The sequence below is a fragment of the Dermacentor variabilis genome, chromosome 11 (genome assembly GCF_050947875.1).
Source record: "Dermacentor variabilis isolate Ectoservices chromosome 11, ASM5094787v1, whole genome shotgun sequence".
NCBI lineage: Eukaryota > Metazoa > Arthropoda > Arachnida > Ixodida > Ixodidae > Dermacentor > Dermacentor variabilis.
Window position 1 is genome coordinate 29,749,448 of NC_134578.1, and position 111,036 is coordinate 29,860,483.

The 111,036-nt window shown below is 45.3% G+C and overlaps 3 protein-coding genes and 2 long non-coding RNA genes across 11 annotated transcripts; 1 reads left to right on the forward strand and 4 right to left on the reverse strand.

Annotated features, from left to right (window-relative positions):
* Nucleotides 1–1,893: 1,893 nt before the first annotated feature.
* LOC142564735 (uncharacterized) lies at nucleotides 1,894–11,280 on the reverse strand. Its single transcript, XM_075675876.1, has 3 exons — nucleotides 10,933–11,280; nucleotides 4,653–4,968; nucleotides 1,894–2,990 (listed from the first exon to the last, which is right to left on the reverse strand). The coding sequence occupies exons 1-3, from the start codon at nucleotides 10,997–10,999 to the stop codon at nucleotides 2,696–2,698; spliced, it is 678 nt and encodes a 225-aa protein (XP_075531991.1). The 5' UTR covers nucleotides 11,000–11,280; the 3' UTR covers nucleotides 1,894–2,695.
* A 15,644-nt stretch (nucleotides 11,281–26,924) lies between these two features.
* Nucleotides 26,925–50,203, reverse strand: LOC142563946 (serine protease inhibitor swm-1-like). Of its 7 annotated transcripts, none has more exons than XR_012824444.1 (4): nucleotides 50,017–50,203; nucleotides 36,314–36,473; nucleotides 28,195–28,510; nucleotides 26,925–27,237 (listed from the first exon to the last, which is right to left on the reverse strand). XR_012824444.1 is itself a non-coding variant. In XM_075674698.1 (4 exons), exons 2-4 carry the CDS (start codon nucleotides 36,336–36,338, stop codon nucleotides 26,952–26,954), a joined length of 618 nt encoding a protein of 205 aa, XP_075530813.1. In that variant the 5' UTR covers nucleotides 36,339–36,473; nucleotides 50,017–50,184; the 3' UTR covers nucleotides 26,925–26,951. The 7 variants fall into 7 exon arrangements, 4 of the variants coding, with proteins under 4 accessions (XP_075530813.1, XP_075530814.1, XP_075530812.1 ...); XM_075674698.1 differs by having other exon boundaries at nucleotides 36,323–36,473; nucleotides 50,017–50,184; XM_075674699.1 differs by lacking the exon at nucleotides 50,017–50,203 and adding an exon at nucleotides 37,625–37,690 and having other exon boundaries at nucleotides 36,323–36,473.
* LOC142563950 (uncharacterized) lies at nucleotides 33,924–62,692 on the forward strand. Its single transcript, XR_012824448.1, has 3 exons — nucleotides 33,924–34,024; nucleotides 62,056–62,141; nucleotides 62,620–62,692. It is a non-coding gene; the product is annotated as an uncharacterized LOC142563950 (long non-coding RNA).
* On the reverse strand, nucleotides 56,106–64,377 carry LOC142563944 (uncharacterized). The gene is made up of 3 exons (XM_075674695.1): nucleotides 64,119–64,377; nucleotides 60,648–60,966; nucleotides 56,106–57,028 (listed from the first exon to the last, which is right to left on the reverse strand). The coding sequence occupies exons 1-3, from the start codon at nucleotides 64,180–64,182 to the stop codon at nucleotides 56,605–56,607; spliced, it is 807 nt and encodes a 268-aa protein (XP_075530810.1). The 5' UTR covers nucleotides 64,183–64,377; the 3' UTR covers nucleotides 56,106–56,604.
* Nucleotides 64,378–80,532: 16,155 nt separating this feature from the next.
* On the reverse strand, nucleotides 80,533–81,963 carry LOC142563951 (uncharacterized). The gene is made up of 3 exons (XR_012824449.1): nucleotides 81,650–81,963; nucleotides 81,270–81,365; nucleotides 80,533–80,783 (listed from the first exon to the last, which is right to left on the reverse strand). It is a non-coding gene; the product is annotated as an uncharacterized LOC142563951 (long non-coding RNA).
* Between the last annotated feature and the right edge of the window lie 29,073 nt (nucleotides 81,964–111,036).

Here is a 111,036-nt window from a genome sequence, read left to right on the forward strand (position 1 = left end):
GAGTAATCAGATAACCAAATGGAGCCGTCCAATATGCGGTATATAACGCAATGCAAATCTTGAAGCTCTGTCAGCGCATTTGCGGTTGATGAACGGCGTAACAGGCTAGGAGTGCTTGCCGGCGCGCAGCGATGCATCGGAGGCGATAGGTATGGCCGTCACCTATCCTTTCTCATTCCGGCCTCTTCATGCCTTCTGTCTTCGGGCAGCGTCGGTCTTTCGCTCATAGCATGTTTGAAGACACTCATGCCGCCGCGTGCTACGGTCAAGCCACGCCATACTTCAAGATGTTGCGCACGCGGGCTGGTTCGTTCATGAATACGAGCGGGATCGCGATAGTGGTAGAGTGTATATATATATATATATATATATATATATATATATATATATATATATATATATATATATATATATATATATATATATGTGCTCACTGAAAGAACGAAAACACTTGGTTGATAGTCATTGCTTTGTTCTGTGCCCTTCTCTTCGACCTGTCGTTTGGCGGCGCTTTCAGCTCGTAACGTCGTACTTGTTTCGAAACTCGCGGCACCTGCTTTGTAGCGTAGAAGACAATTTCAGCTATTATCGTGGGGAGAAATTATTTGGATAATTGAAAATTGGCTCTGTAACTTCTCCATTGAAACCTCTGCTCTTAGAAGAGTACTTAAAATGTTGGCAAAAATAATATTGGCAAGTATTTACCTAAGATGTAGTGAAAAAAATAAAGAAATTCTCGGAGTAACTCATGAGCACCGCGAACTAAACTAAGTTGGTTGCATTCCCCTAACACCTAGGAGGCATCTTTTAAAAGCTTCGCATGAGTTACCCGAAACCGCGTCTATATACATAAGTATATCCAGAGACGAAACGATGGAAAACGCGCCACGACGAATACAAACATTCTTGTAAAAATAATGACTATAACCTGACACACTCCTTGATTGACCACTCTGGATTATATTCGTGGCCAGGCATTGATTCTCTAAAGCATTTCAGGCCGAGTATGCGTTGCTGTTAGCCCACGAAGCACAATTCCTACTGTGCCACGGCAGCATGAACCTTTGAATTATCATTGGTATAAGAACTTTCGTGCATATTTTCATGCAATGACTATAACAACTACGTAAAGGGAATAAATTTTTGCCAGCGGATTGTTTAAAAGTTATGCATACATAGGTTTCATGAATTCAACAATTAATATATCAGGTAATCCTGGCATTTTCTTGTATGTGCGAAGGACAACCCCTGTAGCGCTCAGTAGAACTGTGGCGTGCAATAACATTAAGTTCCATATGGGCTGGGTAAGTTTTGTATTAGCTCCTGCGGGAGAGACTAGGGTTTCACGATGGCACCAGAAAATAAGCGTTTAATTCTCCGCAAAAGGCCTGCGAGTGTTACATTATGTCTTTCTCTAAAAGTTCATGAAAACATTTATGGGGCCAATTTCAAGTAACGACCATTTGGTGTTCCTCATATGCTTTATAGGTGGCTGTTTTCGCAGCACGTGTGCTTCAGTACAATGTCCACTCTCGCACATGCATTTTTCCTGTTTCGGTGCGCAACCAATCAAATCACGTGCTATTTGAGTTGTTACCAGTGTTACACGATGCTTCAATGGCACTGAACCCTGCACCAGTCGTCTGCATGTTTTGTTCGCCCTTTTTCTGACGCCTGCTTTATTCCTTTGCTCGGTAATTTTATTATTATTATAAAGCATGTTTATCAGACGATGGGCCGATGACAGGTAAGCTGCTTTACCATGCAGAGTCTCTACGCTCGAGCCTTTGCGGCACGTGATGCTGTTGGAAATCCTGTTGCCCGCGTTCAGGCGTCCTCCATTACAACATACTTCTCCGGTCGGTAATCTGATGAAACTAGACACACGAGATATAATGTCAAAAATACAGTGTTTTATTTCAAGAAGTTTCGCTTTCGCGAAAAGGATTGACTCTGCAGGTGGCCTATTAGATGTTGCAGTCACCTTGGATCGCATCGGTGCCACCGCATGCAACGTGCAGTTCTTCTAATGAAGGCACAGTCCATCGTCTTGCACCCCACAGGGCAAATAGATGGTTCTTCTATGATTTCTCCTGAGACTCTCCGTTTAACTACAAGTAATGTATATAAGAAAAGTTACCAACTCTTACAGTACAACATACTCCTACGTGAAATGCAGAGCAAAACGCGCCATATTCAACGAAAGCGTTCTGCAACTTCGTTCAGCTTGGCAAGTGACATGTACATTCTCTTTGCTCAATAATGCAATAACACCATTGTTATAGCTTTGCTCAATCTCCGATAACGCCGTAGATAACACGTGTAAAGAAAAAAGGTCGAAGCAATCTGAAGGGCCTGAAAGAGCGGAGGTTGCGTTCTGACATACAGTATTTATTTAGCCTTGGTGGTTGTTTCGTTTTTGTCGCCGTCTTGTCCATTTTACTTGGTATACAGTTTGGTATACAAACCTCATGTCACGATTCAGTCTATTGAGTTAGATTGCCGTGCTTACATCTCAAACGATGTGAACACGTAGAAGATGAAAAGAATCTGCCTCAGCAGGGAAAATTATGTTAATGTTGGGCGTTCCGGCTCCTAACTGAGGCTGTTCAATTTGATTCGACATTACCCGCCCTCTGCGCCTTCCATAGTTTAACTTGATATCTGCACTTAGAATGCTACGCGCCTGGTTGCGTTAGTATGCATCATTTCCAAGCAGGTTCCAATAGAAGTTCCCGTACAACTGCTTGTAGCGATTGGGACAATCCCTCCGGCGCACGCAATACATTTGGCCGCGTTGAAAAATCTTGGCGTAACGCCACTTGCAGACGCAGTCGCCTCCGTAGCACCGCTTCACGCACTTCTTCGGCCTGGGTGTGTCGCACCTTGGTTCACAGGTGGAAACGCAGAGACGAAATCGGGCTTTGGCCGGACACATGGGAGGGCACCACCTGGCCGATACGCACGACTTTGTCCTACGTCTCGGGTCTCTGAAAGAAAGAGGTGGTCTTAGGCATTTATATAGCCAGCTGTCCCAGATAATGAACAAAAAGCACGGAGGGAGTAGCCGCGACGGTGGGGGGCATGCTCATCAACAACTGCATCAGGCAAGCATGACTTTCTTGCTAGGCTGCAGGCTGTTTTGCGTTTAAATCTTGCACAGAAGTACTATTTCGTATAAAGGTTGCTTTACCACGAAGCTTTGCGAGCAGCGCTTACCAATTTCGTCTCTAATAAATTAGTTGTACGCGCCGCCTGCAACGGTGACACTCAAACATATCGATTGCACTGCAAAGCATAGTAGCGGCATCTGTCACCGTTATCGCGAAACCCAGCAGGCATGATGCACCGCTAGGTGGGGGCGGGGAACTTAGTACGCGGCTGTACTGAAAACATCCCGTTTGCGCGGTTTAGTAACTTTGCTGGCGGAAACAACTTTTTGCGATAGCTTAGACGCGACTTCACCTAGCACGCTGTTTTATTTTTTTTAAATGGCTTTCGCCATCCTTATGTGTCCCAACTGCTTTACTGGTTATGCGACAGATGCAGTAAGATGGAAGATGAAAATCCTTGCTTCTGCGCTTTGAAAAACGTTTTCAAAATGGCGGCGAAAAAAATAAAAACTCGTCCACCGTCGCAGTGACTATCACATCATAGTGAAGAGCACATCATAGCGAACACGCGTCAGACAACACCATCAACAAGAGCTTGTTCAAGGGCGTTGTGAAATAGAAATGTCTTCATATGGAAGCTCTGGTGTGCCTTCACGGTGACTTAGTCCAAGATAGGGTCATGGCACACAAAACAAATACTTCTTGGAATTATCTCATGGCAATTCTTGACTCCTCAACTTTACATGTTGCATATGTTCGTTTTGATCTAGCATACTTCACGTACTTCACGTACCTCTGCAAAATATTTTCGATTTGCCGGTCTATCCTCGGAAATGTGGTGGCCCGCATTTGGTAGTGTTTTATTTTGATACAACTGGACACTCTGGCTAGCTATGTTGTAATAAAGGTTATACTGTAACACTATACAAAACAGACTTTACCGAACGCTGTTTTAGTACAAGCTGAACCTTTTTGACGGACGAAACACAACTCTTCAGACTTGTCTTTATAGTGGCCTGGCTCTCGGAAACATATTCCAAAATCCAAAGCCGCAATTCCCGAAACTTCCACGCTTGTATCCGCGCCTGAGCGCCGCTTTCCCTTAGACACTATTGTAAGAAAACTTGTAACTTAAGGCCTCTGAGATCGGGTGGCGCGAGTAAACTGAAGACCGGTGAAACCACGGTTTACTATTGACTTAAATGTGCCCCTAGCATCGGGATATGCACGGTTTGCAAGCCTCTTAGAAGCTATTGTGTAAATCTAGGACAGATTGTCGATTGTGTCACAGCTCATAGTAGCACTTTGACAACAGGCTGCGAGAACTGTAGGGACGAAGGTCAGGGTGGAAAGCAAGAAGCAAATAAAAAGAACGAACATATGAAAAAATTATGAGCGCGCGGGAAAGGCGGCTCACGCGAGCACGAGAGCGCACCAAACTCTCTCAGGGGAAGCACGTACAGGTCGCCGATCGCAGCGTGACTACCACGACGATGGCGATTCAACGTAAGCTATTGCGGGATAGGCAGGCCCACTCACATCACGTATCCAGGAGGGCAGGAACAGCCCTTCACGCACTCCATTGGACAGAACCGGGGTATCGGCTGGCCGCACGTGAGCGGACAGGCGGTCTCGCACAGGTTGTAGTCCATGCGCCGCAGTCGCTTACATTTCTTGCACTCGTTCGCCGGAATGCACTGATTCCACGCATTCCGTACGTAGCCCGGCTTGCAGATACACGAACGGCGCTTCCACCTGAGCGACGGCCGGGTAAGCATAGGCCTGCAGAAGCGGTCTCGACGGCGCCATCGTCTGACCGCTACTTCAGTGTGGCCACACTTTACTGGGCCCTTGCCTGTAATGGAGACAAATATTTTCATGCCTTAAGTTCGCACTTGTTCGCGAGATTTACTAAAGTCTTTTTGAAGAGTTTGGGATGGAGACCTTTTAGGTAAACAGGCATGCGCCTTATGTGAAAGACCACGTAACTTGAGCATTGTTTACGTCACGTTGAAGCGCGCTTCAAGTTATGGCGCAAACGTTGCGCAGAATGGTATCGCGAGTTACATAGTTTTGACTGGAGAGTACTTGCACGGCACTGCGACAAACTGCCGTCTTTTTCAATGCATTTCTTCATAGTTTACTGCGGCATGGCAACTAAATGAATGGCAGCAGGTCTCCAACATCTTGCCTTTGCAGATAATCACAGTTTTTGAAAGGAGTTCACCATCAAGTACTAAATGATAAGCGAGTTGCCTTTATTTGACCAAATATTAGAGACGTCTCGAACAATGCACAAGAAAATATACTTCTTGGGAAAGTTCACTATAAAGGCAACCGACAGGCAGTATCCGAACTTCAAGCATCGCATTTGCTACAGTTGAAATGACATAATTTATAGGCTTTCGAATATGTTTCTCTTCAACACTGGAAGCAGTGTTTGAATGCGACAGTAATTCTTTGGCTTCCCTATCCTATTCTGGTCTCTCTGTCAAGGCTTGGATGCGACGACTGCTCAAGACTGATTTAAGTAAATCCAGCCTTCTACGAGGAATTGAACTCAGGCCCGCACTATGATGAGCGAATACCTACCATCGCCGGCATGCCTACAGCCGAGTAGGGGCACGGAAAGCGTACGACAGTAGAGTGGAAGAAGCTCATAATCGAAGGCCTCGATATGAGCTGTCATCACAATACTCATTATGAGTCATACAGCGACGCACAGATTGCCCCTATAACAGCCGCTTAACACTGCCGTTGGGGTAAATTTTGTGGGAAAACGCATTTGAAAGCGTGTCCAAGCATAGCATGCTTCGGCACGTGACGCAGCCTCAAATTTCTTAGTACAGCTAATACATTGAGCACACCCGCCGTCGTACTGTCGTTATATCGACGTGGTAGCCTGGCTCGCGCTTCGCCGTTAGCTGTCCAGAGATGCGCACTGTGTCTGGCTGCAAAAGCAACGAAGCCAAACCGAGGCGCCACCATGGTTTGCTCAATCAACTGTGTTGGAAGTAAGTTGAATAAAATATGCATGCTATGTGAATGGGGGGTTCTCGCAGATAACTTAGGGAATTATCGTACATCATCATCATAATCATCATCAGCCTGGTTACGCCCACAGCAGGGCAAAGGCCTCTCCCATACTTCTCCAACTACCCCGGCCATGTACTAATTGTGGCCATGTTGTCCCGGCAAACTTCCTCTCATCCTCCCACCTACCTTTCTGCCGCCCCCTGCTACACTTCGCTTCCCTTGGAATCCAGTCCGTACCCCTTAATGACCATCGGTTATCTTCCGTCCGCATTACATGTCCTGTCCATGCCATTTCTTTTTCTTGTTTTTAACTAAGATGTCATTACCTCAAGTTTGTTCCCTCACCCAATCGCACTTTTCTTATCTATTAACGTTACACCTATCATTCTTCTTTCCATAGCTCGTTGCGTCGTCCTCAATTTAAGTAGAACCCTTTTCGTAAGCCTCCAGGTTTCTGCTCCGTACGTGAGTACTGGTAAGACGCAGCTGTTATACACTTTGTTCTTGAGGGATAATGGTAACCTGCTGTTCATGATCTGAGAATGTCTGCCAAACGCACCCCAGCCCATTCTTATTCTTCTGATTATTTCAGTCTCATCATGCGGATCGGCAGTCACTAACTGTCCTCGTATCGTATCGTACATGAGTTCGGCCAAAATTTTTGGGCGAATTTATTGTGACCTACTCGTGCAAGGCAAGCGTAACGCGTGTATGTTCACTGTAAGCAAATAAAAATGAAACAGTAAAGTTGAGAGAATGACTGTCATAGTTGGCCAACAGCTTTCCCACATATGTGCTGAGGTCAGCTGCTACGTTGCTAATTGCTTATCTTCAGTGGTTAATGCTGTGACTCATTTCGGTGCTGGGACTTATGTACGTAAACGACGCAGTGCATTCGATTAGCTATGTTCCGACTCACCTGCGGTGAGACGAGACACTCGCTTTTTGTGCGACTATGGTTATACCATCAGAAATACTGTGGCCAGCACCTAAGACATCCTTTGCTGCAGTCACTGTAATGTCTACACCAGCTCCCCATGCTTCCTATGCAATGCCATCCGATACTCTTTTCCTTACTCCAACTCTCCCATCCATCCCTCCACCGAATGGCTTACCACCACAGCCACAATTTACTACTGAAGGTTTCTTGGGCTCTTTATTGGCCTTGCCTTAAAATACTTCTGCCTTCATTTCTTAGACTACTATATTTTCTCGCATTCATAACAGCAGATCCATCTCTCCACACCAGTTGTCAGTACGGCCAAGAAATTGGCACCGTCTTCGCAAAATGTTCTAAAACAGTCATGAATATCACCACACGTTTCCTCTTTTGTTCAGTTGTCAAGACTACTGAGATCGACAGTACAAACGAATTTCTGATTTCCAAGTCGTCATGAATAATGAAATCAACGCTCCCACATATGTAGGAATGCTTTTGGCTGACATTCCGCGATGGTCCTTGATGTCATGGACGGCTTTCACATTTGCATGAACAGAGCTAGAAAGAGGCCTTCCACTGGGTCTCTCGTTTTCACGACAGAAGTGGTCAGTTTTCACATTGACAACGCAGCGTTTACCTGCAGAATATAACACGCCATTGTCGCGCATAGTTTGTGACACTTAATCACAAGTATGGTGCTCAGATTTTTTTTGAGAGATAGGAAATATATTATGGGTGACGGGCTTTTTTCACTCAACGTTTCTGTCATGCCTACTTTGGACCTTAAAAAATAGCTGCAGACATAGGTGCCTGATTTTCGCATCATTGAATAAAAACAAATTTGCCGATGCGTACAGCTGTTCACACTGTCTAGCTTTGCCTTTTCAGGGGATTGTTCACTGATAAGCACTCCCTCCTACAAACTAGTCTATGGTGCCAAGGTCTTTTCTTTTGTGAACCCTATCGTATGATATGGTAGCCCATCATAGCAATTCGAGTGCTTAAATAATCTATTGAATGTTTTCCGAGCGCTAAGAGTTTCTTATCCCAAATTCTGCCATACAAAGCCAGATCACCTATTGCGAACGTGAGACAATAATTTCGGAACCACGAACATCGAGGCGACGCAAGTAAGCAATCCACGCAAGGGGAGAAAAGGGCTAACTAGAAGGGAGTAAGTATATTTTCTCATTACTAAATTAGAAAATTGGTTTGTAGAAAAAGTAAAGTATCATGCCATTTTTTCCATATCAAAAATTTGTTCCTTGACAAAATGAGTTAGTCCAGAGGATGTTCTGCTGGATCTCCTCTGTATAGTAAATAACGCTCATCATGGCGCGGTGACTTTTGCTACCAGGTGCCATTATAATATTATATATACTGGGACGTTCACTTCATCCGTTGCCCTTGTGTTTCTCAAGTGAGTTCTTGTTTATTCCTTGTCTCGTCTTCAGCAGCTTGCGTTTCAGAAGCAAGCTATTCAACTGTAATTAGACCGCCACTGTTGTTGATTACCATGTGTTGTGAATAGTTCGATATGTACGCAAGTCTTATCTCATCAAATTGGCGTTCGGTGCTATTCGACAATTCTACATTGTCCAAATATTGAGATACGTCTGCACACACCAGTGTGTACGTAAACAATACAGGCCATCCTTCGTCTATACAGAGGGCCATTTGCAGTACTCCGGCCAATTCCCTGTCATAATGGCTGTAGATCGAACAGGGAATAGGGAAGGCGACAAGACACCATGGTAAATACGCCAGGCGCTGTCATGCAATGTCTGAAAGTTTGACCATATCTATAAAAATTTTAGTTATTTTGAGCTAAGCAAACTCCTGTTTCCGCTGCTATGCTGCCGCCATAGCAGTTAACTCAGTAGCGAGTGATTCAGCGACCTTTTGTTCCCTCTCTGAACTCCATAGCCGCTGTATTTTTACGGTCTAGTTAGTTCTGTTGTCAGCGTGATAGCAACACGTATAATTGTTTCTGCGGGAGAGTACGGGTTGTTAGCTGCTCTGATTTCTATTTTCCTGAAGCGCATTCAAACGTCTAGCTTTCAATGACTATGTGCGACTTAAGCCACATGTGCTTCAGCAACATCGATTTTGTTGATATTTTCGGTGGCGCGGTCTCGATTTGTAATGGACTGTATTATTCTCTCCTTAAGTAGACGTAACTTTAATATCTTAATTTAAATTGAGCTTCTCATCTCCATGGCATCGCTGAGGCTCCACACCTGTTATCTGCATCACATAGAGCTTATTGTTTGCAAGGTGCGCTCATACATGGATCTACGAGCACTGAATTGTGCACGCAACGCTGCATATCACCAAGCATGCTAAGCGACTAGGCGGCATCGGCACCAACCGTGAAGCAATGAACGCATTTCACTCACAGCCAGTCTTGTAATAACACGGCGTGGCCTTGCGACCGTTGCTACTCAGAGTCCTAAATATGCGTTACGTGGATGGTTTGTTAGCTTTATGAATAGGAACTTTAATGGCAAGTTAATGATGATGTTAGTGGCTATTGGTGAATGGCTGAGGAGCGACTGTCACGGACATGGGCAGGCTTGCCTTCTAACTCTACACTCTTGGGTGGCTCAAAGCAGTTAGCTAAACTGTCTGATTTACTGCACCGTATTAATACTACGCAAGAGTCACCCGCACTATCTATTAGCCTCCATATAACAGTGAATAGTGATGAGAGCAACGTAAAGAAGAGGTAGTGTTCGGGACTTGTTCGTTGGTGTCTCGGTGCATTCAAGGAAGTGCATGCCAAGCCGTTTTTCAGGTCCAGTTCAGCAATGTTATTTTTTCTATATGTGAATCTCATTCGCATTTACATTTTATACTTTTCTTCCACTCCTACTTCCAAAGCGAACCTGGTCAAAATTAATTTACCTCGAGAGCTCAATGTTTGCTGCCTTTAGGAATTGCCATGTTTAAGTATGTAGAGTTATCACCATTGTGCAGTTTCAAAATAAAAATATTCTACTGCCTTCTTTCTCGAACTTCCAGCATTGATACATTGCTTATTCACGAGTCAACTGTGTGGCTTCCTGGCATCGCCTCTCATATAACTTGTTTATTCAAGCCCAGAGAACGATGAAAAATGTAGGTGGTCATTGTGGCAGAATAAGAATCATTTATACATCACTAAATATCATTCCCCCTTTATCGTGTATTCAATTTACACCACACACTTTATTCAGCATTACGACGGGTAAGAACCAACCACCACTTGTTTTGTCTTCCAAGTTATCAAAGTTTCCAGATAATCATCAAAATACGTGCAGTTTAGTCGCAAATGAGAAACAAAATTACAAATGAAAGAGCCAACCGAATACATTTGTCAACTGACGTGTTGCTCGGTGATAAAAGCAGAAAAATGCGCGATTATTTTCAGCAAAATGCACTTTAGAATTTAAAGGATATCAGGTAATTAAGGACGTAGACATTTACATTCTTTTTTGCATTTCCGCCAGAATAGCTCCCATTTCATCCATTCTTTGCAAGCACAGTTGCCGCTAAACTATTATGAGTGACAGATAGCGGGTATCTGATTGCGCGAAGTACAATTAATCTGGCGCTCCTTCATCCCGTGTCCAGCTATTTGTTGACGCGCTCGTTAGGCTTGTTAACTTATCCGAAGAATTAAATTTATTAAATCAATAACCCATGCAATTAGCACTAAACCAGGTAGTTCAATTTTGAAAGCGCGATATCTAGAGCTCTTTTTACACGATCTCTTTAAAAAAAACTTGCTCACATGGATACCAAAATGTGCCTCGTCATCAAAACACGGCAAGACTAGTAAACTGACCAACGTGACCTTACCTTTCCTCCTCGCCGCAACGACAACAACAATGCAGATGACAGCAAAGGCTATCACTCTCCAGTTCATCTCACTATCTACGGCGTTATCGCAGCATGTACATGTATTCCAAGGATAGAACCTACAAAAGAATGTACAGCGACAACATGTCCACTCTGCACAGTAGATTAAGGTCCCCTCATTGTTCCTCGAAGGGCGCAGGTTTTCTTACCTACGGACAGGCTAAACCGCGCTATGCTTAAAGAATACGTGACGAGAAATCTATAGGCACTAGCTAAACACAATGGCTACAAGCCGCACGCAGCTCCCGGCAAACCGGTACGCGGAGTTTGCCGCTGCCGAAAAATTTTGTCGCACATTTCACAGCCTCGAACGATGTAAGAGCATGCGCCTCTTGTAAGAATAGCGCTTACCGGCGCACCTGCCTCGAAGGCAGCTTCTATTTCTTTCTTTTTTCTTTCATGAGGATTCCCAGTAGACAAAAATCAGCTGGCGCCAACAATTCCTGCGGCTCCAAACACTTTTACTGTGATAGCAGCGGGATTTCACAGTGAACACAGTCATCTTGCTTGCCTCCTTGCCTGCTTCATAAATAACGGCAATATATTTTTTTTCAAAAACAGCTTTTTTCTTGCAATGAGCGCCGTGCAGTGTGCGTAATTAGGCACGAGAATCTTCTAATTTGGCGTGTTTTTAGGTTACGTCGACACATTACCTTGTCGTTCCCTTGCCAAATTTTTTACACTTTTTAGCTGCCAGAGTAGTCTCCAAAGTGTCCGGTTAAATACTTCCAGCGATCTCATCTACAATCAGTCCCTCGCTCTCATTTCATACCGACGGGGATGTGAACGCCTCTTTTTCTCACTACTTCTGAACACATAAGGGAGACCTTGATATTGAGCCGTCTGGGAGCACATGACCTGCTTTTCATGGCAAAGCACAATCTTGAGATCTGCTGCAAACGACAAAATCCGATGTGCTTTATTTCGCGCTGACTCGCAGCTATGGGAGGTTATTAAGAGCTTTATATTAATATAATAATCATCATATAGGGACAATTAAAATACGAGAAATACCAAATTTCCAGCAAGTGATCACCACTGTCATTACTATTACGGGCTCAGGGACCACTCCTGCCGGGGTCCCCATAGCACTTAGTGGCCTTTCACTAACTATGGAGTGTTTTCTATGGCGACTTGGTTTCCTTGTCGGAAAAATATATTACGAAAAGTGGCACAGAGTAAAGATTTCGTCCTGCTACGGAATTACTTCCTTAACCTTCTGAAACAGATGCACAGACACCATCATTCTTGTTTTCTGGGTGGTACACAACACGCCACACATATTTCATGTGGGAATGTCATAGATTAGTTGTGAACAAGTCCAACTTAAAACTCAATATTTCGCCAGCAATCTGACATCAATCCAACTCTAAGAGCCGCTGGCGATTTGGTCTTTAATGCGGTTAGCATTCTCAGGGTACGTGAAAGCATTCCGAAGGCTGACTGACTGAGTCACGGACTGACCGACTATCTATCTATCTATCTATCTATCTATCTATCTATCTATCTATCTATCTATCTATCTATCTATCTATCTATCTATCTATCTATCTATCTATCTATCTATCTATCTATCTATCTATCTATCTATCTATCTATCTATCTATCTATTTCCCCGCCAACTTGGGTGCTCTGGGTAGTCCACGATCCAATGGGTAGCGCATTAGGCTGCTGAGCTAACTAACCGTCGCAACAACTTGGCTCACTGCCAATGTCGCACTGCTTATGTGCTGCTCTTCAAAGAACCCCTTTGACGTCAATGGACGTCACCAGTTTTGTGCAACACAGTGTGTACCACTCTTCAACGTACTTTTTGACGCCAACTCGGGTCACTGCATACGAACTACGGTGTATTTTCCAGTCTTGAATGAAGCGATTTGACGCCAACTTTATTCCCTGGGTACGTGCCGTCGGGTTTATGCCATTTTCAATGATAGAGAGAGAGAGAGAATAAACATTGATTTTGAGCAAGCGCAGTCTGCGGGTGGGCGGGATTGAACCTACATTTCGTATATTAGGACGTTCTAGCGTGAATGCACAGGATATCCCAATTAACATTAGGAAGAGCTAAAGAATATGCGAATGCCACGTAGCTGGGGAGGACCAAGGTAATGCTGGTTGCAGTCTCTTGGAAATACTCAAATTATTTTTTTTATTCCGCTTCATTAGATAATTAGTCTTAAATAAATATTTAACTCCTCAAATATTCAAATTAGATGCAAAGTGTCACTGAGAAAATGGTAGAGCGGCATAAGATCTCCTGGTATAAATTTCTGTGGCTCAATACGTGCTACATAAAAGTGTTCCGAGCGTGAATGAAGTCCGCTAATGTACGCGAAATTGCTGTGCGACTGGCCGCTCGAGGCACTTCGCGTGCATTCGTGTGGCCCTTCATTCTACATTGCTTCAATGCTGAGCGTTTCTTCGGTAATGTGTTTTTGAAAACTTTTCTAACTGAACCGGATTCGGCACGACTGTCTGCTGGATATATATATATATATATATATATATATATATATATATATATATATATATATATATATATATATATATATATATATATATATATATATATATATATATACCAAGCGATTACACCTCCGTCGTAGCGCAAACATCGTCATTACGCCACCGTAATCATACCGCACTCATATTGCCGTGGATCGTCATTGCGTTGTCGTCGTCATACAGCCATCGTCATGCATTTGCGGTGATAGCACCATCTTAATGCCGTTGTGGTCAATCGATCGTCGTCTATGCAGCCTTGCCATCCCATTGTGCTTATGCCGCCTCCGTCACGCCATTGTATTCATACAATCGTCATCGATTCTTTATCTCTTCGTCATTGTGTAATATCCACGTCATACAGTCGTCGCCATGGCGTCATAGTATAGTCCCACCTTCTGCATTCTGTCGTAGTTGTTTCAGAGTCGGGCATGGCGACGTCGTCATTCCGCTTTAGCCGCGCCATCGTTGCTATGGCACCGTCATCATGCAGTCGTTGTCATGAGTTCATAATTATTCCGTCTCGGTATCCCAGCGTTCTCATTCCAGCGTCGATATTGCGCTGTTGTCTCTGTGTCACCTCCGGGAACTCATGGTTATGCACCACCGTGGTACAATCGTTGTCGTTCTTTCGTTGTCGTAACCACGTACTCCTCGTTTTTACATTGCCATCGTGCCACCATCATCATGCCTTCATCCTCATGTCGTTGCCGTCATTGCGTTTTCATACAGCCGTCGTCGACGTTACTATATCAAGCCGTTGTTGTCATATTGCCATGCTTTGCCGCCATGGTCTCGCAATGATGGCTGTCCCCGTCGTCATTCCACCGTCATCAACCCATTGCCGTCTTGCCGTCATCGTAACATCGTCGCAGTCATACAGTCTTCATTCCAGCGTTATGATCGCAATGTCGGCGCGATAGCGTCGTAATGCCATCGTCAGCGTCATTCCAACACTCTTATCATCTTTATTATCCTAATATCCTATTTTCGTCATGCTTTCATCTTCATGACATCATACACTCAGTATCAGTATAGCTTCGTTATTCTGATGTCGCCATGCGTCCTTGTGATGCCGCAGTTTTTATTGCATCACTATCTTGAGAAATCATTACGTCGTCTTCACGCAGTCGTTTTCATCACACCATTCTCGTCATTCTGGCGTTCCCATTCGGTTGTCATCATGCCGTGACCGTAACACCATCGCACTCATACAGTCTTCATTCCAGCGTCATGATCGAAATGGCGGCGCGATAATGTCGCAATGCCATCGCCGTCATTCCAACACTGTTATCGTATTTATTATCCTGATATTCTATTTTCGTGATACCCGCCGTGGTTGCTCAGTGGCTATAGTGTTGGGCTGCTCAGCACGAGGTCGCGGGATCGAATCCCGGCCACGGCGGCCGCATTTCGATGGGGGCGAAATGCGAAAACACCCATGTACTTAGATTTAGCTGCACGTTAAAGAACCCCAGGTGATCGAAATTTCGGGAGCCCTCCACTACGGCGTGCCTCATAATCAGAAAGTGGTTTTGGCACGTAAATCCCTATAATTCAAAAAATCGTGATGCTCTCATGTTCACGCCATCATGATCCTACCCTCAGCTTCAGTCTAGTATCGTTATTCTAATATCGCCATACGTCGATTTTATGCCGCAGTTCTTATTTTATCACTATCTTGTGATACGGTGATAGGTAATCGCAAATAGAATCAGGAACGCCTTAGTCTTCCGTCAACCAAAGGACCAGGCAGGATTCCGTAAAGGCTACTCAACAATAGACCATATTCACACTATCATTCAGGTGATAGAGAAATGTGCGGAATATAACCAACCCTTATATATAGCTTTCATTGATTAGGAGAAATCGTTTGATTCAGCCGAAACCTCAACAGTCATGGAGGCATTACGGAATCAGGGTGTAGACGAGCCGTATGTAAAAATACTGAAAGATATCTATAGCGGTTCCACATCAACCGTAGTCCTCCATAAAAAAAGCAACAAAGTCCCAATAAAGAAAGGCGTCAGACAGGGAAATACGATCTCTCCAATGCTACTCACAGAGTGCTTACATGAGGTATTCAGAGATCTGGATTGCAAAAAATTGCGGATAAAAGTTAATGGAGAATACCTTAGTAATTTGCCATTCGCTGATGATATTGCCTTGCTTAGTAACTCAGGGGACCAATTGCAATGCATGCTCACGGACCTGGATAGGCAAAGCAAAAGGGTGGTCTAAAAATTAATCTGCAGCAAACTAATGTAATGTTTAACAGTCTCGGGAAGAGAGCAGCACTTTACGATAGGTAGCGAGGCACTGGAAGTGGTAAGGAAATACTTAGGGCAGGTAATGACCGCGGATCCGGATCATGAGACTGAAATAATCAGAAGAATAAGAATGGGCTGGGGTGCATTTCGCAGGAATTCTCAGATCATGCACAGCAGGTTGCCATTATCCCCCAAGAGGAAAGTGTATAACAGCTGTGTCTTACCGGTACTCAAGTATGCGGCAGAAACCTGGAGGCTTTCGAAAAGGGTTCTACTTAAATTGAGGACGACGCAACGAGCTATGCAAAGAAGAATGATGGGTGTAGCGTTAAGGGAAAGGAAAAGAGCAGATTGGGGGAAAGAACAAACGCAAGTTAATGACATCTTAGTCGAAATCAAGAAAAGGAAATGGGCATGGGCAGGGCATGTAATGAGGAGTTAAGATAACCGATGGTCATTAAGGGTTACGGACTGAATTCGAATGGAAGGGAAGCATAGCAGGGCGCGGCAGAAAGTTGGGTGGGCGGATGAGAATAAGAAGTTTGCAGGGACGACATGGCCACAATTAGTACATGACCGGGCTATTGGAGAAGTATGGGAGAGGCTTTTGCCCTGCAGTGGGCGTAACCAGGCTGATGATGATTATGATGATGATGAAGTTGTTGTGATACATCTTCATCACGCCATTGTCGTCACTCTAGCGTTGTCATTCCGTTGTCTTCATGCCGTCGTCATCACTTCATTGTTAATGCCGCTGTCATTTCATCGCCTTCATGCAGTCGCTCTCACACCATCGTGTTCATGTCGCGGCTATCATGCTCTCATGGTCCATTTTTCATCGTCATTACAACGTCTTTCACTGCGTGGCCACCTGACTTAGTTACATTTTTCCATAGGTTGTGAATGGTGTAGCTCACGAATAAAAAAATACATTACATTAGCGTTGAGGCCTTTCCTGGGCCTTTCATTTTCGGGCAATGTTTCACATTGCCCGAAAATACAAACTGTACAGGATGAGTTAAAAATTGTTCGAACAGTCACATCGCTGCAACATCGCTGGGTAAGCTGTAGCCATGTTTTACGATCAACCTGCAAGCTTTGATAATGTGCTCTCATTTTTTCCAAATACTATTGTTCACCACGTCCTCCATTTGAAGATGATGGATTTGATCCTCAATTGAAGCCAAATTTCCCTTATTTTTCCTCCTCGATAAATGTATTATTTAAAAATATGCGGTTTTTTTGCACAGTTCGTCGAGAGGAACGAAGGCGATGCATTTATACGCGTGAATGAGTCCAGCCAATCCAATATAGTTGTCCTTCGACAGTTTTTGTCCTACTATTCACCGGCTCAGTCCTCGACCTCACCATACATTTTGTACTTGCTGCGATTTGTCTTGATATTTATTGGCTGCTTGGGAATGTCTACCTACATATTTTGCGGAGTGAAACCAACACCCGCAGTATTAAAACACTCTTTAGTGGCTTTCATAGAAAAATGAATAAAACGTGCATTTTATGAGCACAACATGAGTTCTGTTTCGTCGGTGCTACTAACCGAAACGTATGGCAAATGAGGCTCCACGCCACTGTTCCTTCATCACAGCCACGGAGTCCACGTGCCATTCCTGCTGACCTTTCTTTTAGTTTTGATTGATGAAGCATATTTTAATAAATCATTCTTTGAGAAGATTCCTTCAAAATTGCTAAAATGTTGCGAAATGTTCTGCCACGTCGTTAAGAACGGCCGCTCGCCGCTAAAAAGAAAAGCTGTGTGGCTAAGCAGAGTAAAATGTTGCAGCATATAGCGATAAAATGCCTAGAATTGCAACATTTCCCGCATGCACAATGCTGGTGGTCACTTCATGAGCCCCGTGCCTGGGGAAGATTCCATTCCGTTCCAGATGAGGTAGAAGAGTCGCAGAGCCTATTGCTAGATCTATCGATGAATGTGGGTTGTGTTGGATGCTGTAATAAGTAGGCTCCTTATTATTAAACAGACAGGCAACAGATGTAACAACGAAATTTTCAATGAGCCGGTGTCTTGCGTCGCATCGTGCGTCTCCCCATAACGAGTTATGGGCGTTAGATCACTCACAAGTATGCAGGGTTCCAGGAGCTGATTTATGAGGTTATAGAAATCTGTTTTTTGGAGGTGATAGTTTTTTGGAGGTGATATATATGAAACAAACTTTGGGGGGGGTACCAACTTATTGAAAAGAACCCCTCTGACACTGCCTCACGGGGTATATGTAAAGCTACGTGACGACAAGCTACAGACTTGTGTGCAAGTATTGCTACACCACCGCACGAGGCGGTAGCCTCGTCACGGTCCTTTCAAAAGATCGCGTGCTGACGAAGTAAGTTTGTGTGCGTTTTAGATGCGTCTGTTGAACACACAGCAACTTAGGATTATATTTGTGTAGGAGTTCTCTAATATCATCGAGGTTGTGAATGAGTCCTAACATTTCATTGTAGTATTTGTGTCTCCATAATTGGTAAATGTGTTGTGTGCTGTGTGTTTAGGAGACGAGGATTAGATCACGGGCCCTTTCCATGCACCGTGACCCGAGTTTTGCCTTTTTTGCAGCGGTCAAGAGAGGTCGCAACTCCTTAGGCGTTGGGGGCACCGTCTGGCTGGTTGTTGTGTCCATTGCCTCTTGCGACACGCACTCTTTCGAGCGCTGTGTTTGACGTGAAGGCCTCGGCACGTTTGACGAGACCTTCGAGTCCACCTGCCTGGAGGTCAATGGTCCCATCTTCTGGGGTCGCGGAACAGCAACAGCTGTAGCCGACGGGTGCCGGATGGCGTCACCGCCAGCTCCGTGCCTGCGGGCCGGACAGCCGCTGGAAGCCGTTGTGTCGCCTCCCCTGACGAGTAACATCCACAAATGTGTTCTTGGGCCGGTATAATGCGCGCCTGCGTGGCTCCTTCAAACGGAAGGTTTCCTTTATTTTAGCTGTTACAATTGCCTTTTCTTTTTCCAGGATGGGCATGACCGCGAGGATGCGGCATGCTCATCATCACAGTTTACAGAATGGAGAGAGTTCTCGCAAGCTTCAGAGGTGCGTTCATGAGCACTGCGTTTCGCACAAGATTGGCGGCCTTGGCAGCTCTGTCAACTGATGCCGAACCGCTGGCATTTGAAACAGTTTGGGGGATTTGGCACGTATGGCCTAACATGCAGGTTAATGTGCCCGGCCTAGACTGACTCGGGCAAGACACTTGAACGAATGTGATTATAAGATGCTTGGTTTGGATTTCTTTGCCATCCCGCGTCATCTTCATTCTTCTGACATTGATAACATTCTGTTCACTGAAGCCCTCCAAGAGTTCAGCTTCAATGAGCTCCAGAAATTCGTTCGAGAGAACGCCGCGGGTGGTGTTCATAGTGCGGTTCGGGGTTACTGCTACTTCGGTCTCCCCAAATGATACTAGTTTCTGCATTTTCTCAAATTGCTTCTGATCGCGGAGCTTCAGGATGAGGTCACCGCTTGCCAACCTCGACACCTTATAACCTGGACCAAAAACATCAGTCAAAGACTTTGAAACAAGGAATGGTGAAATGGTTCGCAGTGGTTCGCCTCGTTCTTCAGGAGTGAATTACATGGAATCGGGCAAAGTTCTGGACTTCGCGTTTGAAAAATTGGAAGACATCTTCGGAGCGCCTTGGTTTCTGAGGGCAATCAGGGAGCTTAGGGAAAGCATTATCCATATGTATAGACGGGGTTTTCGGCCGCGATGCCGACCACACACCATGGAGCCCAACACGGGGACGTGACATAAGTTGCTCAAGGGGAGCTCTGCCAACGCCAGGCGTACATCGCTGCTGTAACCAAATATAGCATAAATAAGACTGGCTAGCCGCAAGAGGTCAACCCTTGCCACCGGGAAACTCGGAAATGAGGACAAGTGAAAAAAAAGGAAAGATGGAAAGGCGAGAGAGAAAGACGAAGATTGGAGAGGAGAATAGGAAAAGGCAACTAAAGATTTCCCCCTGCTGGGTCAGGCTGGGGGTGCCGTCCACGTGAAGCCGAGGTCAAAGAGGTGTGTTGCCGCCGCCAAGTGGCCGTGAAGGGTCCCGCCATTGGCTCAACCCCCAGGTTCTTCTTTTCCCGGACACGGCTAAGCCGCGCGAGGTTAGACCCGGGAGGGTCCAACCCTCGTGCGCTCGGGTACGTGGTGTCGCACCACATCAAACACCTGCTCACGCAGACGCTCCTGCGTGGTGGGTGTATAGGAAGTGTGCTGTGGATTCCTGACCTTGTGGTATCGTTTCTTTCAATTTTGCTATTGCATATTCTTTATATATGTACATATATTTCTGCTATAAGAAATGGAGACAACATCATCATTATATTATTAAATCTCTTTATTTATTTTCATTTTAATAAAAAAGCTATGATTGGTAGTGTTATTTGTAAGTCAATGTCTACCGCAATTTCCGCGGCCGCAGCATCTACCATCGTTACTTCGTGTTATTGTCTAATGCTTTGCTATCCGAATGAATGCATTGCCTTCCAGGCGAAACAGCGACTTTTTCCAACTCTTTGTCAGTAGTAGGCTCTACAGCAATATTGAAAACATCAATGTCAGTTTCCAGAGAAGACGCACCAGAGGCAGACAAACATATGCATGTAAAAGGACGTTACGATTTATTCTTTTTTTGAATACCTATATGAAAAATGGTAATTGGCGCCAATTAATCGCGACAACATCTCCTAAATACCATATAACAAAAAAGAACGAAAACTAAGAAGCATTGAAAGCAAGCATTGGCCCAAAATCGTGCGCGTTCATATGTGATGCCCCCCTTGAAGATAGCAAGAAAGAAGAATATCTCAATTCCTGCCAGCTCTAATCACGTACGCGCACGTCTAACATGTAAACCAGTACATCACAAGGCATAACTGCGCGCAAACGTAAGCATGAAAACACGTGGCCGAGGGCGCACTTTGCGCAAACGCACTTGCCCCCAATCTCAGATTAGACGAGCAAGCAAAGACACGCTCATGGGCACACGTCCGTGCAAATGCGCACGGACCACATGCAAATAAATGCACAAAGCCAAACGTACCGGCAAGCACATAGGCACGCATGACTCGACGTCAACATACAAAGACACGCACACACAAACAATTTCGATCGCGAAACGTCTTCGCAGAGGAGTTTGCTGATGGGGTGATGAAAATATCGATGGCGGGAAAGCAACAACGAGAAGCCGGAAAATAGTTCATCTAACGCAGCTGTTTTCCAATAATGACCAGTTTGGACTCCTTTGTCTGGGTACGTTCACACTGCCTCGTCGCCTATGTAACCCGACGCATACGCTAGCACTTAGAGCATGTGCAAAGCGTGTATTCCGGTGTGTTACTCTGGAAATCCTCCCGATACGGCGATGCTCTCCAGGCGACACAGACATTCTCTGTGCGGGCTTTCGAATGCATTAGAATTCTTAGGGTAATACACACACCTTCTGCTGGCTTACTGGCTGTTTATCTGTTTGCCTCTAAAGGTTTTTCCGCCTACATGTCGAATGGGTAGATCATCGGAATGGTGGGCTGAGAGAACAAGGTTCGAAACCAATCATCTGATTAGCCTGGGTGATTTGGGTATGTGCGAAATGTGCACAGTTGTACCGCTCTTCAACGAACATGCTTCACGTCGACATAAGTCACTGTAGATGCGGGATGGGGTAGGTACCGCAGTTAGATGAAACCCTGACGGCGACCAAGAGCACAGGATATGTGCCACTCGGTTTATGCGGGTGTTCAATGAACCTCTTTTATGCCAGCTTGGGTCACAAGGTATGTGGCAGGTGATGTGCGCCGCCCTTCAATGAACGGTTTCGGCGCCAACTTGGGCAATTAGGTATATGCGACTAGCCATGTCCTGGTGTACAAGGACAAATATCCTTTAGTACTCTACGATGCCTAGCGGAATGGAACGCCTGTCACACGGGTTCTTCAACGACAGCAACCCGACGCTTCAGCTGGCTGCGCCACAAATGGAAAGGGTCACAGAGTGAGTGCCACTGGTGTGCGGCAAGGGAGGGAACAATTCTCAGCTCTTGCAGGCACCGGCCCACCACGCCTCTCGTCTCGGAGTCTAAGCGTGGGCTTTACGGCAGCGCCATTACATGGCACAGCGTGCCCAGAAAGTGCTGGGAAAGATGCCGGTTGCCGCACGATGTGCTCCTCTGCATTAGCATGCACCGGCACGCCATGTTTATCGGAGACCACGCGCAGGCTTCGTGGCGGCAGCGTTAGGTGGCGTCGAGTGCGCTTGGGTATCGGGAAAGAGGAATTCCGGTGGCAGTCCACACCTTGCTTGCAGCGCATTTCGACGGTGGCAATACAACGTGTCACTGTATTGATTCCAAGCAAAACGTATTGCCGTTGACATTGATTATGAGGTGGAGTACTTGAGCTTGCCCTGTGTAGTAGCTACTTATGTTTTGTTACTAATCCGCGTGACATGATAGCACAATTTCATTTTTTCTTAAGGAAGCAAGAAATCTCTTCTAATTCTGTAGTATGTGTATTCCGTCCGCATGTTATGTTCATTATTTATTTTGCTAAAAAAGCACGTGTGCACTCGCACACCGTTCATAACTTGTGAATCTGCACTCTATCGTCGATGGCATGCATGCCTTTTGTAGTTCTTTCTACTTCTCTTTGGAACTATGCATTGGGATAATACAGCAGTTGATATTGCTACAGTTACCACATTGCTCCCCTTACTGAAGGTCTTTAAGGTATTTATAAATAATAAATCATAAATAAATACATTATTTGTATTCCTGAACCCATCTGATCTTTTTCAACAAGGCAACTTGAGTGCGAGGCAGATAAGTGTTGGATGTCGTCCTAATCTATGGCTGACACTGTCCTGAAAAAAGGTTCACGCATATTTTTCCCAGTTGTACAATGTGTTGTCTCTTTTGCAGCGTTCATCGCTGGGCTGTGGTAATTTCTTTGCAGGTCTGTACTATCGCATAATAGCTGCGAAGGAGTTCAAAATTGAGCCAGCTGAAGGGAAAATGAGCAGGCTATCTGCTGCACCGACGCAAAGAAGCAGGTGGCGAACACTGGCCACGCGACACAATAATAAGAAGAACCTTTATGTTTTTCTTTTTTTTTGTCCTCTCATGCGTTGAAAGTGCTGCTTAAGTCCAACTGTGTCTAATACGACGCTTTGCTATTGACTTCGGTACCTGCCTTTTATGTTTTCGATATGCCTTATAGTTTGTTAAGGCATTCCATCAAATCTTCTCTAGAGTGAGTGAGTGAGTAAAGACTTTATTTGAAAATAAGGTATTGACGGAAGACCTTGTTGTTGGGCAGCCACGAGCCCCTGGGCACCGGCGGCTTCTTCAGCTCTCTCGATGACCTTGGCCTGCAGGTCAGGGTCGGAGCTGAGCAACATGGCCTCCCACTGCTCAGTATTACTTATTTCGTGATTTGTGTGATTTTCGGCTGCGCACGACCACATAATCTGGAATAAATCCGCTTTTTGCTTACAATGCTTACATGTATTAGGGTATTGGTCCGGGTAGTAGTAGTGATAGGCTACGGGGTTGGGGTAGGTGTTCGTTTGAAGCCATCTCCAAGCTACTTCTTGTCGCTTGTTAAGCGATTTATGTGCTGGCGGGTGCACTGCCCTGGCTAACCTGCAGTGCTGAGTTATTTCCTGGTAACTGACCATGCGATCCCTCTGTGATCCTAGCGTGAGCCGTCCGGGTGCTCGGTTGGCGAGTCCTCGAGCGGCGCTGTGGGCGGCATCGTTGCCGGGTAGGGAGGAGTATGCTGGTGCCCAAATGATCTGGATTGGTCGTGGGCGTTGGTTGGTGTCTACTATGTGTTTTACGGGAGCCGCGACCCAACCTTTCGCAAAATTGCGTACTGCTGCTCTGGAATCGCTAATAATGTAATGACAATGTGTGGAGGCTATTGCCAGAGCGATAGCCGCCTCTTACGCTGTTTTGGAGCTTCTGGTGCGAATTGAACCACCAGCGCGTATTTGACAAAAATATATTTAAAAATTCCTGTGCGGAATCACTTATTAATGTGGTTAGAAATTTTACCCAACTTTAGGCACTATCTATCTATCTATCTATCTATCTATCTATCTATCTATCTATCTATCTATCTATCTATCTATCTATCTATCTATCTATCTATCGATCGATCGATCGATCGATCTATCTATCTAACGCCGACCGAATGGCACAAGTTGTGAAATAGCTCAAGCCATTAGGAATAGGATCGTTTTTTGTGATGCCGTCATGGTGGTTGCATTGTCCTTCCAGCTTCGTCATCCGACTCCCGTCATACCGTCGTCGATATGCATTCGTTGACATAACTTGGTCATGATGCCGTCGGGCTCATTCCATCGTCGTCAGTCCCCCTTCCTTATCCGATTGTCGTCATGCCGCCCACCACAGTATCCATAGCGTCTTCGTCATACAACCGTCGTCACGCATCGTTGTCATCTCATTGTCTTGATGCATTCATGCCATCGTCGTCGTTGCATCACCGCCATACAGGCGTCGTAAAGCATTCGTTGTCATACCGTCGTTATGGTGGCTTCGAGGTCAACACAATGGCAGTAGGGCGATGACTTGACTACGAATGAATAATCACGATGGCACGAAGGTGATGTAATACAACGGCATGGCAACGCCAACGTTCCAACGACGGCGTGTTCGCGTTGGCACTCACGTCCACTCTTACTTGCATCAGCTTTCCCTAGGGGCCGGTTTTATCACCATCATCATCAGCCTGGTTACGCCCCACTGCAGGGCAAAGGCCTCTCCCATGCTTCTCCAACTAACCCGGTCCGGGACTGGTTTAGGGACTGGTTTAGTGCTTACTAAATGCGGTATTTCATCGCACTGCGTTTCGTACTGGCCAATTTTGCAAGACTGTAGCCAGGAGCCAGCATGGATGACCATGGTATGACACCTATGGCATGAAGGCGACGGCATGATAACAAACGTACATGACGGCGCTAAAGCGAGGACGACTGTATACCCACGACGGCGCGACGACGACAGCATGACTTCAACACGATGATGATCCAGGTCGATGCTACCCATGTAGACGACTCCACGCATCTTTCCGCGCCTAGCTAAGCTTTCCAAAGTACAAGCCGTGGACGCGACGACAATGATATGACTGCCGTGGAATCATGACAGAAAGACGAGGATAGAACGGCCATGACAACATAATGCTGGAATGATCACAAGTAGAAGTGAAGTGATAGGAGTGCCTTCCTGTGCGTGTAAGCAATTCGGCAGGACAAAAGCCAGCCAGACGCAGCCTCAGCACATCAGCCGCGGTAAAGTCAAGGGAAAAGAAAAAGGAACCCTCGATATAATAAATTAGAATGAGTATTCTTCCGACAATAGTTAGGGACCGTTGTACGCACGCACAAACTGTAAGAACTTAGGCCAAATATAGGTACCGTTCCCAGCAAAGACACTATCAGGACTGTCGCCCTCCTCGTCGAGAAATGATGGTGCTTCCAGGACAATCTTTTGCACTACCTCGTGTGCTTTTTCTCGTAGAAGCTAGAACTGCTTCCAACCGCCATTCAAGAAAGTGCGAGGCGCTCACCTTCATGAACGACCGCTTCATGATTAGGCTGCAATGTACAAAGGACTATCAACATGGGCGAAGAGAAAAAAAATGTACCATATCTGTCGCCTAGCACGCGCTGCGGCTAACTCATTAGCAAGGACCAACACTTAGAGCAACTTTTAGCCCTCGCTCAGGCTGTATTGTAAGCGCAATAGGGTTTGTTGCCGTCAGACCAGTGAGTGAGATCTCATCCTACAGCATTTGTCAGCGCAAGAAAGTAAACCAATGACTTGTCAAACCCAGCATGTTGTCCTGAACAATGCTAAATTTCGACGTATTGTTAAATTTATCATCTTGTCAGTTCCGCATCTCTCACAGCATAGCTAGACCTTCTTTGATTGGCTGTTAAAGCCAAGATGGAGGATCTTTACACTTCGCAGGATAGCCCTCCTTGCGTGGCTCTCGGCTAGCAAAGGATTCAAAGTATACTGACAACGGTATCACTCGGCATTCGCTGGAGCATCTCTTAAGTTAAGCCCGCACGACTGATCTTTTCTGATTTACAGACTGCGGCTGCAGAGGATATCGTACTGAGCTGGCTATTGCAAATTTTAGTAATCGCCTACGAATCTCGCCTTCCTTGTGGTTTTCCGGTGCCGAAAAATGTATGCTACCACTAGTCTCCGCTATGTTGCGCATCTTTATATCAACAGCTCATGCTGTGAGGCAAGCCGACGGCTTTGTACCTGAATTGCAAATATGCCTTTCCGGTATCCACAACTTCAATACGTGCTCCGACTCGGAATTTTGCGACATGTTCTCGCGCCTCTAGTCAATCGACTCTCAGAAACATTTAGCGGATGCGTTGCGAGGCATTATATTCTGTCACAGCGGCTGCTATTCTCAATACTGTCGAGTTGCACCTGGCTGTCAACATCCGCCATGTTGGCCTTTAAGCCAATCATGGTGGGAAGAAGGGAGGGCTAGCTACTCTGAAGGACACTTGCAGCTAAATATACAGCGAACGCAGCAATATCAATGAATTCGGCAGCTTAACAAGAAAAGGCATGGTTTGCCTATTTCTGCACTGTCGACATCCAGCCGGAGCAACGCACTATCAAACGAGAGAGTCCAGGTAGAAAAGCCAATATATTGCGATGCTGAAGTTGAAAACTTATTTTAAGAATACCTATTTTTAAAACACTTACAGGTGTAGAGAAAACCTATTGATACTTTAGATATTCACACGACGTCGGCCATTAATTTCAATGGCAACCAGCGCCGCATGAGACATTTTTTCCGTCCACTGTGATACACCACCATGATATGATACACCAGTGATATGATACACCACCATGTCCAAATTACGCTGCGTCACACCCGTTTTATAAACCACGACTCAAAAACGTTTTATGTGGTTGCCTATTGCTTTGCTGAATACGCAGAATGCACACATTTCTTCGATGCTAACATTGTCATCATTGCACATCAACTGGAGCACAAAGCTGTTGCGGTGAAGAGAAGCATGCCGTCGTGGTAGGATGCTGCACTGGCAGACTTTGCGCCACGCCATGCTTGGAACAGTCGCTTTAATCTCGCCTAACGCCCAATATTAACAAAATAAAACTGCCCATACAGTTCCTCGTATCGCTTCGGGCACAAGAACGTGGGTACGCAGCGCATCTTGCCCCCCTTGTACATCTTTGCGTAGCCCTGTTCGCAAACGCAGTCACCGTAGTGGCAGTGCTTGACGCATTTCTTTGGCCGCAGTACGTCGCACCTTGGTTCGCAGGTGGAGACGCATTGCTGGAAGCTTGAGTATTGTGGGCACCTAGGGGGACAGGCCTTGGCCGATACGCACCCTTTCGTGATCGCCGCGGGGTCGCTGAAAAAGAAAACACCGACATTGGGTCATCTTTTTGAGACAACAAGGCAACACACATCGTCCTCATGGTCTTTCTCTTCGTTATAATCATCAGCAGCAGCATCACTAGCTGAAGTAATGATGGTAATTGGATAATTATCAGCTAGGGTTTTGTCATTGGTACTATTTTCATCCTAATTTGTCAACCACAACTACATAGAATAGATGGTTTAAACTTGCGGTGTTTCTTTATTTAATTTGATCAGTAAACTAACCAATACTACTTTTTTACCACCGCAAGAGCATTTTATCTTCATATGCTTCTCATACCGTGCCAATGCTCCCCTACGCCCTCAATAAATCTGACAGAAAAAAACATTCAGAAGTCAAATATTTACCTTCATTATTACCTTTGCCACTACATTGAGGTGTGAAGGCTTTCCTCAGAGGTTCCCAGTTAGAGTTCCCCTCATTCTTTCAATAAAGTGATCAATGAAACTATCAGTAAAGCTCCGAATCAAGCAGCACCGCCCAGAAAATGCTCTTCATTCTCCCATTTTAAGTTTCAGGGCACAGTTGTACAAAACACTGATAGAAGAAAGACTGCCCTGCTCTGCCTAGCTTTTTTGTGAATTCCATGTGTTATCCGCCGCAGTACCTCACTGGCTATGCCATTGCGCTACTGAGAACAAAGTCACCGATTCGATCCAAGCTACGATAGCCATTATCCAATGACCGCGGCATACCAAAGGCTCATCATACCAAGCCTTGGGTGCATGCTAAAAAAAACCGCAGTGGTCTTAATTTGATCTGAAGTCCCCCGCTGCAGCGTACCTCATACTCAGAGCGAAATATTGGGAACGTGGCACCTTATAGATTCTTGTTTCCCTTGCTTTGTGTACCTGAGCGCTGAAAGCTACCATGGGTTAACAATTTCAACTTTCCAAGATGACTGCCTTATCAAACTGATCCACTCACATCACGTAACCAGGCGGGCAAGCGCAGCCGCGAGCACAGTGAACGATGCAGAAGAACGGGATCGGCCTGGCGCATGTTAGCGGACAGTCCGACTCACACACGTTGAAGTCCATGTGCGGGAACTGTTTGCAGCTGTCGCAGTCACTGTGAGTGATGCAGTGACCCCAGGCGTTGCGGATGAAGCCCCGCTTGCAGACGCACCTTCGTCGCTTCCTCAGCAGGAGAGGTCGGGTGAGTCGAGGGCTACAAAACCGTTCCCGGCGCGGTATAACCCTCGTGGGCCTCTCCGCGGGGCCACAGCGAGAGCGCCGCCTACCTGTGAATCAGTTACCGCAGCCTCAACTTCATCACCAGTACTTCAAATCGGAATGAAGAAACGGAAAACAGAGCAGAGGCATTACAATGCGCTTACTCGAGAATATACACATACAATTGTTCGCCCCATGAGGAGCGCCAGAAGGCGATATACCGATACTGAACCTTCAAGAAATTTGAAAATTCAAAGTCAATCGTGCACGTTGCCTGACAATCGAGCAACTTAAATTTCTTGTCATGTAGCCAGCACGCCGGACTGGGGATTCTTCCATCAGCCATATTTTTTTCATGCATGGCAGGAGGGTCGGTGACAGAAGGAATAAAGCGTATCTAATATGGAAATCCACTGCTAATTTTCATGCGAGTTGCTTATTACTTTTGAAAACTTTCTCAACATTAATTTATAAAAAGCTATAGCAACCGTAGCCTATCTAATCGCCTGCCTCTGCACCTTCTTCAAGGCGGCAAGCTTGAGCTCCAGAGGAGGGCTTTATGAATGAGCTTTGCGAGCACTCGCATTCGTCGGCATCAACATCGTCGCCGTAATCGTTATAATCATCACTCTCTGCCGAACCTTATAAGGTCACCGCAACACGAAGTGCACTGTCTGTGGTCCCTAGCTATAACTATCCTCCCTAGGATAACTCCATTGTTTACCTGCAAATTTTCTTATCCTGTCAATTCATCTAACCATCTCGTATTAATGACTGCATATTCGTTCCTTTGGTACCACGGTATGTTATTATTATAAAGCATCTGTTATTTCCTCCGTACACATCAAATGGCACGCCTAAACAAATGATCGGGATTTCTGCTACAATATTGACTCCACCCATTTGTTCACTCTTATCCATATCGACACGTTTCTCAGGCTCGACCCTACGGCTTTATTTTCATAGAGCGGTAGAGCGCGAAGATAAAACGGGTGCTGTAGACATGACAAGGGCGCCCGCTGATTTCTAAATCTGGTTTTCTTCATTGAATACGCCGCACTTATACATAGAAGTGAAATATTTATGCGGACTGAAGATAGACCTTAAATAGGGGGTGGGAACCATTTCATAGCAATAGTAGTTGGTTCAGTAATGTGGAAAGTTGGGCTAGTTGGTGATTGATCATCATACCTTGCTGATGAAGCAGCGCACTGACACGGACACAGAGAAGACACACAAGACGACACTCGTCGCCAGTGTCGTCTTGTGTATCTGATGAGTAGTTGGTTGTTTTTCCCTTTTTTTCGTGTACTGCTTTTTTGGATATGTGCAGCAGAATTATGCGCAGTTTAGAGGCAAGTCTTGTAAAAATATATAATTCAGCATTCGAACGTATTTCGGAAGCTTTCTGAAAGTTGTGCTAAAACTATACTTTACCAATGCGGATGTGTCGCCCCTTAAAAATAGCCAGAGCTGTTTTCAGCATAATGGTAGGATCATGCAAAGCAATTCTTATCAATCGTGAGGGTTGCTCAAACGTGCATTTAACGGTTAAACACGTTGCCCATATTGATCAGCAAAGAGAGTCAACAAGACTATACGCTTGACGTTCTATTTTCACAACACAAAAATAATCATCTATCAGCAGCCTTTAGCGTGCACTCAGCAGCAGGTCACTTGATCACGCGGCAGGAGTGACAAACGTGTCCTATAGTTCTAGGACGCCACTGCTCGCACTTTGCAAGGCTTGATTTTCGATTTTGTAGGTACGGCATTATTTCTAGTCTTAGCGCGGAGCCTCGAGACAACACGGACAGAAGAAGGGACACGCAATAGCGCTACTTTCAACAATGGTTTAATCCAGTGATTAATACAGTGTTTTCGTCTCTATTGCATGCTGTCCCTTTTGTCTCAGGTTGCTGCGCTAAGGACTAGAGAACATGCTGTTAGCACATTCAGAAACTTACACGTGTTGAAAAATGTGCGAGCTGAAATAGTGTACATGAAATATGTAATTGAGATCGCAGATGCTGGTATGAGATGTCGAAGCTATCAGAGGCGCTAATAGTTCGCCTGTTTGCCCACTGAAAGGGCTTTAACCTCTCCTTTCCTTGAACCAACCATCAATGTGTAACAAGTGACAAAATTTCCGCTTTAGTTCATCTCTCCTTCGGAAAATTCCTAATAGTTCCTACCGTGAACATCCGAAAAAAATGGAGAAAAACAAAATAAACAGGAGGTTCCACCAATCCAAAAAAGTGCCCATCACGTGACCAACTTATGAAAGAGAACTTCGTCAAATCACCTTTTATTCACGGTGCCGACTAACATCAATATTGCATATTGCGTTGTAGCAAAGGTGAAGGTACATTATGTTAGTCGCCGGGCGCCTGAAGAATAGTTCAACTGTATCCCTAATGGGACATTACATTAGACAGTTTGTTTTGGCAAGATAGCTCTGCTTTATTGGCGCTCTCGAGGCAATTTTTCGTACTTGTAATGGTTTCTCAATTTTCAACATTCATGCTAACCTTATCGGCTCTGTACTTATCATAAAGTAGCTGGACGAAGATCCGTGCTGCCTAGTTCCTTTCACAATACACAGCACAACGTAAGTCAGCTTTCCACCTTGAACAAGTAGTGCTGACAGATCGAGGTATTCAAACACGCCGCCTTAACAAAATTTATATCACAAGCGAAAGATAGTACTAGCTCGCTGTACAACTTCACCAATACATAAAGTCATTAGAACATGTACACGATGTGACACGAGATTTCAGCTGAATTATAGAATTATGCACATAACGCCAAAGGCTTTCAATGGCAGGCTAAAATTACAATCAAGCAAGTTGTACTTCCTCTGAAAGTTAGATTTAGTTTGGTAATGTCTAGTCGCATTAGTACTTTTTAACCAATAAAGGAAAGAGTGTTTTTGTCTACAAAATATCGGCGCCAGATGCGCCGTCCAAAGTTATTACTCAGTGTCCTAACTAACGTGAGGCGCACTGTGCCCAAATATATCGAAGTCGCACGAGTGCTTTGCTCTTTGTCAAACAACGAATTTACACAGTCTGTAAAATACTTTACCAACCACAGTATAGCCCGCCCTCTTGTGAGGCAATCAGGCTAGAAATAAATGCTTATTGCAAAAATGTGATTTTTTACTTACTCATTATTAAACCTGCTGTCAAATGTCCCAAGCAACAAGCCAATAAATACGTTTCAGAAAATGTCACATCGCTTCTCGAAGGAGACAGCTTCTGCTAATAAATGAGGGCGTAACGGGAACGCAACCGTAGTCAAAACCAATATTTGACTAAATTGTTTCGAGGTTTAGGCTCACCATTTCTTCTTGCGATTACGACCACAACAATGCAAAGCAATACAAGTGTCAGTGCTCTCAACTTCATATCACTGTCTGGGATGCTTTCAAAATCAGCTACTGTGAACGAAAAATAACATGTTCCCAGTGAGGCGCTATCAAGTCAGTGTTCCAGGTGGAAATATACCCTTCATTGTTTCGATAAAGCCTAGGCTACGTCTGTTTCGCCATGAATATGGCGCCTAGAAACCTCTAGGCTAATATTCAAATGCGGGCATCACTGGCATAAACAATGGCGGTCACATTTTTTTTCTGGAGTCGCTGGCACAGAGCTCATACACTACCCGATTGCGTAACAGGCCTTTTTCGAGGAACATGCAAGGTGGTCGGAGCGTAGAAACTTGCTCGAACAATAGCGGCCGACCTCGCAAGTGTTCGACTACGTGAAGGTTCGTTATTTTTTGCTTTTGTGCTGCAAAAGAAAGCAGAAATAGGCCACTGACTGTAGTTTGTGGAAGCTTACGTGACTTGACAGACGCACACACTACACTTACTTCTGTCCGTAGCAACGCCGTGCGAGAAATTCGTGCCTGCGACGTAAATACGAAGCGCGTCCCCTGTCAATGCCCTTGTCGTAGTCAGCAACATTCTTTGGAATATTCGGTGCAGGACACTGCCAATGAGGAGAGCGCGAGCAGGCGAAGACAGACCGGTGAATCGACACTGGACGAATCGCTAACTAAAACTGGAACAGTTTTACTAAAGAACTTCAGAAATTTATACTGTGACTGTCCGTCTACCTTCCCTGCATTGCACCAGCGTAACTGAAAGGGCCGCATTTTTAAACAAGATATTTTGAAAGGCCGCCCGAATTTCAACAACTTTAAAACAATCGAGTCGAGAGGGTAGATCCTTTTGATAATGTACGTATTTGCGGCACTTATTCGTATTATTCCTGCCGCATTAAAGCAGTGTTTCAATCCTAAACCAAACACAGCTATGACGCAGCAAGGACGTTACCACTAAGCATAAGTACGCTTGTTAATAAAAGGGCACACTTTCTCAACGTTGCTAACTGAACTATGTTGAAGTTCAGGCGGCCTGCTGAAATGTAATTTTTTGAATATGTTGTTAGCTAAGTTCCGCTGCTGCGTTGCAATGAAGTTCAACCAATAACCAAAGAGCTAACGCCCAAAATTCCTGGAGACGCCTAGCCACTACCTTCTCTACCTTTGCCCCAACTATTTTTCTTGTTACCTGGGTCCAGCGTTTTCACACGTGTACTTCTTGTGCAACTCATTGATGTTTTGGTCACGTAAATTCGCTTCGCTCTCTGTATTTACGCAATGACGCGTCATCATAAGGCATGTTATTAGCAAGTGCTCTGTCCTGCCTTTTTTATTGCTCTGTCATTACCTATTTGCGTAGTGCCCACTTGCTTTTATTTAGGGAGCTGATGGTCTAAGTCGGTTAGGTAGCCTAAAAGTAGACTACCGGCAAGCCCCACTCTATGTAGATGTTGTTGTTACGTACCATCGAGTCGCTATCGACTCATGCTCGCACCATGAATATATGAACCCTAATAAGATCTGCCTGAACAAGATATTTAGGCTCACTGAGACGATTCCATGAGGCCTAATTGTCAGACCTAAGCAGCTCATACCCTTGTCACTCGATTTTTTCTTGCTTTTTCCTGCAGCTGCCATTAATCTACAGTATTTTTAACTGGCAGCTCGTATGATACGACCAAAATTAGAAAGTTTTAGATTCCGAACCCTTGCTTCAAAGGAACATTTAGGTTTCATCTCGCATACTAACGAAAAATTGGTTCGTTTGGCAGTCCGTAGAATTCTCAGGTTTGTACGAAGCATCAGAGTTTTAAAGAATCAAGTTGCTTTATTTCACATTTCCACGAGCTCCATGATTCGCAACCCTACATCACCACACGATATGCTAGTGCGTTAAGCAGACGTATTTAAGTTTTAAGGCTGTTTTTGCGTTATATTAATTTTTGAAAATCCAGGCATTGCTCTCATTCCCAGTATCAATTCTGGCTGAATTTATTCAGTAGAAATGTCAGACATATCAGTTGTGGGTCTCAGAAAAACGCAGTGTCCTTAAAAGCCTATTATTCATTCGTTGTTAATCCGTAGATGCGGGGTTCTTCAGCTGTTGGCAAAAAAACTCCAGTGTTCTCGCCTGTCTGCTTCACACAAGTTCTTCATACGTCCTGCCTCTAAAGGTGTGTCTTCCACATACGGTAAGTGAGCATTGTTCCTCCAGTTTTCACTCCTTAATTACTTTCAACTCACATATTATCAGTGCATATTTTTGATACCTTCATAATTGAAACCAATATATAGAAAGAATATAACGTTGCCTGACACCTTTCTCGACACTCAACCAGTCTGTTTTACAAAAAATTCGCCTTAACAAGCGTTAATTCTTCTCCAATCTAAAGGATCATTAATAGAAATATTAGGTGATCAGAAATTCCCATCTTTCTAAGATGTAACCCTGAGCTTTGCTATAGTCGATACAACAACAATACTTAACAAGCTACCAACATCCATCCCACCTTCGAAACGTGGGTCCCTGTAACACGTATTTTCCTGTATCCTGCTTGCGCTATCGCCCTCTTTTTCCATTTATGGATTTAGCCTTTAGTGTACTATTTTGATGAGTTTACTTATGTGATATATTAAGGCACTGGTTTTATAATTTGAACATTCTCAGGAATCTTGTCGTTAATGCGGTAGAAAAAAAGTAGACCTCCTCTAGTGTATTGTGCGTTTTGCGCTCTTCCAAATTTGTTGACACAATCCTGTGATAACACTCAGCCCTCCTAGTTCACGCTATTTAACAATTTACGTAGTGATCTGGACTGCTTCCATTGCCAACGGGTCTCTGCTGCGACGCCCACCTAACTTTGTCCTCTAAAAGTATTGTTTCTAGTTCATATACAATATCCACACAATAGCATTCTTTCATATTGTTTTTTAAGCTCATTTCCTACGTATTTCTTGCACGTTTTTATTGTCTTTGACAACGGTCAGCTGCTCTGCATGTGGGTTAATGACTGCGATAATTTTACATCCACAAAATTTGTTTCAGAATGCCGCCCGAACTTCAACAACTTTCAGTTAGCGACGTTGAGAGGTTATGCCCTTACATTCACAAGCGTACTTACGGCGCTTAGTCGTGATGTCCTTGCTGTGTCATAGCAGCGTTTTATTAAGGATTAAAAACTGGTTTAATGCTGCAGAAAAGGCAGGAGTAAGCGCCGTAAATACGTATATTATCAAAAGGTCTACCCTCTAGACCCTGTTAAATCAAAGTTCTTGAAACTTGGGTGGCCTTTCTGATATCATATTTAAATATTCCCCGACGGTTACGATACTTATGCGAAATTTGGTCGCCGCTCTACGCGTGTTTTCATTTCGCGAAATCTATTGGCTGGCGCGGACAACCTTCCTCGTGCGGCACTTTGCAAACGGAGCGTATTGTGACGCAACGGCCTCGCATATTGGGAGATCGCGAGAGGTATCCCGTGGGTGACGCGCTGGCGCATTTCACAGCAGCCGCCCCAGACGACTTCCGCTAACGCAGCTCTTTGCTTCCATATGTGGTAGCGCTGGCGTCATCGGCCAACAGACGACAAGCGCTACTCCGGCGCCATCTCGTAGCCATCGTCGCCGCAAGGCCAGTCTTGAGCCGGACTACCGTCTTGTTCTCATCGTTAGCCATACCCTCTCTTCCGCTTTCCTCCTTGTGCTCTTCTCGCTGTCGCCGTCCTTTATCCGCACTTCGCGTTCAGTTTTCTGTCCTTCGCTGTGGTCGTCCTCTCGGTTACGAGAACGCCGAGAGACGACGCTAACGCCGACGCTCACACCAGGAACGGACGCCTAAAGCCTGTTTCACATGATACGAGTTTTGTCGCACCGTAAGTGCGATTTCCGTCGCTTGCGACGAAAATCGCAGTCGCCGTGCCAACTCTCCGATTTTCGGCTGCAATTAAATGGTTGGTCGCCCAGTCGCACCGTCGCAGCGATCGCTGCGATTTTCCGTCTAAATTGCGCCGAGAGCTATTTCACGGTTTGTTTTAGAACTGGCATCTCGTTCAACATGTGCAATGCGTGGAGATGAAAGTATTGCTGAATTCGGAATGTACATGAAGGGAGAATAAAGAAATTGGTAGTTCAGATTTCATTCTCCCATTTCTATGCGTTCGTTGACAAGCTACGCAGTGAATGAAGTGCGTTTTCACGTTTTCCTTCGTACACCTTTACGAGTTGTTAATACTACAAGGCGTTCGATCCCCACTAGACGACATGGCCTTTTGGGGTCGTAAAAATTTTTTTACGTTGAGCAGCATACAAAATCATGCGTAAGAAGCAGCTTAGGTAATTTCAAAGGTGGCGTGGGCAAGTGGCAAGACAGCAAAGTACCCGAAGTTTCAACGTTGTGCCGAACATGTTACCACTGAGTAGAATTTTCATGTCAGTTTTCAAGCGTTAATCTCTCGATACATCTCGAAAGGTTACCGTACCTTACTCACTGATCAAATGTGACATGGCAAACGTGCAGGCTATCGTAATTAATTTTCTACGGTAGCATTAACTCCGTGGCCTGAATAAACAGCGTCGTCAATTTGTTTTCGAACATTTCATGCACGTTAGGTTCCATCTCTTCTCTGGAGGATTTTTTTCCTTCAAACAAACGAATAAGTGTTTAATATGTTGCGGATTTTGTATACTTACTACATTTGCAATTAAATTTGCTTTTAATGGTAATTAACTCTACAGTTAGCAAATAATTGGCTTGCTATAGGGGAATAACGACAACGCACCCTTCTGCGCTGTCATGTAAAACGCGTGCAACGACGCGAAAAGGAGGCAACACCCTGTGGTTGTGTAGAGCAAACTTTAGAATACGACACGTCAAAGAAAAGTAAATCAAAGCGTTGTAGTGAAGTCAGCGAGTTACATCTCTTCCTGTGAATACTTTAGTATAACTAGTTCTTGCACGTCCACAGCTAGTCAAGTGTGCAGAAACATCAATGCCTTATATGGTTCCAATACCAGTTTCTAATATATTTGTGGTCTCATTTATTAGCGTGTAAACCCACATAATGATATCCTCTGTGATTACTACCCTTATAATAATCAAGTGTCATGCTACTTCCGAGAACGTATCACATTGTGATTTTGAAAGAAATTTCTGAATTTGAACACTTCCCAAAATGCAATTTGTTCAATAAAGGTCCACAAACTGCGTTTTTGCAATGACACACTAATTGCAAGTTCTATCTACATACAGGCAAAAGAAACTGTAATCTGTAGACAACCAAATTGTTTAATTTATTCGCCTGTCACTGTAACACAAAGTGAGGGTTTGAATGTCTGGCCATGGCAGTCGCATTTCAATGGCAGTCATAGGTAAAAAAAGCTCTTGCGCTTTGATTAGTTCATCGCCGCTTATGAAAACCTTGAACTTTGTAATACTATTGCATAAGGGGGGCACGCATATGCAAAATCTAGCAACTAATCGAAAGAAAAGGGCCCGATTGTAAAACAAGCATCTTTTCTGATGCTTTCAATATCTACTATTCTTTGCATCGATATGTGGTGTTGAAGAGCACTGCACAAATAAGCATGGTTATGTATATTAAGCACACTCTCAGGTCGCCGTTTCTAGAAGTGTATGAATGTCACAAGACATGAATGCTCATACTACATCATGCACACAGCACAGAAACCTTCTTACAAGAGTTGTGCGTTCTGGAAGATAAGAGTGAGCCATAAACAGAAGAAACTATATTAGAGGGCAGGAGAGATTGAAGAGGCTTGAAATACAATACCTCATCTAATAGAACGATCGCTGCGAAAAAACATCGGTGGTAGAGCACGTAAGTTAAACCGTAACTTTGTGAAAGACAGAAAATTTTAGGTTACAGTTGGAGGTACATTCCACCCCCCCCCCCTCCAACGACACAGGCATATTACAAGAAGTACTACAGTCTATAGAGTACTAGAGTCTGTGCAACAGCTATCTCATACAGAAATCAAGCATGATGCAACAAGCTCTCGACAACATTGCAGACTTTTTTAGCCAGTCTGGAAACCGAAATCAAGAACCACCCCTCAAGGGGTAGTCCTTGGAAAGTTTGAAATTGCCGCAATCATCATGTCGTATCAATATGAATCTAATACCAGTTAAACACATGATTAGCTTAAGAAATCTGGACCATTGCTATAAATTACATTGATGGAACAATAAATTATTTTAACAATAATAATATATATAATATCAATGTTGTTATTATTTCCACAAAACAGGCTAACCGTGAGCAGCGTGCAAGTCTGAGCAGAAAGGTGAAAAACCATAAGGCAAATGCGCCTGCCGTGTACCAACGTTCTTGCATTATGCACAGCCTGTGTTGATGTGGTCTTCTTGTTAAAGGTTCACTGTATACTAACAGTACAAGACACACGACAATAAAGTAGACGGCAGGCGTGTCTTACCGAAGGATATCATCATCATCATCATCAGCCTAGTTACGCCCACTGCAGGGCAAAGGCATCTCCCATACTTCTCCAACTACCCCGGTCATGTACTAATTGTGGCCATGTTGTCCCTGCAAACGTCTTAATGTAATCCGCCCACCTAACTTTCTGCCGCCCCCTGCTACGCATCCCTTCCCTTGGATTCCAGTCCGTAACCCTTAGTGACCATCGGTTATCTTCCCTCCTCATTACATGTCCGGCCCATGCCCATTTCTTTTGCTTGATTTCAACTAAGATGTCGTTTACCCTCGTTTGTTGCCTCACCCAATCTGCTCTTTTCTTATCCCTTAGCGTCACACCCATCATTCTTCTTTCCATAGCTCGTTGCGTCGTCCTCAATTTCAGCAGAACCCTTTTCGTAAGCCTCCAGGTTTCTGCCCCATATGTGAGTACTGGTAACACACAGCTGTTATACACTTTCCTTTTGAGGGATAGTCGCAACCTGCTGTTCAAGATTTGAGAATGCCTGCCAAACGCACCCCAGCCAATTCTTATTCTTCTGGTAATTTCAGTCTCATGATCCGGATCCGTGGTCACTACCGGCCCTAAGTAGATGTATTCCCTTACCCCTTCCAGTGCTTCGCTACCTATCGTAAACTGCTGTTCTCTTCCGAGCCTGTTAAACATTACTTTAGTTTTCTGCAGATTAATTTTCAGACCCACCCTTCTGCTTTGCCTCTCCAGGTCAGTGAGCATGCATTGCAATTGGTCTCCTGAGTTACTAAGCAAGGCAATATCATCAGCGAATCGCAAGTTGCTAAGGTATTCTCCATCAACTTTTATCCCCAATTCTTCCCACTCCAGGCCTCTAAATACCTCCTGTAAACATGCTGTGAATAGCATTGGAGATATCGTATCTCCCTGTCCGACGCCTTTCTTTATAGGGATTTTGTTGCTTTCTTTGTGGAGGACTACGGTGGCTGTGGAGTTGCTATAGATATCTTCCAGTATCTTTACATATGGCTCATCTACACCCTGATTCCGTAATGCCTCCATGGCTGCTAAGGTTTCGACTGAATCAAACGCTTTCTCGTAATCAATGAAAGCTATATATAAGGGTTGGTTATATTCTGCACATTTCTCTATCACTTGATTGATAGTGTGAATATGGTCTATTGTTGAGTAGCCTTTACGGAATCCTGCCTGGTCCTTTGGTTGACAGAAGTCTAAGGTGTTCCTGATTATATTTGCGATTACCTTAGTAAATACTTTGTAGGCAACGGACAGTAAGCTGATCGGTCTATAATTTTTCAAGTCGTTGGTGTCCCCTTTCTTATGGATTAGGATTATGTTAGCGTTCTTCCAAGATTCCGGTACGCTCGAGGTTATGAGGCATTGCGTATACAGGGTGGCCAGTTTCTCTAGAACAATCTGACCACCATCATTCAACAAATCTGCTGTTACCTGATCCTCCCCAGCTGCCTTCCCCCTTTGCATAGCTCCTAAGGCTCTCTTTACTTCTTCTGGCGTTACCTGTGGGATTTCGAATTCCTCTAGGCTATTCTCTCTTGCACTATCGTCGTGGGTGCCACTGGTACTGTATAAATCTCTATAGAACTCCTCAGCCACTTGAACTATCTCATCCATATTAGTAACGATATTGCCGGCTTTGTCTCTTAACGCACACATCTGATTCTTGCCTATTCCTAGTTTCTTCTTCACTGTTATTAGGATTCCTCCGTTCCTGAGAGCCTGTTCAATTCTATCCATGTTATAGTTCCTGATGTCCGCTGTCTTACGCTTGTTGAATAACATAGAAAGTTCTGCCAGTTCTATTCTAGCTGTAGGGTTAGAGGCTTTCATACATTGGCGTTTCTTGATCAGATCTTTCGTCTCCTGCGATAGCTTACTGGTTTCCTGTCTAACGGAGTTACCACCGACTTCTATTGCGCACTCCTTAATGGTTCCCATGAGATAGTCGTTCATCTCTTCAACACTAAGGTCCTCTTCCTGAGTTAAAGCCCAATACTTGTTCTGTAGCTTGATCCGGAATTCCTCTAGTTTCCCTCTTACCGCTAACTCATTGATTGGCTTCTTGTGTACCAGTTTCTTCCGTTCCCTCTTCAAGTCTAGGCTAATTCGAGTTATTACCATCCTATGGTCACTGCAGCGTACCTTGCCGAGCACGTCTACATCTTGTATGATGCCAGGGCTCGCGCAGAGTATGAAGTCTATTTCATTTCTAGTCTCACCATTCGGGCTCCTCCACGTCCACTTTCGACTAACCCGCTTGCGGAAAATGTGTTCATTATCCGCATATTATTCTGTTCTGCAAACTCTACTCATAATTCTCCTCTGCTATTCCTAGAGCCTATGCCATATTCCCCCACTGACTTGTCTCCAGCCTGCTTCTTGCCTACCCTGGCATTGAAGTCGCCCATCAGTATAGTGTATTTTGTTTTGACTTTACCCATCGCCGATTCCACGTATTCATAAAAGCTTTCGACTTCCTGGTCATCATGACTGCATGTAGGGGCATAGACTTGTACCACCTTCAATTTGTACCTCTTATTAAGTTTCACAACAAGACCTGCCACCCTCTCGTTAATGCTATAGAATTCCTGTATGTTACCAGCTATTTCCTTATTAATCAGGAATCTGACTCCTAGTTGTCGTCTCTCCGCTAAGCCCCGGTAACACAGTACATGCCCGCTTTTTAGCACTGTATATGCTTCTTTTGTCCTCCTAACCTCACTGAGCCCTATTATATCCCATTTACTACCCTCTAATTCCTCCAATAACACTGCTAGACTCGCCTCACTAGATAGCGTTCTAACGTTAAACGTCGCCAGGTTCAGATTCCAATGGCGGCCTGTCCGGAGCCAGGTATTCTTAGCACGCTCTGCAGCGTTACAGATCTGACCGCCGCCGTGGTCAGTTGCTTCGCGGCTGCTGGGGACTGAGGGCCGGGGTTTGATTGTTGTATTCATATAGGAGGTTGTGGCCAAGTACTGCACCAGGGTGGCCAATCCTGCTCTGGTGAGAGAGTGCGTTACCAGTTCTGGTCACCGGGATCAGGCCGCACTCCAGGTCTGTTTGTGCAATTTTCTCAACACACGGTTTTTTTTTCGCTGGGGAATTGCGCGGCACCGGGATGTGAATCACGGTCCTCTTGCACTGGAGACGGATACTCTACCGAAGGATATGATGTCACCTAAAGGTTTCTACAGAAGTGACGGTAGCTGCTGAAAAACTTGATGCGCCGGCTCTTCTGCCTTTCGAAATATTGAGAGGACACATACATACATTCACAGCACGCGCACCACGATGGACGAGCGAGGCTAGCGCTAAGGTTAAATTTCACGACACAATTTCCATTCCACGTTCAGTAATCACACACAGATCATTTGCGGCTTCGTTCAGGGGCAGACGGGGACTTTCGTGTTAGCTTCTTGCTGCGCTTGGTGCAAGAATATGGCTAGGGTAGGAACCGCTTATGCGCCATAAAGAACAATATAAAAAATCATTTCTCCAGAAGCTGATGCTGAGCATGGGTAGCATGATGATCTCGTTGGGCTGACACGATGGCTTCGCTGCAGCCGAATTCCGAATACGGCACATGCGGCGAGGGTAGCTATATGAACTTCATAATAATGTCATCTTCTAGGTTTTTGTAGCGCAGACGGAACGACACGGGCATAGAAGGAACGAGACCACACGCAGCGCTGAAGAACCAGCTGAGCACAGCTGTTGTTTACGCGGACCAGGTCACATCCTACTCAAATTCAGATACTGCCGTTGCGTACTCCAAAATAAATGTCATCTCAAAGCGCGCTTATATTACAATATGACGCCTATGATTTGCTCCTAATAAATACAGGCCAATAATAATCTAACGTACATGTTTTCTTCTTTATATTAAAAGAATTATAGAGCTTGTGCCCCAAGACCTGGAAGAAAGAAACCCTGGGCGTCGCACCAGTCCCATTTTTGGAATCACAATCATGTGAAAGGGGTCCTCTAAAAATCGCATTCCAACGCGTGCGACTGCACCGACCCAGGTAGCACAAAAGAGATACGTAACGTTTTCGTAGCGTTTATCCAAGACGATAAAAACGGGTTAAAGAAGACACGAATGAGAGAACTTCGGCGGGAAAACGTCGGATATCTCTGCTAATGTCCGGCTTAATTACTTTCTTGAGACGATCTAGAACAGGTCTGCAAGACGTATTCGAAAAGCTGGTCTAGAAATAGGATTGGGAAAGACACAAGTAATCCCTTTGCCAAAACTATTCGTAACCAATTTCTAAACGTTTTTAGGACGTTATCAAAAAGCTGGTCTAGAAGTGGTCTTGGAAGGTTTACGATCATCTGAAGCTAATTTTCGCGGGTGACGGGCGCGATGAGACATCGTTGTTCAAAACACGCGTTTAGTTTCGCCTCACGCGACTGGCCTATGCCGCGCAGACGTCGTCAGCCGCACCCGTTGGCACGGCCTAGGCCAATCGCGTGAGGTGAAACTGATCGGGCGTTTCGAACAACGATCTCGAATCGCGCCCCAGATGAGTAGAAGCGTCGGTGTTGACTGTAAGAGCCATGGCGCAGTGCCAAGCACTGTTCCCCGCATGGCCGGCGCATCCTCTACCAAGTCGCACGAAAATGAGCCTGTTAGGAATAATAAATCCTTAATACCGGCTTTAGTAAGCTACGATGCTTACAACCACAATGGGAATGACATCCTGCAAAGAACAAATGGCCACGTCTTGGCAGGTGGCCAGACCAAGCCCTTCATGCCAAGAGTGCATGAAATGAGAACATTGTGACAAAGCAAGAACACTTTATTAAAATGTAATGCTTATGCAAGGTTCGAACAAACTGTGTGAGAAATGCAACTAGAAATAAAAGTACATCAACAATGACAAAAGTCGCAGAAAGGATTCGTAATGAACTCGAAAGTGAACATTCACTAGCACATAAACAAAATTCCAAGTACACATACAAAAATGAACAGAAAAACCTGGAGTGTACTAAAGTGTCTAATTTATCATAGTGAAGTGCGCGTGCTATTAGATGGACTAGAGTTATGCAGAAGTGACATCGGAGCGAATGGAAGAAGTAGACTGAAAAATGCAAGAGTATGAATTGGATGGTAACTGCCTCCAAGCAATGTTACCAATCATCTAGAAGCTTGAAAAGAGCACAAAAAGAAATACCACCGCATACCATCATAAAACAATCCTGTGACAGAAATAAAAAAAATGGGAACAATGCAAAATTGGAAATATTGCCTTTAGGATATATCAAAGAAGGTAATGGCGAGAAAAAAATAACCATACAACAAAAAAGCAATAAAGTGAAATTAGTACAGAATACTTAAACGGGGGATTCAGTGTAACAAGTGAACACTACCGTAGTACAGCGAACGATGAGACAGTAATGCTGCATCTTGCCACTCCAGAACGTGAGAAATGAATATGCAAGCCTCATATTAGAAACTTACATAAACATGGAAATAAACTGGAATGCACTGGAAGCTGCATTTGTGTAACAAAGGAAGCAATGGTCATAATAAATAGTAAGTGTTTTATCTAAAAAGCCCTTTACAAGAGGCAAAATTGTACCTCTCTGGCAAAAATAAAGTTGCAACGAATAATTTGCAAACCAGCAAATACATTAATTAGCACACTGACATGTCACACTTTGCGCACATCTCCAGTCTCCTAAAGTAAAAAAAAGCACTCTGAATGAGAAAAACGTTTAACACATGTAGCCCAGAGCAAATTCTTTGCCAGTTCACTCACACTTTCACATCCAAAAACATTTGCCACAAAGTCCAGCCACAGTTCCACTGATGTTTACCAATTCACCCCCACTTTCACGTCCAAAAATATTTGGCACACAGTCCAGGCAGAGCTTCATAGATAAACAGCTTGAGAGCACCCTACTGATTATTGTGCAGTCCCGCTGCTGGAAATAGAACTGCCGCACATGCTGGTAGTGGTTTCAATCTAGACACACTTGCTACCCTGGACAGGTATGTTCAGATATCTGCACTGGTGCTCTATTTTGTCGAAGTAGACACAGTGATGCACTACGCTGGTAATTGAAATGTTTTGAATGCACAAGTATTGGCTTCACCAGAAAGACTTGCCCACATACCACCACTGGCATATATATGCACTTGCTCTTCACTCAGTAGCATTGAACTTAAAGTGTTCCCTATGTGGGAGCCATGTGTAAAACCGGAGTCACACGACCACTCTCGATCGCGATCAAGCCCGATCCGGATCGAAATTATCGATGCGACTGGCTCACTCTCGTAGCTTGCGCAGAGGAGCCATCACGACCGAGAAATTCGATTTGTAACGGACTGGATAGCGGCTAAAAGAGCCCCGTGTGAAACCGGTACCAAATAATGCACAGACGTACGCTAGGAAAATGTGTTGCACAAGGACAAAGAACTGCGACATGCCCTGTTGTGCGAAGCGCGCGAACAGAACACATGTATATATATATTAAAAAAAACTGCGAGAGCGCTTCGCGAACTCCATGCGCACACATGGCACCCGCACGAACTCGGCAGGCCGCCGTAAAGCGCGAAGGGCGCACAGCGTACATTGCGACACATGTCCCAAACTGCAAACAATCGTACTACCTAAAGAATACAAGTTATTTTATACCAAGGGCATACTCAACTCACGTATGCAGTATGCACAAGCGAGTTATGCAGCCTACATGCTGTATCCATTCGCCAAATAGTAAAATTGATAACAAGCACAAAGCTACAAGGGACTCAATACATTACTACCATTTGAGGCGTCAAATAAAAGCGAATTTGGCCGTTTCATATATTGGACACAATATATGGACACATGAGGTACACGGTAATACCATGAAATACCCATCACGTGGGTAAAGTGGGCGAAAACGCAATCGAGAACCTGAAGCGCAAACGATAAAAGCACGGTATGGTGCACGCAAAATTCTGTCAGTGCGCTGTAGCGCGAGGGAAGAAAATAGGGTGAGCACTTGACCTCACCTTTTGGGATACCGCACTAGTAGTGAATCATTAAAAAAAGCCTGTTTGAACCAGTTCCATTGTCTGCAACACTCTTGCTAAACGGGAGACTAAAATACCACGATGATGGCTCTATTGCGGAGATCGGCAAGGTGCGCACAGACAGAAATTTTGCCGCCTTTCTTCGCATTCTGCAAAATGCTTTCTTGTTAGGATCACGCATAGCGGCCGACCCCGACGCTAGGGACACACAGGCACGATTTCGTCCCTCTAACTTTCGTCCTTATACTGCCCTTAACGCCTTAATTACAGCGTCAGTGAAAAGGCGCCTCACATAACATGACAGTGAACTTGAAGAGCTGATTAGTGCTCTCCACTCCGCGCCCTCCAATTGAAAACACTACTGATTTCCAAATTAAACTACACAAACAGATCGCACAACCCAAACTAATCACAGAACGTCGTTTTCTTGACGGCAAAACCCTGCAACACTTACATGACAAAGGGCAGCGGCAGCACATTCAGAACAGCCGCTATCATACCACAGCGCAATGCAAGTGCGATAACGTTATTATGCCCGGCTCAAACAGATCGCACAACCCAAACTAATCACAGAATGTCGTTTTCTTGACAGCAAAGCACTGCAACACTTACATGACAAAGGGCAGCGGCAGCACATTCAGAACAGTCGCAAACAGACCATAGTGCCATGCGAGTGCGATAACGTAACTATGCCCGGCTTCACGAATAACGTGGCCGCCTTGATCAAATAACAATTGAAAACACTACTGATTTCCAAATTAAAACCACACAAACTTATCGCACAACCCAAACTGATCACAGAATATCGTTTTCTTGACAGCAAAACACTGCAACACTTACATAGCAAAGGGCAGCGGCAGCACGTTCAGAACAGCCGCAAACACACCACAGCGCAATGCGAGTGCGGTGACGTGACGACGCCATGACGACGCGACTAGGCCCCGGCTCGCCCGGCTGCCCGGCATCACGAATCACGTGGCCACCTTGGTCACATGATTTGACGACGGTATCGCCACCTTGCGCAAGGTTGGATCGCGTTGATGGGTTGTTGACTATTGTAGAAGCCGCTAAACAGGCTGACGCGCCGTGGCGTGGTGGTGGCGTTTTGAGTCGTTTGCAAAACGTATTCACCCCTCGTTTTTAAGCTGTCTGGCTTCCAACGTTATCAAAACGTATTCACCCCTCGTTTTTAAGCTGTCTTGTTTGGAACGTCTCTGATGCGTCGATTTTGGTCAAAAATCCGTTTCAGACGTTGAATCCCTTAATATGACGTTTTCAAGACTTTGTGTGCTACCTGGGGATTTTCGTCGGTCGAGCCGCAGCATGTGAAACAGCCTTACGAGTTGCACAGCAGAGTACTGTCCCTTAATATAGGCTGGTGCACTTTGGTGAAGGTCACCGAAGTGCACCAGCCTTTACACCGTGCACCAGTAATTTCTTAACTTCCTGAGTATAAAGGTTGTAGTTGTATTTATTTATTTATTTATTTATTTATTTATTTATTCAAAGATATCTTACAGGCGCCTGGAGGCATTGTGTAAGGAGGGGAGAGTATACTCAAAGATTATAAAATAATGAGAATGCATATGTGAATAAACATGCAAAAAATACGGTGTAAGAAATGGGTTAACATGCTGAAATGGTGTTAAATAGGGTACAAAAGACAAACCGAACGCTTTTGTACGCGAGAGGTCAGTGAACAAGAAATTTTCATAAAGTAAAATATAATGAATAGAATTACAGAGTGAGCGGAACAATCTTTGGCTATAATAAAACAGTATTTAAAAAGTAGTAGCTCAATAATAACGGGAAACTAAAGAAAAAATAACACAATAGGTTACGTAGTGTTTGAAAAATGCGTTGCTAGAAGATGCCGGAATTTTTCCTGGTCACTCTCATAAGCGATGGCGTTAGGAAGATTGTTCCTAAGGCGAATGGCTCTTAGTCGGGGCTTCGTCCTGTCTCCTTTATACGCTCTGTATTCGCCTGCTCACGCTCTCCGCACTTGCAGAGTCCTGCACCGACTATTGCAAAGAACTGTGTGGACTAGAACAAGGGCATCGACGAAGGGCGAGCGTCGTATTTTCGCCGCAGAAACGAACATTTCGCACGACATTGTTACTCATAGGGATAACTGCAGTGAGTGCATTCGTCAAGTCACTTAAGCTTGCTCAAACTGCAGTCAGTGACTTATACCTGCTTTCACAGCAGAAGAGCAAAAAAGTGACTAGCCATCCCGGTTCTGCGAAAGTAGTTGTCCAGCCACGCTGTTGCGGAACCATCACTTGAACTGAGGAGGGTGGTGTACAATGCTTTCTTGATGGTCCGGACCCTCGTTTTGAGCTTGTCTTTTATTGAAACGTATGCCGTTGTCTGTGTTGTGTGGATGATTCCAATGAGTGTATGCACTGTTCGCTTCAATTTTCTGGGTGCTTGTAGCCTCTGCATTACGATGGGTATGAACCATTACATTTTTTATTACTTAGGGAGGGGGGGGGGTGTGAGCCATTGCTGAGGATGTTAATTTTTTGCTGACGGGCGGACACGAAAAATTCTGACCACCGAGAGGCTAACAGCTTCGCTTGAAAACATTCTTTAACATTGTTAAAATGGTCCCGTGAACTTCCTTTCTAATTGCATTGCTCAATTTGTGAACACTCTGCTTTCAAATACTCTTCATTGTCTATCCGGGTCTACATTAAAGCATGGCAGTTAGTGTGTGCGCCGTGTATATCCAAAAGTCCCATATATATATATATATATATATATATATATATATACTTCCTTACCCATACGCTCCCCTTTAATTATCTTTTATAGTCTTTCTTTTCTAGCTCGTGCATGTCAAGGGTCTTTTCGATGCACTTACGAAGAGGCACATTTGACAGCTCACCGGTGCGACATCTTGAGAAGCGCTGAGGAGGTCATGCGACAGGATCTTTCTAAGCGCCAGCACAAACTGGGGAACACTAAGTGGGAAAAAGATCACGACACCCATTTCTTCAGGTTCAACCGGCCTATTCTGTTTTATCGTGATTTTTATTTCTTCAGCGTCCGTGTTCGCCATAGGCGAGAAAAACAAGGGGCCGAGATTTCTGTTTGGTCAATGAAGAAGTGCAGTGCATCGTGCTCGCGTTCGTGCACCCTCGCCCTTCCTTCGATGCATAAAGTATCGGGCTTGAAAAATACAAACTACCTCCACTTCATGCTTGAAGACATCAACCACTCCTTGGCGGGCTGATCTTTAGGCTGAGGGGCGTCGAGGGCACTGGTTGAGAGGACGTAGCTGTAAGTAGTGTACGGGCTGCGAAAATACCCTGCCTTGAAGGTCAACCTGCTGCGCATGCATATGGCGGGACAGAGACAAGGTTATGTCGGCCGACAGCGTTCGTCAGAGCAAAGATAGAAGCAACCCGCGTATTCGTCTTTGGGGCCGGGGAAACTCCAGGGTTAACGGCGCGTCTTGGCGTGTTTTTTGAGTGCGTGTGTTTGTTTGCATATTTTAGAAAAGTCATGACCTAGCACCTGATGTCACGTGATTTCGCTTGATAAGTATCTAGCACGTTCAGTTCGTCGCTTTGCTTACAGCTCTCTATAAACAGTGAATTTGTAATTATGCATCATCTGCTCCCGCAAGGGTTCAATAGATAAGCTTGGTTTAGCGCACAGGTAGCACTTGCGATATTAACGTGTTTTATCACACAATCGGCGAAAGCGCTACATTTTATTTTACCTTAACATACTTACACCTTCAGGTAAACGGCGCGAAAATGCCGACACTTGCGCGATCTGCAAACTTTTTGATCATGAATATGCTTCATTGAACATTGTTGGTGATTGTCATAAGCAATATCATCCTAGGTGTATGTATAAACTTTATTTTCCAACGATATGATTCGTCTGCACAACAAGCTTCTTCAGTGGTTTGTTTATTCCCTCTTTAGAATATTGCAAGTGCCCTTAGTTTGTTTTATAATGGTTATTTTTAATACATTGTGCGCGTTACTGTGTTGAACTGGCTTGGTTTCTGGTTTAAAATTCAACGGATTTCCGACTATACTGTTGAGGTTCTGAAAGGGTGGGGCAGTCCACTTCCTTACTACAGCCTATTCAATAAGTCTTTTGTTTCGTCTCCTGCATGTGTATCTTATCTCGCAAGAAAGAAATTCTATTTTATTATTTGATTAAGCATTTTGGGAGACCCCTGGGAAGTGCATAGTTTCAATTTGCTTTTAGTTTTTATCCCCCCCCGCCCGATTTTGTACGCTATTGGTTTATATATTACCTGTTTGTTCTGGTGGGGCCAGGTCTGGCAGATCCATAGACCGCGCTTCGGTTAAATATCGGTAAGCCCTGGCTAAGTTATTCGGGTTAACCTGTTGTCTTGATCAATGAGCCGAAAGCACCCCTGCTTAAGTCAATATAATTACAGTGAGTGCGAACTGGCGTTTCATTTGTATTCATTTGTTCAAAGGGGCAAAACTTTTTCTTTTATTCCGACATTGACGCACTGCAGGCCATCTGTGCATTTTCGGATGTGCCGCGTTCTAAGTTTAGGCACTGCCACTGATCAAGATTGGTTATTGTGAACCGAGCAGGCCTACTTTTCTTCCTAAACATTTGGCATTTCTGGCGTCCATTGGTGGCAATTGGTCGAAAAGGAACGCCGAAAAAAGTAGTACTTACTAACAAAACTACGTACTTTACACTGCGACAGGAGGCAGCACAAGTCACGTCATACTTTGATAATTAGCAGGAATAGTTGCCAGGTCGGGCAGCACAAAAAAAAAGCATTTTACTCCGTATCAATGTCTAAGTTATGCGCGGATGCTTCCTAACGCACTCGTTTTGTAGGACAATGCCGAAGGATTTGGTACAATATATTCAAGCACTCCGACAGGTTCCATGACACTGCTAAAGAATACTCGAACACCTCTGCGAGAACATTTCAGATTGCTTTCTCTTCTTCTTCGTTATGAGCTCTATGTTTTGGGTTTGTTAGACCAACAGCTTGCCTGGTTAAAAATGAGGTCAGAGGGATTACTATGAAAGTGATATTCCTTTAAGCTGCATGTTCAAATTACGCCTCTAGTTCGCACGCATGCACGCAGTAGGCAAGCTGTTACCGCCAATGAAACACAACTTTATTTTACTGGTCGACTCATCCACGTTGACGCCATGGCGAGCCAACTGTGGGCATTCTGCACAATGGTCGTAGCGTACAATAGATGACATGACTAGGTGGCTTCTTGGAAAAATAACATCTAACCAGGTGCCGTGCTTTTACACTGCTATTTTTTACTGTTACCTTGCCCGCGATTGCACATATAGGAAAGAGAATAAGCCATGCATTACGGACTTCACACACTGAAATTTTGCATGATCATATACATGCATGCTTTGTACCGCATTTGTATTATGAATTGCTGGAAAGATAAAATACAGAACCTTTAAACTAAACGTTGAAAGTGCGCAGCACCCGAACTACATCCTTATCACGATGATGATAATAAAGTTTTATTAAACAGTGGATGGCTCGTCAGAACAGAATAATATGCGGATAATGAATACCTTTTTCCGCAAGCGGGTTAGCCGAAAGTGGACGTGGAGGAGCCCGAATGATGAGACTAGAAATGAAATCGACTTCATACTCTGCGCGAACCCTGGCAGCATACAAGATGTAGACGTGCTCGGCAAGGTACGCCGAGGATGGTAAGAACTCGAACTCGTAGGATGGTAAGAACTCGAATTAGCCTAGACTTGAGGAGGGAACGGAAGAAACTGGTACACAAGAAGCCAATCAATGAGTTAGCGGTAAGAGGGAAACTAGAGGAATTCCGGATCAAGCTACAGAACAGGTATTCGGCTTTAACTCAGGAAGAGGACCATAGTGTTGAAGCAATGAACGACAATCTCATGGGCATCATTAAGGAGTGCGCAATAGAAGTCGGTGGTAACGCCGTTAGACAGGAAACCAGTAAGCTATCGCAGGAGACGAAAGAGCTGATCAAGAAACGCCAATGTATGAAAGCCTCTAACCCTACAGCTAGAACAGAACTGGCAGAACTTTCTAAGCTAATCAGCAAGCGTAAGACTGCGGACATCAGGAACTATAATATGGATAGAATTGAACAGGCTCTCAGGAACGGAGGAAGCCTAAAAACAGTGAAGAAGAAACTAGGAATAGGCAAGAATCAGATGTGTGCGCTAAGAGAAAAAGCCGGCAATATCGTTACTAATATGGATGAGATAGTTCAAGTGGCTGAGGAGTTCCATAGAGATTTATACAGTACCAGTGGCTCCCACGACGATAGTGCAAGAGAGAATAGCCTAGAGGAATTCGAAATCCCACAGGTAACGCCAGAAGAAGTAAAGAAAGCCTTAGGAGCTATGCAAAGGGGGAAGGCAGCTGGGGAGGATCAGGTAACAGCAGATTTGTTGAAGGATGGTGGTCAGATTGTTCTAGAGAAACTGGCCACCCAGTATACGCAATGCCTCATAACCTCGAGCGTACCGGAATCTTGGGAGAACGCTAACATAATCCTAATCCATATGAAAGGGGACGCCAAAGACTTGAAAAATTATAGACAGATCAGCTTACTGCCCGTTGCCTACAAAGTATTTACTAAAGTAATCGCAAATAGAATCAGGAACACCTTAGACTTCTGTCAACCAAAGGACCAGGCAGGATTCCGTAAAGGCTACTCAACAATAGACCATATTCACACTATCAATCAAGTGATAGAGAAATGTGCAGAATATAACCAACCCTATATATAGCTTTCATTGATTACGAGAAAGCGTTTGATTCAGTCGAAACCTCAGCAGTCATGGAGGCATTACGGAATCAGGGTGTAGATGAGCCATATGTAAAAATACTGGAAGATATCTATGGCGGCTCCACAGCCACCGTAGTCCTCCACAAAGAAATCAACAAAATCCCAATAAAGAAAGGTGTCAGAGAGGGAGATACGATCTCTCCAATGCTATTCACAACATGCTTACATGAGATATTCAGAGACCTAGAGTGGGAAGAATTGGGGATAAAAGTTGATGGAGAATACCTTAGCAACTTGCGATTCGCAGATGATATTGCCTTGCTTAGTAACTCAGGGGACCAAGTGCAATGCATGCTCACTGACCTAGAGAAGTAAAGCAGAGGGGTGGGTCTAAAAATTAATCTGCAGAAAACTAAAGTAATATTTAGCAGTCTCGGAAGAAAGCAGCAGTTTACGATAAGTCGCGAGGTACTGGAAGTGGTAAGGGAATACATCTACTTAGGGCAGGTAGTAACCGCGGATCCGGATCATGAGACGGAAATAATCAGAAGAATAAGAATGGGCTAGGGTGCGTTTGGCAGGCATTCTCAAATCATGAACAGCAGGTTGCCAGTATCCTTCAAAAGGAAAGTGTATAACAGCTGTGTGTTACCAGTACTCACATATGGGGCAGAAACCTGGAGGCTTACGAAAAGGGTTCTGCTGAAATTGAGAACGACGCAACGAGCTATGGAAAGAAGAATGATGGGTGTAACGTTAAGGGATAAGAAAAGAGCAGATTGGGTAAGGCAACAAACGCGGGTAAATGACATCTTAGTTGAAATCAAGAAAAAGAAATGGGCGTGGGCCGGACATGTAATGAGGAGGGAAGATAACCTATGGTCATTAAGGGTTACGGACTGGATTCCAAGGGAAGGGAAGCGTAGCAGAGGGCGGCAGAAAGTTAGGTGGGCGGATGACATTAAGACGTTTGCAGGGACAACATGGCCACAATTAGTGCATGGCCGGGGTAGTTGGAGAAGTATGGGAGAGGCCTTTGCCCTGCAGTGGGCGTAACTAGGCAACTAGGATGATGATGATGATGATGATGATGATGATGATGATGATGATGATGATGATGATGATGATGATGATGGCTCGTCAGCCCACGCGAGATGTGGGCAGGGTTTGGGAGCATTTATTGATAACCTGGTGGACTATTGTGACCTAATGCGTGCCATGTGTTCGGACAGTTTCAAATACATGGGCTACATGCGCCAACATGAGCGTACACTATGCAGCAAGAGGAAAACGAAGTACGAAGGTAAACGAAGGAAGACTATTTTTGCGCAACGCTTCAATCAGTTTTCTGCAGGGATGGTGACTCCACTTCGGTGAACTTTCCGTTGTTCTGTTGTGACGTGCCTAGAACTGCGTCTGTTTGTTATTAAAATATCGCCAAAAGATTTCGCAGCGCAAGGTCATCGCTATCAGGCGACACTCATTGTATTCCTACGGCTTTCATGGGAAAAAAATAAATTTGCGCGTTCTACGTGCCAAGACGGCGCCGTAGTGGGACTCTGAGAAATAGATTGGACCACCTAGAGTTCTTAAACGTGCGCCTAATCCTAAGTATACTGGTGTTTTCGCATTGCGGACATCGAAACACCCACGTACTTAGATATAGTGATTCAGTGATGTGTTTAGTCCAATACTATGCCTCAACACACGAGCATTTCCTATTCTATGAAAAAGGTCTCGTCCATTCCAGTCCACAACTATATCCACAAAAATTTCCTATGCGCTGCCCCGAAGATATTCGAGTCTCATCCGGCACACATTATTCGCATGCAGCTTGCGGAACAGCCTAACAACTAATCAACTTGGATTTTTAGCGAGACTTTATACAAACACAAACCTCATTACTTTCGTGGCCCCTGCAACAGAAGCGATAGAGAACAGAAGTAACTGAGCACAATTTACTGTGACCTAAGCAAGGCACTTGATGTTGTCTGTCACTCCCTTTTGCTCCCAAAACTCCACGAAATTAATGTTTCCGTCTCAATTCTCCCTACAAGCTTACCTGTCAGAGCGACAGTGATACCTGACTTGAACTGACATTCTTCAAGCATATACGATGTGCCACAGGGCTTTGTCCTAGGATAGCTTATCTTTTGGCTGTGTCTAAATGACGGGTTCAAACTCGTGAATCAATATTATTTCTTGCTTTATGCGGAGGATATATAGATATTCAAAGAAATCTTCAACCTTCTACACACTTCTACATATTCTACTTCTACAAGACGTTCACTTTTTTCGATAGGGAAGCGCATAAGAAACTGGTTTTGAGCGGCTGAAAGACAAAGGCGGTGTTATACCTGAAATAGAGATGAGGTCCCTTTCTCTTTCCACCTTCGCAAACCCGCACTCTCCGGAGAGTGCAACGTTACTTACCTCGGAATCATCTTTCAATCCAAGCTGAACTGCTCGCCCAAAATAAAATGTATCGCTCAACTCGGCCTGCTGAGCCTGTGCACTGCAAGCCAAATGTCGAGCAAGTTCATAAGTGCAGGTGTATCGAAGTGCACAGATGCATCTTCCGACCTCTGTTGGATTATTCATCTATGGTTTAAGCAGTACTTGCAAGTCTGACCTCTTGCAGTACAAGAGTTCAGACAAAATGAAGTCTTTATGCAGTGATATCGATGCTCCTGGCAGGTCAGTCGTGAACAGCAGCCTCGCTCTCAGTCCTCTCTTAGTTTGGAAGACTCCGAATGCAAACGCGACAAAGCTGACATAAGCTTATTATTCAAGCTTGTAAATGGCCTAATCGAATATGCAGAAATAATGACTAATAGGTATATAAGGATTCCGCCAAAATTAATTAGGGTGTCTATATCTATTTGTCTATGTGCATCTGGCCACTCAAAGAATCCTTTGGCCAAGATTGTGCAGGCCTGCCTTTACACAAAAGAGGCATATCACATAAAGATTTGTTCAGTTTCCGCGCAGCCTTGTAATCCATTTGGTAGCCTATTTCCAGAAACATGAAAGTTCTTTTTAGATGCTAGGTTGCAAACCGTTGTCAAACAACGAGTATTCTTGGTGTTCCTGTTTGTTGATATTGATCTCTCCGCCTTGTTCCATAGCAGTTAGCATATGATTGATGTCCAGACTTACAGAAATTTTAATCAATGTTCTTTTTGTGTACAATATGCGATCTGTTGTAACTTAGTTCATGATATGCTATGGTATGTTATGTATTCTGTAATATAAGGAACTTGTTTCTTGTACCCAGCCGAGTGGGCACTTGACAGCCTGTGTCTATATGTTACACTAATTCTCACGCGCGCCAGTGCCAAGACCAGCAGGTTGTCCTCAAGCACATCAGTAAAGTTGGTTGATCGGCCAATTAATTGTATTACTATTTATTATTATTATCGCAACTGCTTGAAGAAGTGTGGTATAATAGGCACTTGTTTATTCAGCACAATTAAACCGTTTAATATTCTGCTCTGAACAGTGTTATTGAGACGATTTTGTAAATAATTCCAAGGCTAGCTCATCTTCTATAGCCAATATCATGACCACAGATTCACCCTGAAATTGCCAATATGATTTGTTACTGCTCACTCATTAGTTATTTTAAGCAACATACTCCTGCACACTTCACGCAAGTGATACAGAATGAACGAGGTGTATACAGAAGTATGCAGTGGGAAAAGACTACAAATAACAATCTAGGATCAAAGATCAGCCCCAGTATGAACAGGGGTCACATTGTCTACAAGACAAGGATGACTAGGATCAAAATCACGGCCATAATATGTTTCAAAAATGTGTTGCTTGATAACGCCTAGGACTGCTTGTGGTTCCTGGACGCCTGGCATCCAGCCTGCCTAGATGCTTCGCTCACCGAAACAGTGGAAAGGAGAGTACCGATGTAACTGACTAGTGCAGTCTTCACATGGCAGCATGCAGTGATTGAAGTACATACAAAAAGTTTGACACAGGAAATTAGGTGCAACCATAAACTTTTATTACTCACTGTGCTTAAAAAGCGCGGCCCAGTTCAGACGTGATATTTTGAAAGTATCCTAGACTGCAAGATACGACAAAGCATGTCTATGCGAAACCTCTTACCCTACTGGCCAAACAAGCAGGAAGCAAGTGAATGATGTCTCCGCTCATTTAGGCGGTTGAGGGCATTCCGTCAGGAATTAAATTGTTTACATATTGCAGCAAAGAGGAACCGATTAATATATTGGGAGAAATGTTCAACATTATCACCACGCCTAATTGCCGATACGTTTCCCTCTGTTCGACTGTCTGCCTTGTTCAAGTTCTGTACACAAAGAAGGTTCTGCCAGGTTAAAACAAGATGCAATTCAGACTACAGATATAGTCTGTAGGTTGCTGGAAAGAAGTACGTTCAGTGTCAACATCTTAGCGGTAGGGCCTTGATCGTACTTGCACAATTTAAGCGTGTGAACGTCTCCTCTGTTCTATAGGCCGATTACCGTGGGCACTCCTCCTCACGTACGCATCGGAGAGGATTACCAGACGCGATGACGTATCCCTGTTTGCAGACGCATCCTTCCCCCGAGCATACAGCTGCACACATACGAGGCTCCTTTTGTGAACAAGACCGAGGACAGCGTGACATACAGGTCGTGTAAATTTGGTTGGGGCCAGGACAACTTGGTGGAAGGCGGGGACAATGGCTAGGGGGTACACAGACTAGCGGATCTTCCTTCAACACTACGAAGCCGGGCCTGCAGACGCATCTTGGCACTTCGCATCTATACTGACAATTATACGGAACCATGCGACCGCACGTGGCCGGGCACTCGGATTGGCAGAGGCTATACACCTGGTTGGCACCGCGGCAGACTGGCGGGCACTGGTCGGCGCGGACGCAGGGTCCCCCCTTGTAGTACCTGCAAGACGGAAGCCAACATGTATTTAACAAATCTCTATCTAGCTCTCGGTGAATAATTGAGTTGGCCTAGACAGACACTTCATGGCTAACACCAAGATAGGCGACGTATACCCAATACCGTCTGTCATTAGATGAACTGTCACGTTATTATCCGGTGTTGACGTTACGTTTACTTTCACTGCGACAAGGCACACTACAGACGTGTATAGAGTACATTACTAACGGAAATATACTGCGGAACTTCAGGCCAAACAGTAGGCGCACCGAAGCATACGAGGTTTAGAGTGGAAATTGAATACCACAAATGAAACGTGTTCTTCTTAGAAATGGAACTGTGCGGTATTTTCGCGTATTCGTGACTATCCAAACGTTTCGCAATGACAGAAGTTTAACACTCTCTCTTCCTCGCCTGCAAAATAAACTGTCGCAAGTTATCAGAAGTGAGGCACCAACAAACGTTTTTGAAGCAATGCAGAAACAAAATGCATAACTGAAGCTCTTTTTTTCTCTGTTTTAGCGTCTTAAGCGTACCTGTGCTTTCCGCATGTAGCCTGTAATTTAGTGTTTTTCGCACTCTGTGAAGCAGCATTACCTTTTACGCAACAGCTCATGACGTTTCCAAGCAACTGGCGCTTTTACATATCTCTACGAGACATAAGTCTCGCGGCAGCTCTCCTTTTATAGAGTAAGCATTCTAGGACTACTCCCTCGGAATCCTGTCCATCCGCCCGTCTATCTCTAACGCGTGACCCGATGCACTCCATAGATGCGCATGGGGATATTTATAAGAATATTTTACGACCGTGTATGAGTATCGAGCTTTATGTCTACGACTACATATACTGAGTAGTGAAGGTCTATTAGGAGTAGTTAGGGTAAATAGTAATAAGACAAATTACGATTGAATTGCTTAGGCCTAAATAAGATGTCTTACGATGGTCCTTCTCCAAGATGGCCCTTCCTGAATATAAGCATCACACCACAATTCCTCAGTAATATTCCACACGAAAGTGAAGCACGAAATGGAACAACTAGGTATTTTGCAAGAGGTTCAGTATAATGGCGAAGGAAAACATTTGGTGTTTTATCAGGTATCGAGGAAGTTTAAACTTTCAAGTTAAGCCACATTCAGTTCACTCGTGGCCAGGCAATAAAATTCACATATGAAGCACCATCGGCTGATACATTGGGTATGCTAGCAGTGGCCGGAGAAAGGGCAGTGATAAAGTTTTTATAAATTGTTCAGCGAGTCCTGTTTGGTCTTGATCATTACCACCTTTAGCAGAAGTGACCGAAACTGCTTTCTTTTTTTTCGCTCAACTTGTCACAAAATTTACGTCGGTCTGTTTTAAAAGAAGTGAGGTAGTGTTGAGCGGAAATAGAATTGCTCCTGAGCGACGCGCTGGACACGAAAGTATGTCGCTTATTTCTGCTATGACCCTGAGAAATGCGCGTTTTTTCTTGTTTCTTTATGTTTGCACTTTGTTTTTCAGACCATGACGTCGCGAGTCATTGTCGTCGTTTCCTTGCGTATTTTATTTCAATTTGGGGAGCGAAATTATTGACAGAATACTGGCAATGCTCTCGAAATCATCCCAATGACTGCAAACGCTGCTCTCACTAAAATTCCTAAAGAAAAGCTTCGAGGTGATCGTAATGGACACGTCATCCGCATGATAATAGTCTTTGAAGCAAAGCCACACTGGTCATTTTCTGCACTGTACAAAACAGAGGTACCACTGAAACGCTGACAAGACGGTGATCAGGTAGTCCACGTTTGTCAAGTATAGTAGAGCCAAAAATACTGCGCGGAAGAAAGGCTAAATCTAAAGAAGAAAAGCGAGAGTCATGTAGGCAGGTCGGCTTGTACGCGACTTCGAGAATATCATATCCTAATATAAAAATAAGTCAATATTGATATGTCAAGTAGATGGTCTGTAAAGGTGCATTTTTACCGTCATCGTCTACATCACCCTGAAGATTTATATAAAATGCAAGTGCAATAAGATCGCGGCGGCGTGCTGTGTGATGCAAGTACGAGGGAAAGTGTTTGTTGGTGAGCCGAGAATCGTGGTTACTTGGTGGACAACGTCTTCTCACGTGTGCAAGGGGATTGCGCAAGGGTTCCTGCATGCGCTTCAGCTTCAACACAAATTAAGCGGCGAGAACCTACCTTAGTAAACTTTTGTCAATAAAGATAGACTACATTGTATTCTTTAGACATTACCGACTGAATTTAGAAAGTTTCTACGAATTTATGTGTAGCAAAATAACACAAATACGAAAAGAGACTAGAATATACACGTCACCCTGACGTCTCTATGCTATCCCTCTGACGCAAGCTTGAAAAGAAGTCGCAGTTTCACCTTCAGTTTCTTCCTTTTCTCTTTGCAACCAACCTGATACAAAAGAATACCAAAACTACAGTACTTAAAGAACAATTTTTCACCATATCATGTGATATTGCGTTCCTCGTCAGTGTTTCTTAAAGGGTCCTTGACAAGGTCTGGTGGTTTTGAGGTAACAACCGCAGTGCATCCAATGTGGGCTAACAATGGTTTATCCCAAGCGTTACATCGCCACGGGCCGCAGAAAGAGCCTAAATTTCAAACCAAACGCCGTTTGCGCTTCTTGTCGCGGGCTCTGCGCTCCCAGCCGAACAGCCGACGGCAATCGCACGAGTGCGCCTACGTACATCGTAGTCCTGTGACGTTACTTACAGTGGCACTTGACTTCGAGAATCATTCAAGGCAACATCAGTTATATGTTTAATATCTTGCTTCAATAGACCAGTTACAGTAATAATAAAAGACGCAAACAGAATGTCTGCGTGTTTTTGTTTCCCTAGGTGCCGTCCGTAGCCAGACAGATGTACTTCCGTGTTGTCTGCTTTTTTTCTTTTTCTTTTTTGAAATTGAAATTGATTTTATTATTTGTAGATTACAAGTTATAAAAAAGAATAATGTACGGAAGGAGGTCCCATGGTCATAGACTTTATCGGGGCCTCCTACGGACCTCCTGCGGATGTTCCCACGCTTGCGCGCAGAGAACGAAACGATGTGATTTTCTACCGTGTTTCAGCTCTGCGATCATGCTATTTCATCCTCTCGCGTCTGCCTTGGTGCTCGTTACTGTAGCACTGACTTCTATATGTAATCAGCTGTCCTCGTGCAGAGCGCGCAAAATCATTCGCTGCATGAAACGAGGCAGACGCAATAGTTCCCGCGTGAGACCGTCACCGGAAGTGCGCCACTCAGCAAAAACGCGTGCCAGAGAAAAAAATAAGATAAGATGGGGCCCGTGAAGTATTCGTCACACGACCCTCCGGCACCGATGTGGGAGAACGCAGGGTAGGAATTTCGCTTGCAGAGGCTAGACTGTGAAAGTGGAGAGAGTGTCCATGTTGGCGGTGACGCTCGCCTCCTGAAATGATTGGTTTGTGGCACTAAAACAATTTTATCGCGGCAACTATTGAAGTAATATGAAAACTTCTTGTGGTAGAACACTCCTTAAAGGGCGCGTAACAACTTCCAGCGTATAACCAAAACTTCTTATGTGGCCCGGTGAGGGGCCCTTCAAAGCACGGACACTGTCACCGTGGTAGTGCAGCCACTTACCGCACAAATCCTGGGGCACAGGCACAGCCGGTGAGACTTCCCCACCTAGCCCAATGCTCGGGCATAAGTTGTCCGCAGGTTGGTTGTGGGTCAGCTCGGTACGAGATGAAGTCCGCATTGGCAGCACTCATGCAAGTGTGGCACTGGCGCCAACTGATGCACTGTCCCCACGCGTTGCGCACGTAACCCGACTTGCACATGCATCTGTAGAGCTTGAACAGCCGCCAAGGGTGCGTGAGCCAGGGTTTACAGTAGCGATCCATTTGCGGCCAGCCGCCCTGCACTGGTTCCTCCATGAGGCTACACTGGAGCCGGGATCCTGGGTAAATTTGCGCTATGGTAAGTGAAGCGCGGATGGCAGCACTCGCATACAGACCTGGCAATATGAGCTTCATTAAAAACGTTTGTTTTCTCAACATTTTTCCATAAACTGTGGCTGAATTCTCTTTGGTCACGCTATCGGCATTCTCAGAGACACTGTTGTTACACATGTCGCTTGCGCTATTATCTAAAGAGAGCTGTTTGCTCCTCTACACAACACATTGTTTAACTTTATTTTATTTTATTTTATTTAGTACACACTGCAGTCCGAAGACCAAGCAGAGGAGGGAGGAGGCAAAAGAATGAACATGGTGAACGAAACTGAAAAAGTTACAGAATACAAACAGCAAGGATTACCACTCCGACAGCATAGACTAGCAAACGTGATTAAATATACTATGGGGACAAAAATTTCACTAATGTGAACATTGACAAGAACATTGCGTTGCCAACAATGAAATTCACCCGAAATTTTACAAGTAATCTTTGAAGTGAGGAAGGCCACGTTATGAAAAAAAAATACGGAGACGGTGCGTTTCATTTGCTGATGGTTCGCGCAACTAAGGAATGTTTGAAAAAGTTAGTACGCGCGAAGTGTGGCGTCAGGTCGTGATTGTGACTACGTCTGGTCTGCCGGGGAAAATGTGGGAAAAGGCTATTTACCAGGATTTATATTAAACTGAGAGTGTAGAGCAAGAAAAGAAACTTGATCTTGGCGATGGCTCCGCGCTGTTCCAAAACCGGGATGTCGATACCAGCCATCAGTGATGAAGGCGGATCATCAAGTGATTGGCATTATAGGTGAATCTTACTGCTCTCCTCTGAAACATTTCTAGATTATAAAAATTCATTTTCAACAACGGGTCCAGCCACGGAAGCGTACTCTAGACGCGGTCAAATAAAAATATTTTTATATTTTGCCCACAGAGAGCTCGTCTTCTTGTCTGTGGGAATCCAGCGCTCTTACCTCAAGTACTGCAACCAAATTACTTTGACTGCATTAGTGCAACGAACCAACTAGCTCGAAAATATGAAAGTGCCGTGAAAAATCTCGTTGCCAATAATATCCTCTGTAATTATTTTCCAGATGATGGACAATGAATGAAAAAATATGCAGCACACAATGGACGGAAAGAAGGGTACAAGCGTTACCTTCCACATACTTGGCGCTTGGTGTGTCATCTTCTTTCACGTCCGTGTCGTTTTTATGTCGCGCAATATCATTTAAGCAATGGATTACCAACTTGCCCGGAATGCTGCTCTCATTAACTTCCACATACAGTGTGTGCTGTCCTCTTTTTTCTTCGCGATAGTTACCCCTCATCTTCAATGATAGAATGTGCAAGCGTTACTGAAGAAAGACGTAGAAAGAAGCAGACACACAAAGAATGCGCTGCCTCTGTGTGCATGCTTATTTCTACGTCCTCTTTGAGTCACGCCTACACATTCCACCATTGGTAATTTGGCAAGTGAGCGATTGCTTACATGTTTATACAGCCGATAAACCTACCCTTACTTCGTACAGCTATCTACTAATTTGCTATCGCAGTCGGTGATTCGCCTTTAGGACGGAACTGCGAATTTCTTATGATGGACTTGTCTTTTTTGTATTATTTACTTATTTTTTAATTACTTCCTGCCTTGTCACTAGGCCATTTGCAGGAGCGAGTATGTGGAGCAGAACCGAAATATCAATCAAGATAGCAGATACTGAATAAACTGCATAATAAACAGCACAAGATAAATATTTTCATCACCGTGATTTGACGGGCAGAGGAGGGATGAACGCTATGGTTTATTCACACCTGCAGAAATAAATGGTAAGATCGTTGCGCAGTCACCAAATGCGTTCCATTCAAGAACAGTGCACGGGAAAAAAATGAATTTTTAGATGCGTTGGTCCTGCAGAAAAAAAAATGTCTAACCTTTCCTGTTGTGATAAGAGCGCCTGCAGCGGTAGCTAGCAGGTAGAATATGTAATGTTTAACTTATGCCTAATTGACTATTATAGAGCAAGCAGAAAACATTTGATGGGCGCTCAAGCTTTGCCTTTAAGAGTGCAACGCGATAGCCTTCAAAAATCCCTAACTGCTGTTCAAGCTTCCCGGCAACTGCAGCATGTCTAGCCGTTATGTTTACCGGGAAACGCTGGCGGCTTACGCTGTGCACGAAGACAGTCTTTTTGGTAGAAACGCCGCCTCTTGCATAAGCCGCGATGCGGCGAACGCGAGCGCCACCTGCAAGTGTTTCAAGGAAGCGGGCGCCCTACTCCATGGACTCGGAGACATTTACGCGCCAGCGTGCGCACATGGCGGACCCGGTCTCCTGTCTGTGCATTTTGTAAGAACGCTGGAAAAGGGGTTTGTTTGAGCTTTCACGTAACAGAATTGTGTTTTCTTGTATATCCAAATTACGATCCGAGAGCTATCATGCCTGTGGGTTGTGTATAAATCGTATTTTACAATTTTTTTTCACGTATTTTAGCTTCAAGATTCAATTATTTCAGTGAATTCCTTGCGTCACACGGAAGGCGTGGGTATGCGTAGTTCGAAAATACTTTTGCCCTGACGACGCCCGACGTCGGACGCCGACGCCAGATTTTCTACGACACGGGCTTCTTAACGCTCTGGCGTTAGAATTTCATTTTTCCCGGTAACGCCTTGCGGCAAGGTTTTCCACTTAAATAGCTTCTAGAAGAGATTCGAGAAATATGACTGAAAGGCAAAAATGTATTCTGGAATAGTGGAACTAATATCGGATAGTGTTTGCGAGCAGAAAAGCACTCGATAGTGCCTCGGCAGACGTATGCCTCTCGCTGTATTCCAACACTGATCGTTCAAGTGAAAGTTCAACAGTGTTGCATAATGTGAAGCCCAGATCACGAAGGCGCAATCTCCAAACGTTGTATTAGTAAGCGAGAGAAAAAACACACGCAACGCGTTGACCATAACGCGCACCTCTTCCTTCTCACGTCTCAACAGAACTGCGCAGTTTGCAAACTTTCAAGTGCATTTGAACGTGTTTTGACACAAGGCGCCCTATGTGGTTGTTACGCTGACGCGGCTTCATAATATAGGTGATTAGAATCAGTAATGTGGGTCGGAATGCTCATAGAGATGTGTAATTAAAGCAACAAATCATGGTACTTACCAAATCTTTGCCCGGACGCAGTGCCTACCACTGCGAAAAAGAACCAAAGTAACATGCGCTCCATGGATTGGGTATTTTTTGGATCAGAGAGCGAGTAGACAAAACGAGCCGGCGTCGAAACTGCGTGGAACCTAGGGGACGCGTTGTCTTCACATTTATAGCCCCAGCTACAGTCGTTCTTCCATGCAAACACGTGACGCAGACAATGTTGCAGTTTGGAGCTTCTATTTGATGAATATTTTCACACAAAAGCACGCCGCTTTTTCGCTCATTATTCGAATACCAGACTCCTCATCTTTCAGCTTCAAAAAGTAGTGGTAGCTTTCGGAGCCTCCACGAAGAAACAACAATATCGGATATCACTGCTGTCACTTTATACGAGAAAAAATACATACTACAGGCGCTCTGGCCCTCTCGCCCACAAGCCCAATTCCCTATTGTGTTACTTCGCTATGAATTTTTTGCGTTATATTTTCGCTGTGACCATTGAATTGAAGGCACTAAGCCGAATGACGGCACTATCATAGAACGCCCTTGCATTCAATGCAAGGGCGTCGCATTTAATGCGAGGGCTTTTAAGCTCGCTGAGCCATTCTTAGGTTATGGCGCGCGGGATCGAGTCAGATCTAGATCTATGAAGCCACGTACAAGCGATGTATTGTCGCAAAGCTTATCAAAAGGCGTTGCTTCGCTAACCTGCAAAGGCAATATTCTAGCCGACGAAGCAAATGCACGTAATTGTAGTAGCCTCCAAGATTACCTCAAGAAATATATACGCTCGATATACTACTTCGAAGTATTAGTCAAGTCGAATAAGTTGAAGAGAAAGTGTGCCGAAGTTCTTGTGCTTTAACAGGGTCTTATTTATTTTTTTTATTTATCAAGGTCGCGGTTATACAGACGCCAGATGCGCTTTCGCAACGTCGCCTTCGGTGTCATCGCCGTTGTGCTGTCACGGTACGGACGTGCATGTCGCCCAGCGATCGAGGATGACACCTCTAGAAACCCGCAACTCGACGCTTGGCCAACTCGACTTCGTCGAGTTGGCCAAGCGTCGAGTTGGCCAAGCGAGTTGGCCATTGCGCTTGGCCAACTCGCTTGGCCAACTCGACGGCATAGCGACGAAGCCAACTCGACACGCTGTTACGCTGAGCCCACTCTACTATACGAGCACCTTCACAATACTTCCGAAGGAACGAGCTCCCCGAGCAGCCGTCGGTGCCCGCACGCAAAGTTTAATCTGCGCGTGCACCCTTCTGTCGATGATTTCCTGCGTGCACCAGCTTCCGCTTTACTTCTTCTTATTATTTTTTCACTCCGGAAAAGGTATTAGCGAAACAGTCGGCGCATCTCGAAATTCTTGTAGTGAATGAAAGGACAAGCCGGCGCCGAGACCCCGTGAAACCTAGCCTACGAGCAGTGTTCAGATTTATAGCAAACAAGAGTACTGGATTCGAGATCACGCTAGATTAACAGGTCTGCACTGTTCATGCCGTGTTCATTTACGGCCACTGTGACTTTACTGTAGGCTACGCTCCATAATGATGGACCGTTTGATTGCGCGCGTTGTGCGCACATTTTCATCACGTTTGATAAAGTGGAAATGAATGGCACTTCGGTAAGCCTTACGCTGTGGTGACGCTCAGGTGTCACCTGGAGTTGAGTGGGTTAGGACCTTTTTTTTTCTTTTTTTCAACTATACGAAAGGAAACGTGCGCTAAGCGCTAACGTGATGGAGTTGTCACTATGTGAATGCCAGAAGATAGTGCTTTTATCGGCAGTGCCGTAGCATGCCGTAGGCTTCGGTCCAGTCGCTGTGTAGATACCACTATCGTAGGCTGCCGTCATCAAGCTCATAGCGGTGCCCGCGGAGGCGCCTTCCATGATTGTGTCCACAGCGATCGCTCTCATATCGCCACAGTTGGTGTACTCCGTTCGGCCGAAGCCCTGCAGGCGCATTGTGTTCTTGGGTAATGTATTGCGCTTGAGTAAACAATAACGGAGAGTTTGCAAGACAGCCAGCTTTCAACAATGTAATTATACTAGAAAAAACGCAATATCAAAAGATAAACGCCCCCACACACGCGCTCAAATGAAATATTCGCACTATTATCACCTTGACTCGAAAGCTGACACGTGGCCGTCCGCTCAATGGGTTCTCAATGGTTTCTCGATGGCGTGCATAGGGGATGCTCAGCCCTGAAATCCGCTTTTCGGCTAAACTTCGCAAGCTCTAGCACTTCGAAGTCAGCTTTTTCCCTTTCTTGCGCAATAACTATTGCGTCAGGAAAGCATTTCCTCGCGCGGTTTTCAGCGATCCAAACGTGTCACAGGAAATAAACTGTAATAATTGGAATAATAATTCTCGGAAATCGGAAGGGGTGATGAGTGCCGCACAGGGGTAGAGGAGCCATTCCGTTGGGTGAAATAATGTTTTGCTGCCCTTAAGGTGGTGGGCCACAAACAAGTTAATTTTTTTTAAAAAATCGGATGTCACTATTTAGATAAGCTTCTTTCCTGAATTAGCATGTGGTTTTTAACTTCATCAACTATATAAAAGGCAGAAAGTGCTTCACATTATTTTCGACAGCTAAATTTTGTCATTAAATGTCCTAAAAGTGCTAGACGCCACAGCCGTGATAACTATAATGAATTGCTGAAATGAGTAAAGCTTTGGCAATCATGTAGCCAATTACGGGACCTATGCAATGAGCTAGAGTAAATTCACTGTGATAAACGTTGGAGAAGTAATGTTCGAAAAAAAGTAAGCAAAGGAGGAAAGAATTGCCAATTTGCGCAAATTTATTTGCATAAGAAGCTGCACATTAAAATCTTTTTCATGTTCTAGTTCGTTGCACTCATCTCTATGTTTATATACTTTATATAGTATTTATCATTTTATATCAAAACATTGACTGAAAGACAGTTATCAAAGTTTGCGTAATATAAGGTGGAGCAAAATTTCGCTTCGAGAAAAACGTAAACAAATCTTCAACATGTGTCAGAAGTAAAAACAACATAAAGGCCTAAAATGCTTCATAGCTGCATAGCTGGAGCCCCTATGAGATGTAGTAGAGTCTCCTTTTATTCATGTCGCTGCTCGACGACAACATAGAATAAAAAACTATTTTAAATTATATTTATATAAAGGAAATAGTACAAGTTCTCGGTTTCGCAATACGAGGGTATGGGTTGGAAACGTCACTTCAACTCCAGACTAATGGGGATAGGAAGATAATTTATTTTACAAAATGTGGATGAAAGTTGGGATCTAGGTGAAATGTTAAAAAATAAAACAACATAAAAAAATTGGCTTCTGAAGCTGACGTTTCACCTTAAAGGTGAACTATACCAACGAAAACACTTCGACAAACTTAGTGATTCATGAGTAGTAAACACTGCTCAAGTAAACTTTGCATTCCAGATGGGCGAGCAGTTTCATGTGCTATTTAGTATGCCTGTAGCATGCAACAGGTGCACTTGGTGGATCGCGCACGAATTCCAGCGCGCTGCAAGGTGTCGTCTAATCTACGAGGTCCTGCGGGGAAATGTCAGAGGGTCTCTTCGATCATCCATCCTCTGCAGTCCCGGACTGTCGAGGATGGATGGGTGGATGAGGCAATGCTATTTGGCTGAACAATCGCCTCGGTGAATGTCACGAACGGATAATGAAAGAGGTTCACTGACTCAGCACGCTCTTAATACATCTGCAATGCATTCACTTCCACATCAGATTTGACATGTCACATAGAGGAAAATGCTGCCAAGGCTTCTAAGTTGCTTCACTTTTTTTGAAGAAATTTCAGATATCCCACAGGAAAGTTGAAGAAAACCTTGCATTTATTGAACATTAGGGCTATTTTAGCCTACGCGTGTGTTGAATGGGACCCTACATCCCTATGGAAGGCTAAATTAGAAAGGGTGTGAAAACAGAGTGCAAGATTTGTGACCAACAATTATGAATTCATCATAAGAAGTTCGCAGCTGACGTGCCAATTGGGCTGGAAATAACTACAGTCTCGTCGAAGATCGCAAAGGCTTAAGTTTTTATCAGCATTTATAATAAGCAAACAGCAATATATAAAAATACGGATATCCAGAAAACATTTAATGTATCAGCAAGGCAAGGTCCTATAAGAAAAGTTATCAAGTACAAAAGTCGACTTGATGCATTCAAGCTCTCATTCTTTCCTCATAGAATTACTGCATGGAATGAGCTTCCTACGGAGATATCTCTGACGGTTTGCTTCATTAGTACAACTGAGTCTGTCTGCTCATACACATCTCTATTTTTACTGCCCTTTGTCCTCATTCTATTCTGTTACTTCGATGTTTTTTTTCTCTGTTATATTGGTGCTTGTCACCTTTCTTTAAAGCGTTTTGAACTAGGTTTTCATCACAGTTGACCTATGTTGCCAATGTTTGTGCCTGCTTTCTTTCAGTTCAGTTCGTGCAATTAAACCGCATAAACGAGAAAGCGCAACACTAATAGGAGGAAGTTAGCAATGAATAATTGCGGGAAGACAATGGACTCAGCTGAGGTGCCGTAGCATCCTGCACGCTTCGCTCCAGTCACTCTCCACGTTGCTATCGAAGGGCGCCGCCATGAATAACCTTATGGCTGTGCCCATGCACGAAGGTGCCTTCCGCGGTGGGGTCCACACCAACTGGGGTGTCCTTGCCGCGGTCGGTATACGCCGTTCGGCCCAAGCTCTCCGAGCACCATGCGTCGTGATACCAGGAGTCCACTTCCTACACGTCCGGCCGTCAAGCAAGAGGACGCCTCAAATGCACATTTTGAAAAAGCTGCAGTGAAATCGCCAGCCGCAGTTTCCGCGTTATGCGAAATGTCGGAAAAGGGACGAAGTTTGTTGTGTTTATATCTCTCGGTCCGAAATACGGTAAGACGAGAGGTTTTGCTTTAAGGTTGGAAACTTCGTGCAGGCGATTGCTGCGTTGCCCGAAGGGTCACCAGAGCGTGTGGCGGAGGTGTTCTCGCGGAGTGGCGCAGCTCCCCCACCAGTGCAGAGGTGAAGGAGAAAGCAAAGAGGGAGTTCTAAAATTAGGAAAGCACGTCGAGAGAGAGAGAAATAATTTATTTGATAGAAGGCAGAGAGGTCGGCCAGAGCTAACACCACTCTAGCCTGCTACTCTGCACAGGGCGATGGGAAACGGGGACATAAAGGACTGATGCGGGCTGATGATGACATAGAAAGAAGGATGCGCAACGGCGAAAACAAATTCGAGCTTCTGGTGATAAATATTCAGAAATATTATCCATAAGGTTACTACCGGGTTTCGTGTCTAATCTATAGTGACTAGTTCAAAGTGAACCTAAATATAAAGACGCTAAGACGTAGCTGGTGCGTCGGCCTCCGCTACGTGAGAAGCACAAGCGCAAATCAAGAGATTTGCAGGATCTAAACAGCTGCGATAAGTGACTCCAGCACCTCGAGCACCTGCAGGGCACTTTTAGCGGCCGGATTCTGGAGATCACCAATAATCACGTGCATTGACTATACCAGGTGCTTCAGCATTTTCTGAACGCTTTCCTTCTCATTGTGTTTATCTCCTTGCTTGCCCGTGTGTCACCGGTTTGATTGGCCCTGTTATTCGTGGCTCCATGGCACAGAGGACCGCTAGGGCCCGCTGGCATGGCTGTGTACCTAGAGAGCAGCAAATGCCATTCCGTGTCTCTATCAGCCAAAAGTACGACGAGTTGTAAAGGCAAGGCGCAGAAGACCAGGACTCAAGAAGAAGAACACAAACGACAGGACCGGCGCCACTAAAGGTTACTACTTCACTACTTCAAGCATGAACCAAATATCCCAAGCAAGAGTTTTACTTGAGTACGACGAGCGTCCATTAGATGCGTGGAACGGCTGGGTGGCCCCTCACTCTTGGCTGAATGGACTGCCATGAGAGTGCTCTACAGCGTGTGCATAGGCCCCGTTGCGCATCGTGAGTGTTTCTCTTTGGCGGATCAGCGTATGATCCTAGCAGTTGTATGCATGAAGAAGCGTGGGAAGGGTGCACCTCGACTCTTGCGTGTCTCACATGTGGAGCAGATAGGAATCCCTTAAAGTGCTTTTAAAAGAAACACTGAAAGAGGAAAAATGGACTAGGTCCTTCCTCAGGAAGAACAGGTTCAGAGAAATCTTGGAATTATACATTGAAACGCGTACGCCACTGAGCAGAAACGCAAGTACCAATTCGCACAACTGCACACACGTGTGCCTAAATTTGAAGTGCATGTTAAATAAGCCTGGTGCCAAAGTAAGCACGTAACCTTGAAGTGTGATCTCTGTAATAGAGTGTTTGTCTCCAAGATTTCATTCACGGCGTTGAATTTGAAAACCAGCCTTTTGATTCTTCCACCTCAAAATGAAAGGCACTGTGGAGTCAAATTTATTCCTGTCTTTATAATAACGTATTTGGTCCTGAGAGCATTCCCTCGCGCTTTTGTCAGGGCGGCTAATGTGTTACTGGAAAACAACGGGAACGAGGAGAAAAAATGTTTCACTCATGGGTCTACTGACGGCCACACTGCACCTGATGTTTAATGGAGACCGATATTTGTCCAAATGTCTCCCTGCGCTAAAAGACAACTACAAACTACAAGAAAATATCACGCTGGCTACTTTTTTTATAGTGAACATGCTATAATCTGAAGCAATCGAGGCGTAAATAAACCGTTCGTATTCGTCTGATTTTTTGTGTTAACTGCGCTTAAGCAGCACACAGCAAGTGGCGCGTTTACTTAGTGATTAGCGGGTGTCAACCAGCACATCGCCCGTGATATGAGAGGTGTCGTGTCAGAGGTCTCGAAGAGGGTCTGCAAAGGCTACCCGCGTTCTAGATTCTGCGTCATTTCCGATGAGTCGTAATTACTTTTCGGTGACTCCGTCAAAAAGACTTTGTTTTTCCAGAGATTTCCATGGCATCTATGCTATGGTACTTCATCATCAGCAGCAGCCTATCGTTATGTCCACTGCACGACGAACGCCTGTTCGAGCGAATGCCAACTACCCTTGTTTTGCGCTATCTCATTTGTAGCTGGCGCCTTCAGATTCCTAATTTCATCATCTTTTCCAATTTTCCGTCGTCTTAGACTGCACTTCCCTGCCCTTGACAGTTATGCAGTAACTGTAGTTCTACACGGGTTATTTGCCTTACGCATTGCCTGATCTGCCCAGGTCCGTTTTCTTTCTCATAATGTCAACTAGAATAAGGGCTATCCCCGTTTGATCTCTGATCCACACCACTCTCCTCCTGTATCTTAACGTTACGCCTCACATTTCTCGTACCATCGCTTTTTCCGCAGTCCTTAACTTCCACTTGAGCTTCTTCTTTAACCTAAAGATTTCTGCCCCTTACATTAGCACCGGTACAATGACACGATTCTACACGTTCCTTTTCAAGGACAGTGGTAAGGTCGGGGTCGGGTTATTGTGAAACCTGCCGTATGCACTCCAACCAGTTTTTATTTTTCTCTACCGCTCCTTGTCATGGTTAGGGTTTCCTTTGAGCAATTGTTATAGATAAAAATACTCCCGCACAGACTCTAAAGGCTGACTGGCGATCTTTAATTATTGTTCCCTTGCGAAGCTACAGAACATTGTCTTCTGCGTGTTGCTCTTCAAACCCGCTCCTATACTTTCTCTGCGTTGGTGCTCCGTCATTTGAGTGCAACAAAACATAGATGCGAACATGGGTCTCGGAGAGTGCGCGAAGTACGCGAAGTATGCCAACACTATACCGATTGCAGCAGATTGCATCTCAAGAATAATGTCGACCTTAACGCGATCAGCAATATAGCGCCGTTCCTCGCGCCATTCTGCGCGAGCAACGCTAAAATGCTTGGCAGACGCGATCCGGCGATGCCTGCAAAAGATAGGAGCACTAGCGCGAACACAATAGGAGGTACCTGCTTGGTGGCGACGTAGGAGCGCGCATGAAGGCGCCCCTTGAACAGGGTGCTTTGCGTAAGTCGTTAGCCACGTTGACGTACCCAAGTCTTGTGAACAGGTGCATGCATTACGCTGTAGCATAACCTGTCATTCTTATCCACAAACTAGCAAACCCCGTAAGCTCTCCTATCCCACGCCGCTGTATTTCTGTCTCTTAACGTTGTGCCCATCATTTTTCGTTCCATCGCTCATTACCCGGCCCACAGATTCTTTCCTAGCTCCTTTGTTCATCTCCAAGATCGTGGCCCTTGTGGCAACACCGCTTATCTCAGATATATATGCGGTCCAGTGTTTCCTTCCTTGCATTAAGCATTCAGGAGCCGGGTCTGTTGTTTCTAACGCCATATATATTGTCCAGGTGCTCTTCATAAATGGCGTTCGTATTCACCGTGATATCCATGCGGCTTCATGAAAAATCAGTGCACCCCATGGTGGTCGTATTATCCTTAGCCAGTGCACTGGCTTCTGTGGATGGTCTCGAGTTCACGGGGTTTCCTCATCGCATATATAGCGGCGACCAGCACCGGAACGGTGGGCTTGCCCATTACGCGTCGACATTGGGCTGCCTACGGGAACGCATCTCAGGTATTTGGCACAAAGCACTTGAACACAGCAATGTTCTTCAGAGAACCATGGAACGGGCGTCAATTTGTTCTGTATGATAAAGAGTGGCGAACGAGTAATTGCGCACATTGCCTATTTTTAACATTCACTGCAACACGTTTATCGCTCCTGAAATGAGACATCTCGGAAAGTAATAACTTTGGCGAGAGAAGTTATTTTATTTGGACACTAAAGTTGGCCCTGAATTGCCAGGTCTGGCATCGTGAACGTCATCTTAACGATGACAGAAGAAAATTTATTCACGTCGTGAAGACGCAAGGGTACGTAGGAAAGCCTTGCTAAAAGGATACGAGTAATTTGTGCTTTCATTGGGCTGTGCTTGCATGAACATTCCGCGGGAATCAAAAAAACAGTGCGCGCCAGTACATAATGACGTCATGATGCGCCTTGATCCTCGATACCGAAATAAGAAAAAAGAGTTCACGGAAACGAACATTCAACTAAGCAACAGAGGGTGCTCCGACCTATGTCAGCATTTCTCCTAGGGCATAAGGAAGGTTGCATTTCAATTAACGAGAGAAAATAAGGAGTCGGAAATGTCCTGTCAGTACTTCACAAAGACATATGACGGCTTGAAAAACTAAATAGTTATGTTAGGCGTCAACACTTTTTTTATTTACGAAAAAACTGAAGACGATGAAAATAACTCTGCAACATTGGATTTCGACAAATACCAAAAATTTTGAAGCTGAACCCTTAAGTACCCCTAAAAATCTAACATAGGCTTTACTATAGCTGTACTGGTGGGCGTAAGGTAAAATGTTGCATTTTTTGCAGAGTGACGTATATAATATGAATATCTTCAGCCTCAAACGCTTTGGCGAAGTGGGCAAGATTATTCGTTCTGGTGGTTTCATAACTGTGGTGTTCAAAGCCTAGGCGCAGGGCCACGTGTTCGAGTCCGAACCACGGCTGCCGCATTTTCAGTGTTAAAATCCAAAAACGCACTCATAGTTAGATTTAGATTGCTCTCAAACTAATACAAGTGTTCAAAATTACTCCGCAGTGCCACACAAAGGGCGTGCCTCAAGATATTAGGTTGGTTTTCACACGTAAATAGCAATAAACAAAAACTGCTTGCAAAATGCGGAAAGCTATTTACATACCTATACATGAGACATCTATAGGTCTAAGTAGTTCAGACAACTTCGCTTTCAACTTTGCCCAAATTGGTATAAACAGTCAATCAAAAATATGTCAATCGAGATCGCTGACGATGCCTACACATTCCAACTGAAATAATAAAAAATAAATATAGCACCGCATACAAGAATCATTGGCATGATGCTATTATTTCAATGGAATTAGATCTGTCTTCCGATCTAAACGCTACTAAATACCACATGAGGGTTGCGACCTGAAGTATACTTCTTGCATTTATTCCTCATTTTTAACATAAGACCCAATGATGCTTAAATAGCAGTGAAAGCACTGAGATCACAGTACCTAATACTTTGTAATTCTCCAGAAATCATTTCCTCCACCAACGGCAGCATCCCACACTAACAATTTTTGATAGCGAATGTGAGACAGATAGCACATAAAACTTAGAGTGGTACCATTCGCTTTGATTGCTTAGGAATGAGGATCAAAGTGTACATGTTGTGGCCCTACGTGTCATTACCTTAAAACAACAAAAAAGGGAGTGGTTTGCGTTTTACAAAACTGCATATAGGTTTATACTGTGTGCGGAATAAATTAAAAAACTTCACAGCTGATAGTTAATGCACTCTCCACAGCTTCAGGCTGTACAGGTGTCAGTAGTCTACACAGAACACACGCTTCACCTCGTCACGGCCCAGGTGGTGATTCAGGTTCTTCAAAGGTGTTTCAATGTATGGGATGGCACATAGCGCCTCACCTATTTGCAGAATATTGCACTCCATACGTGTCGTAGTAGATAATTCATTAGAGAGTTTTATATTGCCCTATACGTATTACAGCTGTGTACCGGTAACCTGGCAGCAGCTTGCAGTAACAACAGCTTGTGGAAATAAAAATGCAGCTGCCTTACTTTATGCAACTGCTAGTGCGCAGGTATCGCCAACAGCAGTGGTTAAACACTAGTTTCTTCTACTCTGGAGTATGCATCCTCCACCAGAAAATAAAGTTTTTTTCCTCCTCCTCCTCTACCAGATTGTAATGTGAAGTGCTGTGTAATTTGCAGGGTATACACTTGCATAAACTTCATAAGCATTTCTCCTTGTCCGCGCCACAGATCATTCTTGCTACGACTGTAAATTCAGGGATCCTCTTTACAGCACCCATAGAGAACACTCTGTGAATCTTTAACACGTAAACAGTGAACATAATGAATAATCGAATTATTTTTAGTAATTATCAAAGAATTTAGCAATCTGCCTTCCACTGTGGTGTTTTTCAAGCTAAAATTGGCACGTGTGCAAAAGGTTTGACTGTAAATACCTTCTGGTCGGGCCTCGCTAAATTTGAAGACTTTTCCCGGGTACGCACTCGGAACTGCGTCAGAGTGTCGTCTATTCACCTTATGTTTACTTGCAGGCAATGTTTTCCAAAGGGCGCCGCTACACGAGTGCTGGGGCTTTATTGATGGTGCAGCGCGGGCCATTTGCTGACCATCAAAGGATTAGAAGCTCTTCTTATTTGGGCACAAGCGGGTTAAAAAAATAAATTATAGATTTTATATGCCATAACCACTTTCTGGTTATGAGGCACGCCGTAGACTCCGGAAATTTCGACCACCTGGGGTTCTTTAACGCGCACCTAAATTTAGATAGCACGGATGTTTCTGCATTTCGCCCCCATCGAAATGCGGCCGCCGTGGCTGGGATTCGATCCCGCGGCCTCGTGCTCAGCAGCACAACACCATAGCCACTGAGCAACCACGGCGGGTACAAACGGTTTCGTGCCCTGAAATATCAGGTCATCATGTGCCCCAATGTGATTACCTGCCATTTGAACGGCCTATACATGGGCAGTCGTAGTGATGCAGGCAAGTTCACATTATTAATAATTGCTAATATATACAGCTACTTCGTGCATAATGTGATAAGGTGACTCAGACAGAAATACAGACATACAAGAGAAGGCACAAGCTTTTTCATGTTGCTTGAGGAAACAAGTGATTCGTTTGTGAATAAGGTCTAAATGCAGATCAAACGCAAGTTCTTTAAAATCGCAGCAGGAAACAACAGTGAAATAAACAAAGTAAAACAGTCTGAGAGCCCAAGGCTGTCGGGAAACTGTTGTCAAATGTTAGTATAGTTGTAAAATAGCGGGGAACGTTGTGTTATAAGAAAAAAAAATGAAAACAAAATAAGGAAAAATTACAAAGACAAATAGCCATATCATAAAAGAAACATTAAATAATGTTTTCAAGCGTACCAGTTTACGTCGAGCATTTGTTGTAAGATGGCAGAGTATTCAAAGTTGTTTGACAAATGTCGGAGTGGTGTTAAGAACAATTCAAAATACGGGTCGTAGTGTAAAGATAAATCACAAATATGAACAGGGGAGTGGCAAGATTGTATTTCAACAGGTGACTATTTGAGAGTATACTAACGCTGTGACGCACCGAAGAGACAATGCTGCTATAATAATATAATCATTGTATGCGAGTATTCTAATGCCTTGGTTTGGTATGTACAGGTGGCCAGCGAGATAAGTAGGCATTCCACCACTTGGTAATAAAATAGTTAATGTGTTTGCAATAAGGTGGCACTATAAATTTTACTAAGGCCAACATGTTAAAGTAGCAACATGTCCCCATTAACACCAATGCCATAAACTGGTTTTCCTTGTAAGTACACATGTTTAGAGTATCTCACATGTACATGAGGAATAACACACATGAAAGAGCAATCATTCACTATACAACAGTGGAAATATCGAAATTCAATTGTTGGGTAAGGTGTAGAACCTTGTTAAAGTATTTAAATGGAATATCTCAAACCTATTCCTGTTGCATAAATGAGTGTACACCTCAAGAAATATGCAAAAAGCAGTCTCAACATTTATGGGCACTTAATGGCAACCTAGCTATACACACACGTTGCAAGAATTTACTAAAAGCTAACTTAAGTGATTTCAATTCGTAAAACGTTTCTCTGTGCTCCTATTGTTATATGTATCCTCCGAAAGGGCAAGGCTTATCAAAAGCTTGCAAAGCTTGTCGAAGAGCGAAGTTTTTGCCTGTACGGTGATCCCGCCTACCCCTTGCAACCTCTGCTGCTGAAATCTTATGGCGGGCTTAGCAATACAGTGAAGCAGTGCACCTTTAACAAAAACATGAGCACTGTAAGGCAAGCAAATGGGACTTCGGGAAGAAGGCAGGGCTGTTTGATTTACTGGATTTTTGAGAAAGAAAAATCAGAAGTTGCACGGGCAAAATGTTTCGCATATGTACACAGGTGCTGCTATCCTTGTGAATTCTCACACCCACATGTATGGTTCGCAGGCCTCACAATACCTTGCAGTCAAACCCTCGCTGCAGGAGGATTATTTGATTCAACACAGCGGAAGCCCTTCAGAAATATCTCGGAACCGCGCCACACAAAGAGACAGACAAGGAATGATACAAAGACACCGCGTTCGTGTCTTTCTGTGGAGCCATATTGAAAGATAAGCCCCCACCTACTTTTATTTTTTTATTTATTTATTTAGGAATACTGCAGGCCTTAGAAGGCCCAGGTAGGAGGGAAAAGGTATATACAAAAAAAGAAAACAATAGATTGACGAAGGAAAAAAGAAGCCCCGGAAAAAATGTAATAGAAAGTACAATTGCATAATGAGTAAAGCACCTCTAAATAATGCATAGAGAGTGGCAGATACAAATTGAAACACTGTTTCACAAGCACAACTTCAAAGCACAGGAAACGTAATAGAAAAAAAGGAGGAGTGCATAATTCAAAATTACTACAATGCGCAAATCAATAATTATTGCACAACGACACAAATTGAAACAAGATTTCGTACTTATGCCGTACTTTGCCGAACTTATCAGCTGTGCTGTTTGAGAAGGCTCAGCATTTTGTTTTCCTAGCGCTCGAGCATATTTTTTATGTTTTCAAGCATCTTTTCGTTATTTTTCTGGCACTGCGTTTCAAGCTTTTGCAGTCTTTTCTCGAATACTGCGACGGCTTGTCGCCCGTTCGCCGTCGGCGCGAGGTCATCGACGGGGTATACAAGCCAGTTGGTCGTTCCGTACTCAAGCGAACACAGCGAAGGAGTCAGAGTCCGAGTCAGAAGAAGGAGAGAGGAGGAGGCATAAACTTTATCAGTAGAGATGAGCCGACGGTAAAATCGTCTGAGGTGGGCGGCGTCCCTAGTCCAAGATGCCGTGGGACTGAGCCGATAGCTTGGCCTTGCTCACCAGGCGATGCTGGTCTTCAGGGCTCGAGCTGGTAAGCTGGGCCTCCCACTGCTCGACGGTTGGTCCGGTGATGGGCGGTGCGGATGGGTTTTGTTGACATTCCCATACCATGTGGTAGAGGGTATTGGGCGTAGAGTAGAAGGCGCATTTGTGAGTATAGCTCGTAGAATACATGGCGTGTAGCAGGGTGCCGTGCAGGAATGTGCCGGTCTGTAGTTTTCGGAAGATCACCGCCTCTTCTCTTGTTAGCTTGGGATGCGGGGGTGGATAGATCCTCCTACCCAGTCTGTAGTGGCTCAGGATATCGGCGTATCTTTCCGGGACGCTATCTTTTTGTTCTATCGGTGCTCGTGAACCTGGTGGGATAGCCCGGAGAATGTGATCTCGGGCAGCGGCATTAGCCGCTACATTACCCGCCAGGGACTCGTGTCCCGGGGCCCAGACAATGTACAGTTCTGGAAAATTGTCTCATTTTTCGAGGATGCTGAGGGCTTGTTAGGAAATGCGGCCCTTTTGGTAATTTCTACATGCTGTTTGTGAGTCGGTGATGATTGTGATTTGATCGCTGTCCCGTAGTGGCCGCCAGGGCTCTCACCGTTTCTTCCACGAAGTCGATGTCTGGAGTGCTTACCGAGGCCGCTGCTACCTCTTGTCCTTGGCCGTTGAGCACGCAGATAGCGTGGGCGGCTCTGTTCTTGTACTTTGCCCCGTCGGTGTATCAGACTTCTTGTTTTGGTCCTTCGTAGGCCTTACGTAGAGCTTTCACTCTCGCTCGCCTCCTTTCTCTGTGTTATTCAGGGTGCATGTTTCTCGGGATGCTGGCCACCGTGATCTTCTCCCTCAGGGGTAGAGGAACCCGGTGTTTTGTGGACTCATATTCCACTGGGTAGCCCAGTCCTATTAGCGTGTCCCTACCCGTGCTGGTGATGTTGAGTCGCTCTATCTGGCTCGTCTTGTGGGCCTCTACTAGTTCCTCCCAAGTGTTGTCGATGCCCAGGCTGAGTAGCTTCTCCGTCGACGTCGTCGGTGGAAGCCCCAGTGCCAGCTTCTAGGTCTCTCGTATTAGGGTGTTCCATTTGCCTCTCTCGCTGTTCTTCAGACCCAGGTACGCGGTGCCGTAAGTGACTCTGCTGATTATCAGGGCTTGTATTAATCTGGTTGTGTCCTGCTTTCAGGCCGTGCTTTTTGTTTGTTACTCTTCGCACCATGTGCGCGACTTGGGTAACTGTCGCTTGCAGCTTTTAATGCCGGCGAGACCGGCACCGTCCTTCTGGAAAGTGAGGCCCAGAATACAGAGTGTGTCCACCTTGGGTATGTTGCCTCCATGTAGTGTCAACGTTGGGTCAGGGGTCCCCTGCGGAGGCCGCCCTCTTGTCCTCTTTTTGAGGATCAGGAGCTCCGACTTTTCCGGCGCGCATGAAAGACCGCAGCGGAGGTGATCTCCCTGTTGCTGTTCAATATAGCAATGAGGGGATTGCCTAACCTCTTGGATAACATCAGGGGTATCCGTCACGCAATGTATGCCAGCGACCTGACCATGTGGACGTGCACGGGATCGATGGGCGAACAACATGACCCCCTGCAGGAAGCCATCGACCGGACCGAGGAGAAGGAGAGAGAAAAAATATTAATCAACTCAGAACAAAACAAAAATAAAGAAATACAAAAGCACTAACACACATGTACCTAATCTACATCAATGATGAAGACAGGAAATATACAACGAACAATGAACAGTGGATGTGAAATTGACACTACACAAAAGGCACTTAACGGTGGTCAAGTAAACAGAGTTCAAACGAAAACAACTGATGGCATACGCATGGACCGGCAGCAGCAACAAATCTATGAAGCGTGGAGTCGACGGCAGAGCTTTCCCGAGGAACGCTGGCAAGCCGATTTCGTTTCGGTGGGTGGGACTGCGCTGCTGGGTTTCCCGGGAGTCTAGGTCTGGCATCTTTCCTCGACTGGGTTTAGCTAACTTGAGGGGAGCTACCGTGAGCTTCGTTTCAGACGCTGTTTTGTCGTCTCTCACGTCAACTGGTCCCTAGAAGCTCAGAGGCGACTAGGCGGCCCAGGCGATACTGGATGGCACTAGCTCCACGACACTTTTCAGCAGATTATGGGCTCAGCTTCTAGGCTGCTTAGCTCGTCTAAAACCTGCGTTTAAATGACTTCTCCTTTCTCTAGTTCTCTGTGTCGGAGAATTCAAGATATTGGTGACGATTCAATCAAGTTCACCTGATCGTATCACGGCTCCTCCCAAAGCCTTGGCCGCGCGCCTTTTAATTAGGTGCAAGGGAACGGGTGATTCCCCACTGCTGTTAGCAAGCTTGTCAGTGCACGCGAGGGGCAGAGAATGCACTGGGGTTCCTGCAAAAAAGCCATCGGGACGTCACGTTCGCGCCAACAACAACAACACCAAAAAATCTCTAATCCTGCCTTCGACTCTTTCAGCCGCTTGCCTGAGTGGCCGGCAACACCCGTCTTGCTCGCCGCTTCTTCTTCCCACAACCTTTTGGTGCACGTTGATCAATGCTTCGCCGACTGGAATAATGCCACACCGTGACAAATACAAAGTCCTTCTTTTTCTTCTGAGGCTCGGCGTCTCTGATCATACTCCAGCCTCCGGTGCTGGAGTTCGAGTTTCTTTTGCAGAAGGATGAATGCATTCCCTTCTTCTCAGCAGCTGCAGCCCCATACCTTTTAGGCCTTTGATTCCTGAAAAATAACGAAGAAATGTGAAATTGCGTTCATATCAAGACAACCCTAGTTTTTAACTCACAACCTCTTTTTTTCTAATCAGTCACAAATGCAAATATTGTCGTTATGTTGACTTCCTTACTTGTTTTAGGTTACAATATGTTAAAAAGTGTTCTATCTGTTAAATTGTTCTCTGCTTTAACTACCTCTGTTGTACCTTCTTTTTGATAATTGCTATATGGCCACCAGCTACCCGCTTCATCCCTTAGGACGCATATTGTGCAATTCCCTTACCTACTTCACTGTGTTTTATTTATTTCATGTGTTCACCATTGACTAAGTAGTTTGTGCCTCGTATGTAGTACATACTATTTGCAATGACTTTCTTGTTACTCACACCTGTAGCACTGTATCATTTAGTATTCTATCGCATTTCGGCAATGGCATGACTTCACTGTTGCCATTCTATGGAACCTCAAATGTTACACAGCACGGTGGCGATACCTTGCCTTGCACCTCGTGCAGTCTACGACAGGGGTTGTAGGTTGCGATGTTGTGCCAAGGACAGTCAAGGACCGAGCTGCTGTGCGCCATAGACAGCTGCAGAAGGTGTATAGAAGCGTGGTTTAATAAATTGAATAGGCCCTAATAATAAGACTACTGGCATCAGCTACCACTTAGTTTGGCTAAAATATGATAAATTTTATATGACTACAGCGGTTGACAGGAAACAAGGAAATCACGTAGCTATTACTAGAAACAATACAATGGCTCATAAAACGTTAATAGCAGGAACTTTGGCTTGATAAACACAATATTAGTTTCGTAGAGTCATGATGGAACTTGTCATCTGCTTCCCAACAATGCTGTTTGGATTACCATACCTGGTTGTGCAGCGCGTAGCTGTCGCCTTCTTTTCATTGCGTAAACGGGCCCTTGAGCTTGCTCGTCGACTTCGCTCTTTTCAGTGGACTGCTCTCCTTCGGTGGTGTCCAGTGCTACATGAGTATTACAACTTTATAGCGTAGTTATTCATCACTTGCATTAACCAGTGCTTTATTTTACATTTTGTTCGTTCCCTTTTATTTGTTATTGAAACAGGTGGCATGGTGCTTGGCATTCCACGGTAACGACATGTCAGATGTCCTGTCCAATGAGATGCGCCCCCTCTTGATGACTGTAAATAAACAGGGAAGCCAGATTGCACTTCCGTCACGTGCATTTGTCCCCTGCCCAGACAAAGATAAACACCGTACTCTAAGGAGCCTGTAGTACAAATAGTGAGTTACTGAAAAAACTATTTTACTACCAGTGGCCTTTGCACCTACGTGACCAGTTAGATTCCGACACTAGTTGACTCGGCCTCGTCATGCTGCCTTGATCCCCAGTGGCCTCTTAAATGCATCATGGCCCATCCAATGATGGTTCCTCTGAGTTCATGTAGTTGGTGTCATAAATTAACAGCAGCAGGTCTAATGCACAATTTTCATCTGCATACAAGAAAGAAAGCAAAACACGGCACACGGATCACATCAAACGTTTTTATTAGTTTTAGAAAGGGTATTGGAAATACAGATTCAGAAGGAGTACAATTTCATTTCCCCGGCCCTGCCAGTTATCTTGGCTTTTTCTAGCCGAGTGTTTGCAAACACGATTGAAGTTAACACATATGGTGAAGTTGGTCCGAGAGAAATGGGTACGAAAAGCAGCATCTAAAATTGAGAGTCTCGTGATAATTTAATCGTATTCTTGCTCTCTCTGTAGGCAGAAAATAACTGATGGGTGGAACATTTTGGCTGCATGGTGTATAACAACAGGCGGGCGCATGATTTGGTGAGGGTCTAATAAGCGTTGCAAAGCTCAGCTTCGTGAACTAAGCTGGAGTCATGGCCGAATACTATAGGGGTTTCAGTCCTCGCACTATGACCAGAGAAGCGCGGGCGCGCGTGTACATTTAAGGAAGGTGTATTGGGCCATGTTACGGTCTCGTACACTGGACGTGCAAGGTGGGCGAAGCAGCGGCTCAAATTCAAACTGTATATCACTTGCCAATTATCTCTCCACCGTCCGAGACGCACAGTAATGTCGTGGTCGTGTCTCTGATTTCCCGCACCAGACACTGTCGAGCTCTTGCCGATGGCCTAGATGCTGGATGCCGCCCAGGTCCCGCGCCATCGCCCCGTCGTAGCAAAGTTGTCAGCACGTAGCCGGCGTTTTTCATCAAGTCGGAGATGTCCTGCAATATTTGTTCCCTCTCTCCATACTGCTCCTCGGTACCGGATCTACGGAGAACAAGGGCACGTTATGTTGTGACTGCGCGTTTCACGTATACTGAACAAAAGGTGCGAATGGGACTGTGAAACGTACAGCTCTCACTTTCTTAGGTTGACGTTCTCTTGCTGCCAAAAATTCCCCCCAAGGAGATCCACGCGCTCCTTTGCAGTGCGAATAGTAAGATCGCGCTGCATGGTGAACACGGGTTTTGGTAGGGAATCGGCACTTGCCACTTTGCGCAGCACACACAAACGTTCTTCAATCCGGAACCGCTTTCAGGGCCTGCGCTGCGTTGGAAAGAAGCTGAACAGCACGTAGCGGACGCATGTTCACACTGTAGGTAGCCATCTTGCATTTCAAAGCGCCCTTCGTGTTGGTGTGGTTTCACCCTTCACAACGGGCGGACGCTAGTGTGATGCGCCTTAGCCGTGTAGCCGTGATAGCGGAAAACATCAGTCACGTTCCGCGCTCCACTTAGGCAGCTTGTAAGCCGACCGTGTTGCCCGTTCCGCTAGCCCGCTTGCGGCTAAGCGGACTGCGCATGCGCATTCGCGCTTCCGCTCCACTCAGCTGCAGCGTGGAGCGTCAAAACGCTCAACTCAAACACTCTAGTGACGAAACGCGATCTAAATTATGCTTTCCAAATCTTTGCGTGCACTTTTACCATTGCTTCCCAAGAATTATGTGGTGTACAAGCATCCTTTAAATAAATTTTCTGCTTATGTCATGGCGCCACGGCATGTTTTAGTGAACTTAGGTATTTGCAAAATCTAAAGAAGTGATGGCAGTTCAGACTCGTAAAAAAATGAAGGCCACAATCCTTTCTCCACATACGGGGCGATAATTTTCAAGTTTTCCGTAATTGTTTAACATAATTGGTGGCAGATAGCACAATTCTTGTCCTTGAGCTCGCTTATACGTAGAGGCGGACGTGAATAGCAGGAGAAACAAAAACATATTCCACAAATAACGATATGTACTAATTAACTTCCTAATTAGTTGCGTTACCGCTCAAAGTGCAACTTATGAATTGTAGTTGCTGAGTTTGTAACAGGTAACTACTTCAACTGAATTTCCAGGGTGACACACGTTTTCAGGTAATATCTAGAAAAATGTAAAAGGAAATACACTGGCGTTCCAGTTACTTTTGTGTTTCAGTGAATAAAATTTAGTACCCGTGCATTCTATGAAGAAGGATAGCCAGCGAAGCTGTGTTGGAATGACAATATTAACAACTGTGTTAATTTATATGGTTATTGCTATATTTATTGAATACCGACACATATACGTAACTTCGTGGTTGTTTATTTTGTCTCATTCGTTACCACACTGACAGTAGCTATGTGGTCGCTGTGGTAAACCGCGATCGGTTGCGCTGTCACGCTAGACACATTCTTGCCAAATGTTAAATCTATACACGACCAGTGACGCATGGTCGGCACATTGACGTCACCTGCAGCACTTAATTCCAAACCGTTGCAACAGGAAGGATTGAATCCACTTCCCGTAGGGTCGTGCTAGGTCGACGTTTAACGTCTCCCGCTATGACGACCGACTTGTCCTCGACGGACGAGATCCAACCAAAGACGTCTATTAGAAAGATCTCAATGTCTTACTTTGGACGTAACCGGAGGGACGTAGACCTTCGCGACAATGGTTCTATCTTCCGTCTGCACGGCACGTACTCGATGGTCCCGATCCGCTGGCCCTTAGCGCGTTTAGGGGCAGCGGCTTCTCGTCGCTTTCCTGCCCGTTAGCTCTCTTGCTTCCTTTGCCGCTCTTTGAGGGCGCGTTCTTCCTCAGACCGAACTACGCACGTCCTGCCCATAGCAAGTCCAAAGCGCCACTGCTGATAACGTCACTAGGCCGATGCTCGCTTGCCCAAGTTCATGTACCCTTTCCCAGCCCTTCCTGCGGTGAGCAAGCGAGCGAGATAACCATCGAGAGTTCGCGTCCTCCCCTTCTTTCTCGTCCCTTCCCCTCCACTTCCCTGCCCGAAGAAAGAATACATTCTGATCGACCGCCGCGACTGATAACATCACGCGGAAACAGTTGGACGACCGATCGCTAGGGCGCATTTTGTCGACATCTCGGACACTTTATTTTCTAAATCCTAGGCACAAGAATTTCGCTGGGAAAAGTGCGATTGGTTTAAAAACCAAATGGAACAACTGCGCATTTTTATGGCGTATTTGACGGCGCACATCTCTAAACGTTTGTCATCCTGAAAATTCATTCCAAGTGGTTACGCCTTGCCAACTCACCGGCTTTAATTCGGAGATTGCAGTATGTGCAGTAAAGTAAATAGTAATTAGTGATGTTTTAATTAATTGATACTTTATTTAGATTTCTTTGTGCAATTAATGTCGGCATCTCTGAACAATTCAGCTCAACGACTACATTTATGTCATGTGCAAAAGCCAACATTTTAAAATTCCGGGAAATCATAAAAATGATCACCGCTCATGTCGGTTGTCATTGCCGGTTGCGCTTTTCAAGCAGTTCCCCAGTAACAACATAGGAAACACTTCTGAATAAAAAACTATCAGCAGAAATAAATCGTCTCCAATCCACGCTGCGAAAGTCGTTGGTCAGCGACGCTGCAAACGACAAATTGAACAACTGCCCATTGCAACGTTTGCCGAAATGATTAACCTTGCGACATTCACATGTACTTTACCTAAGTATTAGCCTAGGACGTTTCGACGACCTACGACTTGGACTGCACCACTACTTCGCGCACCAAACGGTTATTACGCTTGCACATTTACCGGGCGCATTGAAAAAGCGCTAGATTTTATGTTTAAGTCCTACTTCATTTGCGTTCTGGACGGTGCACCAATAGGAGGCTTCTTTTATTTCCAATACCAGCACTTCAGTAACATCATGGTGAGAATATGTCTGACAATAGCGCGAATTCAGAGGGCTTCTTTTGAGTTCCTGTTAGGTCACACGCAGGAAAGTTACCGCTTGATTTACATTTAAGCTGCATGCGAAACATCCGCCTTGTTCCTTTTCACAGCGCATGGCAACAGCCTCGCTTTCGGGCGAAATAAATGCGAAGACAGTCGAAGTGTGCTCGCGCATGGTGGTGAAACAAAGTGCGGGAGACACTTGGTCACCATTTGCCGCGAATGAAGGCGACGGAATTGTCATGATAGCGATGCACGAAAAGAGACCTGGTGATGACGCTTTCTAGCCTGGCTTGGATTGGATAGCCTTCTTCCATAGGGCGGACCCACTCCGGGGGATAGGCTAAGATTTGGATGGTATTAGGAAGATGTTGGTAGTACAAAAACTGGTCATGCAGGTACGGATAAAAATAATGTTTGAAGAACTTAAGAAAAACGTCTGGGCGCTAGTGCTTCTTTTTCTGCTCCTCGTGAAGCATTGCCTGCCTGCCTGCTTGCTTGCTTGTTTGCTTGATTCCTATACCATGGCCCATGCCCACTGCGGGAGATTGGCCAAGTACCCGGCGGTTAAATGGAAAACGGGCACACGAAAACGTGTGTTTTTGAAAGAAACGCAAGCTAGAAGGAAATAAATTTTAATGAATTTACTGTAATTTTGTACACGCTGCGGCAACTCGTGATCTTTGTCGCCCTTTCGGTATCAAATAAATCCTTCCCTTAAACTTTAGCCTATTGCATTCTTGAAAAATGTAAATCAGTTCCATTTAGCGAAGACGTCAGCAATGCTCCCGTGAGAATACGAAAACTTAAAATTCTGAAAGAAAGAAGGCACCATTACATCGCAACGATACCTCAAGTGTCTTCAGTTTCTTCCTGCAGTACGATAGTAAAGCAACGACATGAGTGCAGAAGTTGGCTGTTCAATTTGACTGTTCAAAACGCTATGGACTAAAGTGTCGTACGACGCTTAGAAAAAACGTGAATTTGGTGGGAACAAGCAGATGAAGTCGATCACGTGCTGCATGCGCGTACAATTTTTCACGACGAGCAGAAGAAGAAGCACTAGTGCCGAGGCTCGGATTTATGCTCCATAATAATTTCGAATAATCCACCCATTTCTTGGCCAATCCCCCATCGTGGGTAGGAGCCACCCGCATCACAGGCTACAACAACAAAAACAACAACGTGTTCTCCCTCAGGTCTCTCTTCGAGCACCGCTGGACCGAGAAGTCCGTCTCCATACTTCGCCGGAATAGGTGACCAAGGATCACCTAAACTTATTCCACCGCGGTGGGCGAGCCCATTTCGGATGTATTCGCAGTTATTTCGCCCAAAGGCAAGATGATTTCCAGGCACTATGGGAAGGAACGAAGAGGATGTTTCGCTAGCCGCTTGAGTGCAAACCGAGAAGTAACTTGCCGGCACGTGGCGTACCAACAACTCTCAAAACAAGCCCTCTGTGTTCGCTCTATGGTCAGACATATAGTCAGCATGAGAGTTTTTTTACATGGCAGCGTTGCTTAGTGGCTTCGGCCTTACGCTGATAAGCACGAGGTCGTGGGACCGAATCCCGGCCGCACCGGCCGCATTTCGTTGTGGGCGAAATGCGAAAACACCCGTGCAACGTGCGTTGGGTGCAGCTTAAAGGCCCAGCTGGTGACAGTTATTCGGGCGTTCCCCTCTATGGCGTGCTTCTTAATCACATCAGGGTGTCGGCGCGTCGTAAATGCCGAGATACTCGGCTACTGTTACTGACAATGTTTTGTGTACCTCTGAGTAATATGGAAATCAGGGTATGTTATTGGAAATGATGGCAGGCTGCTCTTAGTGCATTGTCCACAAATGAATTTGTGTTCGACGACTAAATATAATCACGCGCGTTTTTATTGTGACCGGGACATTCGGAAGTGCAATAAAAGCTTGCGCCGCCTAATGAACTGCAGTGAAATGGAGACACTTGAAGACACCTATTTTTTCCGGAATCCAGTGTTAAAGCGCGAGCTCATGCATCCATTCCTTATAAAATATATTGTGCATTAGACTAGGGTTACTTCTTCCTTAGGTAAAAAAAATGCATTTGACCTTATCTATGGAGACAAAGGAATGTGCTCTGAAGACGTCTAAACAGTGTTCATTCTAAGCTTCATATCGCAATATTTGTTATCCTTATTATGTGAGCTCTTTTGACGTCATCCTAAGTAGCGAGCCTCGCTTTCCCTGCAGACTAAATAATGTTCGCATGCGAATAACTGTATAATTTCCAATGCTGTTTTTCATTTCATGGGCCATGAGCGCATCCTGGAAGAAACTTGATGGTGAGTACAGATTCTCGTTTTGTTCATACTTATGTAACAAAAACTATGTTTTTGCTCCGCATTTGTTATTTTGTTATCTGTACCGCCCCCCTCACGCAATACTCCTTCTCGAGCCTGTGAGGTATATGAAATAAATAAATAAATAAATACCGGTATGCTGCTACAATCGCGCATTCATTCACGTCAACTTCGTCAGCACACAGAGCTGGTATATTTTTTTTTCTTGCGAACATTTAAGTGCGCTAACACATCCCGGTTCACCTGTTATACGAAAGCACCAAATTTATTTAAAGAATGCGTGTTCCACGTAATTCTTGGAAGGAACGATAAAAAGAGCCTGCAAATATTTATAATACATGATTTGGATCGCCTTTCTTAATTATCAGTTTAGTCTAACAGCCAGGGGCAGCAAAGCACGCAGAGGACTTCTCTTGATTCCGTTTATTGACTTTCTTCCAGGCCTCACCCAGCGGCCAACGGTAAGCATGTTGGAAACTGCTTCACTGCAAAATAGTCCTCATTTAACGGAACTTTGAAGCAAAATATTCCGAATAGGTATATGTGCTATTTGTAAATGGAAATACAAGGGCTTCTCGTATGAAAAGTGTTGAATATCGGCAACGGAAACCTTACAATGTCCCGCAATCCGGCAAGATGCACTCGTCTTTCTGGGCGTCGCTATAAGGTGCTATTCCCACCGACGAGCCGCGGGTTATGCGCGACCAAATTGACCGCGTGGCGACGGCCGCAAATGGTGCCTTTGGTCGAAAGGCGATCAACTTCTTGAAGTCGCAAGCTGTGCGACTAGAGTGACAGAGTCGCTGAACCAATCGTCATTGGCGCAGGTGTCGGACATTGGAATCACGCGGTGGTTATTTTATATGTCAATGGCTGAGGAGAACAAGTGAACGGCAGCAATCGCGAGAAGGTTAAGTGTTGCAACGAGCAAGTCGCGCTCGACGCAGTGAACATTGGTCGCCGTGAGCCGCTGCCCTGACGCCAGCCGTAGTCCGTACGGTGACCAGTATCAATCGGTAGGGTGAATGCTGCCTGAGATGACCTAATAGTGAGACCGCCATTTTTTCTGTTTCTTTGCGTGTGAGAGGGCGAACATTAAAGCAATGATGCTGAGGTAACCTGAAAACAAAAGCCACGCAAAATCTCCTCTGGGAGCTCTCTGAATGATGCGGAAACAGACTGTAGGATTGACGTGGCGTTTTGTGGAAGTTACGTGTGCGTTTCATCTAATTTCAAGAACGACCGCGAAAGAACCGTGAAACGGAGAAGCGCGGTTGCGGTACCGAACTGCTACGAGACTTGCCCTTGATGACCTAGAAGAGGCGAGTCGAAGCATTTTTCACTGGTGTTAAGTTAGACCGCAGTGGATGTTGTGGTCGTGGCAGCAGAGGGTGCTAAGAATCCCTGGCTCCGGAAACACATTTTTCGCGCTAACATTGGAATCTGAACCTGGCAACGTTTAACGTTTGAACGTTATCTAGTGACGAGAGTCTAGGAGGGCTATTAAGGGAATTAGAGCGCAGTAAGTTGGATATAATAGGGCTCAGTGAAGTTAGGAGGACGAAAGAAGCATAAACAGTGCTGAAAAGCGGGCACGTCCTGTGCTATCGGAGCTTAGTGGAGAGACGAGAACTAGGAGTCGGATTCCAGATTAATAAGGATATAGCTGGTAACATACAGGAATCCTATAGCATTAATGAGAGGGTGGTAGGTTTTGTAGTGAAGCTTAATAAGAGGTACAAAATGAAGGTCATACAGGTCTACGCCCCTACATCCAGTCATGATGACGAGGAAGTCGAAAGCTTCTATGAAGACGTGGAATCGGCGATGGGTAAAATGAAAACAAAATACACTATACTGATGGGTGACTTCAATGCCAAGGTAGGCAAGAAGCAGGCTGGAGACAAGGCAGTGAGGGAATATGGCATATGCACTAGGAATAACAGGGGAGAGCTATTAGTAGACGTTGCGGAACAACAGAATAATATGCGGATAATGAATACCTTCTTCCGCAAGCGAGATAGCCGAAAGTCGACGTGGAGGAGTCCGAATGGTGAGACTAGAAATGAAATAGACGTACTCTGCGCTAACCCTGGCATCATACAAGATGTAGACGGGCTCGGCAAGGTGCGCTGCAGTGACAATAGGATGGTAAGAACTCGAATTAGCCGAGACCTGAGGAGGGAATGGAAGAAACTGGTACATAAGAAGCCGATAAATTAGTTAGTGGTAAGAGGCAAAATAGAGGAATTCCAGATCAGGCTACAGAACAGGTATTCGGCTTTAACTCAGGAAGAGGACCTTAGTGTTGAAGCAATGAACGACAATGTTGTGGGCATCATTAAGGAGTGTGCAATAGAAGTCGATGGTAACTCTGTTAGAAAGGATAACAGTAAGCTATCGCAGGAGACGAAAGATCAAATCAAAAAACGCCAATGCATGAAAGCCTCAAATCCTACAGCTAGCATAGAACTGGCCGAACTTTCGAAGTTAATCAACAAACGTAAGACAGCTGACATAAGGAAGTATAATATGGATAGAATTGAACATGCTCTCAGGAATGGAGGAAGCCTAAAAGCAATGAAGAAGAAAACTAGGAATTGGCAAGAATCAGATGTATGCGCTAAGAGACAAAGCCGGCAATATTGCTACGAAACAGCCACCACAGTGTGGCTGCACTGAAGAGGACAAAGACGACGTGGACCCGCTTCAGATAGCGTCGCCATTGTGGCCTTCCGTTAGCTTCCTCTGAACAAATGTATATAGCATTGGGCTACAGCTACACGTAACAATATCATTACTAATATGGATGAGATTGTTCAAGTGGCTGGGGAGTTCTATAGAGATTTATAGAGTACCAGTGGCACCCACAACGATAATGGAATAGAGAATAGTCTAGAGGAATTCAAAAGCTCACAAGTAACGCCGGAAGAAGCAAAGAAAGCCTTGGGAGCTATGCAAAGGGGGAAGGCAACTGGGGAGAATCAGGTAACAGTAGTTTTGTTGAAGGATGGTGGGCAGATGGTTCTAGAGAAACTGGTCACCCTGTATACGCAATGCCACATGACCTCGAGCGTACTGGAATCGTGGAAGAACGCTAACATAATCCTAATCCATAAGAAAGGGGACGCCAAAGATTTGAAAAATTATAGACCGATCAGCTTACTGTCCATTGCCTAGAAAGTATTTACTAAGGTAATCACAAATAGAATCCGGAACACCTTAGACTACTGTCAAGCAAAGGACCAGGCAGGATTCCGTAAAGGCTACTCAACAATAGACCATATTCACACTATCAATCAGGTGATATAGAAATGTGCGGAATATAACGAACCCTTATATATATCTTTTATTGATTACGAGAAAGCGTTTGATTCTGACAAGAGCTCAGTAGTCATGGAGGCATTACGGAATCAGGGTGTAAAGAAGCCGCATGTAAAAATACTGAAAGATATCTATAGCGGCTCCACAGCCACCGCTGTCCTCCATAAAGAAAGCAACAAAATCCTAATAAAGAAAGGCATCAGGCAGGGAGATGCGATATCTTTAATGCTATTCACAGCATGTTTACAGGAGCTATTCAGAGACCTGGATTGGGAAGAATGCGGGATAAGAGGTAATGGACACTACCTTAGTAACTTGCGATTAGCTGATGAAATTGCCCTGCTTAGTAACTCAAAGGAGCAATTGCAATGCATGTTCACTGACCTTGAGAGGAAAATCAGAAGAGTGGGTCTAAAAATTAATCTGCAGAAAACGAAAGTAATGTTTAACAGCCTCGGAAGAGAACAGCAATTTACAATAGCTAGCGAGGCAGTCGAAGTGGTAAGGGAATACATCTACTTAGGGCAAGTCGGCACCGCGGATCTAGATCATGAGACGGAAATAATCAGAAGAATAAGAATGGGCTGGGGTGCGTTTGGCAGGCATACTGAGATCATGAACGGCCCCCCAGGTTACCATTATCCCTCAATAAAAAAGTTTATAATAGCTGTGCCTTACCAGTACTCACCTACGGGGCAGAAACCTGGAGGCTTACGAAAAGGGTTCTACTTAAACTGAGGACGACGCAACGAGCTATGGAAAGAAGAATGATGGGTGTAACGTTAAGGGATAAGAAAAGAGCAGATTGGGGTGAGGGAACAAACGCGAGTTAATGACATCTTAGTTAAAATCAAGAAAAAGAAATGGACATGGGCAGGACATGTAATGAGGAGGGAAGATAACCGATGGTAATTAAGCGTTAAGGACTGGATTCCAAGGGAAGGGAAGCGTGGAAGGGGGCGGGATAACGTTAGTTGTGCGGATGAGATTAAGAAGTTTGCAGGGACGACATGGGCACAATTAGTGCATGACCGGGGTAGTTGGAGAAGCATGGGAGAGGCCTTTGTCCTGCAGTGGGCGTAACCAGGCTGATAATGATGATGAATGCCAGGGTGTAAATACAAACCACTGTGATTCTGTATTTTAAATGCTGACATAAAGTAGGCAGATTTTCGTGTCTTCCTGTTTATCTATTTTTACACATAATTTAAGAATTATGACTTCCTTTTAAGTTCCAGAAAGGGGAAGCATTGGAGGAGCAGAATCCCATGCTTAAAATGTCATTATCGAAACAAGTTCAGTAGAACCGCTCGTTCCTCCCGAAGCGAAAGCAAGGAGGTATTAAGGCATTTTTACTGTGTATACCGTGATGAACACCTTACGTCTTAGATGGGGGAGGGTCACTTGGAATTGAAAATTATTTTAAAATGTAAAATTGCGGTTCCTTCAATCTACTTGCCAACCAAGGATGCTAGTGGAGGTAGAGACGCGCTCAATGCAAAGAACAGAGCATCTGAGTAGAACACTTGATCATCAATTGGTGGATGTGAACATATAGTATTAAGCAAAAGCCCTCTAGTATCATGGCTTCTGTAGACGTAATTCTTCTGGACTTCTGCAAGATAGAGCGCACATTGAGGCGATGTGTTAATCTTCCTAGACACATATGTACTTGCTTTGAGACGAAGATTCTGTGAAGTGCGATAATTTTTTTACTTGAGAGCATCGTAACCACTTCAGTAGAAAAAAAGCTTTGGTTTCAGGTAGTTAGTTCATTGCAAAATTATATGCATAGTCGCATGCAAAATCCATGTGCATGGAAGGGATATGTGAAGCAGGATGGTGCCATTCTCAATTTGCGTTTTGCTTCATTGTTTGTCTTTTTCGTGCAGTTCCCTGCCTCTACTTATGCTTATGTCGCCTTGAATGCATCATATTCATCACATATGATTTTTTGTTCAAATCTGAAGCCATGCTATATACTTGGATTGCATATGCAACGAATCACAATAATTGATAATGTAATTATACAAGCTGCTCCTCAGAAGTATAGCATTGTTACCGTGATTAAAATGGAAAGCTACCATATATGACAAGAACTTTGATGCGCAAGATTTAATGTCAATGCTCCTTGCAGTTTTATACTCATGTGCTACACACTAGATAATATTGTAAGTTTAATTTTACTTATTTGTGAGAAAGTGTAACGGATGAATCCCAACAGCACCAGGTAAATACTTTCGTGAGGAGGCCAACTGAATAGAAAATATAATACGCCTCTGTACCTGTTCGACACCGTGCAGGATATTGCTGCAGAACCACTACAAAACACACATATAAACAATTTGGTGCAGCCCATACATGAATAACTTTATGTGAAATATAAGCAAAGCTAGCTAGACCTGTGGCCACACATGAGAGTATATAACACATTTCTAAATGCACTGTACTCTCAGACAGGAACATACATACACTGTAGAGGACGTTATAAAATGAGCTGCTGTCTTAGAATATGACGCACAAAGGAGTTTTTGCACAAGTTATCTACATTGCCAGCCCATGCCTAGCAGCTCATCTGGTAACATCTGCCATATAAGTGCACGCGTTTTGTGCCAGAAAAGTTCTTGCTCCCAGTAATGTGGCGCATATTTCTCTTCGATCATAGTGTCAATACTTCGTGAGTTTGCACACGTTTGTTGTATTCTTAACTTTCCATTGTATAGTTTATTTTTGAAAAGAAGGAGCAATTGAAATTAAAGGATATTTCTACACTGTAATATTGATGAAACTTTAGCGAATACGTATAGATATGTTTTATTACAAGATGTGTTCTAAAGTTCATGGGCGTCATTGTAATCTCATTTTTTGTGTTTGGCAGTATGTTTTTCAGTTTGTCTTGTGACTGATCAATAAAGATTTTGGCCTTTTAAGAGAGAAAATGTTTCATTTCAATAACTCGGCGACTACACATTACATATCATTCACCAAGAATAAGTGCAGGAGCTGCTCACGAAGGAATCAAATATTCCCCACATGTAAGTATGGCGAATCCCTTCAAACGTGACCATGGATCTGCGTCGTGCTTTCACCCTATTAGGAAGCGTACTAGCACTCTGTCCTGAAGGAGTACAAGCACTCTGTTTGAGGGAGTAGAAGCACTTGGCTTGGAGGAGTAGAAGTACTCGGTTCGAAGTAGTAGAAGCACTCGGTCTGGGTGAGTACTATTACCCCTGTTGGGTGAGTATTCGCACTCTGCGGAAGAGTACTAGCATTCCCTTGCGGTGGAGTAACAAAACTCTGTCAGGAGGAGTTGAGCTACTCTCTCTGAAAGAGGGTCGATCTACCCTCGAAAAGAGAGTGAAATATGGGACAAGCAGATACTCCCTCAAAGAGAGTGCCCGGAACTGTCTTTGTTTTAGAGTGGAGAAACAAGTTAAGCACGCTACTTGTAATATATACCGATCCAACAACCTATCATAGGTTCTCGGTAGCTGCTTAACGGTCGTATTCGGCAGGTTGCTCTAGCAACGTGTCCTCTACCGCCTGACGTTCAGCGCCACCTGTAAGCTCGTGCAAAAAAGCGCGTGCTGACTAGCACAACTAGCCAAACTTCGGTCGCGCCTCGCGTGTTCTGATGTGCCACTCTGATCGTTCGGCGCAACCAGCGATTAACGCAGCTGCCCTTCTTTCTTTTCTAACTGCGTCAGCATTATTCCGCGTTCACACTACGCACGCTACATACGGCCTATAAACAGGAAAAGCGCAACTAGTTTGCTGAGACTACAGTCGCATTGAGCGCAAAGTGTGTAACATTCGCAATGAGCCTGGGCCTAAATGTCCTCGGCTTGAAACATGCTACTGTACGAAAGGCTGTTACAACGCAGCAAATGCGCGGAGCAGTTTCGGTTTGCACTTTGATGTCACGGGGCTTTGGGCCTCCTCATATTCCGCGACTAGAGAGAGAGAGAATAGTTATTTGGACCATCGAGGTCGTTGCTCTTGAGGTCGAAAGGTGGTGTCCTCATTCCAGGACTCCACTGGCCATGGCTGCTCGACGTACTTGCTGGACGAGAGATTCTTGTCCCGCCAGAGTATCGCTGGTCAGCTGTAGCTCCCACCACTCAAATGACATGCTAGGCGTCTTTAAGTTTTGAGGTTTACCCCCGTACCCCCACGATATGTGAAGGAGTGTAGGGCGTCTTCCGGGATCTTCTGCAGCTCTTTGGTGAGCGCTAGCATCTCGACGTTGAAGAGAATAGGGCGGTCTATCGCCCCTTGCGGTGTTCCTTTGTTCGGCACGTCGATCGTATCCGATCGAGTCTTGCCTATTCCGATGGTTGCCGTCCGGCCCGTCAGGAACGAATTGACGTAAGTAAAGATGCGCTCCTCGCAGCTGATGTCGTTCAGTCCCTTGAGAATGGCCTCGTGAGAGGTCATCAAATGCCCCTTTCAGGTCGAGTGCGAGCAGGAGGTGTTTTTCTCCCTTCGGCATGCCCTTGAGAAATTCTTCCCTTAGGTTTAGGAAAACATCTTGCGTAGAATGTCCCGACCTGAAGCCAAGCCTGTTGTGCGGGAAGGGGTCCCCGTCCTCTATGAATAATGTTGGAGGCGGGTTTCGATGACCCTCTAGTACAGCCTGCCGAGGCACGAAGTCAGCGAGATGGTACGCAGAACGTCGATCGGCGGCTTCTTGTCGTGTTTGGGAGTGGTCACGATTTCCGCGTGTTTCCACTCGTTCGGTACGTGGCCCTTGCTCCAGAGTTCCTCGTTTAGGTATTCGGTCAAGTCCTGGATGTGCATAGTGCTCAGGTCTCTAATCATGGCATTGGTGATTTTGTCAACCCCGCTAGCAGTGTTGCGCTGTGATGCTCGTGCCGCTTCATGCACCTCTTCCTCCGTGATTGGAGCGTCCAGTTCTGGTCTTGGTTCTCTTTCATGTTTTAGTAGGCAGGGTCGTATGGGGTCGCTACCCCGGTATCTGGTTTTTAGGGTGTCAATGAGATCCTGGTCGCTTCCGGGCAACTTGTGAGCGATTTCTAGAAGCGTCCGACAGGTTGTCGATTTCGCCTTGTCGGGCTCGATCACGCAACGTAGGATGGCCCACGTGTGCGCCGTACTCAGGGTACCCTTGAGCGAGGTGCACAACTGTACCCAATTTTGCTGCGTCAGCTCGTTCGCGTAATTTCTGGCTTCGTCTGTTATATGCTCGATTCGTAGACGTAATTCCTGGTTTAGCCGCTGTCGTTTCTACCGTTTGACGAAGCCCTTACGGGCTTCCCGAGGTGTAAGAGCCGGCAATCGACATCGGGCGTCTCCACCGTGCGCTGGATGGTTTTAGTGGTTTGGCTGTGGGTGTCCCGGAGGTGCTGCATCCATTCCGCTATGCCCGTTATACCGTTTTCAGGTGGGGGGTACTGCCAGAACGTCTCCAAATCCGTGATCCTAATTTCACCAATTGTCCCCTTGAGTTTCGGATACTGAGATGCTGAGGATGTAGTGATCGCTGCCGAATGCTTCGCCCAGGTGCGTCGATGAGTATTCCCGTATGTTTTTTTTTTAATTACAGGTCCGGAAACATGTCTCGACTTACACGGTTGCCTACTCGGGTTGGTTGGAGGAGGTTGGTTATCAATTCGAGGCCCGTTTGGTCAACCGCATCGAGGAGCGACCTTCCCTTTTGCGTATCTTGTTGGTAGCTCTAGGTCGTGTGTTTAGCGTTCATGGCTCCCACAACTACCAGCTGGTTGCAGCCATCGGCTTTCGCGCTGTTATAAATGATCTTGCGGAAGTTGTCCTTCTGAGCCCTCGGCGGACTGTACAAATTCAGGATGAAAGTGCTACGTCTACCCGTCTTCTGCGGGAGGACTTCCACGAGCACGTGATTAACCCTTTGAGGGCCGATTTTTTCGCCATATGCGACTGCCCAGGGTAGATATTTTTATTGCAGATTCCAATTTTTCTGAGGGACCTATTTCGAGAAAACAATTACCATACTTTCTGTAGGGTGACTGTAAAGTGAGAAAAAATATTTTGTGTAGGTGTATATGTACTACTTATTCATGAATAACAATAAAAAAAGGAAATAAACTTACGAAAAACAAAAATTTCACCCATTGTTATACAGATAGTTCAAGGCTTAGAAAATTCGCACACGAAAATATTTCACAACTCTCAAATGTTGGTGCTCTTACACTAATATTTACTTACATAGCGTAATCGAACTAAGTAGGTGAGCACACTCAAGAAAACTGTGTGGTTGTGTGCACGTCAAAAAAGCAAAACGTTTGACAAACATCTGCTAATCCGCATCGTATCGCCAACCAGAGGCAATTAGTTTTCGCGCGTCCCAAAAAAAAGAAAAGAAAAGGAAACGCATGTACGACGGTATCCTACTATGGCGCACCCCTGTGAGCACTAAACGAGCGAGAAACGGGCGGTCGCCCTTTCAGCGATTAGTAACGACATAGGCATAAGTTTTGCGAGCTCAAGAAGCCGAAACAGCCAGCGGAAGAAAACACAAACCGCCACCCACGCGGGCATGCGCCAACACGCGAGCGGCACTATGTAGACGCGCCGGAGCAAACTAGCTCTAAAACCATGGAGGAAGGTAACTGAGGAGAGGCCCTACACCCTCCGCGCGCTAGGAGAAAAGTGTGGAGGAAATGACGTAGTAGGTTCTACTCTTTCTTGCAGATTTGCTATTTCTTTGCCGTAGCGGCCACGCCTTTCGGGCCACAATGGCGGCCTTGTTTTGGTTCTGTGCGCTCACACATGTTGCTCCGTAGGTTTCGTACCGTGGCAAAGGCGCCGTGCGACCAGGTTTGCGTTGGTCTCCGTGTTTTGTTGCGCTGCGTTGTCTCGACCGTGCTCTACAGGATGTTGCCGTGGCCAGGTGGGACAGGAGGGACTAAAGTTCGTGAAATGAACGCGCATGCAACGATGTACGCAATGTACCGCGCCACGACAATGGCAACGGACGAAGAAATATCCGCGGGAAATTTTGCCTTCGCTAACGTTCCATCGAAAGCCGAAACCGATGCGCTTCACAACCTGTACAATGAACGCCGTGCAGGTCAGTGATTCCTGCTTTTGACAGCGCATATGGTGCATTTGCGACACGTAGACGTACGTTATGAATGCATAGTTCGTGATCAGTAACAACTTGCCTTTGTGCATATTAAAATACATGTTGCTTAACTGTTGCTTGTTCCTCGCAGTACTCGCGACAGCACAAAGTCTTTTAAGCAGAGCGCGTTCGAGCTTCATGCACACCTGCACAGGTGTATCTCAAAACATGTGCTGATAGAGCGTTGCGCAGAATATGTGCATTTTGCTGCCCTCGGCACCGTGCGCCGGCCACCCCGACGCTTCATCCTGGAAGATTGGAAAGAAGCAGCTGCTTTGACTTTAGGAACGAATCCTCGCTACCGCAGGCGTATCTTATCTGTGTGCGCGAGAAGCGCAGGGAAGTGGAGGCTAGCAGATGCGCTGCAACAGTCGGCAAGGCCCCACAGAACGCACGCCTGCGAACACATCAAACGGCTGTTCCATGGTCGCATGTAGGTCGGTTCTACGCGTGTACTGTTCTGCACCATGCGCCGGCTATCGCAAACATTTGTTCCGCGAAGCTTCACTTACCGTGGTAAGAAGGCACCTCAGGCCGCGGTCAATGAGTCTAAGCGTTGAGTCAGAAATCACATTCCGCCTCCTCGCGTGCGCGCTGCCGTAGTGATGCGCGGCCACCCGAAGTTTGTTCAATAAAGCATGACGATTCCTCAAGCTTGAATGCGTTTGTGCTCATAAACTCCGAATGGATCGCAAATGGGTCGGTGTGTCTTACGTGACTCCAGTGCGTTCTTGCAGTGCAGTGAGAATGCGTACATTTTTTTCATATCGCCAGACGTCTAGCTCGCAAGACCGACTGAGAGCCCGAGGAAGCCCAAGCAGAGAAAAGTAAGTAGAAGGCAGCGATAACGAGACCTTTTTTTAAAAACAAGAACTGGGCTGCGGTCGGTACCTGCGGTTGATGAGAACAGTTCAGTTGCCTAGCCTTGTAAGACGTGTTTGTTTTCAGAAAAGCCGGTAAAAGCAGCCGATTCGGCCTCACGGCCCAACTTGCGAAATTCATTATGAACTTCTTTCAACATTAGTTTGGCAACGGTAATACAATGAGACATCACGATTATTCAGTATTGCTGCGGAGCGTGCGCGTCCGAGCAGCCCGGTTGCGCGCCACGCGGCGTGGTTTCGCGAGAAAGATTAACAAGAGAGGAGAGCTGGCCCGATAGGCGGAGCAACGCCTTGAGCAACAACAACTTCTGGGTTTACTTTGGCTTCACACAGAGTGACGTGAGGGCTTCTCCTGAGTTTCCTTCCTCCGTGTCTAAAACAAACCATGCAACGAAAAGCGACAGAGGGAGGCGCGAGAAAAAAATTCCCTGTATTTCCACATAGTGGCAGCACATGCCAGAAAATGAAAAGTTAGGATATTGGCGCGCTTTTTAAATGTAAGGAGAGCGTAGTAAATATGCGGCATCGACCCTTTAGGACTTGTTCGCAGCGCCGTATATTTACGTCGTTGACCCTCCAAGGGTTAATGTCGTGATGTTAAAACCGCTGAGCTGGTGACGCCATCACACGATGCTGCCAGATTGACCGCGGATCTTTGTCTATGTGCGTGTGTCTGTTTCACGATGTCACGTGTAGTGCGGAAGTTGCTTCGTTCAGCAGGAACGAGCTGCTCTTTGAAGAAGTGCGACAGAGGCCGCTACTTTGCGACCAGCGCCTCAAGACATATCGCGACAAATGGCTCCAGAACGACGCCAAGCTCGATACAGCAAGTAAACTGAAACGACGAGGTAGGTGCTACTCATTTTTTTTCTTATGCGCAGCCGTAAATGCATCAGTCAAGTGCTCACTTCATCCAGCGAACTGCGATTTCGGCGCCGGCCGAGCATCGAAAATGTTTACGGTGGCTTTCGCCTGGTTGTCGCAGCCTGTCCACTGCGTTGGCGTACGATCAAGCACTGTGCCTTTAACGGCACGTTCGTTGTTCCCCTGGCAGCAAACTCGCAGCCAGCCAACCGTAAAAGAAATTTCTACGGCGGCGTGCGCAATTTATCCCAAATTCAGCCGCTCCGTATTGGCGTTTCCACGTGCAACCTGACAGTGCGTGCCACGGCGTAACTACATCGTTGAACTTTTCTTTCTGTTCGAAAGTCGGAAATGTGCGTTGGGGGCAATCTATTTGCTAAGGCAAAATAAAAGTTGCTTAGAGGAAATGTTTTACGTCTTCTTGTAAAGATGTCTCTTGGAAGTTATAGCGATAGGAAATGACGCTACAGGCGCATTTCTGTCGTCCACGTAGGGGTCGCCGTCTCCGTGAGACACCGTGTATATCCAAGGGCGATAAAATCGCCGCCGAGCGCCCTATGCTACATGTGCGAGTGAGAGCGTGCGAGCGTCAGCCAACGACCGCGGCTGAATCTCGCGTGCGGGTGCTAGGAAGGCGGGGCGGAAGCTCGCCGGTCGTCTTTCAAGCGCGAGGCATGGGGGCATAGGGGCATGGCGAGGGAGGTATTGCGTTCTTCGGCGGCTGTAGTGTTATTGGCGGCGAGGAGTTACGGAGTCGCCATCTATCGGAAGCGCCTCGCTGGCGTAGTATGAGGGATCATGCGGCGCGCTCCTCATAGGTTTTGCTGTCAGCGCTCACTGAAAACACCACGCGCGAGCGCTCCCGGACATTTCTATAAGTACTTTCGAAACGAGAGAAGTTTCTTACTGTCTAAATAAAATCTTGGGCAAACTGAAAGCACACAATCGTTTACAGACGCTATCTCTTTACCGAATACGTACAGTGAACGCCACTGCGCGCGGTCGCCGCGATGGAGTCTCCCGAACCGGCTTCTTGCGTGAAAGGCAAGTAAACGCTGAGAGCAAACTATGTGAAATATGTTCTTATAGTGTTTGTATAACTAAATGGAGCGTAATAGAACGAAGCCTCAATCCAGCGACCGCGCAGATTCGCAGCGACCGACTGCGCGTCTGCATGCTTGTCCGCTCACTGTTTCGCTTTCTCCGCGCGCGCGTTTTCGCACCGTGTCATGAGCTTTAGGCCGCAGAATATGAGCATTTGACAGTATACAAGCAACCATTGTTGCGTGGGTGCTATCAGAGCTGTTCAAAAATAATTTCATTGTAGAGACTTCGACGCCTACGGGGACTGTGATGTCCCGTACGTCGCGATGATTCAATCTTTTTTTTTCTTCTAAATTATTTGACCTTTCAATATTATTTCTCGAGTTGCGTCGCACTGTATGTTTATCGGTGTTCTCAGCGTGCAACTTCCCGCTGCTTCTATTTAGTAATCCAGTGCATTAATTCATAGCACAAACATGCCCATATGCCATGCCTTTTTTAAATGTGCTTCTTACCGCTGCCTTTCCACTCCACTGAACTTGCGAGTATCTATAGCATCGACAAGTTCAGAGACCAAACCGTCATGACATTAGTCGGGCAGCGGAGTCGCGCGAGCGTCTCGGTGCGCGTTTTCAGAACATCGCAGACCGGGCGACGTAGCAGAAATCTTCCTCGCGTCTGTGCTTGCTGCATCCCCGAGTTGTAGCCGATGACTGTTTGCCGGTTTTATGTTTCGCGAGCCAAGCTTCACCCAGCTTCTTGTTCAGCGGCTAATAAGGCTGACACCGGCCTCCGTTACGTGCGTCCGGCCCTGCGGAACCGAGCGGAAGCCTACCATGTTGCGCGCCTTCAAAGGCAGCCACTACTTATTGTAGTGCTTTGAAGCGTTGTAAAGGAGACACTCAAAGCGGGAAAATTTCGCCACTAAATAAGGACCGCAGCGTACGAGGGAATTTAAACTCGTTTTCAGCTCGCTTCGGTGCGCCCGACGCAGCCGACGCGGCCGCTATGTCCACGTGATCCCTCCTAACCCGTCACGCCGACGGTGGCGCCAGCTTTTCCAGTGGTGGAGCTCGAGGCCAATACAGGAACACTAGGCGACTTGCTGCTTCCAGCGCGGCCACGCGGTCGCCGTACCTTGAACGTGACCTGCGACGTGGCCCAAATGGGCGCCGGCGCGCGCCTCATCTTCCAAGCGATCTGCGATAATTGCCGAGTACGCGTAATGCCGTTAGCTTCATATGCGGTGTGCTTTCAACGTCTCGTGCGCGTTGAAGCGAGAGATGCACGTAGCTGAAATTGTTGGTTGCTGCCGCCGCGATTTTTCACAGTGAGTTTCCGCAGTCGTCTAGCGTGATGTGTTCATGTTTACATGTGCGCGCGTGACACTGTGCTTGGTTATTTAGTTAGTAAGCGAATGTTCGCAAGCTTATTTGGCCGATAAAAGTACTATTCTTACTTTGTATAGATGTCCACTATTTTGCAATCGCAATAGATGCTTCGCCTTTCGGTCGAAACTACGACTTCTTTTTTCTTTACGCCTCATTGGTTTGCTGTCATAGCTTCCAATACTGCTAGTTGAGCAGTGTTTGGTGCCGTATCTATTTATTGCGTTTCCTACTGCTATTTATGCAGCTATAACCTGTTTATGCTGCTGGTTGTGTTGTTACGCGTTTGGTATTTGAATTTACTTCAAGTTGGGCAGTTTGCTGTCGACGTGTTCAGCTCTATGCGGCTGTATTTTGCGGGTATGTATATACTTGTTTAGTGATACCTATAGCTGTTGAGTTGTTACGTGTTTGTCCCCGTGTTAGCTGGTTGCTTCCCATAGGCTCATAGACCATGTATTTTTTAAACCTCATGCTTGGACATCAAAATGAAAGCAGCGTATTATGGCGACAGTTATGTTTGTCCCAGGGTTTCCGTGTTGTTCCTTCATTATCCTGGGAAAACATACTAGCGCTGCTTGTATCGTTTCCAAACTGTGGTAGGCAATAGCCACCTGGCAGCCTCCACTCCTGCACCCGGTAATTCTGCAGACAACCGCAAGCAGGCGAGACGGCAACTGGAAAATTTGGCAGCAGACTCACGTGCTTCTGTAGCACTCCGCATCGGCACACAAAACCATGAAAGCATTTTCCTTGCTCACGGCAACTGGAAAATTTGGCAGCAGACTCACGTGCTTTTGTAGCACTCCACATCGGCACACAAAGCCATGAAAGCATTTTTCTTGCTCAGTCGCCCTCTCGAGAACCTGTTATAGGATGTGCACCATTTTCGCTGAGTTGTGTTGCTGAACTTCTGGGTATAGTTTCATGAAGTTTACTTCTAGAGGCAAATGATCGTCTCCTACTATCAAGCTTGGGAACGCAGGGCCGTCATTCGGCAAGGCCACCGTAGACTAGAACATTACGTGCGCATTGTAAACCATGCCTCCTAGCCCGGACGTAGAAATTACGCCCCGGCCGCTTTCTCGCGTGTAAGACCCCATGCTAACAGACGCAAACTAGCAGCCTGCATCATAGGTTGCTATGAGGTTGATGCTGGAGTTTCCCTTCTACCTAAAGTATATAGAGAACCCTAGCTTGGCGAATCCATCAAATGAATTTGTTTTTAATCGATAACGGCAACACAATTTGGAAAGTTCCATTTCAACATAAATCAATCACGGATAGCCTTCAGCTGCCCGTGATCTGGTTGTCTCAGGACTCTTGGTTGCAGAAGCTGCCTCGTAGCCTTGCATATTTGTGGAAGCATCTGTGAGACTGTTGATTTTCTGAGCCTGAAACTGTACGACGAAGACTGGCAGCTGTTTCCACTTGCCAAGACGCTGGAATAAATACACAAACGTATATTGTCAGGGTTTAGGGCATGTATTAATTTAATTTCGCTAACGAAAATACTGCATACGAACAGCAGTTCCCAGCTTCTCTACAAAATGTGTTTTTTCCAAGTCGCATCAGCTCAGACATACAGCCAAGTCCACTTATGGAAAAAAATACTGTTAAACTTTCTAACGGCGTTTATTCGCGCTGTAGTTTGCGAAAACAGAGCTCTGAGCTTCAAACCTTTAGAAAGCAGAAAACTGGTTACAATCTGCTTTCGCAGCAGCCTATTGCGCTCCGGATACTCGTAACAGCTCCATCTTTACACATGTCACAAGCTTCGGAGCACGAGACACTACTTGTAGGCTAAGGGTATCGCTGTGACTAAAGGCGAAACCCCTTATTCCACATGGAACAGCAGTTCTATGTCGCCAGAACAGAGATAAGTTTGCGAACATCCGGTCCGCAGAGTTGAGCTACGCAGTTAAAGCAGCATACCGACGTCCTTGCCTGCCATCTGAAGCAGAGTAAATTATATAGAAATCTTAAGATAACATGTTCATCTCAGCGCTATAGCCAAACGCTCAGCTGATGACAGAGATTCTCGCTGTGGTGTCTCTTGAACTTGAATGAGTGGTCTGACAACGCTTTCCAGGAAGTGGAATTGCTGCGACGGCATCCGGACGAAGTTGCAGAACAGCGCTGTACTGCAAGTTCTCAGCTTCGCAAAACGATTGTGAAAATCTCTCTCCACGATGCTCTCGAGGAAGGTCTGACGAGTTCACATTGTTTAGGACATTGGTTTTGGTTTGGGTTAAACATATAGGTGATAATGAAAAAAAAAGTAGAACCTGAAGAGCCTGGATCTCTGCAAGCAACCATTTTCTAATAGGGACCATATTAAAAGATGGCATTTCTTATTTCTGCAGGACTGCCGATTGTCATCTTGTAAAAAAAATCTTATGCAACTGAATGAAGCAGGGAATGCGAAAATAGGCAGTGTTTAGAGACATAAACTAAGGTCCTGCTCCAAGTTCCAACTGGTTACGTAATATGCCATAAATACATTTATGGCGGATACGACTGTAGTCTGAACAAGGCTTGAAACTTTCCTTCGGAAAATATGTTGTGTCCTACTAACATTCGAGCAACCTTTCAACAGCAGGAAATCACGATTCCCTGTTTTTAGCATTCAGTTAATACTGGCAATTCAAGCAGGCATAAACTTTTCTTCATACATATCATTCAGGAACACCACATTAGATTGTAGCTTGATGCCTTCATTTTACTTTCTTATTTTTGACCAATTATTTACTTTTAAATGGCTCCTATTACCATTCTCTAACATTCAACTAATACAGGTTAACTACTTGACTAGCTTAACCGCCAGGTATGCTTGCTTCAGAGAAGGAACTGTAATATCCGCTCCAGCTGTGCAAGTATTTAGTAATCCAGAATTTTTAGCCCCCGTTTAAAACGATGTGCTGAAGTAGGTACGAGCACAGGCGTGTCAACGAGATTGACCGATAGTGCAGATAGCATCCTACTTTACGTTTCACACTTCCATTACCGAAATTCTACCGCTCTATTTGGGTATTGAACAAAGAAATATAGTCCTAACAATGTATCTCAGGTTTTTTTTACGCACTGAAGCATAGTGATTTAACCTTTTTAGTGCAGATTCACGGTATGCCATCAACGTATGCAATCACATGATGAGAAAATCGGCGACGCCCTTGTCTGTAAGAATGATATGGTGCTACGCAAACAAGTTAGTGCAGTTCCTAACAAAATGCGGCTTTTAAGCCTTTCGAAATATTTGGAGATAACTTCCATACATAGAACACACGCGTCGCAATGAACGAAGCAGGCTACTGCTAAGATTGACGTTCACAACACAATTTTCATTCCACATTGTGTAGCCGCGCACCGATCATTTATGGCTTCCTCCACGGGAAGATGTGGGCTTTTAAGTCGGTGCTTGCTGCTGCGTTTGGTGCTAGAATAAGGCTAGGAGCAGCCATTGCTTATGCGCAATCACAGCAATATGCACACATCGCTTCTTCAGAAGCTGACGCCAAGGACGACTGGCAGCGCGAAGATCTCACTGAGCTGACACGAGACTTCGGTGCAGCCGAATTATGAATTTGCGATGAGGGTCGCTATGTCTGCTTGTTGATAGATCACCTTCTAAATTATTGTAGCACAGGCAGAATGACACGGAATTAGAGGGCACAAAAGACAACACACCGCGATTAACGACCAGCTGCGAACGTCCGCCATGTCTCCTCATACTGAACTTCATAAACCACTGTTGCGCACTCCAAAACAAATTTAAACTTCCAAGCTGTTGCGAGCGAAACTTGTATGATCTCACTAGTGTTGGTGTCTGTGTTGCCGTACGAAAAGAACGCAAGCCGCGCGAAAATAGAAATTGCTTGTCGGGCTGCGGACTCGAACCACCGACTTCCGAGACCACCACGCTAACCGATTCAGCCACTGTCGGTTCTTTTTTTTTCTTTGTTTCTAGACATTCGGCAGATACATCAATACACACTGCTGCCACCATCTGACAATATTCACTTTCCCACAGCTGCTGTTTGAGCTCGCGGTTGAGATTACAAAACTTTCATTTTGGCAAGAGCGTCCATCAATAACCGTTCATTGTCATACGCTCACTTCTGAAACACTTCGCTTAGCTTACTCATATTTTCAGCAAATTGCAATTTCAGCAATGTACACTGTTCACACATTTATATGACAACTCCTTACAGCCATGCGATTGAGCACTGTGTTACCTAACTTTGTTGTCTCGATGAGGGAGCGTGGGTGTTACGGAACGATTAAATTTGTACGTGAGGCAGTCGTGGCATTTAGATTTCTATACCACCACTTTTCCATAGAATATTTGGCCACAGTGACACGTAAGCGGATAAGCTAGGATTCAATAGACATTATGTTCCAAGATCCATTATATATATTAATGTACCGGGAAGGGAAGTGGAAATATGTGCTAAAACGTGTGATTCAGACACTGTCGGTTCATCATACGTGACCTTTGAGGCGGGGTTTTATATGCATGAAGAAGGAGACGCAGCGCAAGGCGCGAGCGAATCACAGGCGTCCCCTTCCACCAGAGGAGGGAAAGGGTGTGATCACGTATTCGCTCGCCTCGCACCCGCCGTTTCCCGCCAGTTCAGGCTCGGCAGTCAGTGGGGAGGCCACGTTTGGTTCCTTCTGCCGAAGAGCAGGCTGCGTTGAAGGAACGGCAGCGGGAGCGAGCCGCGCGTCGTACGTTCGGCCGACGAACAGGCGGCGTTGCATAAACGCCGCCGGTAACTCGCTCGAGAAAGGACTCCTCGTCGAGGTGCCGACCTCGCCGTGAGGGAGCGCGAAGCCGAGGCATTACGACAGCGAAGAGCCGCAGATCATGAACTTCGCTTGCACCCCTCTGCACAGTAGTCGAGGGGTGGTTAACTGTTATAAATTTCAAAACACGTGTGTTATTTCCCCCTTTTAAAACAGTCCAATAATATCATAACGTGCACGTTTCTTTTATTAAGTTTCAAAATTATACGGCGTGTGCCACAAAGCTTGGAAGCAGGACGTCGCACCAGACGAATTGTTGAAATCGCACTACTGTGAAATGAGCGCTGCGAAAATCGCATTGCAACGCGTGCGACTGCGCCGATTTTATTCGCCATAGTTTGAAACATGTAGGTGAAACAGGTTATTGTGATTCCATCGACATCGTTCCTTTTTTTTCATTCTATCGTCGTCGCTGTGTCGTCCCGGTACAGTCGTACTCATGTTGTTATGCTCATTGGCGACCTTAGCAAGCGAGTACCAGAGCAAAGTGGGTCGACTCCGGAGGCAGCGTATACCGCACATAGCCGAAACAGCGGACGTCTCAGAATGGCGGCAACATATTTTAAATGAAGCCTGGCCTCAGCAATACTCTGTCTCGGCATGCTGCGTCAAAGCTAAGGGCCTTACCGTCGGTAGTCATCGTGAGATCATTCTCTTGTAATTTTTCTACATTTGAAAACAAAAAAAACTGAACTTACGTTGTCCTGTTCTTTCCATGGCTTTATTTTTTTGCTGCGTTCAGTCTGTTTCAGGCCTTTGTGCGTTCGTTGTTTGCGAAAGCTGATCTTTATGTGTGCCACATCACAGAATATTGTGCATAATATGGTGAAGTTTGTTTGTCTGTTCTTCAGCTTGCCCTACAGAAAATAACAAAAGAAAGTAACACGCCGCTTGGGGAACATTGTTTATTGTTTTGTCGAATGGCAGTGGTTCCAGGGCACGCATACCTGTTGTCCCCAGTAATACGTCATTGCAAATCCCTCGTTGCAGACACAGTCTCCGTTCTGACATCGAGTCTTGCACTCGCTTGGTCGAGGCGCATCGCAACGTGGTGCGCAGCTGGATGTACACACGTGGAAGGTAGAGTGAAGTGGGCACCGCGGAGCACAAGAGGTGACCGGAACGCATGACACCCATGGGACATAGGGATGCCTAAAGAAAAAAAGCAAAAAAAGAATTGCACAAGAGACGCTGACCTAAACAAATTGAAAAGAAAATGAAAAGCTAGCCAGATGTTTCCGATTGGCAACCCTGTATTCTTGTAATAAAACAGTAGGTGGTTTGAACTGCGCGAGAACAAGGCAGCTTTAGGGTTAATCTATTATTTCAGATGTTATGGTCTTGTTTAAAGCGACAGTAAAGGCAAATATCAAGTCCAGCTATAGTGATAGGTTAATGCTCGAGAACCTCTAAGCCGTCAATATTATCGTGAACAGAGCCTTAATAATCGAGAAAATGTGGTAAATGCAGGGACATGATTGGAGACGCCCGCGGGACATTCAAATACCTGCCGATGTCGAAAGCCCTCCTCAGTTAACTTCTGTCACCATTAGTGAATCATTCGTTGCAAGAAACATCATTGCATTGTATTAAAAGACGAAATAAAATGCTACTGCTCCAGTTCTATTTCGTTTTTTAGAAGAACTCATTGAAGTTGTCCTTGACGACGACGCGGGTGGTCTAAAGGTTTCATTTTGGCCCCGACCCCGCGCCACCCGCGGCTTTCGCGTTTGGCTAGCTTCGTTAACGCGTAGTGCTACGCTGGTTTTCCTGGCTCGCGAAACTCGCACAAACTGCATGTAGCAGAGAATTCAACTTCCATGTGATGTCGCGGGATGCCCGAAGTGCCTACGCCACTTTACCAAATAGCAGCTGCAGCGGGGATTCCACCGCTCTGTCTTGTCTCGGTGCCGCCATCTGTCGGGTACCGTTTTACTCACTGACGGCGGCGTATGCAACGTCTCCGCTCCCCTGGTCGAGTGGCGGAAGATTTGAATTTCGAAAACGGCACTCGGACTCTTCAGACGCGATTTTTTTTTCGTAAACTGAGACGTTTCTTGGTGCAAAAGGAGGTTTGCGAGGTTTCTGGAATGGTATTTAAACAGGCCACGTCGACTTAGTATTTTACTTTAATGTCTATTTAAGCCAAATAATTGTACGAGTCCTTAAAGCTACAAAAAGCACTGGCCTGCCTCGTAGCGTTCAACATTGCTACAATTCAGTTTCAGCATTGCTGCAATTCAGTATCGGCTTCGTTCACCAGGAGGTGCATGTGTCATGACATGACGCAGAATGCGATGACGTGCGAGCGAAGCATCGTAACGTTTTGTAACTCACTACGGCTCTTTGAGTCATCTATATTGTTGTTACATCGAGAGGTGCATCAAGTAGCAGCGCAGAAGACGACTGAGTGACCTGGAGAGATAGTTCCTCCCTTCCATTTACAGTCTGGCTGCCGCAGCATCAAATCCTATCTAGCTTCACAAAGAACCGTCGACCTAATACTCACCGTACAAAGCCAGGAGCACAGGCGCAACCCGCCACACACTCTTTTGTGCACGTCTGAGGCAATGGTCTATCACAGTAGGCGGGGCAAGCTGAAGAGCAAAGGTTATAGTCGGTGTGCGGCTGATGCAAGCATCGGTGGCAATCGTGTACGGTGATGCACTGTCCCCAGGCGTTCCGCACGTATCCGTGCTTGCACAGGCACCAGCGGGGTCTACGCAGGTGCCATTTAAGCGTCGTCCAGGGCTTGCAGAAGGTGTCGTACCTCAGCCTGCCATCCGTGACGTACACTTCCAGGTCGCCGCACGTTCGGTTATCTGCTAGAAATAAGTAGAGGACTGAACAAACGCCGCCGTGGAGATGATAAAGTACATCCTATATTCGTTCAAGAACTGCTCAGCAAATCGACTCGCTCCGAATCACACACAGCCACCAATGTGTATGAGTGTGCGTGTGCCAGATGGGCTCCGATAGTGTGTATGCCTAAGAGAGTTGAAGTCAGTTCGAAGAGGCGAAGTGTGAGTGTGATGGTGCCGAGGGAAGCTCGTGTAGTTGTGAATCTGACTTGGAGTAAGTCGAGGTGAGGTGAACTTCGCGTGAGTCAGAGCCTGAGTGGGTCACGGTGAACAGAATGTTTGGTGAATCGGAGTAAATTCGATAAATCTGAGCCCTATCTGACTTCAGCTGCTTTTCAGTCCATGAGATAACGCGATGCTCAGTTCACTTGCATGAAAACCAATTCTTCCTCTGAATGCACAAGCGGATTGAGACTACATCGGTGAATATAAGTATGTGTGACTTACTTTTTGAA

Coding starts and splice junctions, on each gene's coding strand:
- LOC142564735 (XM_075675876.1), bottom strand. CDS start 10,999: ATGAACTGGAGAGTGATAGCCTTTGCTGTCATCTGCATTGTTGTTGTC. Junction 4,969..10,932: donor CGTTGCGGCGAGGAGGAAAG/GTAAGGTCACGT, acceptor TCTCCATTACAG/GCAAGGGCCCAGTAAAGTGT. Junction 2,991..4,652: donor TGCCCTCCTGGATACGTGAT/GTGAGTGGGCCT, acceptor TCTTTCTTTCAG/AGACCCGAGACGTAGGACAA.
- LOC142563946 (XM_075674697.1), bottom strand. CDS start 31,852: ATGAAGTTGAGAGCACTGACACTTGTATTGCTTTGCATTGTTGTGGTC. Junction 28,511..31,785: donor CGTAATCGCAAGAAGAAATG/GTGAGCCTAAAC, acceptor ACTGATTCACAG/GTAGGCGGCGCTCTCGCTGT. Junction 27,238..28,194: donor TGCCCGCCTGGTTACGTGAT/GTGAGTGGATCA, acceptor TTTCTTTTTCAG/CGACCCCGCGGCGATCACGA.
- LOC142563944 (XM_075674695.1), bottom strand. CDS start 64,182: ATGGAGCGCATGTTACTTTGGTTCTTTTTCGCAGTGGTAGGCACTGCG. Junction 60,967..64,118: donor TGCGTCCGGGCAAAGATTTG/GTAAGTACCATG, acceptor AAATTTACCCAG/GATCCCGGCTCCAGTGTAGC. Junction 57,029..60,647: donor TGTGCCCCAGGATTTGTGCG/GTAAGTGGCTGC, acceptor TCCGTCTTGCAG/GTACTACAAGGGGGGACCCT.